The 121,976-nt window shown below is 40.7% G+C and overlaps 8 protein-coding genes across 15 annotated transcripts in view; all 8 read left to right on the forward strand.

The window, feature by feature from the left end:
• Nucleotides 1-7,100, forward strand: part of edem3 (ER degradation enhancing alpha-mannosidase like protein 3) — a 22,056-nt gene extending 14,956 nt beyond the window's left edge. The window contains exons 19-21 of one of the 3 annotated variants that reach the window (XM_089001728.1): nt 1-29; nt 1,184-1,231; nt 3,345-7,100. The exon at nt 1-29 is cut by the window's left edge and continues 157 nt beyond it. In XM_089001728.1, the coding sequence (XP_088857854.1) occupies nt 1-29; nt 1,184-1,231; nt 3,345-3,607 (340 nt within the window). In that variant the 3' untranslated portion in view covers nt 3,608-7,100. The remainder of the gene's footprint in view (nt 30-1,183; nt 1,232-3,344) is intronic. The other 2 variants (XM_089001729.1, XM_089001730.1) reach the window with 2 other exon arrangements.
• A 1,156-nt stretch (nt 7,101-8,256) lies between these two features.
• Nucleotides 8,257-27,512, forward strand: LOC148895076 (uncharacterized protein C1orf21 homolog). 3 transcript variants are annotated; one of them, XM_089001747.1, is made up of 7 exons: nt 8,257-8,709; nt 9,820-10,060; nt 16,800-16,932; nt 22,826-22,911; nt 24,274-24,338; nt 25,744-25,804; nt 26,084-26,696. In XM_089001747.1, the coding sequence occupies exons 3-7, from the start codon at nt 16,842-16,844 to the stop codon at nt 26,141-26,143; spliced, it is 363 nt and encodes a 120-aa protein (XP_088857873.1). In that variant the 5' UTR covers nt 8,257-8,709; nt 9,820-10,060; nt 16,800-16,841; the 3' UTR covers nt 26,144-26,696. The 3 variants fall into 3 exon arrangements, with proteins under 3 accessions (XP_088857873.1, XP_088857872.1, XP_088857874.1); XM_089001746.1 differs by lacking the exon at nt 9,820-10,060 and having other exon boundaries at nt 8,272-8,709; XM_089001748.1 differs by lacking the exons at nt 9,820-10,060; nt 26,084-26,696 and adding an exon at nt 26,703-27,512 and having other exon boundaries at nt 8,291-8,709.
• Nucleotides 27,513-28,400: 888 nt separating this feature from the next.
• On the forward strand, nt 28,401-44,857 carry colgalt2b (collagen beta(1-O)galactosyltransferase 2b). The gene is made up of 13 exons (XM_089001734.1): nt 28,401-28,417; nt 30,611-30,910; nt 34,841-34,951; nt 35,026-35,143; nt 35,254-35,388; nt 36,469-36,673; nt 37,515-37,634; nt 38,404-38,477; nt 38,556-38,662; nt 39,093-39,225; nt 39,975-40,102; nt 40,273-40,479; nt 44,140-44,857. Exons 2-13 carry the CDS (start codon nt 30,678-30,680, stop codon nt 44,411-44,413), a joined length of 1,845 nt encoding a protein of 614 aa, XP_088857860.1. The 5' UTR covers nt 28,401-28,417; nt 30,611-30,677; the 3' UTR covers nt 44,414-44,857.
• Nucleotides 44,858-49,403: 4,546 nt separating this feature from the next.
• rgl1 (ral guanine nucleotide dissociation stimulator-like 1) lies at nt 49,404-86,369 on the forward strand. 2 transcript variants are annotated; one of them, XM_089001732.1, is made up of 18 exons: nt 49,404-49,701; nt 70,827-70,937; nt 73,413-73,621; nt 74,604-74,678; nt 74,762-74,952; nt 75,861-75,970; nt 76,579-76,794; nt 76,868-76,971; nt 77,043-77,127; nt 78,349-78,438; nt 78,537-78,623; nt 79,865-79,897; nt 79,986-80,107; nt 81,113-81,202; nt 82,022-82,193; nt 82,266-82,523; nt 82,597-82,711; nt 84,658-86,369. In XM_089001732.1, the coding sequence occupies exons 1-18, from the start codon at nt 49,543-49,545 to the stop codon at nt 84,858-84,860; spliced, it is 2,430 nt and encodes an 809-aa protein (XP_088857858.1). In that variant the 5' UTR covers nt 49,404-49,542; the 3' UTR covers nt 84,861-86,369. The 2 variants fall into 2 exon arrangements, with proteins under 2 accessions (XP_088857858.1, XP_088857859.1); XM_089001733.1 differs by lacking the exon at nt 49,404-49,701 and adding an exon at nt 63,783-64,029.
• Nucleotides 86,370-87,062: 693 nt separating this feature from the next.
• plin3 (perilipin 3) lies at nt 87,063-96,989 on the forward strand. Its single transcript, XM_089001737.1, has 8 exons — nt 87,063-87,202; nt 89,679-89,757; nt 90,861-91,056; nt 92,528-92,610; nt 93,680-93,917; nt 94,809-95,137; nt 96,240-96,458; nt 96,555-96,989. The coding sequence occupies exons 1-8, from the start codon at nt 87,096-87,098 to the stop codon at nt 96,684-96,686; spliced, it is 1,383 nt and encodes a 460-aa protein (XP_088857863.1). The 5' UTR covers nt 87,063-87,095; the 3' UTR covers nt 96,687-96,989.
• Nucleotides 96,990-98,434: 1,445 nt separating this feature from the next.
• Nucleotides 98,435-107,177, forward strand: LOC148895080 (AN1-type zinc finger protein 5). The gene is made up of 6 exons (XM_089001744.1): nt 98,435-98,586; nt 101,094-101,294; nt 102,450-102,564; nt 103,719-103,852; nt 103,965-104,069; nt 104,787-107,177. Exons 2-6 carry the CDS (start codon nt 101,135-101,137, stop codon nt 104,933-104,935), a joined length of 663 nt encoding a protein of 220 aa, XP_088857870.1. The 5' UTR covers nt 98,435-98,586; nt 101,094-101,134; the 3' UTR covers nt 104,936-107,177.
• Nucleotides 107,178-107,972: 795 nt separating this feature from the next.
• Nucleotides 107,973-114,917, forward strand: abhd17ab (abhydrolase domain containing 17A, depalmitoylase b). Of its 3 annotated transcripts, none has more exons than XM_089001741.1 (5): nt 107,973-108,530; nt 109,795-110,132; nt 111,496-111,690; nt 113,500-113,679; nt 114,502-114,917. In XM_089001741.1, exons 2-5 carry the CDS (start codon nt 109,801-109,803, stop codon nt 114,713-114,715), a joined length of 921 nt encoding a protein of 306 aa, XP_088857867.1. In that variant the 5' UTR covers nt 107,973-108,530; nt 109,795-109,800; the 3' UTR covers nt 114,716-114,917. The 3 variants fall into 3 exon arrangements, with proteins under 3 accessions (XP_088857867.1, XP_088857868.1, XP_088857869.1); XM_089001742.1 differs by having other exon boundaries at nt 107,977-108,058; XM_089001743.1 differs by lacking the exon at nt 107,973-108,530 and adding an exon at nt 108,539-109,663.
• An 885-nt stretch (nt 114,918-115,802) lies between these two features.
• LOC148895082 (uncharacterized) lies at nt 115,803-118,325 on the forward strand. Its single transcript, XM_089001738.1, has 2 exons — nt 115,803-116,250; nt 117,179-118,325. The coding sequence occupies exons 1-2, from the start codon at nt 116,058-116,060 to the stop codon at nt 117,970-117,972; spliced, it is 987 nt and encodes a 328-aa protein (XP_088857864.1). The 5' UTR covers nt 115,803-116,057; the 3' UTR covers nt 117,973-118,325.
• Nucleotides 118,326-121,976: the final 3,651 nt, after the last annotated feature.

Here is a 121,976-nt window from a genome sequence, read left to right on the forward strand (position 1 = left end):
GTTGCTGAGCGACAAAGCCCGAGACAGAGGTGTGTGTATGCGATACCTCGGTTTACTAACCCCTCGGTTTACGAACGTTAAATTTATGAAAATTTTACCTTGGCATACGAACTATTTTTCGGGATACACACGGAGCTGCCACAATGAGTGATGTGTCGTTCGCGAAGGAGCCCGTTCTCCTAACAAGAAAATGGCAGCCGACTGGTTTTGTCCTCTATTCCCTGCCCCCAGTCTTCGGTTAAAGCCACGTGATTGGTCAAGAACGCAGCAGTGAGGGGGTGGGGTTTAAACATTAGAGACAGGCAGATGACACAGGGAGTGACAATATGGATAGAAAATAGTGAAATTTGGACTTGTTTCAACTTTGATAGTGTAGACTGCAAGGTTAAAATTGCCAACAATCAGGCTCCACAAATAACCCGCACAAGCCATCTGTACACTTGATGCGCAAAGCTATCAACCCAGCTAAACAGAACACAATTGATGAGGAACTAGGTAAAATTATCGCAGAGAAAGCACCTACAAGGGATCATTCCTCAAGATGGTGAAAGAAGAACGCTACGTTCCTCATCAAGTGTTTATTTCTGATGAAACCGGCCACCCATTCCATCGAGCCATCAACGACCATCGCAAAGGTAAATGAAACCACTTTATTATACAGTGAAGTTTATTTCTTTAATTATAATACCATATCACATGTATCATACATAAAATAAGGTATATTTTGTGTAGTTTTAAGGTTTAGAAAATTAGAAAATTATGTTTTATGGGGACCTGGGAACGGATTATTCTCATTTGAATGGTTTCCTATGGGAAAGCATTTTTTGGGATACACACTTTTCACCTTACACATTCTGTCTGGGAACCAATCAAGTTCGTAAGCCAAGTTATCACTGTATGTGTGTGACAATCCCCATGTGGCCATTTTGTTTGTTTACATCTTGGTCATGGGCTCCTCATCAAGCGCCGCTCGTCATCAATCGCGTCCAACCCGATTCGCCTCGTGAATTAAAAATGAGGCTTGGTCCTTCCCGGCAGTTTTGACTCACTGGGTTTATTCATATGACCCAACGATTCCTCCCCTCTGTTTGCTCATTTGCCTTTTCCTCTCTCTCACCCGTCACCCCTCCTCAACCTCACCCCCCCTGCCGCCGCCTGACCCTCTCATTTTGGGGACAAACAGCTGCCATATTCAAAGGTAAAACTCTTCCTGGAAGTCTGTTTGAGGGCAGTAAGTATTCCTCTTTGCTGTTCTTTTTGTTACCTGTAAAGTGACCTTGAGAGTTTTGAAAGGCGCTTATAAATGAAATGTATTATTATTATTACCTTACTTATTGCAGGGGGTACATATTACGGACCCACCCCAATTTGGTGACAAGCCTTATCGGAAAATGACATTTAGAAATGGAATTTTTGACGTACAGTGATACCTCAGTTTACGAACTTAATTGGTTCCCAGAAAGTGTGTGTAATGCGAAATGTTTGTCTGCCAAACATTTATTTCCAATAAGAAACAATTAAAAATGAGGATAATCCGTTCCCAGGGCTCCATAAAACATAATTTTCTACTAAATAAGCCTTAAAACTACACAAAGTATACAATATTTTCTGTAGAATAAATGTGCTATTGTATTGTAATTAGACAAATATGTATAATAATATAATAATATGTAAAGTATAATAAAGTAATTTTATTTACCTTTGTGATGGTTGGCGCTTGGGAATGAAATGGATTATTATTATTATTATTATTATTATTATTATTATTATTATTATTATCGATTGAAGGTGCCCCTTATAATAATAATAGCATTAGTACATTTCAATTAAAAGCGCCTTTCAAAACTCTCAAGGTTACTTTACAGTCACATGATAAGTTTTACTGTGGGTGAGCAGCGACAGCCACAAGCGCCAGCGTTCACTCAACCCAGAAGTAAATAGAAAGCTAGCCAGCTAGTAGATAGCTAATAGATAGCCAACAGATAGGTAGCTAGATAGTTAAATAATACATTGTATGTCACTATTAAATACACAGATAATAATACTAATAATATTTTTAATGGTTTCTTATGGAGCTGGCTATCTAGCTAGCTATCTAGCTGGCTACCTAGCTAGCTATCTGTTTGCTATCTATTGGCTGGATGCCTGGCTATCTAGCTAGCTATATATTTGCTATCTATGAGCTGGCTGGATAGCTAGCGAACTATCTATTACTTATCTATTAGCTAGCTGGCTATCTTTCTATCTATTTGACTTATTCGTTGACTTGAGAGTTCTGGCCAGCGCTTTCTCGGCACCCCAGCGAGAAAAACCAAAACCCGAACAAATTCGGGAATTGGATTGAATTGGATTTACCTTTATTAGCCTCGCAGTGGGGAAATTTTACATTTCACAGCAGCAAAGTTATGAAAGGAATAAATGGTGCTCTAAATCATTTATCAAGTTGCTGGATATCTGTTGGCTATCTATTAGCGGTCTACTAGCTGGCAAGCTAGCTTTCTATCTGTGTATTTAATTGTGACAATCAATGTATTAGCTAGCTAGCTAGCAATTAGCTATATGGCCATCTAGGTGGCTAACTATCTGGCTGGATATCTGTTGGCTATCTATTAGCGGTCTACTAGCTGGCTAGCTAGCTTTCTATCTGTGTATGTAATTGTGACAATCAGTGTATTAGCTAACTAACTAGCTAGCTAGATATTAACTATATGGCTATCTAGGTTGCTAACTATCTGGTGAACTATCTGTTTGCTATCTATTAGCTATCTACTAGCTGGCTAGCTTACTTCCGGGTTGAGTGAACGCTGGCGCGTGTGGCTGCCGCTTCTCACCCACAGAAAAACTGATCCTGTGACTGTAAAGTAACCTTGAAAGTTTTGAAAGGCGCTTAGAAATTAAATGTATTATTATTATTATTTGTTGAAGGTGCGCCTTATATTCAAGAAAATACGGTACAGTAAAGTCTCGTTATATCGATATTCAAGGGAGTCCGAAAAAATATCGATATAACCGGGACTATCGATATATCCGACCCTGCGCGCATGTAATTTTCTCCGTGCGTGCATAGAAATAGTATCGATATAACCGGGACTATCGATATATATCGATATATATCGATATAACGAGACTTTACTGTATTTATAGAAACCTCACTTGAGGAACTTTCCCCCGCGCAATATTTTGGCTTATTTTCTCCATTCATTTGATCTCATCCTGTGACTCACTACTGGCGGGCATCGTGCTTGCTCTGAGCTGTCAACCATTTTTCCTGAAGACCGCTCCTATTTTTAGACACCGTGTACATCTTGTTACGTCGCCGCCCACAGCTCACCTTCCCTTTTCAGGTTCCGACGTCCACGAGGCGGAGGAGGACTGCCAAAGCCAGTCCACCACGCCAACGGCGTCCGATTCGGAGGCGACGACACCGCCGGATGATCAAAACGCCGTTCCGGCCTACGGCGAAGACGTCAGGCCGGAAGAGGACAGTGGGGATAAAAAACAGCGTGACGCGGACGAGGACGCCGCCGAACAGTCGGTGGATCAGCTACTGGCTGACTGGCGGGACGACCTGGAGGCCTTCCGGCAAATGGAAAAAGACGAGCTTTGACGGGGATTCAACGGCGGTGTGTCCATCTGCGGATGACAAAGCTGGTCGGACGGGCCTACGGCGACCAGGACGAACGCCTCTTAAAGGACAACCGACGCCTCCGGACAAGTTGTGTCCATAATTTGATCAAATCAAATGGCTTCTACTGAGCGTAAGATTCCACCGCATAAAGCTATATTTTACATTTTAAGATGAATATTCAGGAAGTCTTATTTTTGAGTTGGTGACGAGTCCTCACCCTACGTCACTGAAGGAACGCCCCTGACCGAGAAAGCGACACACAATGCATTTTGGGTACTTTGTTTGGTCTGAAAACTTAGTGTTGATGGTGAAATTAGAAGGAAAACACATAAATAACGCAATGGTGAATCGTTGTGTGTTGCACCAAGACTACTATTTGATACTAGTTGACACAAATTCCCAGTAAACGAATCAGCCCATTTCCAACGGAGCTTGGGCGCCATCTTGTGCATTTTCTGTGACGCTACATTGGAGTCCTGATGGCTCGAATTGATACGCAAGGACTCCTTTAATCGATTGCAAACATGTATGCTTTCCTCTTCAGAACTATTTGAATCATATTCATCAACTGGGTGAGTAACACGAAAGCATCTTCTCCGAATATGAAGCCATTGTTTTGATTCTAGAGCAAGGCAAGACGTCCTGGCGTTACCTTCTGAAACTCGGCATTTCCGGAGTCATTTTCAAGTAGTTTTGGAACGCATTAACTCATTTTATTGGTGTTTTGCATTTGATTAAAAATATCCTTTAAAACACAACCGACACCGTTTTTTTGTTTCCTAACTGATATCAGAAAAACGTTTTATAGCATCTAAAATACCCAAAACACCAGGCTGATATTTTTAGTCAAATGCAAAACACCAATAAAAATGACTTAAAAGTGTCCCAAAACTGCCACAAAATGTGCTTGAAACTGGGCAGATTCAGAAAGTCCCGCCCCCTTGTTTGTGATGTCACGCCAGGATACTCCTTCACAAACTGCCTTGCTCCAGAATCAAAACAATGGCTTCAGAGCGTTCAGATTCGGAATACGATGCTTTCTTGTTACTCATCCAGTTATGAATATGATTCAAATAGTTCTGAAGAGGAAAGCATAAATGTTTGCAATCGATTAAAGAAGTCCTTCCGTATCAATTCGAGCCATCTGGACTCCAATGTAGCGTCCAGAAAATGCACAAGATGGCGCCTAGACTCCATTCGAAATGCTTTCTCAGTCAGGGGCGTTCCTTCAGTGACGTCACGTCAGGCATCGTCATCAACTCGAAAACAAGACTTCCTGAATATTCAGCGTGAGTCTTAAAACATAAAATATAGTCATATGCGCTGGAATCTTTGTAAAATACGCTCAGTAGAGAAGTAATTTTACAAATTATGGACGCAACTTTTCTTTTAAACCTACACGATGACGTTTGAGAGCGCAGTGTTCCAAAATTCCAGGACTTTTTTCCAAGTTGGAAATTTTCCATTGGGAATGAATGGGAGGACGAATCAGTATTGACATCAAGCTTTTAACGTAACCTCACTTTTACCGACTTGTGCTCGCAACTTCCGCTTGTCCTTCCATTGACTGCATGGCAAATGATTGACACCTCATCAATCATGCGTTAAATTAATCCTTAATTTATAGACAGGAATTTACCCAATTGAAGATTGGTTCTGCCAAATCAGGGAAAAAAAATGGATCTTTGACGTCTGTTGCCGTCAATGAGTTTTAATCGCAATTCTTAAAAAACATAATTGTTGCTTCATGTTTTCACAAAACGACCTCAAATGGCCATAAATTCCGATTTGAAGTTTCCATTTTGGATTTTTTTCCAAACCACGCCCCTTGTTGTTGTTCTCTATGGAAATTAACCTGCAAGCTAGCACCCCTTATACAACTCCTCATTTTAACCTGTTTCTGATACAGTGACACCTCGTTTTACAAACGCTTTAGCTAACAAGCTTTTCACCTGACGACGAACGTTAAATTCGCGACAATATAATCTTGGCATACGAACTATTTTTCGGGAAACATACGGAACCGTGTCGTTCGCGAACGAGACGGTTCTTGGAGCTCCTAACAAGGAGCTGAAAATGGCAACCGACTTTTTTTTCCCTCTATTCCCCGCCCCCAGTCTTCGGTTAAAGCCGCACGTGATTGATCAAGATCCGTAATAGAGGAGGGAGGCGACACACGCAGCGGGGGGAGGGTTTAGAGAAACAGAAACACGCCCACACACACAAAAAGGAGACGACAGAGCTTGAAACAAAAAAAAAATCAAAATCAAAAGGTGATAGAATGCATAGAAAACAGTGAAATCTGGACTTGTTTCAACTTTATTGCTAGTTCAAAGGCAGGGTGTAGCCTGCAAGGTTAAAATATCCCATCAATCAGGCTCCACAAATAACCCGCACAAGCCTTCTGTACAATTTGAAGAGAAAAGACAAGCAAGGGAACCAGCTATCAATGAAGTTTCTAGTGTGTCTGCCTGCATCTGTTGCTGTTGCAATATCACAAGTTCTAAGATGTACAACCCAGAGCTCCTTGAGACACTTTATGCAAAAAGCGTTCCATTCCATCAAGCCATCAACGACCATCACAAAGGTCAATAAAATGACGATTATACTGTACAGTTTATTTATTTAATTACAATACCATAGCACATTTATTATACAAAAAATACTGTATATTTTGTGTAGTTTTAAGGCTTATTTAGTTGTAAATTATGTTTTATGGGGACCTGGGAATGGATTATTCTCATTTTAATGGTTTCCTATGGGAAATTAATGTTTGGAATACACACTTTTCGCCTTACACACACTTTCTGCGAACCAATTAAGTTCACAATAAGCCATGGTATCACTGTATTTCTGGCTGGGAATTTCCATTGATCAGTAACAGTTTTTTCTCTTGTATTTGCTTAATATAACTAACATCGGGTCCTCTATGCATTTCAGACTTTTTGTGTATATAAAAAAAAGTGATGGAAACTCATTGGAATGCATTCACCAGTGGTGGATCTTTATTATTTAATGAAATTGTGACTTGAATTTCTTGCGCTGCCATTTTGAAGTGTCTCGATGAGAAAGTAAACATCACGAACCTTCACCTCGCAATGTGAATCGATACAATGTTCAGAAACAGTTCGGAATTTGTCGCTTTTACAGATTCACCCTTAAATTTGCTGCGGTTAGCATCATTGAATTTTTTGGTTTGCTTGTTAAGATGTTACTAGATCCATTCGAATAATCAAGATTTTTTTTTATTAACACATTCAAAAAATACAGTAAAGTCTGGTTATATCGATATCGGATATATCGATAGTCCCGGTTATATCGATACTATTTCTATGCACGCACGGAGAAAATTGCATGCAAACAGGGTCGGATATATCGATAGTCCCGGTTATATCGATATTTTTTCGGACTCCCTTGAATATCGATATAACGAGACTTTACTGTACATGCATTAAATCTGTGTAAACTCTCAGTCGTACAGGAGTGGTCCATCGATGAAAAGGTTTCTTCAGCCGTCATCTGTACTTCTTTGAAGGTGCTGGATGTTTCGCTTCTTATCCAAGAGGCTTCGTTAGCTGTCTGGGAACCAATTGAGGTTGCACTGTATCTGATCTACACTGATTGATTCGTTTTATATCAACCATATCGGTTTCGATTTTCCACATTTGATTTGAATGTATTGTTCATTTGTTATCGGCGTACATTTGACATACGACATGTTTGTATTCCACAGGCGACTAAAAAAAGCGGGGAAAGTTGTGCAAAGCTCGTAAATCACTGTCACGTCGTGATAGAAATCGGCTGCCTCGTCAATGATTAATGCTGTATACATTATAAATACACAACCTTTAAAGGCGTGAGGAGTTGGGGGGGGGGGAGAAGTAAGGGGGAAACATGGCAGTAGCTCATGTTGTTGGATGACTTTCACTGCTTGGAGAGAGGAAAAAGACCAAGTACAGATTACTTGAGAAAAATAGTAACATTCCCTTGCTTAAGGGAAAGTAGTAAAAAATGGACTTGATATAAGGGTTAAGGTCCATCTACGTTGTTTTCAACTGTAGGGAGTACTGGTAAAGGTAAAAAAATATCATCAAAGTAAATGCTAACTAGCTATTAGCTAATCGCTGGCTAATTCGCTAGCTATTAGCTATCTATTCGCTAGCTGATGGCTATCTGTTCGCTGGCTACTGGCTATCTATTCTATCTATCTATCTATCTAAATTTGGACTCGTTTCAACTTTGATAGTTCAAAGGCGGAGTGTAGACTGCAAGGTTAAAATTCCCATCAATCAGTCTCCACAAATAACCCGCACAAGATATCAGTACAATTGATGCAAAAAGTTATCAACCCAGCTAAACAGAACACAATTGATGAGGAACAAGATAAAATTATCGCAGAGAAAGCACCTACAAGGGGTCATTCCTCAAGATGGTGAAGGAAGAAGGCTACGTTCCTCATCAAGTGTTTAATGCTGATGAAACCGGCCACTCCATTCCATCAAGCCATCAATGACCATCACAAAGGTAAATAAAACAACTTTATTATATAGTACAGTTTATTTCTTTAATTATAATACCATAGCACATTTATTATACATAAAATAAGGTATATCTTGTGTAGTTTTAAGGCTTAGAATATTAGAAAGTAGAAATGTATGTTTTATGGGGACCTGTGAACGGATTATTCTCATTTTAATGGTTTCCTATGGAAAATTATTTTTTGGGATACACACTTTTTGCCTTACACACTCTGTCTGGGAACCAATTAAGTTCGTAAGCCAAGGTATCACTGTAGCATTTCTACGTGTTTACTCTGTAGAGGGTTGGTCTCCGTCTCGTCTGCTTCCGTGATTGGTGGCTTTACTCGGCGGCAAGATGGCTGCGTTGGCGCCCGCACTCAATAGCGGCATCCTGGCGGAATGACGCAAGCCACACACTTCGCCTTCACTCCTACCGGAGCTTCGCAGTCACCATCCCCGCCCGAGTCGCCACAGCCACCGCCGTCGAGCCCGGAAGAAGACGGAGCGGCTTGGCCCCCCTCATTCGAACCAGGACCGGGCGGAGTCGTCGCCTCTTGCATCGTAAGTACTTTTTTTTCTCTCCTTCTCGTGCTTCCTTATTTGTCGCTTTGGATGTTGTTTTTTTTTCCTCCACGACGCCGGGGATGTTTAGTGGCGTATTTCCCCGGGGCTCCGCCGCTTTCGTTGGGCTTGGTGTGCTGTCGTCACCCCTTCCAGCCTTTTCTCCCTTCCGCGACTCGCGAGGCGCCCTCGGCCGGGCAGAAGCACTCAACAGATGGGAAGAAGCCGCGGTGCTGCCGTTGTGGAAATCAAAGTGCTTCGCTGAACTCGATCAGCCTTTCTCGACCTTTTTTTGGAGCTCAAGGCGTTTTTTTTTCGCATCAGGAAATACAACCGAACATCAGAAAACAACCAAAAAAATGTCAACAGAAAGTTTAACTGAAGAGTTTAACGTGTTGGGTGGCGTAACTCTTAAAGGACAACCGACACCATTTTTTTTTGTTTCCTAACTGACATCAGAAAAACGTTTTCTAGCATCTAAAATCCCCCAAACACGCAGCCTGATATTTTTAATCAAAAGTAAAACACCAATAAAAATGTGTTAAAGTGTCCCAAAACTACTTCAAAATGACCCCGGAAATGGCGAGTTTGAGAAGGTCCCACCCCCTTGTTCGTGACGTCACGCCATGACGTCTTGCTTTGCTCTGGAATCAAAACAATGGCTTCAGATTGGGAGAAGATGCTTTCTTGTTACTCATCCAGTTATGAATATGATTCAAATAGTTCTGAAGAGGAAAGCATACATGTTTGCAATCGATTAAAGAAGTCCTTGCGTATCAATTCGAGCCATTAGGACTCCAATGTAGCGTCCCAGAAAATGCACAAGATGGCGCCCAAGCTCAGTTGGAAGTGGGCTGATTTGTCTGCTAGGAATTTGTGTTTTGGGTATTTTAGATGCTATCAAACGTTTTTCTGACGTCAGTTAGGAAACAAAAACATGGTGTCGGTTGTCCTTTAATTCATTTTACTGCCATTAACGAATTTATTCGTGAATTGAAAATATGACCTAGAGCACCATTCCCGAATTTGTTCGGATGTTGTTTTTTCATGCTTGGGTGCTGATAAAGCACTGGCCATGACCTCTGGCAATGTTTTTTTTTTCTTTCTCAGCACACTACAGCTTTTATTTGGAAGAAAACAATTCAACTTTTCGGGGTGGGGGAATGAGATGACTTCCGTGGTGCACACCTGATGATCTTTGGATCAGCGTATCTCAAGGGAAGACGCAAGATAAGAACACCGTGAATCCCCCACTTGTGAACTTTGAACCCGCCAGTGTAAACGAATCCACATGACACAAGCGGATCGCCGCAACAACAACAACAACAACAACAACGCGCAACCGCATGAGGTTAGCAGCGCTAGGCCACGACGATGCTTTTTTATTGTTGTGTGTCGGTGGGGACAGATGAAGGGCAGAGAAAACACAAGCAAGCGAGATCACATTACGCTGATTTTGAGGTGGGGGAAGGGGGGAGGTGGTACTATAGACCACCTTGACCGCTTAGGTGGACCCGCCAAGCTGTCTACCTAGCTAGCTCTCTATTTGCTATCTATTAGCTATCTAGCTCGCTGGCTGGCTGACTAGCAATCAACCTGGCTATTTATTAGCTATATAGCTATATGGCTAGCTAGCTGGCTAGCTATCTATTGGCTCTCTATTAGCTAGCTAGATGGCTAGCTTTCTATCTATTTAAGTTACTTCCGGGTTGAGTGAACGCTGGTGCGTGTGGCTGCCGCTGCTCACCCACAGAAAAACATAATATAACATGATAAAAATTACACTAAAAGTGATGAAATTTATGAATGAACTGTAAACACTTTGGTATGTCATAGTATTCAATAGAAGACGTTGCTTAAAAATAACAGATTAAAACCACAGGTGTCAAAGTCAAGGCCCGCGGGCCAAATCCGGCCCGCCACATCATTTTTTTCGGCCCGCGAAAGCAAATCAAACTTGTTAAATTCCGTGATGATTGCTAAAATCTGAGCTAAAATTTCATATTTTTGGATGTCAACCACAATAAAAGTCATTATTCTTGACTTCAGATTTGAAAACGAGTTATTCATTAATTTGCTGTGTGCTCTATATGTAATATTTGAAGGGATTTAAACATTCTAATGGCTTCCCTAAATTCATAACGGCCCTCGAGAGGAAACCATAACTACAATGTGGCCCGCGGCAAAAAAATGACTTTGACACCCCTGCCGTATACTATCCTGTTGTGTAAACGTCACGTCGGCCATTTTGAATGGATTTCGACTTACGACCGTTTGACTTACGACCATTTTGTCGGAACGGAACTAGGTTGTAACTTGAATGTTACCTGTACTTTCAAAAAATGTGCTTATCCTGTGACTGGAAAGTGACCTTTTGAAAGGCGCTTAGAAATGAAATGTATTATTATTATTAATATGGAGTCAACTTTTTGGCTGGGTTATGTCATTGGAACGTACTGCAAAGTGGTTCGAACATAATAATAATAATAATAATAATAATAATACATTTTATGTCTTAGCGCCTTTCAAAAATTATTTATTATTATTATTATCCATTGAAGGTACATAAAAGGACACTTTACAGTCACGGAATAAGAACTTTTTTTTCTGCGGGTGAGCAGCGGCAGCCATTTGCGCCAGCGTTTACTCGCCCCGGAAGATGGATGGATGGATGGATAGATGGATATCTAGCTATAGATGGATAGATATCATTTCTTTTAACTCAGCGACACTCGTATTAGTTTTTTTTTTTTTGTTATTAATTCACTGTCAATAAAAAAATATTCGCAGAGGGGAAAAAGAAATACCGGCAGAGTTAAGTACTGGAGCGTTGAAAATGTCCAACAACGTTGTTTGAGGAATAGAGGATTTTGCCGCTGAGGGAGGTGTTGGGGGCAGGGTGGTTGAAGTAGACAGGAGCGCCTCTGTTTTCAAGCCTGAAACAAAAAAAACAAAAAAAACTACACGCTGATTGACAGCATGGGACTTGTTGCATAGCTGTGGCATGTACTGCAGAAGATTGTCAACTTGTTACACTCGCGCATGAGGCCACTTTGGCAGCACGCCCGTGTTTTCACTACAAGCCCCACCCCCTCAAAAAAAGAGAAAAAAAATCAGTCGGACGCTTGACTGTAAATAGACCTCTGTCGTCCATTTTGAAAGACTGTCATTCAATTGTTTTGGTCATGTCGTTATACTGGATCAATACATATTGTGAACGATTCCAGATTATGTATATCTATTCGCTAGCTAATGGCTATCTATACGCTGGCTAATGGATATCTGTTTGCTGGCTATTGGCTATCTATTTGCTAGCTATTATCTATCTATTCACTACCTATTGGCTATCTATTCGCTAGCTAGGTAGCTTGCTATCTATTTGATTTACTACTTCAGGATTGAGTGAACGCTGGCGCGTGCGGCTGCCGCTGCTTACCCACAAAAAAAACTTGTGACTGTAAAGTGACCTTGAGAGTTTTGAAAGGCGCTTAGAAATGAAATGTATTATTATTATTATTATTATTATTATTATTATTATTATTATCTGGCTATCTATCTAGCTGGCTACCTGGATAACTATCTATTTGCTACCTATTAGCTATCTAGCTGGTTGGCTATCTAGCAGGCTATCTATTAGCTTAATAGCTTTCTAACTATCTAGTAGCTATCAATTAGCTATAAATTAGCTAGCTAGCTCACTTTCGATCTATGTGAGTTACTTCCGGGTTGAGTGAACGCTGGCGCGTGCGGCTGCCGCTGCTTATCCACAAAAAAAACTTGTGACTGTAAAGTGACCTTGAGAGTTTTGAAAGGCGCTTAGAAAAGAAATGTATTATTATTATTATTATTATTATTATTATTATTATTATCTGGCTATCTATCTATCTAGCTGGCTACCTGGATAACTATCTATTTGCTACCTATTAGCTATCTAGCTGGTTGGCTATCTAGCAGGCTATCTATTAGCTTAATAGCTATCTAACTATCTAGTAGCTATCAATTAGCTATAAATTAGCTAGCTAGCTCACTTTCGATCTATGTGAGTTACTTCCGGGTTGAGTGAACGCTGGCGCGTGCGGCTGCCGCTGCTTACCCACAAAAAAAACTTGTGACTGTAAAGTGACCTTGAGAGTTTTGAAAGGCGCTTAGAAATGAAATGTATTATTATTATTATTATTATTATTAAATCACATTCAAGAATTAACCCTCAGTACAAAAAAAACGGAGTCGTCTGTTTTGAATGGAGGCATAAGTGGCGAAAGGGATAAACGTCAATATTGTTTAATAGTTTTTCTGTAAGTCTTATTGATAGTGTTTTATGCACATTCGTAAACATATTATGTTATTTCATGTTTAGCTTAGTACACATTATGATTATTGCACGTTTAATTTCAGTCTAATAGCATTATCAATCTTATTAGTTCAATAGTCGTTGCAAAGAAGCAACGGCTCCAACTTCAATCTAAGACCCTCCCAACACCGAGTTGTCCGTAGCTGATTGGACAACAGATCGCTGCTGTGGACATTCAAAAAGTTGTCAGAGCGGGAGCTCGCTCTCTTTGTTTCCTATCTTTGTCCGTGTGCTCATGTCTTCGCTCCTACCGAGACGAGAAGTGCTTTTTCTGTCTCACTAGAATAAAGTAGTTTTTTGTTCACCATCTATCGTCGTTACTGATATTTTATCACTGAACTTCTTTGAACACCGAACCAGGAAAGAAACAAGAATTTAAACCGAACACTTATAATCGTGTCGGGCGTCTGCGGAACCTTTTGGGCGCTCCCGCACTGCTCCTGTATACCACCCCCCTCTACCCTACCCTCCACTCCTCCACTCCATACCCGTCGCTCTCTCTCAAGTTCCTCCGACAAACTTGTCTCTAAAAGGAAGGCCTGTTCACACCAACCGCACAAAGTCACCACCCAAAATCCACGTAGGCAAGATGGAGGAGGGCTTGGTTAGCCTAAAAAAAAAACTTTTAAGACCGTGAGTGTGTTTATGTTATCGTTTTAAAAGTTCGCTCAATGGCTCCCGGTCCGGCAACCTGCTTGATGACATCACGACTAATGAGTAAGGCTTTAACCCTTGCCGAGTATGATTAGAGGGAACATCTGGGGTTGCATTTAACGTTAGCGTGGGATTATGTTGGCGCAGCGTGTGTGACGAAAGTCCTCGCGCTCTGGACGAATAGTAAGTACAGATCAGTTAGCAAACGCGCCCATGCCCTTTTAAAATCCGCTCAGTCACCACTGGGTACCGAGAACGGATATATATATATATATATATATATATATATATATATATATATATATATATATATATATATATATATATATATATATATATATATATATATATATACACACACACACACACACACACAGAATGGCAATGCTAAGCTAACATAGGTACCGGGAAATAAGCAGGATTTCTTCCGCCACGGCCGCTACACGGCTAGCATGACTACTGCGTGGCTGGAACAATAATAATAATAATAATAATAATACATTTCATTTATAAGCGCCTTTTAAAACTCTCAAGGTCACTTTACAGTCACAGGATAAGTTTTTTCTGGGGGTGCGCAGCGACAGCCACACGCACCAGCGTTCACTCAACTCGGAAGTAACTCAAATTGATAGAAAGCTAGCTAACTAGCTAGCTAAAAGAAGATAGCTAATAATAATAATAATACATTGTATTTATAATCACCTTTCAAAACTGTCTAGGACATAGCTTATAGCCAGCTAGCCAGATAGCTATATAGCCTTATTTATTTGTTTATAATAATAATAATAATAATAATCATCATCATCATAATCATAATAATAATACCTTTCATTCATAAGCGCCTTTCAAACTCTCGGTCACTTTACAGTCACAGGATAAGTTTTTTTCGGCAGACAATTATGTTTATTTATTTATTTATGATAGATTATTAATTGTTATTTATGTGTCTATTTATTTTTATGTATTACTTATTCTTTATTATCTATTGTGCATGTATTCTTTTTGGTAAAAAATCAACCCGGAAGTAACTCAAATAAATAGAAAGCTAGATAGCTAGCCATTAGATAGCTAGCTAAATAAATAAATATAATTGTCTGCAGCAAAATGATTTGTATGTATTTATTTTTTAATGTATTTATTTTTACCTGCAGATTTATTGACATTTTGAGACATCTCCCACCCCCCTTGCATCAGCCTGTTGCTCCTCCCCACGCGTAACCCAAATTAGAGCGTCTCCCGGCTTGCTGATTCACGCAGCCTAGCATTATCCCCGCCGCTCACAACAAAAGCTCTGGGGCCCCGCCGACGCTCTATTTTTAGCACGCCGCTACTTACAAATTGACGTTTCAATACTCGCAAATGAGAGGCCTTCAAATCGGGGCTCGGCCTCAAGCTTTTTTGTTATGTGAAGATGGATTTTTGCATTCTCACTTTTACGAGACGCTCCATGACAGCGGTGGATATTTTTGAACACAATTCCGAATCGTTTGGGTACAACCCAACGACCACCAGTAGGATTACAGTGATAACCTCGGTTTACAAACTCCTTGGCTTACGAACATTTCGGTTTACGAGCGTTAAATTTATGAACATTTTACCTCGGCATACGAACTTTACCTTGGCATAGTGTGTAGACTGCAAGGTTAAAATTACCATGAATCAGGCTCCACAAACAACCCACACAAGCCATCTGTACACTTGATACAAAAAGCTATCAACCCAGCTAAACAGAACACAATTGATGAGGAACTAGATAAAATTATCGCAAAGAAAGCACCTACAAGTGATCATTCCTCAAGATGGTGAAAGAAGAAGGTTACGTTCCTCATCAAGTGTTTAATGCTGATGAAAGCGGCCACTCCATTCCATCAACGACCATCACACAGGTAAATAAAACGACTATTATAGGGTACAGTTTCTTTCTTTAATTATAATCCCATAGCACATTTATTATACATAAAATAAGGTATATTTTGTGTAGTTTTAAGGCTTAGAAAATGAGAAAGTATAAGTAAAAAAATATGTTTTATGGGGACCTGGGAACGGATTATTCTTATTTTAATTGTTTCTTATGGGAAATTAATTTTTGGGATACACACTTTTCGTCCTACACATTCTGTCTGGGAACGAATTAAGTTCATAAGCCACAGTATCACTGTATTTCGCTGCTAACTTTGGTGGCTGTTTTTTGAAACGTGTAATGGACATCCACTTTCGAACAGCTTTTGATTCTGATTCAACTGAACCAACAGCGCGGCAGATGACGATAGTTTAGTGTCCTATTGTCCCCAAACACAAAGATCCCGTTCCCACACCCTGCACACACCTGCTGCTACCTGCCACGTCGACACAAACACATGCACACACATTTCTGTTTCAATGGTTTTGTGAGGTCCAGATAACTCCAGAAGGAGTGAGGACCACCGTTGCTGATAAGTTTAGAGAAGAACTAGTGTTACATTTGAAGACCCCATTTCACACTTCAACTTCTTGAAAAACAAAGCTTAAAAAGTAAACTTGAAACTGAAATAACAGCAGGAGTGAGGTTTCTGAATGGGTACATTCAAAGTCCTCACCCCTCTAGTGAATTTGGTTAAAATATCGTTTGACTTTTTGTGGTATGAACTTTTTCCTCATTAACCACTCACACATAAACACACACAGTGAGTAAAAAGTGTGTATCTGAGTGAAGTGAAAATACACACAAAAAAAAAAATCATTTTGGGTGAATTTGGGTGAACTTTATTGATAGTTCAAAGCCAGAGTGTAGGCTGCAAGGTTAAAATATCCCATCAATCAGGCTCCACAAATAACCCGTACAAGCCATCTGTACACTTGATGCAAAAAGCATTCAACCCAGCTAAACAGAACACAATTGATGAGGAACTAGGTAAAATTATCGCAGATAAAGCAAGGCAACTTCACTCGGATATCGTCAGAGGCAACCTGGAATGTTCGTCATCCATTGATGATTTCAAGGCTAGCCATGGATGGTTTGAGAACTTTGAGTGTCGTACAGGGATTCATAGTGTCATTCGTCATGGCGAGATAATAATATTTTTTTGCACATCCTTACACATCACAGGTGAGAGTGCGATGAGGAGAGCGTTCCCGGCGTGAGGAGGCCATGGGCTGCACCTCGGCCAAGCAGGTGTCGGCCGTGCCCAATGATGACGAGGGCCGTGGGAAGGCCTACAGCAATGGGGACCTCTTTGCCGGTCAGTTGCATCACGCCCTCCTACTCCCACTCTTACGTTCACATTTTCCCCTCCTCTCACACAAACGCACAGATCACATCATCTCATGCACACACTTGTCCGCCGCTAAATTCTTGCCGACTCCATTTCCTGTCCTTAATCCCTCCGCAATGACCCAACGGGCCCACCGCGTCCGCTTTCGAACCAGGCGATTGTGGTTCCTAATCCTGCGGCCTGGAAGCAAGTGTCCTGAAGTGTCATCCGCATTATTTTGTTCCTGGGACGTGTCGACGTTAGCGAGCAGAAATTAATGGAGTGCTTGAGTGCCGATTAATCCTCCGGATGCCGAGCGAAAACGACCTGGTTTGTGTCATTTGATGGAACCTGTTTTCATTTAGAAATGTTTTTTTTGTCCTTGTTTAGATTTATATCTAGCTAGCTATCTAGCTAGCTTTCTAGTGATCTATCTAGCGAGCTAGCTTTATTGCTAGCTATCTATCTATCTAGCCAGCTATCTAGCTCGCTCCCCAGCCAGCTAGCTATCTATTTAGTTAGTTAGCTATCGATCGAGCCAGCTAGCTGTCTATCTAGCTAGCTATTTAGCTCTCTATCTAACTGTCATCCATCAATCCATCACCTAATTTTTTTAACCTTAATATTTTGGTAGGTAGCTATCTAGCTCGCTCTCCAGACAGCTATCTATCTATCTAGTTAGATAGCTATCGATCTAGCCAGCTAGATGGCTCACTATCTAGCTTGCTACCTCGCTATCTAATTCACTATATAGCTATCAATCTAGCTAGCTACCTATCGATCTAGTAAGCTTGCTAGATATCTAGCTCACTATCTATCTAGCTAGCTATCTATCTAGCTTGCTATCTAGCTCTCTAGCCAGCTATCTATCTATCTATATCTATCTAGTTACCTAGCTATGTAGCTATCAATCTAATAATAATAATAATAATACATTTTATTTCTAAGTGCCTTTCAAAACTCTCAAGGACACTTTACAGTCATGGGATAATAACTTTTTTCCATCTAGCTAGCTATTTAGCTCTCTATCTAGCTGTCATACATCCATCCATCCATCACCTAATTTTTTTATCATTTATATTTTGGTAGGTAGCTATCTCGTTATCTATCTATCTCGCTATCTATCTATCTCGCTATCTATCTTGCCAGTTAGCTGTCTAGATGGCTCACTATCTAGCTAGCTAGTTACCTAGCTATGTAGCTAGCTATCTAGCTAGCTAGCTAGTTCACTATCTATCTATCTATCTATCTATCTATCTATCTATCTATCTATCTATCTATCTATCTATCTATCGAGATAGATAGCTATCGATCAATAAGCTAGCTAGCTATCTAGCTAGCTATCATCCATCCATCACCTAATTTTTTTAACCTTAATAATTTGGGTTGTTTTTTTTTTTTACATTTTTGTTGTTGTTGTTGATCTGGAGATACGCTATCCTTTCACTTTAGTGTTTACGCCTCCCCTCCCCCGAGCTGACTGATTGACGGACTTATTTTATGGAGCATTGTCATTATCCACCCCCCCCCCCCCACCTTCTCCTTCCGCACGCTAAATGAGGCTTCATTGTTTTTGTGTTGCGTGCATTTGTGTGTCTATTTGCGCTTGTGTTTGTTGCAGCTCGCCCGTCAACAGATTGCGCTCTCTAAACGCGTTTGGTGTCCCAGATATTGCCTGATGCCATCAGATTGTGGCCACTAAACCCCTGACAACCCTTTTCTCCTCCTTCTCCTCGTCCTTCATCTCATCGGTACTCGCACAATAACCGGAAAAGGCTGATCTCCTTGACCTCAAACGGCACTTAAAAAATGGCTCCTCTCCCTGACTTTCGACGTACTTTGGCTTACGAACTTAATTGGTTCCCAGACAGAGTGTGTAAGGCGAAAAGTGTGGATCCCAAAAATTAATTTCCCATAGGAAACCATTAAAATGAGAATAATCCGTTCCCAGGTCCCCATAAAACATGATTTTCAAATTTTCTAAGCCTTAAAACTACACAAAATATACTTTATTTTATGTATAATAAATGTGCTATGGTATTTTTATGAAAGAAATAAACTGTACTGTATAATAAAGTGGTTTTATTGACCTTTGTGATGGTCGTTGATGGCTTGATGGAATGGCGTGGCCGCTTTCATCAGCATTAAACACTTGATGAGGAACGGAACGTAGCCTTCTTCTTTTACCATCTGGACGAATGATCCATTGTAGGTGCTCCCTGCAATAATTTTAATAATAATAATAGATTTCATTTCTAAGCACCTTTCAAAACTCTCAAGGACACTTTTACCTAGTTCCTCATCAATAGTGTTCTGTTTAGCTGGGTTGATAGCTTTTTGCATCAAGTGTACAGATGGCTCATATGAGCTATTTGTGTAGCCTGATTGATGGGAATTTTAACCTTGCAGTCTACACTCTGCCTTTGAACTATCAAAGACAGACAGTGCTTAAGAATGAATGACTCTGTGTCTTTGTGTTGTCATATTGTCTTCGTGATGTCATATTATTTGTTATTTAGTTTTTTTTTTGTTCTTTTGACTTCAAGATGGCGCCGCCAGAGTGGCTGCCTTTCCAGCAGCTCCTCTATTTTGTTTTTCTACTTTCATTCCTTTCATCACTTTGCTGCTGTGAAATGTAAATTTCTCCACTGCGAGACTAATAAAGGCAAATCCAAACCAATCCAATCCAATAAGGTATATTTTGTGTACAGTTTTAAGGCTTATTTAGTAGAAAACTATCTTTTTTGGGGACCTGGGAACAGATTATTCTCATTTTTAATGGTTTCTTATGGGAAATAAATGTTTGGCAGACTAACTTTTCGCCTTACACACTTTCTGGGAACTAATTAAGTTCGAAAGCTGAGGTATCACTGTATTCTATTTTGCAAATATAAATATTCTAGATTCATAATCATTGCGCATATTTTGGTGATTCTTTTCTGCGTCCATCTCAAGCTGCCGCCTATTAAAAATGATATTTTATAAGGATTGCCTGGCTTTTAAAATAGTTCCCGGCTATTAGCTTTTAATTCCTCGCCGCGGCGACACTACTGTTGCTCGTCGGCCGACGCCTGCCAAGTGTTATCACGCCCTTTGCGTGCTCGCGTGTCGACATGCCGAGACACGAAACGAGACGCCTCGCTCGCCATCGGTTTACATTCCTCGCGCAAACATCATCACCCCCATGACCTCTGACCCCCCCCCCCCCCCCAACTTCATCTTCATTTTTCTTTTTCTATCTTTAAATCTAAGGCCAGTTTTCCACTTAATTTCTCGCCGTCTCCCACCGTCATTTGACATTTGAGGTCGCCACGTTGATGACGCACACGCAAGCATGACATGAAGCACACGCCAATGCATCGTCACCACACACACATACACACACACACACACACACACACTAACACACCTTGGGCGGGGCGAAGCAATCAGCTGGGTGCAAAGTTGCACAGATGGGACAGATAAACGCTACCGAGAACTGGCGGGGGCAAAAGCCTGCGAGTCATTTTTTGCCGCGGGCCACATTGTAGTTCTGGTTTCCTCTCGAGGGCCGTTATGAATTTGGGGAAGCCATTAGAATGTTTAAATCCCTTCAAATATTACATATAGAGCACACAGCAAATTAATGAATAACTCGTTTTCAAATCTGAAGTCAAGAATAATGACTTTTATTGTGGTTGACATCCAAAAATATGACATTTTGGCTGAGATTTTAGCAATCATCATGGAATTTAACAAGTTTGATTTGCTTTCGCGGGTCGAAAAAAATGATGTGGCGGGCCGGATTTGGCCCGCGGGCCTTGACTTTGACACCTGTGCATTAGGGAATTGAGGGGTGGGGGTAGTGGTGTTCAATTGTAAATGAAATGTACATTATTTTTTATTTTTTTTTTTTTTTTTTTTTTTTTTTTTTTTTTTTTTTTTTTTTTTGTATTTTTACTATTACTATTGTAACTATGATTTTTTATTATAGCTATTACCACTATTATTATTATTATTATTATTATTATTATTCCCCTTGACCGTACCACGTTTTTGTCCATTTTTGGATTATTGTCCAATCAGATTTCAGCCTGTCAGTGTTGCCAGGTCAATTTTGAAAGGTGCTTCTAAATGAAATTTATTATTATTATTATTATTATTATTATTATTATTATTATTATTATTATCATCCTGTGACAACATCCAACAGCTCCTTTATTTTGTTTTTCTACTTCTTTCTTTCCTTTGCTGCAGTGTTACTTCCGAGTAGAGTGAACGCTGGCACGAATGGCTGCCGCTGCTCACTCGCACAAAAAAAATCCTGTGACTATAAAGTGTCCTTGCGAGTTTTGAAAGGCACTTATTTATTATTATTATTATTATTATTATTTATTAACTCAAGCATAGAGCTTTTATTCCGTTTTTTTTTTATATATTTCGATTTTCGCATGCCTTCATCATAAACGCATAAAAAAAAAATCATGGTGGGATCAGACAAGGCGAGCGAGCCGCAACGGAAAACATTTGCGACCATTTGACTGACAGTTGAGCGATACGGGGCACGGTTACCACGGCGACCGACGGCGTAACTGCAATAAGCCGCCGACGGTTTACAATCCACGCGGCGGGTGAATCACTTTAAGTGCGGCAAGAAGCGCCGTGAGGTGTCGTATTATTTATGATTATTATTTTTTTTTTCGCACATTCAGCGCCACTGAGCTCATCTGGCGTCAAAGGCTCCTCCATTTATAAAAAAAGAGGCGGGGTTTAAGAGATCCGAAATGTCGTTCACGCATTGTTATTTCGGATTGTTTTTTTTTTTCCTTTCGTCGAAGCCCATGAAATAAATAATCTAATTTAGACATTAGATTACATAATGCACATTATTAATCATATTTTATTAACTCATTCACGAATTTATAATCTTAATAATAATAATAATAATACATTTCATTTCTAAGCGCCTTTCAAAACTCTCAAGGTCACTTTACAGTCACAGTATTAGTTTTTTTCTACGGGTGAGCAGCGGCAGCCACATGCACCAGCGTTCACTCAAGCCGGAAGTAACTCAAATACATTGAAAGCTAGCTAGCTAGCTAATAGATAACCAATAGATAGCTAGCTAGCCTACAGATAGCTTATAAATAGCAAATATACAGCGAACTAGATATATAGCCAGCCAGCTAGCTAATAGGTAGCCAGCTCGATAGCGCAAGTGAGCAACATAATGTAAAAATATTTATAATAATACATTTCATTTCTAAGCGCTTTTCAAAACTTTCAAGGTCACTTTACAGTCACAGGATATATTTTTCTGTGGGTGAGCAGCCGCCAGCGTTCACTCAACCCGGAAGTAACTCAAATAGATAGAACGCTAGCTGGCTCATAGATAGCTAGTTGTGTTAAGTTCATTGTGTTACAAATATATTCGGGAATTGAAAACATGACGTAGATCGCCATTCCCGAATTTGTTCGGGTATTGTTTTTTTCTTGTTTGGATGCCAATGAAGCGCTGGTCAGACCTCTGGCAATATTTTTGCCTCGCACGTAACACCTTTTGAATAATATTATTATTATATTTTTTTGTAATTTACATTCACTTGAATGTTGTTATTTTTTTACAAAATAATACAAATGCAAAAATGTCAAACTAGAAGACATTTGTGTTGTTGAATAATATAAACTTTTATGTACCGTGTAATAAGTGTTTGTATAACACAAATATAGCCATTAAAAAAACGTCAACCCAAAAGTCATGACGCTATAAAATGGGGCTCCAACAAAAAAAAAAAAAAAAAAAACGTATTTTGCGCTGAAGATTTGTGTATAATTCTGATTCCGATTTTGATTATTTCACCACCTTTTGAACTTTGGCTCTTTCTCGTTTTGTCCCCCCCAGATGAATACAAGGCCAAGGGGGTGGAGGAGGTGAAGTACATGAGAGGCGAGGAAAACCGGGTCAATGTGCGCAACCAGGAGAACTTGGTGAGACGCACACGCGCAACATTCTCTTGTCAATTTGTATTTATTCATTCATTCGGTTGGTCAGTCTTTCGGTCTTTAGGTTCTTAGGTGCTTAGGTCCTTAGGTCTTTCGGTCCTGAGGTCTTTCGGTCCTTAGGTCTTTCGGTACTTAGGTGCTTAAGTCTTTCGGTCGGTCCTTCGGTCTTCCGCTCTTTCGGTCCTGAGGTCTTTCGGTCTTTCGGTCTTTAGGTCTTTCGGTCTTTAGGTCTTTAGGTGTTTAGGTCTTTACATCTTTAAATCTTTATGTCTTTAGGTGTTTAGGTCTTTAGGTCTTTAAATCTTTAGGTCTTTCGGTCCTTAGGTCCTTAAGTGTTTCGGTCGGTCCTTCGGTCTTCCGCTCTTTCGGTCCTGAGGTCCTGAGGTCTTTAGGTCTTTAGGTCCTTAGGTCCTTCGGTCTTCAGGTATTTAGGTCTTTAGGTCTTTCGGTCCTTAGGTGCTTAAGTCTTTCGGTCGGTCCTTCGGTCTTCTGCTCTTTCGGTCCTGAGGTCTTTCGGTCTTAAGGTCTTTAGGTCTTTAGGTCCTTAGGTCTTTAGGTCCTTAGGTCCTTAGGTACTTACGTCCTGAGGTCTTCAGGTATTTAGGTCTTTCGGTCTTTAGGTGCTTAAGTCTTTCGGTCTGTCTTTCGGTGCTGAGGTCTTTCGGTCTTTGGGTCTTTAGGTGTTTAGGTCTTTAAATCTTTAGGTCCTTAGGTCCTTAGGTCCTTAGGTGCTTCGGTCTTCAGGTCTTTCGGTCCTTAGGTGCTTAAGTCTTTCGGTCGGTCCTTCGGTCTTTAGCTCTTTCAGTCCTGAGGTCTTTCGGTCTTTAGGTGTTTAGGTCTTTAAATCTTTAGGTCTTTAGGTCTTTAGGTGTTTAGGTTTTTAGGTCTTTAGGTCTTTAAATCTTTAGGTCTTTAGGTCCTTAGGTGCTTAAGTCTTTCGGTCGGTCCTTCGGTCTTTCGCTCTTTTGGTCCTGAGGTCTTTAGGTCTTTAGGTCTTTAAATCTTTAGGCGTTTAGGTCTTTAAGTCTTGAGGTCCTTAGGTCTTTAGGTCCTTTGGGTACTTAGGTCTTTTGGTTTTTCGGTCTTTAGGTTTTTCTATCTTTTGGTCCTTATGTCTTTCGGTTTGCCTAGAGATCTGAAATTCACACACAAGATGGACACCCTCTCTCTGCCACACAAAAAAAAATAAAATACAAAACCCAAACAAATTCAAGAACGTCGATCCACGTCATACTTTTCAATACCCGAATAAAGCCAGGAATGGCAGTGAATGAGTTAATCAACTTCAAAAGCGCTTAGGAGTCATCCGCCTGACAAATGTGTGTCTAATTTGCGTATGCGTTTCAGGAAAGAAATAACACGGCGCAAAGGGGCAAGTTCCAGAAAGAGATGGCGGCAAACATTAAATCCAAGTAAGTGTGCCCAAAAAAAATCCTAGCTATGATTTTCTTTTTGTCCACACAAAAAAGGGCATTAAAAAAATGCCAAGGCGGCCATCGTCTTTATTAAAATGATTCCATATAAGGGCGACATGGAAAAACCTTCTTTTGCTAGTACAGTCATACCTCGGTTTACGAACTCCTTAACTTACGAACTTTTCGGTTTACGAACGTTACATTTATGAAAATTTTACCTTGGCATACAAACTATTTTTTGGAATACACACGGAGCGCCACAATGAGTGATGTGTCGTTCGCGAATGAGCCCGTTCTCCAAAGAAAATGGCAGCCGGCTAGTTTTGGTCCTCTATTCTCCGCCCCCAGTCTTCGGTTAAAGCCACGTGATTGGTCAAGAACGCAGCAGTGTGGGTGTGTGTGGGAGGGGGTTAAACATTAAAGAGACAGGGAGGGGGGTGATAAAAATGGATAGAAAACTGTGAAATTTGGACTCATTTCAACTTTGATAGTTCAAAAGCAAAGTGTAGACTGCAAGGTTAAAATATCCCATCAATCAGGCTCCACAAATAACCCGCACAAGCCATCTGTACAATTTGAAGGCAAAAGACAAGCAAGGGAACCAGCTATTAATGAAGTTTCTAGTGTGTCTGCCTGCAAAAAGCAAATCAACCCAGCTAAACAGAACACAATTGATGAGGAACTAGGTAAAATTATCGCAAAGAAAGCACCGACAAGGGATCATTCATCAAGATGGTGAAAGAAGAAGCCTATGTTGCTCATCGTGTCTAATGCTGATGAAACGGCCACTCCCTTCCATCAAGCCATCAACGACCATCACCAAGGGAAATAAAACCACTTTATTATAAAGTACAGTTTATTTCTTTAATTATAATACCATGAAACATTTTTATACATAAAATAAGGTATATTTTGTGTAGTTTTAAGGCTTAGACAATTAGAAAATTATGTTTTATGGGGATCTGGGAACGGATTATTCTCATTTTAATGGTTTCCTATGGGAAATTAATTTTTGGGATACACACTTTTCGCCTTACACACTCTTGTCTGGGAACCAATTAAGTTCGTAAACCAAGGTATCACTGTACTTGCCGTCAAACAGTAAGTAGCTTAGCATGTATCCGCTCACTAAAATGTCCGGCGATACTTTTACAAGACGGATATTTAAATTCCTTCCGGGCTCAGCCCGTTCTCACACTTCAGCAAGGAATTGCGTGTGTGTGTGTGTGTGTGTGTGTGTGTGTGTGTGTGTGTGTGTGTGTGTGTGTGTGTGTGTGTAGAGCGGAATGGAAGGGGATGGGGGGGGGAATGGAAAATTCTCATGATGTATTTGTTGCTGCCTTCTCCTCCTCCTCCTTCTCCTTCTCTTCTTTTTCGTCCTCATCCTCCAACTTCCTCTCAGCATTCACACGTCAGAGAGCCAGCAGGAATTCTTCCGGATGCTGGATGAGAAGATTGAGAAGGTGAGGAGGTTGTTGTGGGATTGGGGGGGGGGGGTGTTTGTCTCATCGTTCATCTCTGAAGGTGGGTGGGAGGTTCAAAAGGTGAAGATACTACTACTACTACTACTACTACTACTACTACTAATAATAATAATAATAATAATAATAATAATAATAATAATAACAGAACACAAATGATGAGGAACTAGGTAAAATTATCGCAGAGAAAGCACAGCAACTTCAAATAATAATAATAATAATAATAATAATAATAATAATAATAATACATTTCATTTCTAGGTGCCTTTCAAAACTCTCAAGGTCACTTTACAGTCACAAGATAAGTATTTCTCTGGGTGAGCAGCGGCAGCCACACACACCAGCGTTCACTCAACCCTGAATAACTCATATCGATAGAAAGCTAGCTAGCTAGCAGCCAATAGATAGCTAATATTTTAGATAGATAGATATCCACCTAGAGAGCTAATAAATAGGTAGTTAGATAGCTATCTAGCAAAATAGATAATAAATAGAAAAAAAGCTAGCTAGCTAGGTAGACAGATAGATAGCCAGATAATAGACAACTAAAAGATAGCTAGCTACTAAGCAACTAGATAACTAACCGGAAGTAACTCAAATAGAAGTGAGCTAGCTAGCTAGCTAACAGACATTTAATAAATAGCTAGCTATATATCTATTAAGCTAATAAATTGCCAGCTAGATAGCCGGCCAGCCAGCTAGATAGCTAACAGCTAGCAAATAGATAGCTAGCCAGCTAGGTATTTTACAGTAAACATCAAATTGGAGTGAAAAATAGTGTGAAGTGTTGGTTACATGGCATTAATATTAGTCGCTCTTCGCAGCAGATAAAGAATTTATGACCATGTATACTTTTTTTTCCCCCCACTCCATGTACCAGGGGCGTGACTACTGCTCGGAAGAAGAGAAAGAGGAGGGGTCATAGCACAGAAGCCCCCTCCCCCATTGACACCCCCCCCCCCCACCCACAGATATCCCACCGACTGAGACCCTCACAGTATGATGCGTTGTGAGACTGTGAGAGGTGTATCAGTATTTGACCAGCAGGGGGCGGCACATGGCAAAGGAAGTATTCGAACTTTAAAGGAGCAAGGGTGGCACAAAAACACCCCCCCACCCATCCCCCTCCAGGACCCTGATTGCACTGATAAGCAAGTGGGGGGGGGGACAAAAATTATCAAACATGGCGGCCCACGGAGGTGAAGAGGAATTTCGAAACATTACGCGGAACTTTGTCACCAGATGGAAACTTTGTGTTATTTTAATAAGAAGCAGAAGTCCGCTACCTTTTTTTTGTCCTCCCCCACACACACATTTTTTTTTTTTGTTTTGTTGAACGCTTGTAAATTATCAACATGGAGCATATCACTGCTGCCTCATCCTCCCTTAAAACACACTTTCAGTTCACCACTGACATTCCAGCTGGCTTTTTTTGTTTGGTTTATTTTATTGTATTTTTTGATCCTGGTCATTTTAGTGCATACACAAAACACACACACACACACACACTTGCGTTCACTCTCAGGCACTGTAGCAACTAACAACTAAAGATGGAGGATGAGGCAAAAGCTTGCTAGCTGTCGAGATGCACACCCCATTACTTTTCTGTTCTTTTGTTTACCGGAGATTTCCTTGTTGTATTATTTGTATATGGTTTTTTTTGTACTATTAAAATAAAAATAGCAATGCTTGTCGTGTGTGTGTGTGTGTGTGTGTATTGTATTAGTAGTCTTGTGAGGACCGCTAACATTTTATACCATACGTAGTGAGGACCTTTTGGCGTGGTCCTCACAAGTTTTTTTTTTTTTCATTCTAAAGGCTTCTCGAGGGTCTATTTTTGTATCTGTTGAAGTTTCTGAATGGTCCTCACAAATTCACCCAAAATGATTTTTGTGTGTGTTTATTTTCATTTCACTTGGCTACACACACTTTTTACTCACTGTGTGTTTATGTGTGTGTGTGTGTGTGTGTGTGTGTGGTTAATGAAGGGAAAAAGTTAATGTCACAAAAAGCCAAACGATATTTTAATCAAATTCACTATAGGGGTGAGGACTTTGAATGTACCCATTCAGAAACCTCATTCCTGCTGTTATTTCAGTTTCAAGGCCACTTTTTATTTCTTTGTTTTTAAAGAAGTTGAAGTGTGAAATGGGGTGACATTTAGTGTTCAAGTGTAACACTAGTTCTTCTCTAAACTTATCAGCAATGATGGTCCTCACTCCTTATCTGGAGTTATCCGGACCTCATCAAACAATTGAAACAGGAATGTGTGTGTGCGTGCTTAAATTGTTTGTTCATACAGACACTCACCAACTTACCAACGAGATATGTTCCGAGCGCTCATTCGTAAGGTGAATTTGTTTGTAAGTTGCTTCAGTGCATTTCATACATAATACAATACATGTTTAAGGCTTATATAAGTATGTTGAAGAGAGAAGAGGCGTTTTATTCCCCAGGTTGAAGGCTTGCAGTCATTAGCTGAGTCAGACATGTTGGAACGAGTCCAGTTTGCAATCAGTGTACAGCCTGACGTGGCTTGTCACGAGCTCCTCAACTGGATGGCGGCGTTTTCCACACGTTCTCTCAACAACGAAGGTGCGTGTGTTTATGAGAAAAATAGAGAAACTTCCACGGTCAAGTTGTTTTTTTTTCTTCGCTCACTTTTACGTTTATGTGTAGCAATAGCGCCCTCTGTCGGCCATGTATTTCATTTCGCCACTCTCGACTTTTTAAATGAATGTGCCCCATTGCGCATTTCAAAACGCTCAAGGTCACTAAACAAGAACAGGAAACATAAGAAAATATTCAAAATATAAATGAGCAAATATCAACGATCGAATGTAGGCAGATTTTCGTCAGAAATCAAAATGGCTGTCACCGAATACTAGGAAAGAAAATTGCGAGCTCTAGAAATACATATGCTAATGTTTCTTTTTGCTTGAAACTTGGCAGTTATGGAGGAAAATATATATTCTACCACTTCTATGAGTTATGAAAAGACAACTTACTCACCTTTACAAAACAGTAGTTTTAGAAAAAAGACCGTAAACTTCAATCAACCCCCCCCCCCCCCCGTTTCTCGTTGTCGTATTCGGAAATTTCAAGAACCAGCATGGAGGGAAACGTGTAATACGTCATCATAAAATGCATATCTTGAAAAATCCCACCAAAACCATTACGTACTTCACAAAAATGCAATGACATACGACTGCGAGTACAGAGTGTGCTCGGTTCACTGGACAGAAACAATCGTGGTGGAATATAGCGAACTGTAGGGTACCTACCAATAGGAAATTGTGTTCGTGTAGGCCTTAAGGTGTTATATTAGGCCCGAATCGTCAATAATTCAGTGGTTTTCAACCTTTAGATGAATACAAGGGCCTTCATTCAGATTATAATCTAAATGTTAAAAAAAGTAACATTGGATAATTTCTCACGGCACAAGTGACGATCTCTCAGTGGTTGAAAATCAATGCTCTACATAGCCGCCACATTTGCGAATTATATCTTAATCAAGCTAATTATTTCGCAACGGTCAAACGTATTTATTTTGTCTGACTGCAATTACACGATATATCCAATAGATGGGAGCGTGAGGCAGGTTATTTTCACCCTCTGGTATCTTTTCCTGTTTTAGTCTATGAATGAAAACTGCGTTCAAAACCGCCATTTTACGTGTGGAGGAATTATACGTTTACGTCATGACCCTCGGTGCTTTTTATAAGCTTATTACTGGACTTAAAAATGTCCGTTTTCACTTGCTATCATGAACTAATACAGTATTTGCACTTGTACTGAAGTGGAGTCTTCGTACTTTTTCAACCCGTGGGATTAGACAACCTGTACATTCAATTGTTATTTTTGTTTTTGTTCAGGCACGCCTCGGACAGCCTCTACCGTTAGGTGACCGTAGATAATTTGTTATGACCTCAGCAAGAAGGGGAAAAAAGCTCCTCAATGGCTGACCTAGCTCAAATAAACAGAATGGGGTGGTCGCCTTATGCCGTCTGTCATTAAGCGGAGGTTCATGCGCAAACAAATTACAGTACAGTGATACATTTTTCTTCTTGTGTTTCAGTGTGGCTTTTTGAAAAGTTCAATTGTCGCTACATGACCCCCCCCCACTCCAAATTAAACAGCGTTTGCGAGGCATTTTCTACTGTCCTAAAAATATCTGAATCACAGACTAATGTGAATTATGAATTTGTCTATGAATTTTTATTAAATAATTCCAAATTATCTTTCAATCTGCAGTACATATGCACCTAAAAGCTAGCAACCACTCATTTGACGACAATGAGGTTAAAATCTTAGCGAAAGAAACGAAAATAAACTGACTGGCTATCTAGCTAGCTATCTGCTAGCTATTTATTCACTACGTAAATGACTGGCTATCTAGCTAGCTATCTGTTAGCTATCTATTCACTATGTAACTGACTGGCTATCTAGCTAGCTATCTGTTAGCTATCTATTAGCTAGCTAGTTTTCGAGCCGAGTTACTTCCCGGTTGAGTGAACGCTGGCATGTGTGGCTGCCGCTGCTCACCCACAGAAAAACTGATCCTGTGACTGTAAAGTGTTTGAGAGTTTTGAAAGGCGCTTAGAAATGAAATGTATTATTATTGTTATTATTATTACTATTTTCGCTATTTGCGAATAGCGGAAGTCCAGTCGATATCAAAAGCAGGTTCACGGGGAAGGTGTGACAGGAGCCCCACTCTCCTCTGCTCTCCTCTCTCACCTCCCTCTTTCTCTCTCTCACGCACACTCCACACCACTGTTCACCCAGAACCTCGGTGCACCCGGGCGGGTCCACCAACCAGCACCAGCACCAGCAATCGGAAAAAGCCGACGACATGCGGGTCCCTCTGCTGCTGTTGGCCGCCTTGTGCTCGGTGCGGGCCGCCGCCGACCACTCGGAGCCGGTGATCCTGGTGCAGGAGGCGGACACGAGCCCCGCCGAAGAGTCGGCCTTGCTCCAACCCAAAGTCCTGATCGCCATCGTGGCTCGTAACGCGGAGCACAGCCTCGCTCACCACCTGGGATGCATCGAGAGGTTGGATTACCCCAAAGAGCGCATCGCTATCTGGTGAGAAACGACATTTTGGATTGTCTTTTTTTTTTTTGCTTTAGAATTATTTACAGAAGTTGTGATTTTTATATGTGCCTTTCAAAGTGCTGAGTGTGTGCTTCTGAGGCAGCCATAAAGCAGCAGGTAAAGTCTCATTAGTGCACTATTAAGAGACGAAATCGTCATAAAATGCCGGTGGGTGTTTTGGGGCTTGAAAGGAGACGTTAAATCGCTTTGACAGCAGGATTAAAAAACAACGAGGAGGGAGGACGTGTCGGGAAGTCACGCGTGTCAAAAATGTGGGCAAGTCCACTTTGGATGACATTAATCACAAGGTCAGTCCATTAGGTACACCTAATTATTTACCTTACTTTTTTTCGTTTTTAATGGCTATATTTGTATTGTACACACACAATTTGTATTTTTCTCCTAGTCTGACTTTTTTGCATTTATTTTATTTTGAAAAAAATTACAAACTTCAAGTGAATGTAAATTACCAAAAATATAACATAATAATTCATTATATAATAATATATAATAATAGTAATAAGTAATATATAATAAAAATAAAATAAATATAAATATATAAGTATATAAATATTTTACATAATTTATATAAATAAAGTCATAGAAATATTTTAACTGATTTATATATAAAATATAAAAATATCCCAAAAAAAATAAAAAATAATTTAATATTATAATATAGTATCTAATAATATAATATAATATAATATAATATAATATAATATAATATAATATAATATAATAAATAATAATTTCATTTATGTAACAATGTTAATTTGATTAACTCATTCATTGCCAGGCGTGCAAAAAGGTGTCCACTCCAGTGCCAGGGTTTTTGTCATTTTCATTCAAATTCCAGGACCCATAGAGTATTTATATTTTAGGGCTACATAAACATTCAATGCACCGTAATAAAACCTTAGACTCTCTTCTTTCATCAGAAAAAAAGTGTTATTTCCTAAATGATATGGGTCCGGAGTTATATGAGCTTGAAATGAGGGCGGCTGTCCAAAATACAATGCAATACATACATATTGGTTTACATAGCGCTTTAACAACAGCTGAAGCTGGAACAAAGCGCTAACATGGCAGCATTTGCCCTTTGTACTTTCTTTTGTCCTTTTTTCAAAACACATCCTCGGTATGCTAACAAAATGTATCATATGATTGGCTATCTGGCTATATATTAGCTATTTATTCCCTATACAATAGCTAGCTATCTAACTTTCTATCTATTGCCCCCATTTGAAGCTCAGATAACTCCAGACCCATATATTTTTTTTTCTGATGAAAGAAGAGAGTTTCGTCCACTGAAGTGAATGTTTATAGATTTAGTAGTCCTAGAAGTCAATATTCTGTGGGTGTTGCAATTTGAGTGAAAATGACAAAAACCCTGGCACTGGAGTGGACACCTATTTGCACATCGTCTGGCAGTCAATTAATATCCATTTTTTTCCATTGATGTGTTCATTGCCACTCCCGCAGAGTTTCCAGTGTTTTTATGTTACACTTCAATAGGATTGGAGGGTCAAAAAAACGCAAGCCTCCGCGTAACCTTGAATGTGACTACTGAATGTCACACTTGAGCGAGAGTCCACTTTTTGTTGATTCCGAGACTCATGAGGAATTTGACGCTCTTTCTTCTCTTATTTTTCCCTCTCAGCCTTCACAGGACTGGCGTTCAAATATCGAAACGACTGAGAGCTTTCTCAGACATAAAAAAAATGGTTAATTCCTAAGTTATAATGGTCTGGAGTTATATGAACTTGAAATGGGGGCAGCTGTCCGAAATACAATAAAATACTTTACATATTGATTTATATAGCGCTTTCACAACAGCTGAAGCTGTAACAAAGCGCTAACATGGACAAGAGGCAAATGCTGCACCCTCGTGAAAGGGCAAGTAAGTAAGTAAGTAAGTAAACAAGTAAGCAAGTATGTAAGTATGTAAGTAATAATAATAATAATAATAATAATAATTCATTTCATTTATAACCACCTTTCAAAACTCTAAAGGTCACTTTCTGTGGGTGAGCAACAGCACCCACACGCACCAGCCTTCACTCAACCTGGAAATAACTCAAATAGACAGATAGCTAGCTAGATAGCTAATATATTGCTAATGAGGTCGCAGTGTCACGCAGATTGACAGGTATGGTGTCATTATGCTCTGGAGCAGTTAAATTTAATTCGGAAGACGGGGCATTTTGTGTAAGCATTGATTCCGCTGACTGCTTGAATGGTGTCCCACAAGGATCAATCTCGGGGCCCCAGCTGTTTTCATTGCATTTGATGCCATTGGATTTCATCTTAAAAAAAAGTCTTTTTTTTTTTTTTTTTTTTTGCAGATCCGAAGTCTGTATCGCTAAGCCAAATAGACACTCTCAGGTCACTTTTATTATTTACTTATTTATTTATTCATTGATTTATTCTCATTCTCAACCTGTGTCAGTAACTGTGCCGCTTTCTGGTATCTCGATTGCGCTCGCGAGGATTTTCGCGAGGAACGCACCTTTGCCAGTAGAGAAAAGAAACTTTCCGAGTAGAATGTTGTGTTATGACTACGAAATTACAAAACACACGCAGGCGTGCGCACGCAACGTGACACATGCATTTTTGTGTGTGTATGTGTGTGTGTGTGTGTAAAAACAAGCCTTGTTTTGACTATTTATCATCAAATTACACAGCTTTGCACTAGCAAGTAAACAATGTGCGCCGAAAGCAGCCGTCAGACGCCACCGCTCGCTGTCATTTGGCGGTAATACCGTAGACTAGCACGCTTATTAGCAAATTACAAGCTGCTTTTTACCTGGGAGTGTGCACAGCCATACACACTTTTGGCCCACGGTTAGCTTGTTGGACTTTTCCACTGTTTGTTGCTGAAACTCTCTCCCAAAGTCTATTTTGGCCTACGCGCGGGCGTCACAGTCCGACTGCCTTTATTTTTATACAGGGAAACAAAATTTCACAATGTTTCAACTTATTTCTGGGAATAAATGAGTTGAACGTTTGCTTTGCCACTATGCCTTGCTGTTTAATGGTGTTCCACAAGGTTCAATCTCGGGGCCCCAGCTGTTTTCATTGCATTTGATTGGCTATCATCTTAAAAAAGTATGTTTTTTTCATATGTATGACCCACCCGAAGCCACCACACATAAATAAGTAAATAAATAAATAGGTAGATAGGTAAGTAGCTCGAGCTAGATCGATAGCTTAAGCTAGATCGCTGGCTAGATAGATAGATAGCGCTAGCTAGCTATCTATCTAGATAGCTAGATACATAGATAGCTCTAGCTAGCTAGCTCGATAGATAGCCCTAGCTAGCTAGATACATAGCTCTAGCTAGCTATGAGCTAGAGCGATATCTAGCTAGCTGGACAGATACAGTAGATAGCTCCAGCTAGACAGATAAATAGCTCTAGCTAGCTAGGTAGATAGCTAGTTCTAGGTAGGTAGGTAAATTTATAGATAGCTTTAGCGAGGTAGGTAGATAAAGATAGCTTTAGCTAGGTATATAGTAGCTCTAGCTCGATAGATAGATAAAGATTGCTCAAGCTAGATAGACAGATAGATAGATAGATAGATAGATAGATAGATAGATAGATAGATAGATAGATAGATAGATAGATAGATAGATAGATAGATAGATAGATAGATAGATAGATAGATAGATAGATAGATAGATAGATAGATAGATAGATAGATAGATAGATAGATAGATAGATAGATAGATAGATAGATAGCTTCGGCTAGATAGATGGATAGCTCTAGCTCGATGGATGGATAGCTCTAGCTAGATGGATGGATATCTATAGATCAGAACAATTTCTAACTGGGCAGGCACGCTCATCCGTCCCAAGACTTTTGTCCAGATCCAACAAACGAGCCCTCAACTCTAAACTTGCGACGGTGTCGTTCCAGGGCAGCGAGCGACCACAACGTGGACAACACCACGGCCATGTTGCGAGAATGGTTGAAGAATGCTCAGCGCGTCTACCATTACGTGGAGTGGAGGCCCATGGAGGAACCCAGGTCAGCCATCTTCAAATCCATCTTCTGCCTCAAAATAATCAACACAATCTCTTTATCAATGATGTTCTGTGAAGGTCCTACACGGACGAGTGGGGTCCGAAGCACTGGTCCTCATCCCGGTTCAACCACGTCATGAAGCTGAGGCAGGCGGCGCTCAAATCGGCCAGGGAACGATGGGCCGACTTTATCCTGGTATGAGAAAGATGCAAAAAATGGACCCCCCCCCCCCCGATTTAAAATCAATTGATATCAATAAAAAATCAATCAATATAATATTTCCTATGTGTGTTTTTGCTGTGTAGTTTGTGGACAGCGACAACCTGCTGACAAACCCCCGTGTGCTCAACTTGCTCATTGCCGAGAACTTGACCGTGACGTCCCCCATGTTGGAATCCCGCTCCTTGTATTCCAACTACTGGTGCGGCATGACGCCACAGGTACATTTGTCCATCCGTCTGTCCATCCAGGCATCCATCATTTATTCATACATACATCAAACCATTCCTTCTATCATTCATTCAGCCATCCATCCAACTTCTATTTACTTCAACATCTGTCCACCAGCCGTGATTTTTCCATGCATCCATCTATGCGTTTAGCATCCATCTGTTCAGCCGTAAGACGGATGGATGGACTGACATTCATCCATCCACCCAACCGTCTTTCCGTCCATCCATCTGTTCAGCCATAGTCCATCCATCCATCCACTTATACATTCACTTATACATCCGCCCATCAGCTCATCCATCTGTGCATCCGTCCATCTATCCATCCATCCACCCTCTTATACATCCATCCATCCATCCATCATCCATCCATCTATCTGTCCATCCGTCCATCCACCCATCAAATCATCCATCCGTCCATCCACCCATCAAATCATCCATCTGTCCATTCATCCATCCACCCATCCATCCTTCCATCCATCCATCTGTTCAGCCATAGTCCATCCATCCATCCATCCATCCATCCATCCAGCCATCCATCCATCCATCCATCCATCCACCCACTTATACATCCATCCATCTGTCCATCCATCCAACTGTCTTTCCATCTCTCCATCTGTTCACCCACAGTCCATCCGTCCGTCCGTCCATCCATCCATCCATCCATCCATCCATCCATCCATCCATCCATCCATCCATCCATCCATCCATCCATCCATCCATCCATCCATCCATCCACTTTGACGTTTACTTATACATCTGCCCATCAATTCATCCATCTGTCAATCCGTTCATCCATCCATCCACTTATACATTCACTTATACATTCACCCATCAACTCCTTCCATCCACCCACTTATACATTCATCCATCCATCCTTCCATCTGTCTATCCATCCAACTGTCTTTCCATCTATCCAACTGTTCAGCCATAGTCCATCCATCCATCCATCCATCCATCCATCCATCCATCCATCCATCCATCCATTGCTGTGTAATATGAACTGAATTCACGATAAATATCTTGTGAGTATTTTTCAACTGAAAAAATCCTAAATATGTGATCCTTCAGGGCTACTACAAGAGAACCCCGGATTACCAGCCAATCAGGGAATGGAAGCGTCTGGGCTGCTTTCCGGTTCCCATGGTGCATAGCACCTTCCTGTTGGATCTGAGACGGGAGGCCAGCCGGCAGCTGGCCTTCTACCCGCCTCACCCCGACTATAGCTGGGCCTTTGATGACATCATGGTCTTTGCATTCTCCGCACGTCAAGCGGGTGAGTTGGAAGGTCGCGGCAAACTAGCACATTTGGAGCCTGTCCGTCAAGGTTATTTAGTATCAGGGGCAAAAAAAGAAGTCACACTCTTAAATCGAGATACAGTGATACCTCGGTTTACGAACCCTTTGGCTGACGAACGTATCGGTTTATTGACGACGTGCGACTGGAACGGTTTTGCTAAAATGATGCGATGCTAAAATAATGCTAAAATGATGTGTGTAAAGTGACTTTCTGAAGACCTTGGGTAGATTCGACTGACGTGGCAGCAGGCTAGCAGGCATGATATCTGGGCTAGCCAGCTAGCTAGCTATCTAGCTAGCAACAACTAGTGTGCCGAAACATATTTGGCGGGGTCGGTGGGGCCCCTCCTGGGTCATCAATCATCCCTTCAGTGATGACGAACAAATTCAATTTCTGACAAGTACCACGATTAGAATGAGAAGAAAATCGCTAAATTAGCTATTAGCTAACTATTAGCTATATGCATATAATAATGCGAATTTCCCCATTGTGGGACGATTAAAGGCTTTCTGATACTGATAGCTAGCTAGCTAGCTAGCTATCTATTTTATTTACTTCCGGGTTGAGTGAACGCTGGCACGTGTGGCTGGCACGTGTGGCTGCCGCTGCCGTGACCTTGAGAGTTTTGAAAGGCGCTTATAAATGAAACTTATTATTATCAAAGTCAGACAGCCGTGCTAAATGCTATGCTAACCTCAGAATCATTTGATTGTTGAATCAAACCTTTGTTTCAGTTCCTTGCGGTCAACTTGTGGGGAGGGAAAAAAAATGAAAGTCATAATTGTGTGGTTGTTTTTGTGTGTGTGTTTGTGTGTAGGTGTACAGATGCATGTGTGTAACAAAGAGCACTATGGCTTCCTTCCCGTCCCCCTCAAGGCGCAACAAAATGTCGAGGATGAGCGTGAGAGTTTCATACACACCATCACAGAGGCCTTGAGTGAGTACACACACACTCGCACGCACGCACGCGCACACACACACACACACACACACACACAAACACCTGGGAACGGATTATTCGCATTTTAATGGTTTCCTATGGGAAATTAATTTTTGGGATACACACTGTTCGCCTTACACACTCTGTCTGGGAACCAATTAAGTTCGTAAGCCAAGGTATCACTGTATAATGTTTATTAAAAAAATAGGAATGATATTACGACGAAAAAAACTGGTAAAATGTTTAATTTAACTGATTTCAAAATAAAATTCCACTTGATCGAAACTTGTCTTCTCTGAACTTTTGTTTCTTCTCGAGACTTTTCGCACGGACTTGTCGACTTCGCTTTTTACGAGTAGTGATATTTGTTATGATTAGCATGACTGCTAATATTTAATGACGAAAATGGAATTGAAAATATCTACAAATTCTATTTAACAATTTTTGCATTTCCCATACAAACTTTCTTGTATGCCGTACAATCTAAAAATGTGCAAACATCGTACAGAATATGGCAAAATACGTCTGATTGACAGGTATGTTCATATTCCAAATACAATACATGGATTGGATTAACCGTTATTAGTCTTGCAATAGAGAAATTGACATTTCACAGCAGCCACGTGATGAAAGTAAGAGGAAAGGAAAGGAAGAAGTAGAAAAACAAAACAGGAGCTTCTGTAAAGGCAGCCACTCTCACAGCGCCATCTAGATGTCAAACAACGAAATGTCAGATGACTGTAAATATGCCCTTTCTGCCCTACAGTTGACCACAATATTGAGCCTTCTGAGCACCTGTACTCGCCTCCACCTCCGCAGGATACGATTGGTCTGAATGACGTGAGTTCAGCCTTTCACAAGCGACGCCATTTTCCTGCCTCGTTTCTTACACAAATTATTATTATTATTTTTTTTTAGATCTTCCTGATAAACCTGAAGCGTCGATTGGACCGAAGAAGTCGGATGTTGAAAACAATGTCGGCGTTGGGCCTTCACACCACGCTTTCGGTAGCAGTGGACGGCAAGTAGGTCAATAATCATCTCCAAGATTGTTGAGAAGTCATTAAAGTGATACCTTGGCTTACAAACTTAATTGGTTCCCAGACAGAGTGTGTAAGACGAAAAGTGTGTATCCCAAACATTAATTTCCCATAGAAAACCATTAAAATGAGAATAATCCGTTTCCAGGTCCCCATAAAACATACATTTCTACTAAATAAGCCTTAAAACGACACAAAATATATCTTATTTAATGTTTGTAAGGTGGCATTTTCGTTAGCTAAAGTGTTCGTAAGCCGAGGTATCACTGTTTTATTTTATTTTATTTTATTTTATCCCCATCACCCCCTCACCAACCCTCCTCTGGTCTGCATACAAGCTGCGACATGCATAGGCTGACTAACAGTTTTTTACAGCAAGTTGAATGAGCGTAACGTCTCCTTTCCGACTTCTCAGAGCTTTGAACACGTCCCAGCTACAGGGCCTGGGAATCGAAATGCTACCCGGCTACATGGATCCGTACTCGGGCCGGGTCTTGACCAGAGGCGAGATTGGCTGCTTTCTTAGCCATCACTCCATATGGAGCCAGGTGAGAGAAGTTAAAGGACAACCGACACCATTTTTTGTTTCCTAAATGACATCAGAAAAACGTTTTATAGCATCTAAAATACCCAAAACACGCAGGCTGATATTTTTAGTCATATGCAAAACACCAATAAAAATGACTTAAAGTGTCCCAAAACTGCCACAAAATGAGCTCGTAACTGGGCAGATTCAGAAAGTCCCGCCCCCTTGTTCGTGACGTCACTATTGGTTACACACTGCCTTGCTCCAGAATCAAAACAATGGCTTCAGAGAGTTCAGATTCGGAAAAGATGCTTTCTTGTGACTCATCCATTTATGAATATGATTCATATAGTTCTGAAGCGGAAAGCATAAATGTTTGCAATCAATTAAAGAAGTCCTTCCGTATAAAAACTTTATCCTTTGACTGTAAAGTGACCTTGAGAGTTTTGAAAGGTGCTTAGAAATGAAATGTATTATTATTATTATTATTATTATTATTATTATTATTATTATTATTATTATTATTATTATTATTATTATTAATGATAATAATATTTCTTCAAGTCACAAGTTATTTCCTGGTCAATGGCACCCTCTAGTGGACGTGTAATACTATCACACCACACCTTCCTCAGACATAGCACTACTGAAGGCCTAGGAGCGACACCACTGCTATTAGATATGAGACATCTTGAGTGAACCAGGGCTAGTACTAGATGCATTTTTTTCTACTTCTTCCTGTCCAAGCATATCATCATTTTGGATCCGCAGGTGGTGGAACGCGGCCTTCAGAAAGTTCTTGTTCTAGAGGACGACGTGAGGTTCGAGCCTCGTTTCAAACGGCGACTGCAGGCCATCATGGACGACGTGGAAAAAGCCCAGCTGGACTGGGATCTCATGTAAGAATACACCGCGTTCGCAAATTGGTGTTTCGCGATAGATGTAGCGCCGATAACTGCAAATATAGCAAAATGTTACTATCGACTTAGCTTCAGCGAAACATTCGGGAGTGATTCGCAATTTACAAAAAAACTTTACGATGATGCTAAGATCGTGGTTCACATTTCAGCTACGTGGGGCGTAAGCGTATGCAAGTGCAGCAACCTGAGCGCTCGGTGGACGGCATCAACAACCTAGTGGAGGCTGACTACTCGTACTGGACGCTAGGCTACGTGCTGTCGCTACAAGGCGCTAAAAAGCTACTGGACGCCAAACCCTTCTCGAAGATGCTGCCCGTTGACGAGTTCTTGCCCGTCATGTTCAACAAACACCCCAAGTAAGTCGTTTATATTTTGAAGGATAAATCGGATTTCACGTTTTTAATTTTAATGTAATTTTATTTTATTGTATAGCGATACCTCAGTTTTCAAACTTAATTTGTTCCCAGAAAGTGTGTGTAAGGCGAAAAGTGTGTCTTCCAAACATTAATTTCCCATGAGAAACCATTAAAAATGAGAATAATCTGTTTCCAGGTCCCCATAAAACATAATTTTCTACTAAATTAGCATTAAAACTACACAAAATATGCCTTATTTAATGTTCGTAAGGTGAAATGTTCGTTAGCTAAAGCGTTCGTAAGCTGAGGTATCACTGTATTTAATTTAATTTAATTTAATTTATGTTGTGTTGTGTTTTATTTTTATTTTGTTTTGTTTTGTTTTGTTTTGTTTTGTTTTGTTCTGTTCTGTTTTATTTTGTCTTGTTCTGTTTTGTTCTCTTCTGTTCTGTTTTGTTTTGTTTTGTTTTGTTCGGTTTTCTTCTGTTTTCTTCTGTTTTCTTATGTATTGTCCTGTTTTGTTTTGTTCTGTTTTGTTCTGTTTTCTTCTGTTTTGTTTTCTTCTGTTTTCTTCTGTTTTCTTCTGTTTTGTTTTGTTTTGTTTTGTTTTGTTTTGTTTTGTTTTGTTTTGTTTTGTTTTGTTTTGTTTTGTTTTGTTTTGTTTTGTTCTGTTTTGTTCTGTTTTGTTCTGTTTTGTTTTGTTCTGTTTTCTTCTGTTTTGTTTTGTTTTGTTTTGTTTTCTTCTGTTTTGTTCTGTTTTGTTTTGTTCTGTTCTGTTCTGTTCTGTTCTGTTTATTTTATTTTATTTTATTTTATTTTATTTTATTTTATTTTATTTTATTTTATTTTATTTTATTTTATGATTTGTCATCAGATTAGTTTGAAGGTTTAATGTGTCAGAAACACACAATTTTGGAATTTGCTAAGGAAGAAACGCTGCCTGATTTGAACCACACCTGGTAGACATATTACCCAATCACTTTGGGTGTACCTCAAGGTTCTTTCCCAAGGCCCCTTGCATTTCATTTTCAGTCTTTATCTCCTTCGCATACTTTTTCATTTTTTTTCCACCTCGACCTCTCCTGCAAACCCAACGTTTTCACTTCCTACCTCCTTCCTCACTGCTGATCAGAAATTAATTTATGAGCCAAATCGGACGTAAAGAGATGAAATGATCACACAACTGAAGCCATCTTTGTCTGTACAAACCAACCGGCCCGCAAAGCTGATTACCGTTCCGCTTCACCGCTCTCTGTTCTCAAGTTGCCGTCTTGCTATTTCTTAGCATAACAACCGTTAGCCTGTTAGCATTGTGTCAATTCTCATCGGGAAATACTGACTGAATATTAGCAGCATTTTTATGAGACTTTGTGCTTAGAGGCAAATGAGTCTCTGCATATTAGACTCCCAAATAAACATGGAAGATTTTTTTTTGTTATTTTTATTTTCCCGACAAACTCGGCGAGCGCAAATATTGACTGATGACTCCAAAATAGATGCGTGCAGGTGCACGGAAGTATTACATAAGGATTCAGCAGGTGATGCGTAACCAACGCTGAGAAGTCTTTTGTGACACTTTGCATGGAGTTTTAGAAATTAGCCCCTCCCCCATTTTGATTCGAGTACAGTGATACCTCGGTTTACGAACCCCTGGGCTTACGAACTTTTCGGCCACTTTATGAACATTTTACCTTGGCATACGAACTATTTTTCGGGATACACACGGAGCTGCCACAATGAGTGATGTGTCGTTCGCGAACAAGCCCGTTCTAACAACAAAATGGCAGCCGGCTTGTTTTTGTCCTCTATTCCCTGCCCCCAGTCTTCAGTTAAAGCCACGTGATTGGTCGACCATTGCACATTTATTATACATAAAATAAGGTATATTTTGTGTCGTTTTAAGGCTTAGAAAAATAGAAATTAGAAAATTGGTTTATGTTTCATGGGGACCTGGGAACGGATTATTTTCATTTTAATGGTTTCCTATGGGAAATTAATTTTTGGGTAACACACTTTTCGCCTTATACACTCTATCTGGGAACCAATTAAGTTCGTAAGCCAAGGTATCACTGTAGAGTCAAATATCAACTCCGACAAAGCCTCCCTCACATCTTTTTCACCCATTTTTCCCCCTTTTCTGCACCTTCGACGCGGCTCTCGTCAACAAAGGTTTAACTTTGTGCGCCCCCCCCCATTCGCCCTGCGTCGCCCACTCCTCCCCTCCCTTCTTCTTCTTCTCTTGCCTCTCTTTGAGGAATGCGAAAGCCGCCAAGGCTCGTCCTGCTTGCCCGGAGAAGGGGACAGAATTCCCATTGATAGTGACCTCGAGGCGGTGGGCGGAGTCAGGGATGGATCCTTCGTGTGTGCGTGTGTTACTATGCAAATATTTCGGGATGTGTGTCTAGTGTTCGTCGCGTAGGCGACTCGGTCAATAGACTCTTTGTGCGCACTCTCGGGTATTTATTCGCTCAACAGGGGAAAAAATCGGAATCGTGTGTGTTTTTATGCATTGTTTGTCGAAAGAAAATCGACATGAAACCGACACAAAGCTTCTCCTGTGGACCTTGAGGGCAACCTGGGGCCTGTGGGGAGGCTATTCGTTAGCCTGTCTATGGGATTTTCAGGGATGTGTTAGCATTAAGCTAGCAGACTTGGTGAATCCCTATTTTCTTCACTTTGTTTTATGTTTTGTTTGACACCCAACTTCAACTAGGAGCGGAATTATATTCACTTATATTAATTAACCAGGTGATTAATTAATCGATTATCGAATTAATTAATTGATTAGTTGGTTGTGGGTATGCCATGTGTACTCCCACAAGCATCCGTCATCCAATAGAGGCTATTCTTTAGCCTGTCAATGGGATTTAGTGGCTATCTATTTGCTAGCTATTAGCTAACTATTCACAAGCTGTTGGCTATCTATTCGCTGGCTATCAGCTATCTACTTGCTAGCTATTAGCTATCTATTCGCTGACTATTGGCTGTCTATTCGCTGGCGATTAGCTATCTATTCGCTGGCTTTTAGCTATCTATTTGCTAGCTAATGGCTATCTATTTGGTAGCTAATAGCTATCTATTTACTAGCTATTACTAACTATTTACTACTATCTACTAACTATTTACTAACTATTAGCTATCTATTCGCTAGCTATTGGCTATCTATTCGCTAGCTAATTGCTATCTATTTGCTAGATAATAGCTAGCTATTACTAACTATTTACTACTATCTACTATCTATTTACTAGCTATTTACTAGCTATTAGCTATCTGTTCGCTAGCTGATAGCTAGCTATTAGTTATCTATTCACTAGCTGGCTTTTTATTTATTTGAGTTGCTTCAGGGTTGAGCGAACGCTGGCGCGTGTGGCTGCCCCTGCCCACCCATCGAGAAAAGACTGATCCTGTGACTATAAAGTGGCCTTGAGAGTTTTGTAAGGCGCTTACAAATGAAATGTATTATTATTATTATTATTATTTGCATGGATGTGTTAGCATTAAGCTAGCAGACTTGGTAAATCTGAATTCCTTCACTTGGTTTTATGTTTTGTTTGACACCCAACTGTATACGCACTTTTATTAATTAACGGTGCGATTAATTAATCGATTAACTAATTAATTAATGAGTTGGTTGATGAATTATTTCTTTATTTATCTCAGCGTGGACTACATGTCCCACTACGAGCCGCGAGACCTGCGCGCCTTCTCGGTGGAGCCGTTGCTCATCTACCCCACGCACTACACGGGCGAGCCGGGCTACATCAGCGACACAGAGACCTCCACCATTTGGGACGACGAGGCCGTGGCCACCGACTGGGACCGTCAGAACGCCCGCAAGACCGCCCAGCAGGGCCGCATCCGGACCGTGGCCCAGAACAGCGTCACGGGGGACTCGCCGCCGCCCGCCGCCAGGGCCTCGCGAGACGAACTTTGAAGTGGTGGGAGCCATTTTGACGTGGGTGCCATTTTGACGTGGGTGCCATTTTGACATGGGCGCCATTTTGGAAGCCCTTTAAAAAGACATTTGAAGACACTGTACTTGCTTGCACAAGGGCCTTAATTTATTATTTCCAGTGTGTCTCCTTTGAATTGACTCTATTTCCTCAAATGGTGGCCATTATCCTGTTAGGACAACAAAACAACATGCCTTTCTCAAATAGATGACTCCCTTTTCAGTCATTGGGGGGGGAAAAATGAGTACAGTGATACCTCGGTTTACGAACCCCTTGGCTTACGAACTTTTCCGTCTACGAACGTTAAATTTATGAACATTTTACCTTGGCATACAAACTATTTTTCGGGATGCACACATGTGTCGTTCGCGGACGATCCCGTTCTCCCCACAATAAAATGGTAGCCGGCTTGTTTTGGTCCTCTATTCCCTGCCCCCAGTCTTCGGTTAAATCAAATGTATTATTATTATTATTATTATTATTATTATTAAAATTCATTATTCTGTGAGTTCTGGAATTTGAGTGACAATGACAAAAACCCTGGCACTGGAGTGGACACCTTTTTGCACATAGTCTGGCAGTGAATGAGTTAATATAAAAAAAAACAGAAATGCAAGTAAACTATCGCACCAAAGTTTGATTATTTTCCGTGTCATCGCAACAAATAACATCAGTCAACTCTCATTAATTCCAGGATATTTTGGTGTTTATTGACTTGCGCAGTCAGCACAAACAAGCTCTTGCAGTACTGTTCCCATGAAACTACTGGCGAGGGGGGGCAGACAGCCTCCGGTGGTCTTGCACAACCAATGTGGAATTAAAAAAAAAACTTGAAAGCCAACATATAGGGGTTTAAGGTGCTTATAGACGAGGACCACGTGCTGTTTTATACTTCCTGTCTGCTGGAGGATATGACTCTGCAAATTAGGAGATAAAGCAGCTCCTTGATTTCTGGTTAACTCATACTCACAACTCAACTCATCGTGTTTTGGGTATTTTAGAGGCTATAAAACGTTTTTCTGATGTCAGTTAGGAAACAAAAAAAGTGATTTCAGTTGTCCTTTAAGGTTTTTCTCCAAACAACCAATCGGAGGACAGAAAAATGGGAATCAAGATTTTGTGTGGATTAATTTGAAAACCGGATTTCATGATCCCAAAAGCCCACAAGCAGATTTCGCTGACATGGCAACACACAGAGACTGAAATCTGATTGGCTAGATTGTTTTACATTTCCCATAAGGAGCAGCCAAAGACAAATGATACAAAATAGGAGAGTGTGCTGCTGGGTAATAAATAAATGTAGTGTTTAGTTCTATTTTCGGGAGAGAGGTACAAAAATGACAACAAAACAAAAAGGTGTTTTGTTTGGGAGCTGGACCAGATTAATGGCATTTCATTTCATGCCATTGAGCAAGTGTTTTATTTAATTTCTTGTGATACTGAGAAACTAGCGTGTGCTTCCATCTGCTGGCTGCTCGATTGCGATTTGTCACATTGACTCAGTTGCTCAAATGTTCTTATTTCAACCAGAAGAGGCCAGTGTTGGCTCATATTGAAGCTTGGAATGCTGTCAAAACTCGCACAGTAAGTACTTTACCACAAGTCGCGACTTTCCGACGCGTCACGATGACGTCAGATGATGAATGCGCAAGTCCTGTATTTATTTTTTATTTAGCCCATGGTTAAGTATACAATTACAAATACGCATTCCTATGAAATAGTTAAATTAAATTAAAGTACATATGGGTGTTTTTCAGTGAAAAACGTCAAAGTCCCGGGTCTAGATTTGGGATTTACGACATGTACGTCAGGTGATCCAGGGAATGGTTTTAATTTAGCTAACAAAGATCGTTTTAATATATTATAATGATAATATGTTTAAGTAATAAAAATAAGAATGACTTTTGCGTCTTGAAAAAAAAACACCCGCTAAAAGGAAAGGAGAATCACTTTAAGTCAACCAAACCAAAACATTTCGTCACATTTCGATGACGTTCCTTGATACGCGGAAGTAAATCGCTCTTAAGATACAGCCCACAAAGTAGCTCAAGAAAATGCTAAAAGGGCGATGAAACAACAATATTAACGAAGGCGAGACGGTCCAGCTAGAAGTAACCCCGGCCCCCAAAAAAGGTTAGGAAATATTTGTGGATATTATTGTTATCATTATTATTATATTTTTTTTAAATCGAGAATGGTGCTCGACGTCAATTTTCAATTCCCGAATAAAATCGTGAAAGTCAGTGTCCCAGTTAATGATTTACATGTGGATTAATTTAACAAAAATGAGCCATTATTTGAAAAATAGGTTACTTATTCGTATTCTCTCATTGTTATTCATCTCACAATTGGGGAAGCAAAGTTATGAAAGGAAGAAAGTAGAAGAACAAAAAAGTAAACGGACTGCTATAAAGGCAGCAATTCTCGCGCCACCATTTTGAAGTCATAATATAAAGAAATAAAGGTCTCCTTTACGAACCATAAAAATCACTGCCGCCTTACAAAAAGAGCACACAAAGGTTATTAAAACTGCAAATAGTTTTCCACAACCATAAATGGCTGAACGTGATCACAATCATATCATTTACTCTTGATATCATGTTTCCAATGCCGCATCTTCCACATATTTGCAGGTGAAGCAAAACTTTCCATGTTCCAGCGGGCCTTGTTGGATGTCAGGAAGTCGGATTTCCATCCAGTGATGTTTTCAAAGTGGCACAGGAAGCGGAGGAAGGGGAACCCTTCATTCCGGACATTACTGGGTGATGCTTTTTCTCCTCTCACACTCACACATGCACACACACACACTTGCGCTATCACGTCCCGTTACAGAGGCATTTTAATGATTGATGTGTTTCCTAAGTGCTGATGACTCACTTCTCCAAAATGTACACAAGCGTATTTTCAGAAAAGTCGTTGAGCTTCTAGAGAAATTTAATCCGACTGAGTCAATCATGAGTCACAGACACAAGTTGATCCTGCTAACGCTGGGTGTCTGTTATGCGTTTGTGTATGTGTGTGTTTGTGTGTTCACACCACGGGTTGTTTATTTACTCAAAAAAAAAATACAAAGTCTGACAATCGGAAGCAGCTTTCAAAATGTGACAAGTGCGCCGTATAACATTAACTAATGAGTCCGTCACACACACACACAGGAAAAAAAAAATTGGCCTTTGCACACTTGAAAGCACAACCGACGCCTCCGGACAAGTTGTGTCCATAATTTGTAAAATCGCTTCAAATGACTTGTACTGAGCGTATTTTACAAAGATTGCACCGCATATAGCTATATTTTACCTTTTAAGAGTCACACTGAATATTCAGGAAGTCTTGTTTTCGAGTTGATGATGCCCTAAGTGACGTCACGGAGGGAACGCCCCTGACCGAGAAAGCGACACACAATGCATTTTGGGTACTTTGTTTTGTCTGAAAACTTTGTGTTGATGGCGAAATTAGAAGGAAAACACATAAATAACGCGATGGTGAATCGTCGTGTGTTGCACCAAGATTCCTATTTGATACTAGTTGACACAAATTCCCAGCAGACAAATCAGCCCATTTCCAACGGAGCTTAGGCGCCATCTTGTGCATTTTCTAGGACGCTACATTTCACTCCAGACGCCGCAAAATGATCCGGACTTCTTTAATCGATTGCAAACATTTATGCTTTCCTCTTCAGAACTATTTGAATCATAGTCATAACTGGATGAGTAACAAGAAAGCATCTTCTCCCAATCTGAAGCCATTGTTTTGATTCTGGAGCAAGGCAGTGTGTGACCAATAGTGACGTTACGAACGAAGGGGGCGGACCTTCTGAAACTTGCCATCTCCGAGGTCATTTTGAAGTAGTTTTGGGACACCTTAACTCTTTTTATTGGTATTTTGCATTTAACTAAAAATATCAGCCTGCCTGTTTTGGGTATTTTAGATGCTATAAAACGTTTTTCTGATGTCAGTTAGGAAACCAAAAATGGTGTCGGTTGTCCTTTAAGTGTCACTTTATTGTGTGCTTGAGAGATCACTTTATTAGGTACCCCCGCGAAACCGAGTGTTGCAATCTAGCAACTAACTAACTAACTAACTAACTAACTAACTAACTAACTAACTAACTAACTAACTAACTAACTAACTAACTAACTAACTAAGTAAATAAATAAATAAATAAATAAATGGGCTCTACAAAAATAATCACAATCATTTGATTGGTATTTGTTGTGCAAATGCTGACAAACGCAAATATGCAACCCCAATGATTTCTTTTAACCCTCACATGATGTTGGGGGGAAAAAATCACGTTATTTTGTGGTTCATTTTTACACGTATGTAAAAATCCACACAAAAATAACCAAATTATTGGTGATAGAGAATAGACAGAATAGAAGTGATCATATTTAAAAAAAAATCATGTTGTTGTATGCTTAGTTGGCCGAACACAAGGCCCACAACGGATTATTCTCATTTTAATGGTTTCCAATGGGAAATTAATGTTTGGAATACACCCTTTTCACCTTACACACACTTTCTGGGAACTAATTAAGTTCCAAGGTATCACTGTATGAGGGTTAAATGAACTGATTTTTCTCTCCACATTCTAAAAGACATTTTAATATCAGTGATTTTTTTCATGAAAACAGTGGAGCCATACTGGGAATTGTTTTTTTTTTTTTTTACTCATTAGATTGTCTTCATTGTCGCTAATGAATTTTCCCTCGTCATCAGTGGAAAAAGGAAAAAAATGGGCCTCAATTGTTTTGGATTGGTCGACACTGTGGCACAACATCCTGCTGTCTATCTCCGCTTTCCTGTCTTGAAGTTCACGCCAGTGCTTTGTCAAGGCTCCTCCCCCGCCTCACCCCCATCCCCTCGCCTCCTTTTTTCCTCCCCTCCCCTTTGACTGTAATGAATGGTGGGGGAAGGCAAAAAAAAAAAAAAAAAAAGGGAGAGAGAACAAGAGATTTTTAATCACTCACGCGCCGACTTCCACGCTCAGCAGAAGACACGAGGAACGCGGTGAACCCCCCTCAAAAACATTTTTGTTGTTGTTGTTGTTGTTATTTTGGACTCCATCCAGGCTGGATAATGCGCTGGCGTCCGGAGGGCTAAGGTCAGCATGATCTCCCACTACCCGCTGGCCACCATCTTAGCCTGGCCGCCCATAAGCGGCCACCATTGCCCCGACCTGGATTGCACTTTGCTGCTGGAGGGCGACGGGGGGGTGGCCCTGCAAAGGTACCAAGCTCGCTCTCCGGAAGGAAGCCCGCGACACTGGGTGAGTACATCCATTCGGGACGGAAAGTCCGTGTACTTTTAGATGAGGCTATGGCCCGACTACTGGTTAATATCCGGGTAACCTGTCAGTCATTTAAGTTGAACTGGGTAACTCTTCCCAAAGGCTTCCGCCATTATTTGAACTCATTTACTGCCATTCACAAATTTATTCGGGAATTCAAAGTATGACAGAGTCATTCCTGAATTTTTTTTTTTTTTTTTTCATGCTTGGGTGCCGATAAAGCGCTGGTCAGACCCCTGGCATTTTTTTTTTCCCTTCCACGAGGGGGCCGCATTTTCCTTTTGTCCGTGTTAGCGCTTTGTTACAGCTTCAGCTGTTGTTAAAATCGCTATATAAATCAATTTGTATTGTATTGCATTTTGTACACATGCCCCCATTTCAAGCTCAGATAACTCCAAACCCATATAATTTAGGAATTAACTTTTTTTTCTGACGAAAGAAGAGAGTAGAAGATTTCTTACGCTGCATTGAAAACAATAAAACCCAAACGTTTTTTTTTTTTTTTTTTTTTTTCATGCTTAGGTGCCGATAAAGCGCTGGTCAGACCTCTGGCAATGTTTTTCCCTTCCACCAGGGGCCAGCATTTTCCTTTTGTCCATGTTAGCGCTTTGTTACAGCTTCAGCTGTTGTTAAAGCGCTATAGAAATCAATATGTATGTATTGTATTGTATTTTGGACAGCCGCCCTCATTTCAAGCTCATATAAGTCCAGACCCATATAATTTAGAAATGAACTCTTTTTTTTTCGGATGAAACAAGCGACTCGAAAGTTTCTTACACTGCATTGAATGTTTATGTAGTCCTAAAACTCAATATTCTATGGGTCCTGGAATGCGAGTGACAATGACAAAAACCCTGGCACTGTACAGCCGCCCCCATTTCAAGGTCAGATAAATCCAGAACCATATAATTTTGCATTTGTTTTTCTGATGAAAGAACAGAGTCGAAAGTATCTGTGCTTTGAGTGCATGTTTTGAACTCATTTACTGCCATTCCCGAATTTGTTCGGGTTTTGTTTTTGCTTTCTGGGACTGACGATCAAGCGCCGGTCAGACCTCTGGCAATGTTTTTCCCTTCCACCAGGGGGCAGCATTTTCCTTTTGTCCATGTTAGCGCTTTGTTACAGCTTCAGCTGTTGTTAAAGCGCTATAGAAATCAATATGTATGTATTGTATTGTATTTTGGACAGCCGCCCTCATTTCAAGCTCATATAAGTCCAGACCCATATAATTTAGAAATGAACTCTTTTTTTTTCGGATGAAACAAGCGACTCGAAAGTTTCTTACACTGCATTGAATGTTTATGTAGTCCTAAAACTCAATATTCTATGGGTCCTGGAATGCGAGTGACAATGACAAAAACCCTGGCACTGTACAGCCGCCCCCATTTCAAGGTCAGCTAAATCCAGAACCATATAATTTTGCATTTGTTTTTCTGATGAAAGAACAGAGTCGAAAGTATCTGTACTTTGAGTGCATGTTTTGAACTCATTTACTGCCATTCCCAAATTTGTTCGGGTTTTGTTTTTGCTTTCTGGGACTGACGGTCAAGCGCCGGTCAGACCTCTGGCAATGTTTTTTTCCCCTTTCACGATGGGCCAGCATTTGCCTTTTGTAAAGCCGCCCCCATTTCGAGCTCAGATAACCCCAAATCCATATAATTTTGGAATTATTTTTAAAATTAATTAATTAATTAATTAATTAATTAATTAATTTCTTTATTTTTATGAAAGAAGACATGAAGACATGAAAATGTATTATTATTATTACTGTATCTATTAGCTAGCTATCTAGGTTCGTATCTATTTGAGTTACTTCCGGGTTGAGTAAACGCTGGCGCATGTAGCTGCCGCTGCTCACCCGCAGAAAAAATATCCTGTGACTGTAAAGTGTCCTTGAGAGTTTTGAAAAGCGCTTATAAATGACATGTATTCTTCTTCTTCTTCTTCTTCTTCTTCTTCTTATTATTATTATTATTATTATTATTATTATGATTATTCATTCTTCCGTGGAAAGAGAGAGAGTCGCTCTCGATGGGAGGCCATCAGCACTTAACAGCTTGTCAGTTTTTACAAGTATATCACCCCTAGGCCCCCCCCTCGCTCCCTCCCAGATGACTTTACATTCCAAAAATGTAGCCGGGAAAAAAGGTTCAACAGCAGAAGATAACGGTAGGGGGGGGGGACAAAGCAAATACAGTCATACCTCGGTTTATGAACCACTTGGCTTACAAACTTTTCGGTTTATGAGCGTTAAATTTATGAACATTTCACCTTGGCATACGAACTATTTTTCGGGATATACACGGAGATGCCACAATGAGTGATGTGTCGTTCGCGAATGAGCCCGTTGTCCTAACAATAAAATGGCACCCGACTTGTTTTGGTCCTCTATTCCCCGCATCCAGTCGTCGTTAAAGCCACGTGATTGGTCAAGAACGCAGCAGTGAGGGGAGGTTGATTAAACAGTAAAGAGACAGGCAGACGACAGAGAGAGAGTGACAAAATGGATAGGAAACAGTGAAATTTGGACTCGTTTCAACTTTGATAGTTCAAAAGCAGAGTGTAGACTGCAAGGTTAAAATTCCCATCAATCAGGCTCCACATATAACCCGCACAAGCCATCTGTACACTTGATGCAAAAAGCTATCAACCCAGCTAAACAGAACACAATTGATGAGGAACTAGGTAAAATTATGGCAGAGAAAGCACCTACAAGGGATCATTCCTCAAGATCATGAAAGAAGAAGGCTTAGTTCCTCATCAAGTGTTTAATGCTGATCAACGACCATCACAAAGGTCAATAAAACAACTTTATTATACAGTACAGTTTATTTCTTTAATTTTAATACCATAGCACATTTATTATACATAAAATAAGGTATATATATTGTGTAGTTTTAAGGCTTAGAAAATTAAAAAGTAAAAATCCTGTTTTATGGGGACCTGGGAACGGATTATTTTCATTTTAATGGTTTCCTATGGGAAATTGTTTTTGGGGATCCACACTTTTCGCCTTACACACTCTGTCTGGGAACCAATTAAGTTCGTAAGCCAAGGTATCATTGTATATCGTGACTTTTGGGACACACTGTATGCTTCCTTGCTCGTTTGGATTTGTTCGCTGGAACGTATCCCTTTCGTGATAAACCCAGAGGCTTTTAGACGTACGCACAATTGTTTAGTCTGCCGCGTTTATTGGCTGTTTTCATCCGAAGGAATCTTCAGGCCTTCTAATCTTGTCAAACAAGCCGGCAGATGTTGGCCTCGGCTCGTGTGATTTTCCGCAATGGGATGGCAGCCGAACGACACAACGTTGGGGAGTAAAAAGTCATTTTCAGGTCACGTGCTCCGCTTTCGTTTCCTTCCTTACTTTTGCATCCTAAAAAACGCGAATCGGTACGAGTCACTCAAGCGGGAGGAGCATTGACCTCCTGTTGACAGCGAAGGCCGCAGAATCCCAGAAATGACTCTTGATGTGTGTCAAGGGCTAAATATGAGCTTGACTTGATGGTCGCAGCACGCTGGCGTCTGCGTTTTGTCACGACGGGTCTGACGTGCGTGTACATTATTTAGTCCAAGGATGCTTTGGATTTATGCAATGAAAAGATCTTCGTAGTTGTTCTCCAGGCCTAAATAAATGTGGTGGATAAATAAAGGTGGGAAATGTCGCACCCAAGGGAGGCAGAAAATGGCGACAAAGCCGTGTAGGGAATTAGTCAGCCCGTTTCCACAGGCTGATAAATTCCTTCCATGGAGCTTGGTCGCCCTCTTCTGGCGGCTTTTTGGTGCAACACGAGGTTTTCAGACCAAACAAGTACAGCAAAATACTTTGACGTGATGGAATGACTGCTACAATGTGTCTTTTTTTTTTTCGGTCAGGGGCGTTCCTTCAGTGACGTCACGTACAGACTCGTCACCAATTCAAAAATGAGACTTCCTGAATATTCAGCGCGAGTCTTAAAACGTAAAATAACGCTATATGCGGTGGAATCTTTGTCAAATACGCTCAGTAGAAATCATTTCAAGCCATTTTACAAATGATGGACACAACTTGTCCGGAGACGTCGCTTGTCTTTTAAGGGCTAATTATAACAGGACTGGATAAGTTAGTTCACTCACTTCAAAAGGTCACGCGGCAGAAATGGAGAAGTGACATTCGAGAGTGAAAAGTAAGCGGAAAAGGATTAAGAATTTCCCCGATGGTGCTATGACCATTGAAAAAAAAAAAACCCAACAACAACAAAAGCAAATAAGAAAGCTGATGGAGCATTCTTCCTTCCTCTTTCTTATTTCATGAAGAGAGAAGTGAAGGTCGGAGTCGACTGCTCGGTGACGTCTGAGTGTTTCCCCTTCCCAAACTTGCTTTTTGATGACTTGACATTGCGCTTTGAACCGTGACGGACTGTGAGACGACTTCTCTTTTTTTTTTTTGTACATCTTGTTTCCGTAATTTACTTTTGTGTTCTCTTCGGCTTAACACTGGCCTGTGATGGGGTCTTTTTCGGTCCCATATTAGCAAAAGTACTCCACTCGATAACAAACGACATCTGCGCTCAAAGAAAGCCACTATTATTATTATTATTATTATTATTATTATTATTATTATTATTATTATTATTATTATTATTATTATTATTATTTCTACTACTACTAAGGCACCAGTATTTTGGACCAACTGGAAACCCTTGATGAAGGATTGGTCTTGAACTTTATCAGATCTTCTATTTCCCTCCAGAAAGTGGCTAATCGACAGCCCTTTTATTCAATAAGCCCCATGAGATGCTGTTTACACACTCAATACCCCCCGCCCCCCATAGCATGTGTCAGGTTGTCTGGTCACCCGGGGCGCGGCACAGCTCGCCGTTGTTGTGGCTGTGGGCCTAATTAGGTCACTAATGGGACTGGTGTGAAAAGTCAATAAATTGCGGCGATTGTAACCCGAGCATCCGGCCGTCCCAGCGGCTCGGCTCCTTTAACTGGGGCAGAAACTCACAGAGGGCCGACATATGTTGTTTTGCGTGTGTGTTTGTATGACAAGTCTTGTGAGGACCACTAACATTTTATACCATACATAGTGAGGACATTTTTGACAAGTGAGGACCTTTTGGTAGGTCCTCGCAAGTTTTTCATTCTAAAGGCCCCACACACACACACACACACATTACACACGTCACAAAGCTAGCTTGATCCTTGTCATGGGTTTTGGCTAATACCGGCAGGCCTGAATTTGTGTGTGTGTGTGTGTGTTGCCATTGGTTGGCCGCTTTATAAGTGAGTTAGCATCTTTCCAAGTAGTCATGACAACACAACCGATTCAATCATGTTTTTTAGCATATTCCAGTTTGTGTTGTTCAACCTTTGTGCGTGTGTGTGTGTGTGTGTGTGTGTGTGTGTGTGTGTGTGTGTGTGTGTGCGTGTGTGTGTGTGTGTCTCAAGTTTGGAAGAACTCCTGTATACCGTGAATTCCCACCAGGGGGCGCTAATTTCACAAACGAGTAAAGCTGCCCTGTCAGTGTCAAAACCCGTTCAAACAAATAATAAAGTACAGTTTGACGGACAGAATGATTGGATTGGATTAGCCTTTATGAGTCTCACAGTGGAGACATTTACAGCAGCAAAATTATGGATGGAAAAAGTAAAAATACAAAATACAAGAGCTGCTGGAAAGGCAGCCATCTTGAAGTCAAAAGAACAACAAAAAAATAAAAAAATAATAATATGACAACACAAATGAACACCACACAGCTTGGATTGGATTTACCTTTATTTGTCTCGCAGTGGAGACATTTACATTTCACAGTAGCAAAGTTATGAAAGAAAGAAGTCGAAAAACAAAATACAGGAGCTGCTGGAAAGGCAGCCACTCTCGCAGCGCCATCCTGAAGTCCTATCTAGCTATCTGGCTGTCTTTCTATTAGCTAGCTAGCTATCTATTAGCTATCTGATCTGATATCTGAATCTGATCCTGATTCTGATTCTGATTCTACCGAGCTAGCTCTCTGGCTGGCTATCTATTAGCTAACTAACCATCTATCTAGCTAGCTATATAGCTATCTAGGTGGCTAGCTATGTAGCGAGCTATCTGTTACCTATCTATTAGCTAGCTACTAGCTGGCTAGCTAGCTTTCTATCTGTGTACTTTAGTGACATTCAGTGTATTAGCTAACTATCTAGCTTGCTAGCAATATAGCTATCTAGGTGGCTAGCTATCTAGCGAGCTATCTGTTGGCTAATTATTAGCTATGTACAACCTGGCTAGCTAGCTTTCTATCTGTGTACTTTCGTGACATTCAGTGTATTAGCTAACTAACTAACTATCTAGCTATCTATATAGCTATCTAGGTGGCTAACTATCTAGTGAGCTATCTGTTAGCTATTTATTGGCTATCTACTAGCTGGCTAGTTAGCTTTCTATTTACTTTCAAGTTGAGTGAACGCTGGCGCGTGTGGCTTATCCTGTGACTGTAAAGTGAACTTGAGAGTTTTAAAAGGCGCTTATAAATGAAATGTATTATTATTGTTAAAACAACAACAAGATACAATAAATACAATCAATTGATATAGTGAAGCTGTTATGTTTCATAAAATCCAAAACTATACATTGATGAATGAATGAAAGCTTGCGTGTGGCTGGTGTGTTGTTGTTGTTGTTGTTTTTGTCACATTTGTGACAAAAACGAGGACGATTGTGTCAATGTGTCACCGAACAGATGGGCCTTCTCTTATTAGCGGCGGGTCAGACAGACAAGCAACCCGGTCAGTCCAGACTGACTCATTCCAAGCTAAGCTTGGCTTAGTTTGGGAAGCGGCTGTGGGGGTGTCATGGTGGCGGGGTGGGGGTTTCATGTGTCTAATATTGAGGCCCAACACCTGAAAGTAGAAGCAGCATATGATCCATGTCAGGAGGATTATCCCAGTTTTTGTGCTCCTCACCCCACAAAAACGAAGCTTGGTGGAAGGCGTGGTGGTTTTGTTGTGAAAATCTCCCCGACTTAATAAAATAAAATAAATAAAGTGATTTGTCATACTAAAAGTGGTTATGAAACCCTACCAAGTAATTTTCCTCCTGACTATGTCAGCTGTGATTCGAATGTGGGATTCAAAAGAAAAAAAAAGGGGGTTTGGCCTTTACTGGAAAATGATCTCAGCTCTCTGGAGCAAGAAAAAAAATATAGAACACAAAATGGAGGACAATAGTGATGAGTGACATAAGAGAATAAAAGAACACAAGATGGAGGACAATAGTTAAGAGTGACGTAACAGAATGAGCGACAGGAGACGCCCGGCGATTGAGCCTTTCATGTGGTCTGAACAAAAAAAGTTCCGCTTGATCGGAGAAAAGAAGGTAAAAGCACAAATCACGACTGTTATTTTAACGGCACTCATATGGAAGCGGTTAGGAATCGTCACATTTTCAAAACGGGCAGTTTTTTGTTGTTGTTTGGGTTTAGTTTTATACAGTACGGCGGTCCCATGCTTGTAACACTTTGCTCAGTGTCTTAAACACTTTTGGGAAGGCTATTTAGCTAGCTATCTATTAGCTATCTACCTAGCTATCTATTAGATAGCTAGCGTTGTATCTACAGTATTGAGTTACTTCCGTGGATTTTTCTAATTTTCAAAATTTTGGATGTGGATTATTTCGTTGCTGTAAATTGTATCATTGGGTAAGACAAATAAAGGTTTTCTTATGATGACCACCTTACTTCCGGGTTGAGTGAATGCTGGTGCGTGTGGCAGCCGCTGCTCACCTGCAGAAAAAATATCCTGTGACTGTAAAGTGTCCTTGAGAAATTTGAAAGGTGCTTATGAATGAAATGTAGTATTATTATTATTATTATTATTATTATTATTATTATTATTATTATTATTATTATTATTATTATTATTGGTTAGCCTATGCATACATGTTGAGTCTCAGAAATTATAAATCAGGAGATTTTCGTATTTGCGTGTTAAAATAATGTGGATTTTTTAATTTTTATTTATTTATGTAATTATTATTATTATTATTATTATTATTTATTTATTTATTTTTTAATTATTATTATTATTATTATAGTAACATAAATACAGGATGAAGACTACCTCTTGAGTCATGAGTATTGATGTATTGGTTATGTTCAAATGCTAAACAGTTAATGCGAGGTCGCTACTTTTGCTAACCTGTCTATAGCGTTTTTACATGTCGTGCTAGCATGAAGCGAGCAGCATTTCAGACATCAACGTTGATGTTGTGACTTGCGATTTTTGGCGGAGGACATTGTGTGTCATCCTTTGGGGTTTATACAACACAAAGCAAAAATAAATACATTTTAAAAATAAACAAATATTCATGGCACCACTCAAAGTGGTGTAAGCAACTACTGTGTGTGTGTGAGAAAACCCCCCCGTGCCCCCCGACGTCATCGCAAGCGTCACTGTGCCGTCATCCACGAACTCACGAGGTCCTCACATAAGAAGGTGAGGGCGTGTCTCCAAGTTCCCAGGACGAGCCAACCAATCGGGTCTACGGCAGTGCTGGGAAGCTCGCGCGGGGGGGGGGGGGGGGGAGGGTCAGTGAAGGTCATGACCTCGACTGACCTCCATGGGAGGAGTGATGTCATCGCGGCGAGAAAACCCGGCCAAATGTGACAGCCTCTGCACCTGTTTTTTTTTTAACATGAAAGCTTCCTTGTCGGGTTTTTGGACACCGAAATGACTGTGCATGTATTTTTGGGGAACTACTTTGAAACCCCCAAATAATTTTGTTTTCCAAAATTCTGAAAAAAATGGAGTCCAAGGGTGACAACATTTGAGAACCACAGTTCTGGCGTCTGTGTCGGCTCTCAGTCGTACAGGAGTGGTCCATCGATGAAAAGGTTTCTTCAGCCGTCATCTGTACTTCTTTGAATGTGTCGGACGTTTTGCTTCTCATCCGAAGAGCTTCGTCAGCGAACTAATGTTGTGCTGGTAACATATATATAATCTCTAATGGACAGAGGTGGCGGTGTCAGACCTCTGCTGTCATAGGTCTGGTAGGTCAAATGTGTGTTTGCTGATGAGGTGATACCAGAGCCAATAGGGCAATCAGAGCCAGGAATAGAACATTAGAGGGAATCAGACAGAACAAAGGAAGTAATCCGATTAGCTTCAGGGAGAAGTCCAATGCTCCCCCAACCTTAGAGCAGGGACCTATCAGAGCAGAGGTCTGTCCATTAGCTTGTTATCTATTAGCTATATAGCTAGCTACCTAGCTATTTGATTCAGGAAACATATTAGCTTTCTATCTATCTAGCTGGCTAGCTATCTATTAGCTGTCTAGCTATCTATTAGCTAGCTAGCTTTCTATTTTTTTGGTTATTCCGGGTTGAGTGAGCACTGGCGCGTGTGGCTGCCGCTGTTCACCCACAGAAAAATGTATCCTGTGACTGTAAAGTGACCTTGAGAGTTGTGAAAGGCGCTTATCAATGAAATGTATTATTATTATTATTATTATTATTATTATAACAATCCCTCTTAAAAAATAATAATAATGACCAAAAACTGCTTTTTTGGCATTATTATATTATATATACTATACTATATTAGTGATAGTATATTAGTGTATATACTATACTATACTATACTATACTATACTATACTATACTACATCTTTTTCTATTACTGTGGCGTTGGATGGAAACATGACTTTCAAAGTTGCATAACGCCTTGGCAAGAAACTTTCTATGAAGCAGTAAATTACCCCCAAAATGGATGACGTGGTTTTATTTTTTGGTTTTTAAAGCGTCAGTTCCTGCTATTCTTCCACTTCCTAAGAACACTCATCTCTGTGCTAATGTTGTGCTACAGTACAGACGCAAGCCACAAGTAGGACAAGGGAGAAAAAAAAAAAAAAACGTCAAAGCGTCACTGCTACGGCTATTGCAGCGCATTTTGGGGGGAAGGGAAAAAAAAGTACATTCCAGGAAATCTCCAACTTCCATTTATTTTTCTGACCAGCTTGTACAATTCAAATATAAGTTGCACAGATGCTATTAGTGGAGCCCATCTATGGTGTTTTGCATTGTGTGTTAGCATCAAGCTAACAGTTACACGTTAGTATCTGTACTTCTACCTACAGTACAAGGTTTACCACTTGATATCTTTGTGGCTGGTCCAGATACTCTCCAACAACGTCATAAAAGTTGAAAGAAGGGAGAAGCGGGGCGGGGGGGGGGGGGTAAAAAATGGTTTAGGCAGCTTGTACCGTTTACATGTCCGATAAGATGATTGTGGCATATCGTGGGGAAAAGTGTAGTAGATTAACTTGAAAGCGGACATTATCTGCACTTGGGCTCGAGTTGACGGGACATTCAGAACATGAGAAGATCCGCACGAGTTCTTCTCACCAGGCGTGAAGTCATCTCGCGTGGGACTTTCGGAGAATAATAACTTCATAAATCCGCCCGCATGGAGAGAAATGAGTCGTAGTCTGCCTTGAAGCGGGAATTAATATGGCGCTATCACTGTGTTGTTGTGTCATGTTGGGAAACAGGGGGTTGGGAAAGAAAACAAAAAGCACCCTGGCGCTGCCAAAATGTCTGTTCTTGTTTTTTTTTTCCTCCTCCCTCTGTTTACGAGCAGAAGGTTTGTGTCAAAGAAGTGAAGGGCAGAGTTCAGAGCCGTAAATCACAAATTGAGTTTGGACGGGTTACGAATTAGATTGGATTTACCTTTATAAATCTCGCAGTGGACACGTTGACATTTCACAGCAGCAAAGTTATGAAGGTAAAATGAAAGGAATGAAAGAAGTAGAAAAACAAAAAACAGTGAGACCTCAACTTACGAACTTAATTGGTTCCCGGACAGAGTGTCTAAGACAAAAAATGTGTATCTCAAAAAAAAAATTCCCATAGGAAACCATTAAAATGGGAATAATCCGTTCCTGGGTTTCCATAAAATATATTTTTCAACTAAATAAGCCTAAAAAACACACACAACATACCTTATTCTATGTATAATAAATGTGCTATTGTATTGTAATGAAAGAAATACATTGCATTGTATCATAAAGTCACTTTATTTACACTTGTGATGGTCATTTATGGCTTGATGGAATGGCGTTGGAGGTTGAAGGTCAAAGGGAATTGCTGTTTGGAAAGAGAGGCGCATTACATAAGGACTGTAATTAAAGAAATAAACTGTGCTGTAAAATAAAGTTTTATTTACCTTTTTGATGGTCGTTGATGGCTTATGGAAGGAGAGTCACCTTCCATAAGGACTGTTGGTAACTTAACCTCTGGTGCTGTTCGGTCGTGTGCTTCCGCCGAAGATCACTCCGCCAGCCGTGGTGGGTGTGTATTATGAAAATAGTGCTTATTATAAGGTTTAATTTTCATAAATTTGACGTTTGTAAGACGAAAAGTTTGTAATATAAGGTGTTTGTAAGTTGAGGTCTCACTGTATCTCATGTATTTTGTTTTTCTACTTACATTCATTTCATCATGGAACTGTATAGTGCCACTTAGCAGTTTTTTTGATGACGATACTAGTGCAGCGTGTTCTACCGGAAACAAATTCCTTGTGTGTTCTACATACTTGGCAATAAAGATGATTCTGATTCTGATTCTGATTCTGATTCTGATCACTTTGCTGCTGTGAAATGTAAATTTCTCCACTGCGAGACTAATAAAGGAAAATCCAATCCAAAAATTAATTTCCCTTAGGAAACCATTAAAAGGAGAATAATCCGTTCCCAGGTCCGCATAAAACATAATTTTCTACTTTCTAATATTATAAGCCTTAAAACTACACAAAATATACCTTGTTTTATGTATAGTAAATGTGCTATGGTATTGTAATTAAAGAAATAAAAACTGTACTGTATAATAAAGTCATTTTAGTGACCTTTGTGATGGTCGTTGATGGCTTGATGGAAAATTGATAGAATTTAGTGGCCGCTTTCATCAGCATGAAACACTTGATGAGGAACGCAGCCTTCTTCTTTCACCATCTTGAGGAATGATCCTTTGTAGGTGCTTTCTCTGCGATCATTTTATCTAGTTCCTCATCAATTGTGTTCTGTTTAGCTGGGTTGATAGCTTTTTGCACCAAGTGTACAGATGGATTGTGCGGGTTATTTGTGGAGCCTGATTGCTGGGAATTTTAACCTTGCAGTCTACACTCTGCCTTTGAACTATCAAAGTTGAAACGAGTCCAAATGTCACTGTTTTCTATCCATGTTCTCATTCTCTCTCTGTCGTCTGCATGTCTCTTTAATGTTTAACGGCCTGACTCTCTATGTAGTCCTAAAACTCAATATTCTGTGAGGCCTGGAATTCGTGTGACAATGACAAAAACCCTGGCACTGAAGTGGACATATTTTTTTTGCACATGGTCTGCCAGTGAATGAGATAAATCACCCTTTGTGGAGTTTTGTCTTCTGCTGAGACTCTTTCTAGCATCATTTTTTTCTTCACTTGACTGAGAAGCCACTTGAGTGATTTCTCATAAAGCTCTACAATCCAACTTTTGTCCATATTATTGACGCCCCCCCTCCCGCCTAGTACAACACCAAGGCTTGATTCATATCTTCCTCGTTTATTCATTATTGGGTCCTGTTTGACTTTGTGTTTTCTGGATATTGACAGTGGGAGCAGTGTGGAGCGTTTTCACACACTCGGGGCATTCTCCTCTTCTCGCGTTGACAATACACAACACCAATGACGCCATGCACCGCCTTCCTTGTATTGTCCTCACTTTCGGGGGGCCCCGAGGCTGCAGCTGCCTTTCTCACAAGACAACTTCAGATTTGCATACATCTGCGCGAAAACGTTTATCTTCATTCTTTTTGTCATGCTTTACTTTCCAGTAGAGAAATTAATTCAAAACACATTGTTGACAAAGATGTCTATGCTTAGCTGAAGGACTACTACTACTTACTACTACTAATAATAATACATTTCATTTATAAGCGCCTGTCAAAACTCTCAAGGTCACTTTACAGTCACAGGATAAGTTTTTCTGTGGGTGAGCAGCGGCAGCCACACGCGCCAGCGTTCACTCAACCCGGAAGTAACTCAAATAGAATATTAATCTATCTATCTACCTAGGTATCTGTAGGCAATCGATTGGCTAGCTCGCTAGCTTTCTATCTATTTGAGTTACTTCCGGGTTGAGTGAACGCTGCCGCTGCTCACCCGCAAAAGAAGTGTCCTGTGGCTGTGGGGTGTCCTTGAGAGTTTTGAAAGGCGCTTATAAATGAAATGTATTATTATCATTTGCCAGCTGTTTGCTATCTATTCGGCTATCTAGGTAGCTATCCACTATCTAGCTGGATGGCTATCAAGTGAGGTATCTGTTGGCTATCGATTGGCTAGACAGATAGCTTTCTATCTATTTGAGTTACTTCCGGGTTGAGTGAACGCTGCCGTGTGTGGCTGCCGCTGCTCAGCCGCAGAAAAAAATCCAGTGACTGTAAAGTGCCCTTGAGAGTTTTGAAAGGCGCTTATAAATGAAATGTATTATTATTATTATTAAGACAGATAGAAAGCTAGTTAGCAAGCCAGTACATAGCTAAAAGCTAGCCAGCCAGCCAGATAGCTATTTACGGTATTACAGAAAAGACAGAGAATTGACTTTGTGCAATATTTCTTACTAATGTCTACATAAACATAAGTCAAAAGAACACAAAAAGTAAATAACAAATAATATGACAACACAGACACACAAAATAACATCCGTGTTTTGGCATCATACCCCTTTTAAGCAATAGCTAATGGAACACAAACAGAGAAACTATAATATTTGGATGGTATACATTCTTTATCTACTGCGAAGAATGACTCATAACACCGAAAAGCAAAGACTCTCCATTTCCGGTCTGTTATTATTTCGTGACGTCATTGCTCTTTATACTTTCTTTTATGACGTTTTTGTTTCGACGTTTGATGTGAAATTTGGACTATTAAAGCTTGTCTTGGGTTAATTACGGTTGAGAATCGCCGCTTTGGGGAAGCTATGACGAGAGGGATAAAAAAAACATCGGTCCTTTTTCTACGTGTTTTACGGTAATGGCGGCCGGAGGAGGAGTTGGGAGCGACTTGTTGTGAGGGCGAAGAAGGAGGCGGCTCATTCAATACAAGATTCTAACTGGCGTGTAGCCGAACATTTGGACTTTTCCCGTTCGGACGGTCCCACGCCAGTATGTGTGCTCCGTGTTGAAGAAAAGACGACGAAAGAAAGAAAGCCGAAGCGATCGGGTGCCATCTTGGTCAGGACTTCTGATGCTGTCCCCGGACCATGAGAGAAGGACTCGTCATGAAGTTCGCCTGGAAAAGTAAAATGGTAAAGAAAAGGAAAAAAAACGCGTGACAAAGGAATCAAAGGAGGTTTGGGAAGAATAGTTTGCTTTGAGAAAGCGTGAAGATGTCGGGGAGGGTAAAGAGGAGGAGAGGGTGGAGGTCGTTAAGCTTGGGAAAGTCGAGGGGGGTAAAGAAAAATGAGAGGGGTGGGGGGCTGGAATTGAGCTTTCATGTGATTGATTTAAGTTGGTTACAATCGCCAAACATTCGCTGGACTTTTTTTTTCCCCCACCGCCGTGAAGGTTGATGAAGATATGAAAAAAAATGGACGTTTGTGTGACAGCCTTCGGGTTGGACCTTGCACCGTTGCTTGAAGGCACAAAAGCTTCGCCACTTGTTTGTTATCTCGCCTCACGAAAACAAGAAACTCAAGCTCCGACGATGGAAACAGTTGGAATATTTACCTGAAAGCATTCCATTTATTCACAATGCACGAGTGTGATCTTTGTAGCACTCGTAAGTCAATGCAGAAAACTCGTTTCGACGTCTCATTATGCTCCTAGGGTGCCTTTGACATACGAGCAAAACAACGTGCTTGTCACTGGCGATGGATGCATTAGATATTAATGGGTTCTGACGTTTTTTTTTTTACCTGATTGCGAATGAGTGGTTAGGTATGCGCATCTTTCCGATTGGATTTGATTTACAGTGCTACCTTAGCTTACGAACTTAATTGGTTCCCAGACAGTGTGTGTAAGGCAAAAATTAATTTCTCATAGAAAACCATTAAAATGAGAATAATCAGTTCCCAGGTCACCATAAAACATAATTTTGTACTTTCTAATTTTCTAAGCCTTAGAATTACACAAAATATACATTATTTTATGTATAATAAATGTGCTATGGTATTATAATTAAAGACAAACTGTACTGTCAAAGTCATTTTAGTGACCTTTGTGATGGTCGTTGATGGCTTGATGGAATGGAGTGGCCGGTTTCATCAGCATTACACACTTGATGAGGAACATAACCTTCTTTCACCATCTTGCGCAATGATCCCTTGTAGGTGCTTTCTCTGTGGTCATTTTACCTTGTTCCTCATCAATTGTGTTCTGTTTAGCTGGATTGATAGCTTTTTGCATCAAGTGTAAAGATGGCTTGTGCGGGTTCTTTGTGGAGCCTGATTGATTGGATATTTTAACCTTACAGTCTACACTCTGCCTTTGAGCTATCAAAGTTGAAACTCTCTCACTGTCGTCTGCCTGCGCTCTTGACCAATCACGTGGCTTTAACCGAAAACTGGAGGCGGGGAATAGGGGACAAAAACAGTCGGCTGCCATTTTGTTGTTCGCAGAACGGGCTCGTTCGCGAACGACACATCACTCATTGAGGCAGCCCCGTGTACCAAAAAAGTTCGTATGCCAAGGCAAAGTTCGTATGCTAAGGTAAAATTTTCATAAATTTAACGTTTGTAAACCGAAACGTTCGTAAGCCAAGGGGTTCGTAAACCGAGGTATCACTGTACCTTTATTAGTCTCACAGTGGAGAAATTTACATTTCACGGCAGTAAAGTTACAAAAGGAAGACGAAAGGAATGAAAGAAGTAGAAAAACAAAATACAGGAACTGCTAGAATTGTCCATCCAATGGGGTGCGATACATGAAGTGATTTTTTTTTTAAACGTGCAATGATACGGTGCGATTCTTTGGCCTCTGATATGGTCCGACTTCATTTTCGGAGGGTATGATGCAATAAGTTTGTTTGTTATCGCACCTAGCATACGTACAGACCTTCAAGACCTATCAAGGATATGGAACCAACCTTCACAACAGTTTTCACTACTACTCCTCTCACTCCTCCATCTTTGTACAAGGCTACGGATAACAACACGCCGTCTGTTTACATCCCCATGACTTTCTTTTGAAAAAACGTGTTCTTGTATACTATTTGATTAAGATCTTAAAAATACTTTGATTTTGGTTTCCGTGCTAGCTTCACTGACTTGTGGTAATTAAAGACACACTAAAAATACTTTGATTTGGTTTCCGTGCTAGCTTCATTGACCTGTGGAGATCAAAGACGCACATTTATATATATATATATATATATATATATATATATATATATATATATATATATATATATATATATATATATATATATATATATATATATATATATATATATATATACACAGTAAAGTCTGGTTATATCGATATCGGATATATCGATAGTCCCGGTTATATCGATACTATTTCTATGCATTCTATGCACGCACGGAGAAAATTACATGCAAACAGGGTCTGATATATCGATAGTCCCGGTTATATCGATATTTTTTCGGACTCCCTTGAATATCGATATAACGAGACTTTACTGTATATATTTATAAATATATACAGTGTGTTTGTGCAGCCAAGCTGGAGCTAGTTGGGCTGAACCAGACCCCCCGTCTGTTGTTTTGACAGTATGGAGAGTGTGTGTGACTCATGGGCTGATCTGTCTTTGCAGCTGGACGTGTTGTTGACCGGTGAGCTTGATGCATTGTCTGTCCAAAACAGTCCTTGCTTTGAAAAGCAGTTTTTGTATTCTTTAATTTTCAATTAATAATTTTTGAAAAGTGACTTTTTCTATACTGAACACACAGAAAAAAAATACAGATTTCTTATTAGTCATTTGTGGTTTTTGACATAGCTCAAAAACCACATTTGTAAAACGGTCAACTGAACTGAGTTGGAATTAATTTGTATTTTTTTAACTGATTATCTAACTATTGCACGTTGACATTTTGCGTTTGGAAGTTTTTTTTTTTTAACGAAAAGACTTAAGCGACTGTTTTCTTTTGTCGTCTTTTATGTTTACTTCAAGGTACTCTCAAGGACAATTTACAGTCACAGGATAAGTTCTTTCTGCGGGTGAGCGGCGGCAGCCACACGCGCCAGCCCGGAAGTTTGTTGACGTGACACTTGACATAATGATAAGTAGTATTTTTTTCCCGCTGTGTGCCAAATATTATCTTAAGACGAAATCATTCTGTCCCATTAAAACCAATAATATATTCTTTGCCGAGGATAAAGAATATATCCCCCTCAAGTACCTTGTGTGGATCGCCTCCAGTTTAAATGAGCTTAGATTTTTCTAGTTCCATAGACGGTTTGTTGACGTGAAACTCGACATAATTAGTTTGGATTGGATGTACCTTTATTCGTCTCGAAGTGGAGAAATTTACATTTTACAGCAGAAAAGTTATGAAAGGAAGAGGAAAGGAAAGGAAGAAGTAGAAAAACAAAATACAGGAGCTGCTGGAAATGATAAGTAGTATTTTTTTCCCCTGTGTGCCAAAATTAGCTGTCCCATTAAAACCAATCATATATATATTTTTTTTTTTGCGGAGGATAAAGAATACGTGCCCCTCAAGTGATATTGTATGAGTATTGCAGACAAAATAAAATCACAAATAAGGTCAAATTAATCAAGATCATGCCTTATGCCCCCCCCCCCAAGTAGAAGGAAGGAATGACACGTGGGTCTTTTTTAAATGACGACGCGGCTGCCACTTGACCTTTTTATCGCCTTGCTTTTGACTGGACTACAGACGTCTGCCGCAAGAGTGTGTGAGGACTTGGCATGCGCGGTGGTTGGTTCTGGCACGTCTCCGGGTCGCTCGGCGTTTCTGTTTTGTTTTTCTCCCCGCATGCTGATGAGTCAGCAGAATTTTATGCTAGCTTTCAAATCTCTCGTTTCGCCCTCCAGTCCATCTCCGTTTTAAAGGACAACCGACACCTCCCCGGACAAGTTGCGTCCATAATTTGTAAAATCACTTTAAATGACTTCTACCGAGCGCATTTGACAAAGATTCCACGGCATACAGATATAATTTACGTTTTAAGACTTGCGCTGAATATTCATGAAGACTTGTTTTTGAGTTGATGACGATGCACTAAGTGACGTCACGGAGGGAACGCCCCTGATCGAGAAAGCGACATACAATGCATTTTGGGTATTTTTTTTCGACTGAAAACACCCTGTTGATCGCAAAATTAGAAGAAAAACTACATAAATAACGTGATGGTGAATCGTTGTGTGTCGCAGCCAATTGCGGTAACACGCATAAAGAAGGTGTAAGTTGACACAAATTCCCAGCGGACAAATCAGCCCATTTCCAACGGAGCTTGTGCGCCATCTTGTGCATTTTTCTGGGCGCTACATTGGGCTCGAAATGATATGGAAGGACTTCTTTAATGGATTGCAAACATGTATGCTTTCCTCTTCAGAACTATTTGAATCATATTCATAACTGAATGAGTAACAAGAAAGCATCTCCTCCCCGAATCTGAACTCTCTGAAGCCATTGTTTTGATTCTGGAGCAAGGCAGTGTGTGACCAATAGTGATGTCACGAACAAGGGGGCGGGACTTCCTGAATCTGCCCAGTTCCTAGTTCATTTTGTGGCAGTTTTGGGACACTTTAAGTCATTTTTATTGGTGTTTTGAATTTGAGTAAAAATATCAGCTTGCGTGTTTTGGGTATTTTAGATGCTATAAAACGTTTTTCTGGTGTCAGTTAGGAAACAAAAAAATGGTGTTGGTTGTCCTTTAAGCCCCTTTTGCCCGCCAAAAAGATTTCCGATTTTTTCTGATTTTTTTTTTTGAATTTTTTTCGAATCTGAACTCTATGGAACCATTGTTTTGATTCTGGACCAAGTCAGTTTGTGATGGACTAACCTGGCGTGATGTCATGAACATGGGGGCGGGACTTTCTGAATCTGCCCAGTTCCGAGCTCATTTTGTGGCAGTTTTGGGACACTTTAAGTCATTTTTATTGGTGTTTTGCATTTGACTAAAAATATCAGCCTGCGTGTTTTGGGTATTTTAGATGCTATAAAACGTTTTTCTGGTGTCAGTTAGGAAACAAAAAAATGGTGTCAGTTGTCCTTTAAAGCACTGCTCCCCAACCTTTTTTTGCGCCACGGACCAGTTTAATGTCAGACAATATTTCCACAGACCGGCAGATAAATATGTTTGTTTTTTTTACTCATTTTGCTAGCTTACGGTGGGCTAATTTTAGCAGTATGTATCACGTGACCTAGACAATCGTTTTGACATGTGTCAAGAGTAAGTCATAGACGGATATAATGTGGTCATTTTTCAAAATAAAACATAGTTCGGACTCAGATAATAAATAAAATTATGTAAACTATTTATTCTTTCTGCGCGGCCCGGTACCAAATGGCCCACTGACCGGTACTGGTCTACGGCCCGGCGGTTGGGGACCTCTGCTTTAAAACATTGATGCAAATGACGCACCTCTCCATCCAAAATGTCCGATGTTGCTAACTCCGAATAGCCTCAATGGAATGAGGCAAAGCTGAGGTGTCTTTATGTCCTACGGGAGTGCTGATGGCTGAGTTGTCGCATCAGGGCCTCATTTGGGAATCTGGGCACACTCCCACTTCTGTCCTCCTCAATTCACCCCACACCCCCTTCCCCCTGAAGGTTGCGCAGCTCTTGGCTTCACCTCCGCCGAGACGGGGACACAGTAAAGTAGATGGATGGATGGGAATTAAAAGGAGTGAAGGCGAGGGGGCTGGGGGGGGGGGGGGGGTGGCGTCAGGCCCGCCCTGCTGCAGTGTTGGGGGTTGGGAAGTTCTTGAGGCTTTAAAGCGCTTGCGACCTTCTTAACGTGCAGCCATTTTGGTTTTGCGTTGTTACTTGGCCCCAATTTTGGTTTTGAGAATCGGTTATTCTCTTGTCATCCACAAGGGGGAGACATTCATATTTTTGTTAGCATCTTGTTTTCGAAAGGATTCCAAAAACTGATTGAAAGGGAGTCGCTTGCTAGTTTTCATCGCCCCATTTACAGTTCTGTCGATCGTCGTTAACTTTTTTTTTAACAAGAGATCAAACTTTTATAGAATTTTTTTTTTTTTTTTTTTTTGGGGGGGGGGGGGCGTTGTTGAGTTCACCTTAGCAGTTTTCGATGAAAGAGGAGAGAGAATTTCATGACAGATTTTTTACTTTTTTTTTGACACTAGCAGCAAATGAATTTCTCTGACAACAAAACAACAACTTAAAAAAACTATATTGGCAGATTCGGCTTACGTTAGCTAGCTGGCTATCTATTAGCTATCTATCCGGCTGGCTAGCAAGCTAATAGCTGGCTATCTATTGGCTGTCTTGCTAGCTGGCTGGCTGGCTGTCTATTAGCTATCCATGCGGCTGGCTAGCGAGCTAATAGCTGGCTATCTGTTGGCTATCTAGCTGGCTGGCTATCTGTTAGCTATCTATCCAGCTGGGTAGCTGTCTATTAGCTGGCTGGCTGGTTAGCTGGCTATCTATTAGCTATATATTAGGTGGCTGGCTATCTATTAGCTTAGTTAGCTGGCTATCTATTAGCTATCTATTAGCTGTCTAGCTGGCTGGTTATCTATTCACTATCTGGTAGCTCGATAGCTAGTTTTCTATCTATTTGAGTTACTTCTGGGGTTGAGTGAACGCTGGCGCGTGTCGCTGCCGCTGCTCACCCACAGAAAAACTGATCCTGTGACTGGAAAGTGACCTTGAGAGTTTTGAAAGGTGCTTAGAAATGAAACGTATTATTATTATTATTATTTAAAAATGGGTTAAGTGTTTTTTTTTTTTTTTTTTTTTTCATGGGGGGGTAGCCATCATGTTCAGAACCTCTTTGGTGACCCGGGTCCCCAATCCTAACCCCCCCCCCCCCCCCCCTTTTATCAGAATCAAAAATGGAATGTGTTCTTCTAGAACTTGGATGTCGAGCAAAGAAAGTGCTAACGGGGCCATTTTGTATTTTGTATTTTTTTTTTTTTGCTGTTTCCAGAGCTCCGTGCAGGACTGGGGGGAGGAAGTGGAGGAAGGCGCCATCTACAATGTGACGCTCAAGAGGGTTCAGATTCAACAGGCGGCGAACAAAGGCGCAAGATGGCTGGGGGTCAGTCATTTATACACACACAAACACACACCAGGAAGAAAAAAGCGTACTAAGTTGCAATCACAAATGCCGTCAAGCTAAAATGCATTTTTCCCTTTGCTTTTTCTTTTTTCTTCCCACTCTTGTCGTGATCAATGTGCCAAGTTGTTCCCAAGCGGAATGTCATGTGGGAGACGTCCGCTTTATTCAAGTGCTTTCTTTCCATTGTTTTGCTTTTTTTTGTCAGTGTCGACGCCTCTTGACATTGTATCGTTTTAACATGGCCGCTATAAATCGACCCACTCTGGATGTCACCTTTAGCAGCAGCTTGCACTGATGCATGTTTTTCTCTCTCTCTCGCTCTCTCTCTCTCTCACTCTCTCTTTTTTCTCTCTCTCTCACTCTCTCTCACACTCTCTCTCTATCTCTCTCTGTCTCTCTCATTCTCTCTCATTCTCTCTCTCTCTCTCTCTCTCTCTCTCTCTCTCTCTCTCTCTCTCTCTCTCTCTCTCCCTCTCTTACTCTGTCATTCTCTCGCTCTCCCTCTCTCTTTTTCTCATTCTCTCCCTTTCTCTTTCTCTCTCTCTCTCCCTCTCTCTTACTCTCTGATTCTCCCTATTTCTCTCATTCTCTCTGTCTCTGTCTCTGTCTCTCCCTCTTTCTCTCATTCTCTTTCCCTCTTTCTCTCATTCTCTCTCCCCCTCTCTCATTCTCTCTCATCCTCCCTCTCTCTTTTTCTCATTCTCTCCCTCTTTTACTCACTCTCTTTCATTCTCTCTCTCGCACGCTCTCATTCTTTACCTCTCTCTCCCTTTCTCTCCCCTATTCTCTCCCTCTGCCCCCCTCTTTCTCCATCTTCCCCCCCCCTCCCCTCTCTCTCTCTCTCTCTCTCTCTCTCTCTCTCTCTCTCTCTCTCTCTCTCTCTCTCTCTCTCTCTCTCTCTGTCGCCCTTGCTCTGTCGCCCTTGTCTCTCTCCCTCTCTTTTAGCCAAAGCATGTGATTTCCTGACTTTGCGAGCTTGGCAAGAAAACTGCCCCCCCCCCCCACCCACCCCATTCGCCCTCCGCCCCTTCCCTCTCTTTCCCTCCCCTTTGCAACAGTTTGATGAAACGCTGCTCCGGCATTAAAAGGCATTAAAGGCTTTTCCTTGAGCCGCACGTTTCGCCGCCGTATGCAGAAAAATAAATAAAAAAAGAAGCGTCTGTTTCCTTAACGGTCTTGTTGACAAGGGACGGTATTTTCTGTGGGGGGGGGTTTGTTTGGCTGCCGGGCTGCAACACAGCACATGTCTTTGAAGACATTAACACAAATGACTGGTTTGGGAGAAAAAAAAGTTGTTTTTCACCTGGACGTTGCATCTGGTGGTCAGAAGTGTCTACCACCCACCCCCCCCCCACACACACACACACACAAAATCAGAGGAAATTTGGCTGTGAGAAGCTGCGACGAGTTTCCAGCTGTATGCCAGCCAGCACGTAAAAGTGTCGACTTGACACGGAGTAGGGGATGGGTGGTGGGTGGGCACTCTCCCCATCAGTTAATCAACTAATAAGCAGCAAAATTGATGAATTCCTCGTAAGCTAACAAAGAACAGACAGACTCTACGACAAGCTTTAGTATTTTTACTGCCCCCCCAGGCCCCACCAAGAGTTATTTGCCAACGAACAAGCGCTTAGCCAGGGATGGCGTTACAATGCCTGTTAGCCGATTAGATTTTTTTTTTTGCACATTGAACCCTCCTGCGCCAACTCACGGTGACGGTGGAGTGTTTTTCTTAACTTATCAGCGGCTATCTACACTTAGGCCAGGGAGAAAGAGAAAGATGAAGAAAAAGGAGGAGGAGTTTGTGGTGATTAAAAGCAGATTGGAGCGTTTCCTGCCCTAGCGTGCTAACCTCTCTAAGCATGCCACTATTTTTTTTTTGTTGCTGCGTCTACAAGTCCTCACCAGACGCTCAGTCTCGAGTCACAATAGTAGAACACATCTGGAGAAAAATATAGGTCAAGATTGTTCCTCGCTCTTTCAGTTACAGTGATACCTTGGTTTACGAACCCCTTCGTTTACGAACGTTTCGGTTTATGAACGTTGAATTTATGAAAATTTTACCTTGGCATACGAACTATTTTTCGGGATACACACGGAGCTGCCACAATGGTGATTAATTATAATACCTTAGCACATTTATTATACATAAAATAAGGTACATTTTGTGTCGTTTTAATGCTTAGAAAATTAGAAAGTAGAAAATTGGGTTTTATGGGGACCTGGGAACGGATTATTCTCATTTTAATGGTTTCCTATGGGAAATTAATTTTTGGGATACACACTCTTTGCCTTACACACTATCTGGGACCCAATTAAGTTCGTAAGCCAAGGTATCACTGTAGTTCCTTTTCAATCCAATTCATCCATCACCCCCCGCCAAAATAAAAGCCACATCAAAGCTCAGCCATTCGAATGCATCCAATGTTTTTTTTTATTTCTGTGTGCGATTAGGCGGAAGGCGACCGCTTGCCACCCGGCCACACGGTCAGCCAGTTGGAGACCTGCAAGATCCGAAGCATCCGCGCCGGCACGCTGGAGCGTCTTGTAGAGACGCTACTGACGGCGTTCGGCGACAACGACCTCACGTACACGTCCATTTTCCTGTCCACCTACCGCGCCTTCGCCAGCACGCAGACGGTCCTGCGTCTGCTGCTCGACAGGTACAACGCTTCCTGCCGTGATGATGAGTCATTTAACTCATTCACTGCCGGACAATGTGCAAAAATGTGTCCACTCCAGTGCCAGGGTTTTTGTCATTTTCACTCAAATTCCAGGACACACAGAATATTGAGTTTTAGGGATACATAAACATTCAATTCAGCATAAGAAACCCTAGATTCTCTTCTTTCATCAGAAAAAAGGAGTTAATTCCTAAGTTATAGGGATCTGGACTTATATGAGCTTGAAATGAAGGCTGCTGTCCAAAATACAAAATGTCCACTCCTGTGCCAGGGTTTCTGTCATTGTCACTTGAATTCCAGGACCCACAACATATTGAGTTTTAGGACTACATTAACATTCAATACAGTGTTAGAAACATTAGACTGTCTTTCATCAGAAAAAAAGAGTTAATTCTTAAATTATATGGATCTGGAGTTATATGAGCTTGAAATGAGGCCGGCTGTCCAAATTACAAAATGTGCCAGGGTTTTTGTCATTGACACTTGAATTACAGGACCCTCAGAAAGGTTAATTCCTAAGTTGTATGGGCCTGGAGTTATCTGAGCTTGAAATGGGAGCGGCTGTCCAAAATACAATGCAATACATATTGGATTGGATTGGATTGGATATGCCTTTATTAGTCTCACAGTGGAGAAATTTACATTTCACAGCAGCAAAGTGATGAAAGGAAGGAAGGAGGATATTGGTTTATTGCTGAAGCTGGAACAAAGCGCTAACATGGAAAAAGGCAAATGCTGCCCCCTGATGGAAGGGGAAAAATATAGCCAGAGGCCTAGACGAGTGCTTTATCGGCTCCCAAGCGTGAAAAGAAAAACGAACAAATTCGTGAATGGCGCTCTGTACGTCATATTTTCAATTCTCGAATAAATTTGTGAATGGCAGTGAATGAGTTAATAAATTGACCAGTCAATCTTTTTGGATTGTACGACGCCATTTTAATTTTAATTGTTGTTGTCGCAGATATGGAAGCTCAGAAGAAAAGGAGCCCAGTGCCAAAAAAAGCCAAATGTCTGAAACCAACGGAGCGATCAGAAAGTACGTATTTTAACGTAGTAACGTTGACCACTTTTACCCGCCGTCCACGTCGAAAAACTTGGTCTCCGTCCTCCCTCTCGCAGTGCCTTAACCTCAATCCTGCGCGCCTGGCTGGATCAGTGTCCCGAAGACTTCCAGGAACCTCCAGATTACCCGTGCCTCCACAGGCTGATGGACTACCTCCGCCGAGCCCTACCCGGATCCGAGGCCCTGCGACGGGCTGAGGGGCTCCTGGACCAGTTGAGGGTCCAAGCCAGCGTGGACGAGCCCGACGGTAGCCTCAAAAATATTTTGATGTCCGATGACAACCAACACCATTTTTTGGTTTCCTAACTGACACCAGAAAAACGTTTTATAGCATCTAAAATACCCAAAACACGCAGGCTGATATTTTTACTCAACTGCAAAACACCAATAAGAATGACTTAAAGTGTCCCAAAACTGCCACAAAATGAGCTCGGAACTGGACAGATTCAGAAAGTCCCGCCCCCTTATTCGTGACGTCACGCCAGGATACTCCTTCACAAACTGCCTTGCTCCAGAATCAAAACAATGGCTTCAGAGAGTTCAGATTCGGAAGAAGATGCTTTCTTGTTACGTTAGTTATGAATATCATTCAAATAGTTCTGAAGAGGAAATCATAAATGTTTGCAATCGATTAAAGAAGTCCTTCCGTATCATTTCGAGCCATCTGGACTCGAAATGTAGCGCCCAGAAAATGCACAAGATGGCGCCCAAGCTCCGTTGGAAATGGGCTGATTTGTCCGCTGTAAATTTGTGTCAAGTTACACCTTCTTTATGCGTGTTACCGCAATTGGCTGCGACACAAAGTGATTCACCATCACATTATTTATATAGTTTTCTTTCTAATTTTGCCATCAACACAGTGTTTTTAGACAAAAAAAAGTACCCAAAAATGCGCTTTCTTGGTCAGGGGCGTTTCTTCAGTGATGTTACGTGAGGACTCGTCATCAACTCGAAAACAAGACTTCATGAATATTCAGTGTGAGTCTTAAAACGTAAAATATAGCTATAAGCGGTGGAATCTTTGTAAAATACGCTCAGTAAAAGTCATTTGAAGTCATTTTATAAATTATGGACGCAACTTTTCTGTAGGTGTCGGTTGTCCTTTAATGCTTATTTCTTCAAATCGTGTGACCAACTGTTTTTTTTGCTTTTCAGCTGGCTTCCACAACAATAGCTCTTATTGCCTCGAGGAGGAAGAGGTCCAGGAGGACTTCCTGTCGTTTGAGTCCGACTTGGTGGCCGAGCAGCTGACCTATATGGATGCGGTAAGTGCGAGCTGAGCATGCTACATGCTAAGGTGGCACTTCAACATACTTACGAACGTCTCTTCATACGAAATGTTTGTGTGACAAAATGCCTCAACGCCTCTTGACGAAAGAAATTTCAAGATACCAAAGATAAATAGACAGTATGGGAGTTTTCGATTTTCGTGAACGCAACATACCTAGAGCTGCTCATCCATTGGCTACTCCCGATCACCATGCTGGCATCCCATTGGCTAAGATGAACCTCCACTAGACGGTCTCTTTGTGCAGATAGATCCAGTTCTGAGAGAGAATATGAACTAAAAAGTACAAAAAATGAGGATGCAGCTAAAACTTGAAATAGCCATTTTTTTCTTCTTTAAACTCTTTATTGCGTTTTACATATTGCACAATTTTATTGTGCGATAATTATAACATGTATTTCTTAATATTGTTGATGCATTTTTACACTTTAGGAAACATTTATGTGTGAATGTTGGGGTTGCTTGGAACGGATTAGGGCATTTACATGCAAAACGCGTCTTGACTTAGATTTTGTTGTGAATTTTTTTTGCAGATCTGTTTTTTTTAAAATTGAAAAACATTCTGGTATTTTTCTCCGTCCGCAGCTGCTGTTCAAAAAAGTAGTCCCGTACCACTGCCTGGGCTCCATTTGGTCCCAGCGGGACAAGAAACACAACAAGCATAGCGCCCCCACCGTCCGGGCCACCATCACGCAGTTCAACGCCGTGGCGGCCTGCGTGGTCAGCACCGTGTTGAGGCATCGGCAGATACGTCCGCACGTCAGGGCCAGGGTTATCCAGCGCTGGATTGACATCGCTCAGGTTGGAGCTCATCAGGAAGGATGAGTGAAAATGTCACCTTGTACGCCTTTAACCTTGCTTGTTCTCCTCGCAGGAGTGTCGCATCCGTAAAAATTTCTCCTCCCTGCGAGCCATCGTTTCGGCACTGCAGTCCAATCCTCTGTACAGGCTGAAGAGAGCGTGGAACTGCGTGCACAAGTCAGCACACCCCCGACTTAAAATCAAAACGAGACGCGGCGCTTGACGATTTGCTGTTTGTTGATCAACAGGGACAGCATGCAGACGTTTGAGGAGCTGTCGGACATCTTTTCCGATCACAACAACTACTTGACCAGCAGAGAGCTCCTCATGAGGGTGAGTTTTGAAACGAGAAGCATTTGGATAGGATTAGATCAGCCTTTATTCATCTCAGAGTGAAGACATTTACAGGAAAAGGAAAGGAAAAGAAGAAGTAGAAAAAATACAGTAGCTGCTGTAAAGGCGTGGCGCCATCTTGAAGTCAAAACAACAACAAAAAACGAAATAATATGACAGTCTTTCAATCTTCAACACTTTCTGCACCCTCTTGGTTGTATGAAGCAGTTGTAGATGAAAGGAGATTATCAAAGCATCCTTTTCACCAGTGGATCAGTGACGTCATGGTGAAATGCGCACGTTTGCTTACAAGCTAAATGTTAAAAGCAAACACAAAGTTGTAGCATCCATTGACGAAATGAGATTGCCTCGCATGTCCTGTCACACACACACACGTAAATCAGCTTCAATTCCAAACCGCGACAATTCTACACACGCAGCAGAGCATTTTAGCGTCAACTGTGTCGAGTGGTTAACACTTCGACATCACAGTGCAGAGACTCAAGTTTCAGGTTTCCTGTGTTGAGTTTGCATGTTTTTTCCGCGTCTGTGTGGGTATTCTTTGGGTATTCCGGTTGCCTCCCACATTCCAAAAACATGCATGGCAGGCTGAACGGACACACTAAAATTTCTATAGGTGTGCATGTGAACACGGAGGGTTGTTCTGTGTGTCCTATTATTGGTCGGCAACCGGTTCAGGGTGTCCCCGCCTACTGCCAGAAGACTGCTGGGATAGGCTCCCCCCCCCACCACCCGAACATTGAGAGGATAAATTGGATCAGAAAATGGATGGATAAAAGTTATTCATGTCGTAAAAAAAAGTAATTCACAGGCAGAAAATGTGTTGCATTCAAAGACAGTTGGAAATCCGAACTTCCAAGTCCTGTGTGTGTGTCAAGACCTTCTATTAAAATGATTGCAGTGCGTTTTAAAATCCAATTGACGAAATGACTTCATGCCAAACAGAGATAACGGTTAGATACCGATTTTCCCATGGCTCTTAGAAATCGAGTGCATTGGCTAAAATCCACCATTTTGTTACTTAGAAATCGAATGCATTGACTAAAATCCACCATTTTGTTACTGAAACAAGTGCATTGGCTCAAATCCACCATTTTGTTTCGTATCCCGTACGCGCTTTCCTTTTTTACTTTTTTTTCTGCACAAATGTCAAATTTCTATTACCAAAGCTTATTTTTTTCACCAATGCCCCACACACAGGAAGGTACTTCCAAATTTGCCAGTCTGGAAAACGGTGCCAAGGAGCATCAGAAACGCACCCACAAGAGACTACAGCTGCAAAAGGAAATGGTGAGACAAAGGCTGGAAGTTTCAGGCTAAAAGTAGGGCTTTGACGGGATATTTTGGAACGCCGACGAAGAAATCAAATGCCTTTTTCCAACCCACAGGGGGCAATGCAGGGAACCATACCTTACTTGGGGACCTTCCTGACCGACTTGACCATGCTGGACACGGCGCTTCCTGATTTAGTGGAGGTACCTGACTCACTTCACAGCTAAACTGCGGCGAGTCAAACATTGCTTTGCTCGGAGAAAGTTAGCTTAATGCTAACGAACAATGGAAAACACCATAGACGGGCTAACGGTTAGCCGTGATGTGTATTGGAGGTACCCGACTCACTTCACGGCAAACCTCGACGAGTGAAATGGTGGATAAAATAGATTTTTGTCTTGTGTATTTGAAATAACCACATCGCTTTGCCAGGGGAAATTTAGCTTAATGCTAACGAACAATGTAAAACACCATAGACGGGCTAACGGATAGCCGTAATAGGTATTGGAGGTACATGACTCATTTCACGGCAAACCCTGACGAGTGAAACAGAGGATAAAATAGATTTTTGTCTTGTGTATTTGAAATAATCATGTCGCTCTGCTCGGGGAAAGTTAGCTTAATGCTAACGCACAATGGAAAAAGCCATAGACGGGCTAACGGATAGCCGTAATGGGTATTGGAGGTACCCGACTCACTTCAGGGCAAACCGTGACGAGTGAAACAGAGGATAAAATAGATTTTCGTCTTGTGTATTTGAAATAATCATGTCGCTCTGCTCGGGGAAAGTTAGCTTAATGCTAACGCACAATGGAAAAAGCCATAGACGGGCTAACGAATAGCCATGTTGGGTATTGGAGGTACACGACTCACTTCATGGCAAACCTCGACGAGTGAAATGGAGGATAAAATAGAAACCAAATAAATAAATAGAAACCAAATAAAAAACCACATCAAGTTAGCTTAATGCTAACGCACAATGGAAAAAGCCATAGACGGGCTAACGGATAGCCATTATGAGTTCTTGCAGAGCTATTATTTGACAAACAATGCTGTTTGAAAACCATATCAGATTTCTTTATCGAGTTCATGGTGTCCGTTTTCATTTCAAAGGGCAAAAACGATCCGACGGTTGAGCTCTTTGAGTTAAGGGCGTGATCGCTGAACAAATTGAACACATATCTCGAGGCAATAACCGCCTTTTCTATTGTTTTCAATGGGACCTCTTTTCATGTTAACCGCACGCGTTTGTAAAATTTCCACAAGGCTTCACATCAGAGCTAGCGTAAGCCGCTATCGCATACCAGGGGGGGCTTCTGGTGTGGGATTTTTCCGAGAACGAGTGTTAGGAATTTGCGGTCAGCCAGTTTGTGGGAGCACTTTACTGTTTGCCTAAGCCGGCGTGTGACGTCCTGACAAGCGCCTTCTTTGTGTCCTTCCCCAGGGTGGTCTCATCAACTTTGAGAAGCGACGAAGGGTAAAAAGCGCCACACCGACCGCGGCGGGAGGCGGTGAAAGTGCAAATGATTGAATGGATGTTTTTTTTTTTTTTTTTGCCCGCGCAGGAGTTTGAAGTGATGGCACAGATCAAACTGCTGCAGTCGGCCTGCAACAGCTACTGTCTCACTCCCAATCGGGCCTTCCTGCGATGGTTCAAGAACCAGATTCAGCTCAGCGAGGAGGAAAGGTAATGAGTTTTGTTCTTGTGGCACTTTTACGCCCCTCGCCAGCGATGTTTTGCTCTGCATGACTGTAAAGTGTCCTTGAGAGTTTGAAAGGCGCTTATAAATGAAATGTATTATTATTATATATTGGATATTGGATATTGGATATGCCTTTATTAGTCTCACAGTGGAGAAATTTACATTACATATACATATATTCATTCACATATTTCATTTACATATAGCTATATTTTACGTTTTAAGACTCACGCTGAATATTCAGGAAGTCTTGTTTTCGAGTGGAGGACGATCCCCTAACGTGACGTCACGGAGGGAACGTCCCTGACCGAGAAAGCAACACACAATGCATTTTGGGTACTTTTTTTCATCTGAAAACAACAGTGTTGATGGCGAAATTAGAAGGAAAACTACATAAATAACGCAATGGTGAATCGTTGTGTGTCGCAGCCAATTGCGGTAACACGTATGAAGAAGATGTAAGTTGACACAAATTTCCAGCGGACAAATCAGCCCATTTCCAATGGAGCTTGGGGGCCATCTTGTGCATTTTCTGGGCGCTACATTGGAGTCCAGACGGCTCGAATTGAGACGGGAGGACTCCTTTAATCGATTGCAAACATTTATGCTTTCCTCTTCAGAACTATTAAAATGATATTCATAACTAGATGAGTCACAAGAAAGCATCTCCTCCCGAATCTGAACTCTCTGAAGCCATTGTTTTGATTCTGGAGCAAGGCAGTGTGTGACCAATAGTGATGTCACGAACAAGGGGGCGGCACTTCCTGAATCTGCCCAGTTCCTAGTTCATTTTGTGGCAGTTTTGGGACACTTTAAGTCATTTTTATTGGTGTTTTGAATTTGAGTAAAAATATCAGCCTGCGTGTTTTGGGTATTTTAGATGCTATAAAACGTTTTTCTGGTGTCAGTTAGGAAACAAAAAAATGGTGTTGGTTGTCCTTTAAGCCCCTTTTGCCCGTCAAAAAGATTTCCGATTTTTCTGTTTTCAGCTACGCCCTATCATGTGAAATCGAAGGCCTCGGCGATAGCAGCCCGACGTCACCCAAGCCGCGTAAGAGTATGGTCAAGAGACTCAGCTTGTGAGTACATCATTATAATTGGGAGAAAATGTTGTAAGTCAAGACACGTTTTCTATGTAAATGCCCTAATCCGTTCCAAGCCGCCCCAAAATTCAGATATAAATGGTTTCTAAAGCATCAAAATATGTAACAAATACATGTTACAATTACAATATTGCACAATAAATCAATGAAAGATTGATATGTCAAAGGATTTACAGTATTTTCTGGTGTATAAGGTGCACCAGAGTGTACCCCCAATGGATGGTGTATTTTCAAACATTTTCCATATACAGTAAAGTCTCGTTATATCGATATTCAAGGGAGTCCGAAAAAATATCGATATAACCAGGACTATCGATATATCCGATATCGATATAACGAGACTTTACTGTATAAGGGAGTTCACTCTACCCGGAAGTAACACAGCAGCAAAGTTATGAAATGAAGAGGAAAGGAAAGAAAGAAGTAGAAAAACAAAATACAGGAGCTGCTGGAAAGTCAGACACTCGTGGGTTCACTTGAAGTAAAGAAACAAAAACACTAAATCACAAATAATACGACAACACCAAGACACAGAGAGTCATTCATTCTTCAGCCCTTGCTGTACCCTTTTGTGACATGAAGCAGCTCTAGATGAGGGGAGGGGATCAAGGCAACTTCAATTAAGCAGTCAGCCTAACTCCACTTGAATTGAGTCAGGATGTACCTTTATTCGTCTTGCAGTGGAGACATTTACATTTCACAGCAGAAAAGTGATGAAAGGAAAGAAAGAAGTAGAAAAACAAAATGGCTGGCATTGAAAGACCTTAATAACACAAGGCAACTTGATGTTTCCAGGCTGTTCCTGGGGGCGGACAGCAGTTCTCCCGTACGCGAGACGCCGCGCTCGCCGCCAACCGGCAGTTCGGGGGAGAGCATGGACTCTGTTAGCGTGTCCTCCAGTGACTCCAGCAGCCCCTCGGACAACGAGGCGCTCGCCCCCACTCACGGCGCAGACACCCAGAACAAGGTGGAGAGCGATGTCAGAAGGAACGCTGTTTAAAAGCAAGAAAAGTAACCTTGGTTTGTTGCGCGTTTTCAGCTTTCCGAATCGTCTTCATGCACTTCGCTCCATTCCATGGACACGACGGGCTCATCAACCACCAGCGTAGCCACCACGCCCGTTTCCCCGTCGCTTCCGGGACCTGCGTGCGCCCACCGGCGCTCGGTGTCTCTCACGCCCTTGTCGCCCTCGTCGCCCGGCCAAACGCCGCCGGCGTACAATACGCAGGCCCAGGACGCCTGCATCGTCAGAGTTAGCCTGGAGCACGGCAACGGAAATCTCTACAAGAGCATTCTGGTAAATGTCCCGGAAGAAGCTTTGCAACTTGCTGCATTTTGATTGTTTTCTGGGCTTTTTATTTTGTTGTCAGCTGACGAGTCAGGATAAGACCAGGGTTGTGATATCCCGAGCCATGGCCAAACACAACCTGGAGCGGGAACCGGAGGACGGCTACGAGCTGGTGCAGGTCATCTCTGATGAGCGAGGTAGGGGCTCAAAATTCATACTAATGTTGTAAGCCAATAAAAATTAGTATTATAATCATAAAAAAGTGCCTTTCAAAACTCTCAAGGTCACTTTACAGTCATAGGATGAGTTTTTTCTGTGGGTGAGCAGCGGCAGCCACATGCGCCAGTGTTCACGCAAGCCGGAAGTAACTCAAATAGATAGAAAGCTAGTGAGCTAGCTAATAGATAACTAATAGCTAGCTAGCTAGCCTACAGATATCTTATGAATAAATAAATATACAGCGAAATAGATAGATAGCCAGCCAGCTAGCTAAGAGCTAGCTAGGTAGCCAGCTAGATAGCTCAAGTGAGCAACATAATGTAAAAATATTAATACATTTAATTTCCAACCGCCTTTCAAAACTCTCAAGGTCACTTTAGAGTCACAGGATACGTTCTTCTGTGGGTGAGCAGCGGCAGCCACACACGCCAGCAGTAACTCAAATAGATAGAAAGCTAGCTGGCTAGTTAATAGATAACTAATAGCTAGCCAGCTAGCCTACAGATAGCTTATAAATAAATAAATAAATATACAGCGAACTAGATAGATAGCCAGCCAGCTAGCTAAGAGCGAGCTAGGTAGCCAGCTAGATAGCTCAAGTGAGCAACATATTGTAAAAATATTAATAATATTCCATTTCATTTCTAAGCGCCTTTCAAAACTCTCAAGGTCACTTAACAGTCACAGGATACGTTTCTCTGTGGGTGAGCAGCGGCAGCCACACACGCCAGCGTTCACTCAACGTAGCAGTAACTCAAATAGATAGAAAGCTAGCTGGCTAGTTAATAGATAACTAATAGCTAGCCTACTAGCCTACAGATAGCTTATAAATAAATAAATATACAGCGAACTAGATAGATAGCCAGCCAGCTAGCTAAGAGCTAGCTAGGTAGCCAGCTAGATAGCTCAAGTGAGCAACATAATGTAAAAATATTAATAATAATCAATTTCATTTCTAAGCGCCTTTCAAAACTCTCAAGGTCACGTAACAGTCACAGGATACGTTTTTCTGTGGGTGAGCAGCGGCAGCCACACACGCCAGCGTTCACTCAACGTAGCAGTAACTCAAATAGATAGAAAGCTAGCTGGCTAATAGCTAGCTAGCTCGATTGCTAGTTGTGTTAAGTTCATGCTGTCTCCTTATTGTCTGTTACAAATTAGCTAAGACATATTCTCCATGCAAATGCCGTAATCCGTTCCAAGCCTCCCCAAAATTCAGACTTAAATGGATTCTAAAGCATCAAAATATGTAAAAAAATATATGTTACAATTAGAAAATCTCTAAATAAATGAAATAGATGAATTGTTGTGATGAACAAACAAACATAAATAATAAAAATGGTGGTCATTTCACTTCTAATTGCATCTTTTTTTTTTTGTCCTTTTAAAACAAGAGGCAATATTTTCAAATCAGAATCGGAAAGCCTTTAATAGTCCCACAATGGGGACATTTGTAATGTATTAATGTATAATAATAATAAATTAGCTATCTATTAGCTAGCTATTGGCTATCTAGCTGGCTATCTGTTGGCAATCTCTCTGGCTAGCTATTAGCTGGCTGGCTGTTGGCTATCTATTAGACTGGCTGTTAGCTGTCTCGCTGGCTATCTATTAGCTATTTATTAGCTATCCATTAACTAGCTAGCTTTCTATCTATTTGAGTAATTCCGGGTTGAGTGAACGCTGGCGCGTGTGGTTGCCGCTGCTCACGTGCAGGAAAACTTATCCTGTGACTGTAAAGTGACCTTGAGTTTTGAAAGGCGCTTATACATTAAATGTATTAATATAGTAGTAATAATATTTATATTAATGTATTAAAAGTACCCCACTGTACCCATCAAGTATAATGAACTGTTTTATAAATTTCTAAACAAAAGACATTTGTTGCCATTTTATCTGAACATGTCCACATTTCAACCCCCAGAACTGATCATCCCGGACAACGCCAACGTCTTCTACGCCATGAACACGTCGGCCAACTTTGACTTCCTGCTCCGCGTACGCGGCTCGGCGGCGCGGGGCGGCGGCGCGCCGGTCCAGATGCGCGCCCGCTGCACTTCCACGCTTCCGCGGACGCACCACCATCGCTCCAGCCTGTCGCTACGACTTAGCAAAGTCACACTGTGAACGTAAAAAACAAACAAACACTACTCTGGGACACCAAATGGCTGTGAGATCAACCCCCCCCCCCAAAAAAAAAAAAAAAACATTTACTTGTGTTATATCCCAACGGTAAGCATTAGTTGAATTCTATTTTCCGTGAATTCTATTTTTTTTTTTTTGGGGACGAACTGAAAACTGCTAACTGGGTGCTGGGACCGATGATGCCTGTCTGAAGAGAAGAGGAGGAAACAGTGACCCCGTGTGGCGGCCTTGTCTTACTGCAACTTCCATTTGCACATCGAGATTATTAAGAAAAATGGGAGGAGTCTGTCCAAACCTCCTGAGCGCCAACTACAGTATTCTGAGCATCATCATCGTTATTATTATTCATATTATTATTGTGAAGATTATTACTGTAGAAAAATATTGGACTTAAAACAGTCTAACACTCACACAATATGCGTGTGTGAGAGTAATGTATGTGTGAGAGAGTACAGTAAATGTAGGACTATGTGTGAGTATTAGGTGAGAGAGTAATGGATGTGTGTGAGGAAGTAGCTGCATGTGAGTGACAAGAATGCAGTTGTGAGTCTTAAATGTGAATGTAGTAATGTATGAGAGTAATGTATACGCGGGAGTAGTCTAAATGTAGGACTATGCGTGCGTGTGAGAGAGTAATGTACGTGTGTGAGGAATTATCTGCATGTGAGTGACAAGAGTGCAGGTGAGTCTTAAGTGTGAATGTAGTAGTGTGTGTGTGAGAGTAATGTATATGTGAGAGAGTACAGTAAATGTAGGACTATGTGTGTGAGTAATAGGTGAGAGTAATGTATGTGTGTGAGGAAGTAGCTGCATCTGAGTGACAAAAATGCAGTTGTGAGTCTTAAGTGTGAATGTAGTAATGTGTGAGAGTAATGTATATGAGGGAGTAGTCAAAATGTAGGACTGCGTGTGTGAGAGAGTAATGTACGTGTGTGAGGAAGTATCTGCATGTGAGTGACGAGTGCAGGTGTGAGTCTTAAGTGTGAATGTAGTCATGTGTGAGTAATGTATGTGTGTGAGAGAAATGTATGTGTGAGAGAGTAATGTATGTGTGAGGAAGAAGCTGCTTTTGAGTGACGAGTGCAGCTGTGAGTATGTGTGAATGTAGTAGTATGTGTGAGAGTAATGTAAATTTGAGAGAGTGCAGTCTAAGTGTAGGACTATGCTTGTGTGTGTGAGGAAGTAGATGCATGTGAGTGAAAAGAGTGCATTTCAGTCTTAAGTGTGAATGTAGTAGTGTGTGTGAGAGTAATGTATGTTTAAAAAAAATCGGACATCTTTCGAGCTGCTACGCACACTGCAAAGTGCTGCTGTGGAAGAAAACTGTTGAAAATGGTGTTCGTAGCCTAACGTGTCGGGGATGTCGACACGACGTCGCCTTTGAGGGGTGTTCCGCGCAGCACTTGGGACGGCCCAAATCTAAATTGTCGACTGCCAAAGACGCTTTCCTCCTCAGACCTGAACAAATAAATTATTCATTCTCAATATTGATCATCCCTCCCGGTGTCAATCATTGTGATAGTTTACGACAGCTGCATGTGCAAAAAAAGTCATATGGAATTGTGGAATATCACGACATGGTGTCGTTTTGGTATGTATGAATGGGTATGGGAATGATATATATATATATATATATATATATATATATATATATATGTGTGTATGTGTATGTGTGTGTGTGTGTGTGTGTGTGTATGTATGTATGTATGTATGTATGTATGTATGTATGTATGTATGTATGTAACTTTAGCATTAAAATATTTAATTTGGGAATGGTTAACATTTTTGAAACTAAATAAATAATGTAGGTTCAAATACATTAATTATCGTTTCTTGAAAATACAGTAATATATATTGAAGCAAATATTGGTTACTTCCGGGTAGAGTGAACGCGTATGCCTGCCGCTGTTCACCCGCACACAAAAAAATCCCGTGACTGTAAAGTGTCCTTGAGAGTTTTGAAAGGTGCTTGGAAATTAAATGTATTATTATTATTATTATTATTATTATTAAAACATGATAGCGAATTTGAGAATGTTTGAAGGAAACTTCCTGATTGACGTCGTCGTCAAACGTGGCGACCTAAAGTCCAGAGTGGGCGGAGTCGCAGTTTCAGTATACTGACGTCACCTCTGACTCAGTGCAGACTGTTTTGATTGGTCAAAAGTTCACAGCTCCGCCTAAATTCCGCCTTCCAGTCGGAAATAAATTCACGATATGGTGAAACGCAGTCCAGTGGAGGATTTTCTCGCTGACAGAAACGGGACGTCTCCAACTAGCCAGGAAAGAGCAGTACTGGAGGAGCCAACCACCACGAGCAACAGGTAAACTCGTGTTTTTATATTCCAAAGTTTGCTCATTTAAACCAACCTGCCTTTTAACTTTGAACCGCCATGTTGTTCAACCAGTCGACGTCACGTGACTTTCTAAACTCAATCCGCGAACGTAATGCAACGTTTTACTTTTTTTTTCGACTCTGAGAAGTTGTGAATATTTTTTTGTTGTCACTAAACCATCCCAAATTACATGTCTGACAAATATATGTATATATTCTTCGTGAATTTGTCATCTGGGGTAAAGTTCGCCATTCAAAGGGCAAGAGTAGTGCGCTGTTTGTCGTTAGTTCATTCAAACTGAGTTGTCGATTATTTACAAAAAATGCTCAAATGGTTCCCATGACTCAATATACGTTGGGAAACACTATTTTAGATAAGGAACGGCTGCTTTTCACCGTGACACGATTTTACTACTGCAGGTAACTCATCAGATTGTTGTTGATATGCCAGGTGGTCCATAGATATCAAAGGTCGTTTCAGCCCAGCATATCTTCAGTGTTTGAAATAACGTCTGCCCGGAGGCCCGGAGCGTACAACTTTTACGTCAGGCGTACAACTTTCAAAACGTCTCGGCCGGGGTGGCCGATAACTTCAAGGAAAAAAAATCCAATCAAACGTTTGTTTAAGTCAATCAAGCAAAAGCTACAAGTAAACCGCTACAAGCCACGTGGACTCCTCTTTCTAAGCGCCTTTCAAAACTCTCAAGTACATTTTACAGTCACGGTATAGTCCGAAGCACGAAACAGGCTTCTGATTGGCTGCCGTGGCGAGTATGCAAATTATTTACATACTCAAACGTTCGGGTGTCTGCTAACTTTTTGTCATGAGTTTCAGACACTGATATCTTCTACGTAGTTCATTTTAAATGACAACCGACGTCTCCGAACAAGTTGTGTCCATCATTTGTAAAACGGCTTCAAATTACTTCTACTGAGCGTATTTTAAAAAGATTCCACCGCATATAGCTATATTTTACGTTTTAAGACTCTCGCTGAATATTCAGTAAGTCTTGTTTTTGAGTTGGTGACGAGTCCTTCCATGACGTCACTAAAGGAACACCCCCTGAACCGGAAAAAAAGACACATTGTAGCAGTCCTTCCATCACATCAATGTATTTTGCTGTATTGTTTGGTCTGAAAACCTTGTGTTGCACCCAAAAGCCACCAGAAGAGGGCGTCCAAGCTCCATATAAGGAATTTATCAGCCCGTGGAAACGGAGATGGCCACAGGAGGTCGCCATTTTGTGCCGATTTTCTGGTGACTTTCTGAAAATACCCAATTCGCAGCTCAATTTTTTTGCAGATTTTGGACACTTGAAGTCATTTTTATTGGTGTTTTGCATTAGACTAAAAATATCATACTGCGTGTTTTGGGTATTTTAGATGCTATAAAACGTTTTTCTGGTGTCAGTTAAAAAACAAAAAAGAGACCTCGGTTGTCCTTTAATACACCACAGAAAAACCTCGAAAAGGTCAAACTGGGCTTATTTTGTGTTGTTTAGTGTGTACTTTTTAGTGATAACAGCCTTCCTGTCGAAAAGTCCTCTCAAGTGAGTTTATCAGCGAGTCACATTAGTAATAAAACTTGTCCCTGTTGCAACATGTCTCCCAATCAAGATGGTGCAATAACATGACATTTTGCAGTCAGAGTTCACTGGGTGATGTCAACCACGACGGAGGATTTCACCCATGAGCACATTAATGACCGAGAGCGATTGCAAATATGGCGTGATAAGGCAAAAATGCACTTTTGACTATGCAAATAAGATTGCTTCCCGATCTTGAAACAAATTTTATTCTTATTAAAATGCTTCATTTGAATCGGCATCGCTGGGTGACCTTAATTAATATGTAAAATTAGTATGTATTTATTTATGTGTTTATTTGTTTGTTTCTATTTATGTATTTATAAATGTATTTTTGTTTATGTATTATTTTGGTTGTTTATACATGTGTGTGTATTTATGTGTGTTTATGTATGTATTTATGTATTTATATGTGTGTTTATGTATGTGTTTATATATTCAGAATCAGAATACCTTTATTCGTCCCACAATGGGGAAATTTGCAGTCCACAGCAGCAATTGAAAAGTATTGATGTATTTATTTATTTATGTACAGTAAAGTCTCGTTATATCGATATCGGATATATCGATAGTCCCGGTTTTATCGATATTTTTTCGGACTCCCTTGAATATCGATATAACGAGACTTTACTGTATTTGTTTATAGGTTTGTATATTTATTCTAATAATGAAAGAACTTCCGGGTTGAGTGAACGCTGGCGCATGTAGCTGCCACTGCTCACTCGCACAAAAAAATATCCTGTGACTGTAAAGTGTCCTTGAGAGTTTTGAAAGGCGCTTATAAATGAAATGTATTATTATTATTATTATTGTTTTATATAATAATCATTGAACCTGAACTGTTCCAGATGGTGTATTTGATGTTTTTTTTTCCTTCAGATTTAATTCAGAAGTCACAGAAATGGCAGACAAGGAGAAAACTAATCACAATGGAGATGCAGCTAACGAAGAGCAACAGGTGAGATGCACCCTGACCTACAACCCCAATTCACCAACTTTCAGTATTATAGTACAGGGATACCTTGGATTACGAACTTAATTGGTTCCCAGGCAGTGTGTAAGGTGAAAAGTGTGTATCCCAAATATTATTTTCCCATAGGGAACCATTAAAATAAGAATAATCTGTTCACAGGTCCCCATAAAACATAATTTTCTACTTTCTAATTTTCTAAGCCTTAAACGTATACCTTATTTTATGGATAATAAATGTGCTGTGGTTTTATAATTACAGAAATAAACCTACCTAGTTCCTCATCAATTGTGTTCTGTTTAGCTGGGTTGATAGCTTTTTGCATCAAGTGTACAGATGGCTTTTGTGGGTTATTTGTGGAGCCTGATTGATGAGAATTTTAACCTTGCAGTCTACACTCTGCCTTTGAACTATCAAAGTTGAAACAAGTCCAAATTTCACTGTTTTCTATCCATTTTGTCAGTCTCTCTCTGGCGTGTGCCTGTCTCTTTAATCTTAAACCACCTCCCCTCACTGCTGCGTTCTTGACCAATCACGTGGCTTTAACCAAAGACGGGGGGCAGGGAATAGAGGACAAAAAAATGTCAGCAGCCATTTTCTTTTTGGAGAATGGCTTCACTCTCTCTCTGGCTGTAAACCCCCCACTCACTGCTGCGTTCTTGACCAATCACGTGGCTTTAACCCACAACTGGGGGCGGGGAATAGAGGACCAAAAATGTCGGCAGCCATTTTTTTTAGAGGGAGAACAAGTTCCTTCGTGAACGACACATCACTCATTGTGGTGGCTCCGTGTGTATCCCAAAAAATAGTTCGTATGCCAAGATTACATTTGCATAGATGTAACGTTCGTAAACCAAAAAGTTTGTAAGCCAAGGGGTTCGTAAACCGAGGTATAACTGTATATTTTGTGTAGTTTTAAGGCTTAGAAAGTTATGTTTTATGGGGACCTGGAAACGGATTATTCTCATTTTAATGGTTTCCTGTGGGAAATTAATGTTTGGAATACACACTTTTCGCCTTAGACACACACTCTGGGAACCAATTCACTGTATTTTTGTAACATTTTTTTTTTTTTTTTACATTCATCCTAGAATGTTGTTTCTCGAGTCAGCAATTTGCCGCTGGTGAGCTCGGCTTGCGGAGCGGTCTGCAACGCCTACACGAGCACCAAAGACAGCGTACCCATATTGAAGGGAGTAATGGATGCGGCCGAAAGTGGCGTACGAACCCTCGGCGCGGCCGCCGCTACCGGATCCAAACCTCTCTTGAATATTATTGAACCACAATGTAAGTCTGCGGTTAATAAATAAAGGGGGTTTGTCTTTTGTTCATGATTAGTCAAGGTTATTTCCGGCAGATTTCCACTTTGGACGTGCTGGAAGAAGTTTGTCTCCAACCGGAATCTTGGACTTGATATCTATCTATTAGCTATGTATTGGCTAGCTAGCTAGCTTTCTATCTATTTGAGTTACTTCCGGGTTGAGTGAACGCTGGCGCGTGTGGCTGCCGCTGCTCACCCACAGAAAAAACTTCTCCTGTGACTGGAAACTGACCTTGAGACTTTTGAAAGGTTTTATTATTATTATTATTATTATTATTGTTTGCTATCTAGCTGGCTAACTATTAGCTAGCTATCTGGCTAGCTAACTATTAGCTAGCTTTCTATAGATTTGAGTTACTTCCGGGTTGAGTGAACGCTGGCGCGTGTGGCTGCCGCTGCTCACCCACAGAAAAAACTTCTCCTGTGACTGTAAAGTGACCTTGACAGTTTTGAAAGGTTTTATTATTATTATTATTATTATTATTATTATTATTATTATTATTATTATTATTATTATTATTATTATCATCATTTGCTATCTGGCTGGCTAACTATTAGCTAGCTATCTGGCTAGCTAACTATTAGCTAGCTTTCTATCGATTTGAGTTACTTCCGGGTTGAGTGAACGCTGGCGCGTGTGGCTGCCGCTGCTCACCCACAGAAAAAACTTCTCCTGTGACTGTAAAGTGACCTTGAGAGTTTTGAAAGGTTTTATTATTATTATTATTATTATTATTATTATTATTATTATTATTATTATCATTTGCTATCTATCTGGCTAACTATTAGCTAGCTATCTGGCTAGCTAACTATTAGCTAGCTTTCTATCGATTTGAGTTACTTCCGGGTTGAGTGAACGCTGGCGTGTGTGGCTGCCACAGAAAAAACTTCTCCTGTGACTGTAAGGTGACCTTGAGAGTTTTGAAAGGTGCTTAGAAATGAAACGTATTATTATTTTTATTATTGTTATTATTATTAGCTATCTGGCTTGCTAGCTAGCTAATCTATTCACTATTTAGTTGGCTGTCTATCTAGCTACATCTATTCACTAGCTAGGTATCTGTTGGCTAACACACTACACTAGTATCATCGTAAAAAAGACATAAATAAGTATGGAGGACACTAATAAATGCTAATCTACTCAAATTCCTTTGCTGGAAAAGGTGGTGGGCAGGGTGCGGAGGGTCCACTCGGATTTTCCGCGCTCTTGTCTTGATTCTTATGCAGTGTGCAGGTCCTCAAGAGTGTGTTGGGCGGTGCTAATGACTATTAGACTTTGTTAAACAAACAATTCCACTTGTTTCGCCGCCGTAAAACCCGAGCGACCCCCTTATAATCTTAAACAGATGACGTGTTCCGTTAATGCGGCTTTTTAGCAAGTAGCCGGCATAAAGCAACAAAAAAATAATTAAATATCACGTTGTGTACGTCCCACAGTGGCAACGGTGAATGAATACGCCATGAAAGGGCTGGATAAGATGGAGGAGAAGCTGCCTATTCTTCAGCGGCCGGCGGAAAAGGTCAGGAAAAAAAGTGATTTTTTTTTTTTTTGCCCATAACATTCACATTTTAAATGATAGTTGGAAAATAGTAGACACGCGAAAAAAAACAAAAATGTGCAAAACAACGTAAATTTCCTACATATTTTTAGAATGCAAGACAATTTAAGATCATTTTTGCAACATGACCCTGAAAATCCGTGGTGGGCCTGCAAGGCCTTCTCTGCTGGCCTAAAAATATCTGAATCACAGACTAATGGGACGCCTTCACAATCCGTTCTGCAGGCCCTGGAGCATAAAATAAGTGCCGATGAAACTGTTGCTTTATCCAATCAGATTTTGAGTTGGTTTTCGACTAGCCATTCATAATATCACGAGCTGCGAGTGATAAGTGCATACTGGTCAGAGCTAGCACACCGTATCTGTAGTGAGCTTCTTAAGTAAATAAAGGTTTGTGTTGATTTAATAGCGGTTTTGTCAACCCACAATGGCTGAAGGAGAAGAAATGGATTTGGTTTCAGATTTACTGTTCGAGCTATTTTCAAGACAGCTCCGAAGCTAGCAAAAATATCCAATAATATTACAATTTTATAAGGTTCTCATGAATCCACACATCCATGGTAAAAATAAAACAATTTAATGACTGTATTTCTCAAATTTCCTGGCTAATGGCACTCTCTAGTGGACGTATCTATGGACTGATTCAGACATAGCACTACTGAAGGCCTAGATGTGACATACACGGCCCACCACTGCTGAAAATAAATTTTCGATTCGGATTTTAAAAAAATGCAGTAAATAACAATACCGCGTTTGCTAGGTTTAGCGAAACGAATACGCATGTTGTTTCCATTACGCTTACATACGCACATGTATGATTAAAAAAAATGAAATACTGTACACAAATGTACCTATCAACAGTTTTGTTAGATTTGGACCTTTTCGTTCTTATTATGGTGCAACTGTAAACTCGGTTGTGGTGGCACCCCTGTTACCTGCAAAGCACTTTTGTCTGGAATTTTCCGCCTAATCTTCAAACCCAAGTTTAAAATCCATGCGATCTAACATTATTTTCCTCTTTCCTCTCAAGGTGGTGTCCGACACACTCGGGATGGTCTGCCAGTCGGTGACGGGGGCCAAAGACGCCGTGGTCGGGGCCAAAGACGCCATGGTCGGTGTCGTGATGGGCAGCGTGGAGAAAACCCGAGCCGCTGTTAGCGGAGGCATCAGCACGGTGGGACAGATGGTCAGCAGCGGCATGGGCTTGGCCCTCACTCGCTCCGAGGACTGGGTGGAGCAGAACCTGCCGCTCACCGAGAGGGAGTTGGGTAGGTACCAACTTTTCGGTATACGAACGTTAAATTTATGAACATTTTACCTTGGCATACAAACTATTTTTCTGGATACACACGGAGCTGCCACAATGAGTGATGTGTCGTTCGCCAACAAGGCCGCTCTCCTAACAACAAAATGGCAGCCGCCTTGTTTTGGTCCTCTATTCCCCGCCCTCAGTCGTCCGTTAAAGCCACGTGATTGGTCAAGAACGCAGCAGTGATGGGAGGTTGATTAAACATTAAAGAGACAGGCAGACGACAGAGAGAGAGTGACAAAATGGATGGAAAACAGTGAAATTTGGACTTGTTTAAACTTTGATAGTTTAAAGGCAGAGTATAAACTGCAAGGTTAAAATTCCCATCAATCAGGCTCCACATATATCCCGCACAAGCCATCTGTACACTTGCTACAAAAAGCTATCAACCCACCTAAACAGAACACAATTGATGAGGAACTAGGTAAAATGATCGCAGAGAAAGCACCTCCAAGGGATCATTCCTCAAGATGGTGAAAGAAGAAGGTTTCGTTCCACATCAAGTGTTTCATGCTGATGAAAGCGGCCACTCCATTCCATCAAGCCATTAACGACCATCACAAAGGTAAATAAAACCACTTTATTATGCAGTACACTTTATTTCTTTAATTATAATACCATAGCATATTTATTGTACGTAAATTATGGTATATTTTGTGTAGTTTTAAGGCTTAGAAGAGTAGAAAATTATGTTTTATGGGGACCTGGGAACGGATTATTCTCATTTTAATGGTTTCCTATGGGAAATTATTTTTGGGATACACACTTTTCGCCTTACACGCTGTCTGGGAAGTTCGTAAGTCAAGGTATCACTGTATTTCATTGAGGCTCTTCAATCTTATTTCCCCAGCTGCCGTTGCGGAACCCGACGCTCACCAAGGGACGATCTCATCCAGCGGCCCGAGTTACTTTGTCCGTCTTGGCAACCTGTCGACCAAAGTGCAGGAGCGAGCCCTTCAGCATTCTCTGGTGCGCGCACGACGAGCCAGAGAAGCCACGCACGCGGCGGTGACCCAGATGACCAGCACGCTGGATCTGCTGGAGACCGCCCGTAAAAGTATGGCGTCGGGCGGTAACCACATAGGGGGCGCTATAGAGCAACTGCAGCAGCGCTGGAGCGAATGGAGCCAGAAGCAACCCGGGCAAGCTGAATCTGATAGGAGCCAGAATGAGGCGGAGGTCAGCAATTTTCTAAGAATCTGATCAAACTCCACTGTTAGACTAATAAATAATAAATAATAAAAAATAAATAAATAATAAATAATAAAAAATAAATAACAATAAGATAATAAATAACAATAGAAAAACTAAAAAAAAGTAAAAAAACTAACAAAGAAAAAACTTAAAAAAAAATAAAAAACTCAAAAAACAAGTAATAAATAACTATAAAATAACAATCAAAAATAACAACAAACTAAAAACTTGAAAAAAAAACTATTAAAAAAAAATAACAAAACTAAAAACAACAAATAACAAATAATCAATTTCTAAGATTTAGAAACGTCATTATAATTATTAATTATTATATAATAATAATTAACCAGCTAGCTATTTGAGTCAGGAAACATTAGCAATATAGCTAGCTTGCTATCTGTTAGCTTTCTCTGAGCTATCTAGCTAGCTATCTTTCTATCTGAATTATTCCGGGTTGAGTGAACCCTGGCGCGTGTGGCTGCCGCTGCTCATCCACAGAAAAACTTATCCTGTGACTGAAAAGTGACCTTGAGAGTTTTGAAAGGAGCTTATAAATGAAATACCATATTAAAAAAATTAAAAAGTGAATGCAACGGTTAACGATGTAATGGCGACCGACAGCCACATGAGGGCAGTGTTTACTTCGAAGGATCTAGTAATAATAAAGTCTCGTTATATCGATATGGGTTATATCGATAGTACTGCTTATTACGATATTATTTCTATGAACGCAAGGAGAAAATTTACATGCCGCAGGATCAGATATATCGATAGTCCGGTTATATCGATATTTTTTCCGACTCCCGATAATATCGATATAACGAGAATTTACTGTAATAATAATAATACATTTCATTTACAAGCGCCTTTCAAAACTCAAGATCACTTTAAAGTCACAGGATCAGTTTTTCAGTGGGTGAGCAGCGGCAGCCACATGCGTCAGCGTTCACTCAACCGGGAATAACTCAAATAGATCAAGTTAGCTAGCTCATCGATAACTAATAGACTTAGAAACATCATTATAATATTAAATCTATTGATTGCTCTGGATAGAATCACTAAACGGCTTGACGGTGGTTTTCAACAGCGCTTGGAGTGGCGCGTGCTCTCCATGGTGCGAGGTCTGAGCGAACAGCTCCGCTCGGCGAGCTCCAACGTGGTATCGAGCGCTCAAGGGCTGCCGGGAGCCGTTCAGGAGCAGCTGACCAAAGCCAGGCGTTCCGCCGATGAGCTGCAAGCATCCCTGTTGGACACCAGTGCCCTCACGCCCATTCTTCTGGAAGGGAGTCGTCACCATTTAACCCAAGTAGGAAGTCCGCCCCGCCAGATAGAATCTTGTTTGGAAAATGTTCTGATATCATTTCATCCATTTTTTTTTTTTTTTTTTTTTTTTTCCCCCAAGGTTCAACAGTCTCTGGATGGTGTCACGGAGTATTTGCTGAACAACACACCACTCAACTGGCTCGTGGGACCTTTTGCCCCCATGGTCACGGAAAGAATGGAGGGAGAGACGCAGCCGGCCGGGTCACCCTAGCAAATTTCCAAAGCACTTTTAAGTTGTGTTTTTTGGGTTTTTTTTTTTTTTTTGGGTGTATTTTCAATAGCTGTATGACATCGCATCTGATATCTACTTTCTGTGAACAGTGATGATGAATTAACAAGTATTTGGCACTGCCGAAAATGTATCAATGCCAATAACTCTCACTATATCCCAAACTGTGATTGTACAACATTGTCATCATTTCAAAGTCAATTTTACGGAATTGCCCTTCAAAGTAAAAGCCTCAATTGTACAGAGGGATAACAAATAAAGTCTGAGGGGGGTGTTACAGTGGAATCAATTTTATGGATTAGAGTGGATTAATTTACAACCAAAAAGATTTGGACTGTTAATAGTTCACACAGAACATTTTCTATCAGGCAAAGAAATAATACATTTAATTTCTAAGCGCCTTTCAAAACTCTCAAGGACACTTTACAGTCACATTTTTTTTTTTTGCGGGTGAGCAGCGGCAGCCATTCGCTCCAGCGTTGACTATACCCGTAAGTAACACAGCAGCAGCTAGCTAGGAAGCTGGTAAGGTAGCTAGCTAGCTAGTTACATAAACAAAATAAATACATAAACAAAACAAATAAATAGAATACATGGATCAATATATAGATAGGTAGCTGGCTAGGTCACTGGCTAGCTAGTTATAGCCTGACTGAAACTTTTTTGTTGACCTCAATACAGTCACTTGACCTCAATATGCTATCAAAATAATACAATTTATTTTCAAGCGCCTTTCAAAGCTCTCAAGTACACTTTAAAGTCACAGACAAGCATAGGAAGAAAAACAGATACAATAATAAATAAAATACAATTATAAATAGAAACGAGAGATGAAGCCATGCAGAAAATGCGATTTTAAAGGACAACCGATACCATTTTTTTTTTGTTTCCTAACTGATATAAAAAAAAACGTTTTATAGCATTTAAAATACCCAAAACACGCAGGCTGATATTTTTAGTCAAATGAAAAACAAATAAAAATGACTTAAAGTATCCCAAAAGTACTTCAAAATGACCTCAACAAGCTTCAGTTTCAGAAGGTCCCGCCCCCTTGTTCGTGACGTCACGCCAGGACGTGTTGCTTTGCTCTAGAATCAAAACAATGGCTTCAGATTCGGAGAAGATGCTTTCGTGTTACTCATCCAGTTATGAATATGATTCAAATAGTTCTGAAGAGGAAAGCATAAATGTTTGCAATCGATTAAAAAAGTCTTTCCGGGTCATTTTGAGGTGTCGGGACTCCTCCAGCGTCCCAGAAAATGCACGAGATGGCGCCCAAGCTCCGTTGGAAATGGGCTGATTTGTCTGCTGGGAATTTGTGTCAACTAGTATCATAACGTACCCAAAATGCATTGTCGCTTTCTTGGTCAGGGGCGTTCCTGACGTGACATCACGTCAGGAATTGTCACCAACTCAAAAACAAGACTTCCTGAATATTCAGCGTGAGTCTTAAAACGTAAAATATAGCTATATGCCGTGGAATCTTTGTAAATTACGCTCAGTAAAAGTCATTTGAAGTGATTTTACAAATTATGGACGCAACTTGTCATCAGTTGTCCATTAAGTGCAATGTTAACTCAAAGCAAAGTACTTAACAACACAGTTGGGCTCATCTACGCTAGTTGGTAAACATCACACCATGTAACCTCCGATTTTATGTCCTTATTTTAATTCCAAATGAATAAATATCGGTGAAGGAATTGCCTGTTTTTTTTAACTCTGTTGACTGTTGACTTTTGTGTTGCTGGGGGATGACGTCATGCTGGTTGTTTCCAATGTCGGGAGCTCGCGCACTAGCGTAGGAGGCCGCTCGGCGTCTAACTCCTCCGGATAAAAATTCAACCCCAAGGTCGTCGACAGCCGCCGGTACCGTGACGCCCAGGTAACTCCCGTCCTGCGTGACCCGCACGGGCGAGTCATTTCTCGGTGTGGATTTTGGTTCGCTCGACGTAAACCGTAGACCTTGATATTGTCTGGCCGCTTACGTTAGCATCCGAGCTAACGTTCGCTTATGTTAGCATCCGAGCTAACGCGAGCCGGCAGCTAACACTTGGCTTTTGTTCGATTTTTGACACTGGCGATTTACGAAGGGAATTCTGCTTCCACTCTTTCCACCGACATTATTCCGCGATAAGAAACCAACTTGTGACATATCAGATTTTAAAATGATCTTTTTTTCTCTCCCTCGGCGGTGCTTGTTTGCTTTGTGCAATGCTCCACTCAGCTTGACAATTGTTTCCTGCTGCCGACTTAACTCAAAAACCCTCATTCACACAAGCTCACCTTAAAAAACACATTTGATTTGTCACCTTTTTTGTTTCCATATTGGATTGTAAGTCGCCGATCTTAATGCTGTGATGGTTCTGTCTTCTTTTTGTTGTTTTTTTGCGCGTCCTGAGGCGACACTGTACAATTTGCTCAACTTGTTCGCTATCGCTACGTTATAATCTAAATATCTTGTGGCGTTTTCTTAAAGAAAACACAATACAAGCGAAGATGTGATGTATCTTTATATGAACCCACCAGCTAATTATATCGAACTTTAGATGCAAAGTAACCACGGTTGAGTTCAAATGAGTGCACATACATGACAGATGAGGTGAATCGTTACCTTTTTTAATGTAAGAAAACACACAATTACCACAACATTATCATTTCTTTTACGAAAATACACGCTTTCATGTGTCTAAGCATCACGCCTAGCTAACTTTAATCACCGTACAGTTAAGTGCACGAACGAGATTTATTTACACTGAAACACACAAACATCGAGATTACAATTTCCTTCATATACACTTAAGGTGAATTGTTACCTTTTTACTGTAAGAAAACACACAATAACCACAACATTAGCATTTATTTTACGAAAATATACACGCTTTTCGATTTCTAAGCATCGTTCCTAGCTAACTTAAACACCGTAGCTTTTCGTTAATTGCACGAACGAGATTTATTTATTTACTTACGCTAAAAACAAATAAACATCGAGATTTCTTTTAATGAACGTGACACTTAAGGCGAATCATTACCTTTTTAATGTAGGAAAACACACAATGACCACAACATTAGCATTTATTTTACAAAAATATACACGCTTTTCGATTTGTAAGCATCGCTCCGAGATAACTTTAACCACCAGAGTTCACGCACGAGGTTTACTTACACTAAAACACCGAGATTACATTTCCTTCATATACATGACACTTAAGGCGAATCGTTACTTTTTTATTTTAAGAAAACATACAATGAACACAACATGAGCATTTCTTTTACGAAGATATACACGCTTTTCGATTTCTAAGCATCGCTACGAGCTAACTTTAACCACCGTTGAGTTCACGAACGGAATTTAGCTGTACTTTACACTAAAAACACACAAACATCGAGATTACAATTTCTTTCATATACACGACACATAAGGCGAATCGTTACTTTTTTAATGTAAGAAAACACACAATGAACACAACATTAGCATTTCTTTTACGAAAATATACACGTTTTTCGATTTCTAAGCATCGCTACTAGCTAACTTGAACAACGAACGAGATTAATTTACACAAAAAACACAAACATAGAGATGACCTTTTCATTGGTTGTGTTTGACGAAAAATAACCCCGTTTGAGTAAAAAAAAAAAGACTCGTTGAAGATAGACGAAGAATTCGCCGATATTTACTCACGATGGTGACCATCGAGTAAGCAATTGCTTTCCCGATTAAAAAAAAAAAACAAATTCCGAACCCCACAATTAGAGTCGATTTACGTTCCGTTTAATTCACAATCCTTTATTCGTTTATATCACAAGGTTTCTACTTTGTAGCAAGGTCACGACGTGTTCGTTTTCGCAGGCAGGTTCGAGTTTAGTCCCGGCTGAAATAAAATAAAGGAAAAAAATGAACTGGTTACGCGTGCTTGACGTCACTTGACTAATATTGTAGGTGAACTCGACATATCCCCCCCCCTACTTTTCCACCGTTTCTCGGGTCAGTGTACTGTATGATAAAGCACGCGGATGACACAGAGAGCGAGGTAAAGTGCGAACGTGTGTGGCCCAATAAGACGTTTCACAAGGCCTCATAACGCCATTACTCCACCACATGTGTGCCACTGGGTGGGAGGGGGGTCCCTCGGTTAGCAGTACCAACCTCACCCTGGCATACACGTCGGAAAAATGGCATTGCTCACCATGTAGACAGCGTCCAAGTGGAGTGCTTTCACCCTGCACCGACCCCCCCACCCAACCACGCACACCCACTCAGCCTTCTGCTCTACCCTGGTTGTGGACTTTGGAGTTGTTTACAATCTAACAACTCCAAAATCCAATCTCCTCATTCCTTCACTCGACTGTTGATCACCCGGACTAACCATTCCCCCCTCTTCGTCCCTTCAGGAAGATTCACTCCCACCCCCCCTCACCCTCTCCGTTGGAGCATGGCTCAAGAGACCAATCAGACCCAGGTGCCAATGCTGTGCACGATGGGATGCGGTTTCTACGGTAACCCCCGCAACAACGGCATGTGCTCGGTCTGCTACAAGGAACATCTACAGAGGCAACAGGGAGGGGGGAGATCCAGTCCACCGGGGGAGAAAGGTAGGATGAATTAGAATCAGAATCATCTTTATTAGCCAAGTATGAAGTACAAACAAGGAATTTGTCTCTTGATTTCTAAGCGCCCTTCAAAACTCTCAAGGTCACTTAACAGTCTCAGTATCAGTTTTCCTGTGGGTGAGCAGCGGCAGCCACACACGTCAGCGTTCACTCAACCCGACAAAGTAACTCAAACAGAAAGAAACCTAGCTCGCTAGCTAATAGCTAGCTATATAGATAGTTAACCAGTTAGATAGCAAATAGAGAGCTAGGTAGCTCGATAGCTAACAGCCAGATAGATAGATAGCCAAATAGCAAATAGAGAGCTAGCGCGATAGAGCTAGCTCGATAGCTAGCCAGCTAGATAGCAAATAGAGAGCTAGCTAGATAGCTAGCCACCTAGATAGCAAATAGAGAGCTAACTATCTAGCTTGATAGCTAGATAGATAGCCAGCTCGATAGCAGACTTTGACTTTGAAATACACAGAACAATAAAACCATAAATAAAATGATAAATAATAATATAACTGCTTCATGTCACAAAGAGGGTACAGAAAGTTCTGGAGAATGAATGACTCACTTATTTTTCATTTTTTTTGTTCTTTTGACTTCAAGATGGCGCTGCGAGAGGCAGCCACCTTTTCAGCAGCTCCTGTATTTTGTTTTTCTACTTTCATTCCTTTCATAACTGCTGCTGTGAAATGTAAATGTCTCCACTGCGAGACTAATAAAGGCAAATCCAATCCAATATAATAGTAGTAATAATAATAATAAATAATAATAATAAAATATGTTACTTCCGGGTTGAGTGAACGCTGGCTCGTGTGGCTGCCGGTGATCACCCGCAGAAAAAAATATCCTGTGACTAAAGTGTCCTTGAGAGTTTTGAAAGGCGCTTATAAATGAAATGTATTATTATTTTTAAATAATAAAGTAGCTGATTAAAACAACACTTGGCGAATGAAACAATTATTGTTGTCATAATTGGACAAGCAAAAATAGCAACAATACAGTTTTAATTTAAAAAATAATAAGAATTGGAGCAATTCAACAAAGTGGATAATTTACTATGACCAAATTCACACAAAAAAGCAACACAATCTCTGTAAGGTGATGTGAAATGGACACTTTGTCCCCCCTGTCCCCCTTCCCATGCAGTGGCAACATCACCGTCGGGGATGCCGGGGTCCAGCGATGTTATTCCAGAGAGCGCAGCCCCCGTGCCCGGCACCGAGGCGACAGGGCGGACCTCACCCGTCGAACCAACATCCAGGTAAGCTCCACGTGGAAGTCACAGTATCACACCGTCTTTAGTTCAAAATCGACAGCTCTCAGAGCTTCTTGGGGGGAGGGGGTTACGAGGACGCCTGTGTCCTTTAAACTCTAAATGATTAATCACCAAAAAAATTGCATTAATGTGTTACGGGGGAAAAAGCTGTTGAGTTGTAGTTGACAGGCTTTGTCGACACCCATGTCACTCACCAGCCCTAACTTTAAGTCATTCACTGCCAGACCTTGTGCAAAAATGTGTCCTCTCCACTGTCATTTTCACTCAAATCGCAGGACCTACCTAGCTAGCTATCTATTAGCTATATATCTATCTAGCTTGCTAGCTGTATAGCTATGTAGCTGGCTAGCTATGTATTTCTAGCTAGCCATCTATTGGCTATTAGCTAGCCAGCTAGTTTTCTAACTATTTGAGTTACTTTTGGGTTGAGTGAACACTGGCGCGCGTGGCTGCCACTGCTCACCCACAGAAAAACTGATCCTGTGACTGTAAAGTTACCTTGAGAGCTTTGAAAGGCGCTTAGAAAAGGATTATATTCTCTTCTTCTTCTTCTTCTTCTTCTTCTTCTTCTTCTTCTTCTTCTTCTTCTTCTTCTTCTTCTTCTTCTTCTTCTTCTTCTTCTTCTTCTTCTTCTTCTTCTTCTTCTTATTCTTATTCTTGTTCGTAGTAGTAGTAGTAGTATCATCATCTATCTGGCTAGCTACCTATTTGCAATCTATTAGCTATCTAGCTGGCTGGCTAGCTATTGGGCTAATAGCTATTTAGCTAGTTATCTATTAGCTATCTATTAGCCAGCTAGTTTTAGATCATGTAGCAATGTGTGCTAATTGTCATAGACTTACAGTACAATACAAATACATATACATATACATATTAGGTATCAGTTACACTGCATTGAATTTTGACGTAGTCCTAAAACGCAATATTCTGTGGGTCCTGGAATTCCAGTGACAATGACAAAAACCCTGGCACTGGAGTGGACACATTTTTGCACATGGTCTGGCAGTGAATGAGTTAAAAATTATTTTTTGAATTTTTGTAATTTTTGGGTGTGCTTTTATTGTGTAACTTGCAAACCAAAACGGGCCATTTTCATCGCCTATTTTCTGCCATTTGCATGTGCTGTTCCATTGATGTAGCGTCAGTCCTGGCTCCGCCAGTCCAGTCACTCAACAGCTGACGGCCATGAGCATCTCCCAAGACTCGGCAGTTGTCGACTCGGATCGAGCCGAGGCTGAAGATGCCGAAGAGGAAGAATCGTCCGGCACCTCGGGTACGAATCCAGGAAGCCTTTGGGAGGTTTTTTTTGGGGGGTTTGGACTGCGGATTTTGTGGCCCGTGCCGGTAAAATGACGTTTGAAACCCCCCCCCCCCCTCCGCCCTAGAACTAACGGGAGAAGCTGCGCAGACGTCTGATGGCGAGCAAACTCCGGATAAGAACAAGAAAAAGAATCGCTGTTTTTCTTGCCGGAAGAAAGTTGGACTCACTGGTAAGACTCCATTTTGAATTCTTTTTAGAGAAATAGATGGATGGATGATACATAAATAAATACATAAATGGATGGATAGATGAAGGATTAAATAAATACATGAATAAATAATGATTAAATATATTTAATAATTAATGAATAAATAGATAAATACATAAATAAATAATGATTAAATACATTGAATAAATGATGAATAAATATATACATACATACAAATACATAGAATAAATAATTGATTAAAAAAATAAATACATGAATAAATACAGAAATAAATGAAAAAATACCTAAATAAATACATGATAAATAAATGGGTGAATAAATAAATGGAATACATAATTGAATAAATGGGAGGAGGATCTTGAGTGAAAAAAAACATACAGTAAAGTCTCGTTATATCGATATCGGATATATCGATATCGGATATATCGATACTATTTCTATGCACGCACAGAGAAAATTACATGCAAACAGGGTCGGATATATCGATAGTCCCGGTTATATCGATATTTTTTCGGACTCCCTTGAATATCGCTATAACGAGACTTTACTGTACTTTTTTGGTGACGATTTTGGTTGGAATGCATGACAGATTATTCAAATGTGGGAGGCGGGAAAAAAAAGAGTTTGGGGGGGGGATTTCCCCTTCAAAATTCCAATTTCCATCCATGCAAACATCTCAGCCATGTCCCCCCACCGCCGTCTCCCGCTTGCCCGCAGGTTTCGACTGCCGCTGCGGCAACCTCTTCTGTGCCATCCACCGTTACTCCGACAAACATGACTGTCCCTACGATTACCGGAGCGCCGCCGCCGCACGCATACGCAAGGAGAACCCCATTGTGGTGGCTGAGAAAATACAAAAGTTATGAAGGACTCCCAACCTACGACCGCCTACGACCTCTCGCTTGACAAGTTGGCAACAACGGTATCACGGCTTCGTTGCTTCACGGCGGGGGGGGGGAGACACTCGCCGCCATTTTCCAGACATTTTCCCCCTTTACTAGCATCTCCACTAGTGACTGAGTCTTTTTCTCAATGATCGTGTTTTTGAGCCTGTGAAAGAAGAAGAGAAAAGCAGCACGAGGGTGGGGGGGGGGCTCGGATATGGCGCGAGAACGGGAGGCGTTTCAATTTCCTTGTTGTTGTCGTCCGGGGGGCGGGGGTTAATTTCTTATTCCATCCCTGTGAAAAAAAAAAAAAAAAGAATGCATCTACCAACCAGGGAGCTTCAACGAGACCTTCTTAAGGGCTTCGGATTCTCTCGTTGAAAATGATGTCGGCTTCTCTGTCAACACCCCACCCCCCGTCCTCCCCCCTTTGGACTTTCTCCGCGTTTTTCCAACCTTTGATATCTTGACTTGTATTTTAGGTGCATGAGATGGCGGAGGCTAACTTGATTTAACCTGAGTGATTGAATATGTTTTTTTTTTCTTCCCCACTTTGTTTTCATGAGCGTAAGACTTCAGAAGATTTATATTAATATATTGTAGTTAGCTTGTGTGATTGCATTCTATTTATTTTTTATCTCTTTTTTTTGGGGGGGGGATGGGCCAGCATGTGTCAGCAAATCGTGCCTGATTTGCACTCATGTTGATTTTTTTTCAGTCTGTATAACAGGAAGAGGGAGGGGGCAGATATGACTAGTAAATGCAAAAAAAAAAAAAGTATTTTGGGATGGACTCAGCCTTTTTCACCAAATATGTCCTCCCGCGGGAACAGTAGGTCCAGTATTTATCCCTAACTTGTTCAATTTACCATATAACAGATTTTAACATTGTCAGTTAAAGGACAACCGACAGTATTTTCTTATTTCCTAACTGACATCAGAAAAACACTTTATAGCATCTAAAATGTCCAAAACACGCAGCCTTATATTTTTAGTCAAATGCAAAACACCAATAAGAATGACTTAGTCTCCCAAAACTACTTGAAAATGACCATGGAGATGCCGAGTTTCAGAAGGTCCCGCTCCCTTGTTGACGCCAGGATACTCCTTCACAAACTGCCTTGCTCCAGAATCAAAACAATAGCTTCAGAGAGTTCAGATTCAGAAAAGATGCTTTCTTGTTACTCATCCAGTTATGAATATGATTCAAATAGTTCTGAAGAGGAAAGCATAAATGTTTGCAATCGATTAAAGAAGTCCTTTCGGATCAATTCGAGCCGTCTGGACTCCAATGTAGCGGCCCAGCAAATGTACAAGATGGCACCCAAGCTCCATTGGAAATGGGCTGATTTGTCTGCTGGGAATTTGTATCAACTAGTATCTAATAGTAGTCTTGGTGCAACACAACGATTCACCATTGCGTTATTCATGTTTTTTCCTTCTAATTTCACCATCAACACGGTGTTTTCAGACAAAAAAAAGTACCCAAAATGCATTGTGCATCGCTTTCTCAGGCGTTTCTAATGTGACGTCACGTCAGGCATCGTCATCAACTCAAAAACAAGACTTCCTGAATATTCAGTGTGAGTCTTAAAAGGTAAAATATCGCCATATGCGACGGAATTTTTGTAAAATATGCTCAGTAGAAGTCATTTGAAGTGATTTTACAAATTATGGACGCAACTTGTCCTGAGGTGTCGGTTGTCCTTTAAGGGATTTGTTGGATGACAAACGCTTTTGTCGTCATTCCTAGTCGTGTCATATCGATGACATTTGGATTCCCCAATCTTTCAAAGGATAAGATTTAGCTTGCGTTTTCGACTGTTTGATTCACTTCCCCACCGTCCAAATAAAGAGTCGATTGAATGTAAACCCAACACCATTTATACCTGAATCACTTTTAAACGCTGCGTTATCTTGCTAACCTGAATATCCTCCTTTAGTTGATTGACAATTTTATCCCGAACTGTCTTTTCCTCACACTGCTGGTGTCAACGGACGCCATAACGACGCGAAGAACTGAAGACACATTTGTTGATTTTTATCCCATTGGAGAAAGCGACGAACTAATGGACGCAAATGGAAATACTCCCTGAACGCAACCTGCACCTCCTACTTCAGAAACACCACAATATATCTTTTCATTTTGTTTTGTTTTTCAGATTTAGGATTGTATGACGTATTCAAGTACAAAAAAAGACAATAAAATCACAGTTTATTTTAAATATGTTCTTGTTTTTCTTTGATGCTAAATAAATGTGTGTTAGCGTCACCATTTTAGCAACGTGAACGTTGTGGTATGAACTCGTATGTTGGAAACCCAGTACTTCAACTGTGAAAAATTAAATACATCAAATTAAAAACAAATTTCATATGACTTCTATAACAAGTCACATATTCGATTTGAAAGAAAATCAATGAACAATATTTTGACTTATTTTTATTTTGAAAATTCACATTACAGTATTCATTCCGAGCGCTCGATCCAAATTTCCTCTTCGATACCTTCAACATAAAAATATCACATAAAACATTTCTTGTTGCCAAAAGGTGGCGCAGTATGCAAAACAATATCTTGTATCGATGTTTCGTACCCTTACTAATGGATTTTAGTTTTAGTTTTCAACGAAGGCAGCAATCGACTAGTTTGCACGTTCGGCCCACAATGCACAAATTCAGGATTCGATTCCGGAAACCGGCCTCCCTGTGTGGAGTCTGCGTGTTCTCCCAATGCTTGGGTGAGTTTTCTCTGGGTACTTCGGTTTCCTTTTTCACATTCCAAAAAACGTGCATAGCAGGTGAATTGAACGTGATAACTTCCTCCTCGTTCTTAAATTATAAATAAAATTTATCAAATAAAAACGAGCATGAATTGCATTGTTTTAACTTGTTTTTCTCCCTGTTATTTTTTTTAGGGAATGCTTTACGTCACAAACTGGCTTTTGTTGTGAATTTCCCTTAAATGTCCACAATGGGGCATGTGACGTCATATCCGGGTAATGTCATTTCCGGATGCGGCGAACAAGGCAAAACACAAAACGGGCACGAACGAACCTGGATTAAAAAAATACCAATTCCTTGACAAGAGGAGACGCCGGCATTTCGCGTAATTCCACCAAAATAGATTGGCACACTCTGGATACCGAGGCCCGACCGCGTTTTTTTTTCTTGCTTTGTTTTATCAGGAATCTTTTGTGATAGTTTGTTTTTTCCACCGGTGAAACGGTCGTCTTTCTTACACCGATCTCGGTTAGCATTAGCTGGCACGAGGACAACAAATCGGAACTATCCGAGGCTCAGTTGTGACATTATTGACGCGGGACCCAAAATCCTTTGGATATCTTCATTTTTCTATCCTTGTAATATTTTGATTTGACTTCAGGAATTCCCCCCCACACACACACACACACGTTTGTTTTTTGACAAAATGGATAAGAGCGGCAGGACTCGAGTCCAAATGATGTGGTGAATGTTTATTTTCCACGTTGAACTGCTTCGATTCTTTCAATGAGACGTTTTTTTTTTGTTTCTAAGTCATTATTGAATGTTAGCTCGTGCCAAGAGACTCCGCTGAACAGGTAAATCCGGATTTCTACCGGTTTGGAGTTGTAAATCAAGTAGTAAAGTTATCCCCCCGTTTTTCGCGGTCAATGGGGACCAGAACCCCTCCGTGATTGGTGAAACCCGCGAAGTGGGGATTCGATTTTTAGTCCATCTGTACTCAAGGGTAGATTTTTCTCATACTATTTAAACACATGGACAAAAAATTATTTTTATTTTGTTTATTTATGTGGTTATTTATTTGGTAGGCACTGATACGCTGTGGCGACCCCTTGAATGGAAAAGCTGAAAAGAAAAGATTTATTTATTTAGTATTTGCCTGTGTGCTTATCCATTTATTTGTTATTTATTTATCTATGTACAGTGATACCTTGGCTTACAAACTTAATTGGTTCTCAGTGTTTAAGACGAAAAGTGTGTATCCAAAAAGTTAATTTCCCATAGGAAACCATTAAAATGAGAATAATCCGTTCCAAGGTCCTCATAAAACGTCATTTTATACTTTCTAATTTTTCTAAGCCTTTAAACTACTACTAAAATATACATTATGTTATGTATAATAAATGTGTCATGGTATTATAATTAAATAAATAAACTGTACTGTATAATAAAGTCGTTTTATTGACCTTTGTGGTGGTCGTTGACGGCTTGATGGAATTTCATCAGCAATAAACACTTGATGAGAAACGCAGCCTTCTTCTTTCACCATCTTGAGCAATGATGTCTTGTAGGTGCTTTCTCTGCTATAATTTTACCTAGTTCCTCATCAATTGTGTTCTTTTTAGCTGGGTTGATAGCTTTTTGCATCAAGTGCGGGTTATTTGTGGAGCCTGATTGATGGGATATTTTAACCTTGCAGTCTACACTCTTCCTTTGAACTATCAAAGTTGAAACGAGTCCAAATTTCACTGTTTTCTATCCATTTTCTCACTCTGTTGTCTGCCTGTCTCTTTAATGTTTAAACCCCCCCCCCGTCACTGCTGCGTTCTTGACCAATCACGTGGCTTTAACCGAAGACTGGGGGCGGGGAATAGAGGACAAAAACAGTCGGCTGCCATTTTCTTGTTAGGAGAACGGGCTCGTTCGCGAACGACACATCACTCACTGTGGCAGCTCCGTGTGTATCCCGAAAAATAGTTTGTATGCCAAGGTAAAATTTTCATCCGTTTAACGTTCGTAAACCGAAAAGTTCGTAAGCCAAGGAGTTTGTAAACCGAGGTATCACTGTCAGTTGCACTGTCACTGTGCCTTTTGAAACACAAACTTGATGCGTCTCCGCAGTGAAGGATGAACGGCTTGTCCGTCAGCGAACTCTGCGGCCTCTTCTGCTGCCCGCCGTGCCCCAGCCGCATCGCCGCCAAGCTAGCCTTCCTGCCGCCGGAGCCCACGTACGCCTTCATCGCCGATCCGGAGACAAACTCTGGCGTCGGCAGGATGTCGACCCTTTGCACGACGCCGACGCCGCCCACGTCGGAGACAAGATGGAGGCTTCACCTGACGGAACGCGCCGAGTTTCAATATACGCAGCGGGAGCTCGACACGGTGGAGGTCACGTTGGCGCGTTCCAGCCGAGGGAATAACATCAGCTGCATGTACATCCGATGTGTTCCAAATCCCAGGTGCGGTTAACCTAATTTTTATTTATTTTTTTAGCTTTTTTGATGATGAAATGACTGCTTAAAGGACAACAGACGTCACTTTTGTTTCCTGACTGATATCAGAAAAACGTTTTATAGCATCTAAAATACCCAAAACACGCAGTATGATATTTTTATTCAAATGCAAAACACCAATAAAAATCACTTAAAGTGTCCAAAATCTGCGAAAAAATTGAGCTGCGAAATGGGCATTTTCAGAAAGTCCCGCCCCCAGTTCGTGACATCACGCCAATACGTCTTGCATTGCTGGAGAATCAAAACAATGGCCCAAAATGGCCACCTCCTGTTTCCACAGGCTGATAAATTCCTTATATGGAGCTTGGACGCCCTCTTCTGGCGGCTTTTGGGTGCAACACGGGGTCCCCAGACCAAACAAGTACAGCAAAATACATTGACGTGATGGAAGGATCGCTACAATGTGTCTTTCTTCGGTCAGGGGCGTTCCTTTAGTGACGTCACATACGGACTCGTCACCAACTCAAAAACAAGAATCTTCAGCGCGAGTCTTAAAACGTATATTATCGCTATATGCGGTGGAATCTTATTAAAATACGCCCAATAGAAGTCATTTGAAGCCATTTTACAAATTATGGACACAACTTGTCCGGAGACGTCCTTTAAAGGACAACCGACACCATTTTTTAGCACCATTAAATATATAAATCCAAAAATTAATAAAATACTAATAAATAAGAACATTTTTGATTACATTTCTTCGTCAAAACAAAAAATTGAACTCGTGTAGGTTAAAAAAGGGAATTGATCCATCATAATAATACTAAATTAATTAATGAATAAATAAAAATGCAGATAAATAAATACACAAATATACAGATACATTTGTTTATTCATAGATGAATTACTGAATAAATAAATATATATATCCAAAAATTAATAAATACAAAAATCAATAAGAGGAAAATTTTACTTACATTTATTCGTTAAAAAAATAAATTTTGAACTCTCGTGTAGGTTAAAAAAGGAATTGATCTATAATAATAATAAAAATATGTTCATAAAACAGCAAAACCCTCCACTAAATCGCCATGGTGGGGTGAGGTTCAATTCGGATCGTTCCTACAACCGACATAGGCTTAGTTATGCTGATCACGTGTTACCAGAGCAAATGGGCCAATCGGGCCAGTCGTAGACCCCATAATAATAATACATTTCATTTTTCAAAACTCTCAAGGACACTTTACAGTCACAGGATATTTTTTCTGCGGGTGATCAGCGGCAGCCACACACGCTAACCCTCCCAACGGCTTTAAACGCGGTCTATGTAACCCGGGTGACCTTCCCGGTCCGACATTTAACCTTTCAGATTCACCCTGCTGTTTTCCCACGGCAACGCGGTGGACTTGGGCCAGATGAGCAGCTTCTACATGGGTTTGGGCACGCGCATCAACTGCAACGTCTTTTCCTACGACTACTCGGGCTACGGCGTGAGCAGCGGCAAACCCACCGAAAAGGACCTCTACGCCGACATCGACGCCGCCTGGCACACCCTCCGCACTGGGTAACTTCCCAACTTGTGTGACTATCAACCCAGTACAGTTTTGTGAATTTTCGGGCATTTTTTTTTTTTTTGTCCAATCAGATTTCAGCTTCATTTTGTTGCCGTGCTAATGAAATCTGCTCTGTGATGTCACTCAAATTCAATTTAATAATAATAATAATAATCCATTTCATTTCTAAGCGCCTTTCAAAACTCTCAAGGCCACTTTACAGTCACAAAATCGGTTTAAGCTAGCTAATAGTTAGCCAACTCGATAGCTAACAGCTGGGCAGCTAGATAGCTAGCCAGCTAGATACCTAATAGATAGCTAGCCAGATAGCTAATAGATAGCAAATAATAATAATACATCTAATTTCAATGCGCCTTTCAAAACTCTCAAGGACATTTTACAGTCATGGGATAAGAACTTTTTTTCGTGCAGGTGAGCAGCGGCAGCCATTTGCCCCAGCGCTGGTTAGACCTCTGGCAATTTTTTTGTCCTTCCACGATGGGGCAGCATTTGCCTTGTTAGCGCTCCATGTTAGAGCTTTGTTACGCCCTCAGCTATTGTTAAAGCGCTATATAAAACAATATGTATGTATTGTATTGTATTTTGGACATCCGCCCCCATTTCAATCTCAGATAACTACAAACGCATATATCTTAGGAATGATCTTATTTTTTTTCAAAAGAAAGAACATTCTAATGTTGCTAACGCTGAATTGAATGTTGATGTAGTCCTAAAACTCAACTTGAGTTGCCCCCATTTCAAGCTCATATAACTCCAGACCCATATAACTTAGGAATTAACTCTTTTTTTTTTTCTAAAGTTGCTCACGCTGTATTGAATGTTGATGTAGCCCTAAAACTCAGTATTCTGTGGATCCTGTAATTTGAGTTGCCCCCATTTCAAGCTCGTATAACTCCAGACCCATATAACTTAGGAATTAACTTTTTTTTTAAAGAAAGAAGAGTCTAAAGTTGCTAATGCTGTATTGAATGTTAATGTAGCCCTAAAACTCAGTATTCTGCGGATCCTGTCATTTGAGTTGCCCCCATTTCAAGCTCGTATAACTCCAGACCCATATAACTTAGGAATTAACTCTTTTTTTAAAGAAAGAAGAGTCTAAGGTTTCGAACGCTGTATTGAATGTTGATGTAGTCCTAAAACTGAATATCGTGTGGGTCCTGCAACTTGAATTGCCCCCATTTCAAGCTCATATAACTCCAGACCCATATCATTTAGGAATTAACTATTTTTCTGATGAAAGAAGGAATTCTAAGGTTTCGAACGCTGTATTGAATGTTGATGTAGTCCTAAAACTGAATATCGTGTGGATCCTGCAACTTGAATTGCCCCCATTTCAAGCTCATATAACTCCAGACCCATATCATTTAGGAATTAACTATTTTCCTGATGAAATAAGGAATTCTAAGGTTTCGAACGCTGTATTGAATGTTGATGTAGTCCTAAAACTGAATATCGTGTGGGTCCTGCAACTTGAATTGCCCCCATTTCAAGCTCATATAACTCCAGACCCATATCATTTAGGAATTAACTATTTTTCTGATGAAAGAAGGAATTCTAAGGTTTCGAACGCTGTATTGAATGTTGATGTAGTCCTAAAACTGAGTATTTTGTGGATCCTGGAATTTGAGTAAGAATGACAAAAACCCTGGCACTGGAGTGGACACATTTTATAGGCACATCGTCTAGCAGTGAATGAGATCATGTAATGTCATGTTTTTGCTGACCTTTATTTTATTTTCAATCAGAATTTTTTTTCTTTATTTGTGAAAGCCATCATGACCCGCTTCCTGTCCCCCAAGGTACGGCGTGAACCCCGAGAACATCATCCTATACGGGCAAAGCATCGGTACGGTTCCCACCGTGGACCTGGCGTCGCGTTACCAGTGCGCCGCCGTGGTCCTGCACTCGCCGCTCACGTCGGGCATGAGGGTGGCCTTCCCCGACACCAAGAAGACGTACTGCTTTGACGCCTTCCCCAAGTCAGTCACCAAACCAAAGAAGCTAATGCTCATGCTAATGCTAACGCGGTGGGCCGGGAAAAATTCCAGCAACACAAAGAATAATTATAATAATAATAATAATAATAATAATAATAATTACAATTACCAATACGATGTAATTACAATTACAGTTACCATTACCATTACAAATTCAAATACCATTACAATTACAAATACAATTACAAATACAATTACAATACAATTACAAATACAAATGCAACTACAATTACAATTACAATTACAATTACAATTACAAATACAAATCCAAAAATATAAAAATACAAATACAAAAAAATAAAAATGCAAATACAAAAAAATAAAAATACAAATACAAGAAAATACAAAAAAAATACAAAAAGAATAGTAGAAATAGTAATATTAGTAATAATCATAATAATCGTAATAATAGTCATAATAATAATAGTAATAACACATTTCATTTGTAAGCCTTTCAAAACTGTCAAGGTCACTTTACAGTCACACGATCAATTTTTCTGTGGGTGAGCAGCGGCAGCCACACGCGCCAGCGTTCACTCAACCCGGAAGTAACTCAAATACGTAGATAGAAAGCGAGCCAATAGATACCTAACAGCTAGCCAGCTAATGTTTAGCAAATAGATATCTAGCTTCGTTAGAACTTTGTTCCAGCTTCAGCTGTTGTTAAAATCGCTATATAAATCAATATGTATTGTATTTTGTACATATGCCCCCATTTCAAGCTCAGATAACTCCAAACCCATATAACTTAGGAATTAACACTTTTTTTGTGTGTGTGTGTGTGTGTGTGTGTATTTTCGGCAGCATCGAGAAAGTATCCAAGATCACGTCGCCCGTGCTGGTCATCCACGGCACCGAGGACGAAGTGATCGACTTCTCTCACGGCCTGACGCTGTTCGAGCTTTGCCCAAAGGCGGTGGAACCGCTGTGGGTGGAGGGGGCGGGGCATAACGACATCGAACTCTACTCGCAGTACCTGGAGCGCCTGCGACGCTTCATCGGACACGAGCTGGCCTGACATCTGACCCTCGCCCCCTTTCCCGCCGTTTGGTTTTGCGAAAAAAAAAAAGACTTAAAGGACAACCGACACCATTTTTTTGTTTCCTAACTGACATCAGAAAAACGTTTTACCGCATCTAAAATACCCCAAAATACGCAGGCTGATATTTTTAGTCAAATGTTAAAACACCAATAAAAATGACTTTGAAAGTGTCCCAAAACTGGCGCAAAATGAGCTCGCAACTGGGTAGATTCAGAAAGTCCCGCCCACTTGGTCGTGACGTCACTATTGGTCACGCACTGCCTTGCTCCAGAATCAAAACAATGGCTAGCTAGTTATCTGGCTATCAATATAGGTATCTATTTGCTATCTATTAGCTATATATTAGCTATTTAGCTATCTATCTAGCTCTCGATTAGCTAGATAGCTAGCTTTCTATCTATTTGAGTTACTTCTGGGTTGAGTGAACTCTGGCTAAATAACGAATAATATGACAATAGAGATTCCGAGGCTGAATGCCAGGCGTCGAATTAAAATGTTAAAAGTAGGGTCGAGAGGTCGTGGTAATAAGTACGGGTGGTCGTAAGTCGAGCCAGTCATAAGTCGGATGTTACCTGTATAGCGCTTTTAACAACAGATGTAGCAAGAACAAAGCGCTAACGTGGAAAAAAGGGAAATGCTGCCCCCTTGTGGATGGGAAAAAACATGGTCGAAGTCCAGCCAGCGCTTTATCAACACACAACCATGAAAAAACAAAACCCGCATAAATTCGGGAATGGCGCTCAACGTCATATTTTATTATGAAAGCATCATGTGCGCATGCGCGGTAAACTGCATTTCCGCTTGTGTTCGCGTTTTTTTTATAATTTCAAATAATGTACGGCGTACTACAACTTTTATACTGGCATTATAATCATTTATAAGGGAAGCTATTAGCCAAGGTTGACAGTAAAAAATATGTAGCTGAGCTACATAATTTTTTTTGTATGCTTTGCAGGTGGCGGTTTCGAGACTTGTTCGGTGTCTTTCTGTGCCACTGGATGGCGCCAGTTTACAAAATAAACGTTATTAGAGAAACAATAACACGCGAAGAAGAAACGTGCGGAAGTAACCTACTGGTCGCCAAGCGAGCAATCGCGTCCGAGTGGAATCTTATCGATCGATTCCTCACCCCACTTTTTGCTTTTTTTTTGTTCCGGCATCACGCACGTCTAGCGTGTGACACGTATCAATACTGTCGCGTCGTTGAACGAGTCCACGCGAACCACAGACGTTCGCGTTAGCTTGGCTTGTTAGCCGCTAACGTTCAATTTGCCAACACGACGGCTAAGCAGGGAGCCAAGTCGACCACGGAAAAAAAATGTGTAAAGTCACCATATTGAGGGAATTAATGAAACAGCGACTCAACCTCGCCGTGGAGGAAATCTATCAACTATTTGAAAGAACTATAATGGAGTACGAAGAGGAACTTTGTCGAAGGAAGGAGGAAAAAGAGCGACAAGACCAACTGCTGAGCGCCGTTTTAAAGTCTCGCGGTGGCATACCGAAGGATGGTTAGTGGTTATACTTGGGATGTGACATTTTTCAATAATAATTCATCACACATGTTCTAATACCATTTTAAAGTGCATTTAAATATCTTTCAAATGATGTATAGATGATTGTTCTATGACAAATAATAAGGAAATACAGTAAAGTCTCGTTATAGCGATATTCAAGGGAGCCCGAAAAAATATCGATATAACGAGACTTTACTGTAAATGAATTTTTAATTTGCGAAATATGAGGGGTTTTTCTGCCTGTAATTACTCAGTTAAAACAATGAAAATCTATGGCCGAGTTCTTTATTACAGTTGAAACTATCATAACTTTCTTAATTTTTGGCAGATCTTAACGAGTAAGGTACCATTGGAAAGTTTTTGAAATTCCAAACAGGAACAGACAACACAAGAAAAGATTGAAAATATAAATAAGCAAATATCAACGATCGAATACAGGCAGATTTTCGTCTGAAATCCAAAATGGCTGTCACTGAATACTAGGAAAGAAAATTGCGAGCTCTCGAAATATATATGCTAATGCTTCTTTTTGCTCGAAACTTGGCAGTTATGGAGAAAAATATATATACTACCACTTCCGTGAGTTATAAAAATACAACTTACTCATCTTTATAAACTGTAGTGTTAGCAAAAAGTGCGTAAACTTCAATCTATTGTTTTTTTCCCTCCGTTTCTTGTTGTTGTATTGGGAAATTTCAAGAACCAGCATGGAGGGAAATATGTGTAATACGTCATCATAAGCTGCATAGTTTGGAAAATCCCATGATAATCGATTACATACTTCACAAAAATGCAATCATATACCACTATACAGAAACAATCGCGGTGGAATATAGGTCACAGTAGCGTACCTAGTTATACTCTTAGACACACACGCATTTCATCGGTTGACGATGTTTTTGCTGTGCTTTTTGTGGTACAGATATACAAGACATGTTGTTGAAGAGTCCAGAAGAGGAGCCGGTCGCGATGCACCCCCTCATTAAAAAGGAAGAGGAGGATGTGTGGAGCTGTTTGGATGGGGAACAACCTCAAGAAGAAGAAGACGCTGACGTCACAAACACGCAACCCGACCAAGCTTATTATGAGCAACGACACTCGGACCCAGAAAGCACTTTCGCTCCGCTATCGGACATAGAAGACGACTGCGATTACGTAAGAGAAACATCTTTCTGTTGCTCGTTTTGTCACAAAATATTCTCCTCCAAAGGTAACATGAAGCGACACATGAAATCACACCAACAAACACAGAAAGAAGTTTTCGCCTGCGCCGTCTGTCCGGAAATCTTCCCAACTCGAGGGATGCTCCTTTCGCACAGAAGACGACACACGGTGAGCACCTCGGACAACCCGAAATTTGACTGCTCGGAATGCGGGAAAACGTTTGCCAAGGTCGCACGTTTAAACCGACATATGGCGAAACACACCGGAGAGAAACCGTTCTCTTGCTCGTTTTGCGGGAAGAAATTCACTTGGCATTATGCTTTGAAAAGACACATGAGGTCACATTCGAGCAGGGAGCATTTTTCTTGTCCGGTTTGTGCGAAATGTTTTACCACCAAATGGTACATCGCGGTGCATATGCGAACTCACACCGGAGAGAAACCTTTCCAATGCGACGTGTGTCAGAAGAGATTTCATTTTAAAACGGGGTTTAAGAAACATACTTGCGTCGGGGACAACCAAAACGTAGTCAATGACGACGAAAGACACTAATTGAGGTACAAAAAAAAAAATGTTTAGCATGTTTTCATATCGCAATTCCTCATTTTTAATTGTAATTTTTGCCTCTGAACAGTTTCAATGGAAATGTCCTGTAATTGTGCCCATATTAAGTTTAAATAAAGTTGCACAACATGTTTGTTTATGTATCCTGTGACTGTAAAGTGACCTTGAGAGTTTTGAAAGGCGCGTAGAAATTAAATATATTCTTATTATTATCATTATTAAAAGAAGAAGATCATTATTATATATTAGCTATTAGCTGTCTATTAGCTGGCTGGCTATCTGTTGGCTATCTAGCTGGCTAGCTATGAGCTGGCTGGCTGTTGGCTATCTGGCTATCTATTAGGCTGGCTGTTAGCAGTCTAGCTGGCTATCTATTACCTATTTATTATTATTTATTATTATTATTATTATTATTATTATTATTATTATTATCATTTGCTAGCTATTTGCTTGAGAGTTTTGAAAGGCGCTTAGAAATTAAATGTATTATTATTATTATTATTAGCTATCCAGCTAGCTAGCTATCTACATCTATTCATTATTTAATTGGCTGTCTATCTAGCTACATCTAGTCACAATCTAGCTGGGTATCTATTGGCTAACGATTGGCTAGCTAGCTTTCTATCTATTTGAGTTACTTCCGGGTTGAGTGAACGCTAGCGCGTGTGGCTGCCGTTGTTCACACGCAGAAAAACGTATCATGTGATTATAAAGTACCATTGAGAGTTTTGAAAGGCGCTTGTGAATGAAATATATTATTATTATTATTATTATTATTATTATTATTATTGTAAGATTTATAATGTGAATGCAACGGTTCACGGTGTAATGTCGACCGACAGCCACAGGATGGCAGTGTTTACCCACTCAAGAAACTTGGACTAGGATCACGTGACCAGAAGTAGATCCGTTATGAATATTGAACAACTTTCCTGTACTGGATATCAAATATACGGTAAGGAAAAAAAAAATACGTGGTACGTGAAAGCACATTAGATGGGACAATAATTGTTTTAGTTTGATGTATCCTCTCCATAAAAGTTTCCCAACGTATATCATGTAAACTGAATGGATTTCAATCTGTCACCATGTTTAAGAACAATGTGGCATCACAAACTGTAAATTATCTAAAATACAGTCACTTTTCAATTTTGTAACCCCCCCCCCCCACACACACACACACCCTTTCATACTGTATCAACATTGTTTTCATGAGTCAGCATTCCAACCATCTTCTTGGCTTGACACAGCGGAGTGTGTGAGACTTTAAAGGACAACCGACACCATTTTTTTGTTTGCTAACTGACATCAGAAAAACGTTTTATAGCGTCTAAAATACCCAAAACACGCAGGCTGATATTTTTAGTCAAATGCAAAACACCAATAAAAATGACTTAAAAGTGTCCCAAAACTGCCACAAAATGTGCTTGAAACTGGGCAGATTCAGAAAGTCCCGCCCCCTTGTTCGTGACGTCACGTCAGGAAACTCATTCACAAACTGCCTTGCTCCAGAATCAAAACAATTGCTTCAGAGAGTTCAGATTCAGAAGAAGATGCTTTCTTGTTACTCATCCAGTTATGAATATGATTCAAATAGTTCTGAAGAGGAAAGCATACATTTTTGCAATCGATTAAAGGAGTCCTTCCGTATCATTTCGAGCCATCTGGACTCCAATGTAGCACCCAGAAAATGCACAAGATAGCGCACAAGCTCCGTTGGAAATGGGCTGATTTGTCCGCTGTAAATTTGTGTCAACTTACACCTTCTTTATGCGTGTTACCGCAATTGGCTGCGACACACAACGATTCACCATCACGTTATGTATGTAGTTTTTCTTCTAATTTCGCCATCAACACTTTGTTTTCAGATGAAAAAAAGTACCCAAAATGCATTGTGTGTCACTTTCTCGATCAGGGGTCTTTCCCTCCGTGACGTCACTTCGGGCATCGTCATTAACTCAAAAACAAGACTTCCTGAATATTCAGCGCGAGTCATAGTGTAAAATATAACTACAGTAAAGTCTCGTTATATCGATATTCAAGGGAGTCCGAAAAAATATCGATATAACCGGGACTATCGATATATCCGATATCGATATAACCAGACTTTACTGTATATACAGTGGAATGTTTATCAAATGCGCTCAGTCGAAGTCATTTTACAAATTATGGACGCAACTTGTCCGGAGGTGTCGGTTGTCCTTTAAAACCAAAACAGGAAGTAGGAGCATACATTCCCCAAAAGTTCTCATCTGTCCTCACTTAACTTGTCTGGATCCTGTTGATTGAAGCCTAAATTGTTGTGGCTATGATGGACTAATTGGCCATTCGGAGATAACAGGAAACAGACTCCAACCTCGGTGGAAACGTTACTCTGCATCTATCGCCCACGTTCTGGCTTTTCCTTTTTTCTCCGCCTGGGGACACCTTGCGAGACGAATTAGCGATTGTGGCAGCATTTAGACAAACTCAATTACGCAGTTGTAATTTTAGAAATGAGAAATAAACACAGTTGATTGAGACTGGATAAGGCGAATGAAACAGACTTACCACTGCTGAATAGATCTAAAGGACAACGACACTATTTTTTTGTTTCTGAACTGACATCAGAAAAAACTTTTATAGCATCTAAATACCCAAAACACGTAGGCTGATATTTTTAGTCAAATGCAAAACACCAATAAAAATGTCTTAAAGTGTCCAAAATCTGCAAAAAAATGAACCTGGAAGAGGCCAGTTTCAGAAGGTCCCGCCTCCTTGTTCGTGACGTCACGCCAGGACGTCTGCGCCTTGATCTCGAATCAAAACAATGGCTTCAGATTGGGAGAAGATGCTTTCTTGTTACTCATCCAGTTAGGAATACGATTTAAATAGTTCCGAAGAGGAAAGCGTAAATGTTTGCAATTGATTAAAGAAGTCCTTCCGGATCATTTTGAGGCATCTGGACTCCAATGTAGCGTCCCAGGAAATGCACAAAATGGCGCCCAAGCTCCGTTAGAAATGGGCTGATTTGTCTGCTGGGAATTTGTGTCAACTCGTATCAAATAGTAGTCTTGGTACAAAACACAAAAATTCACCATCGCGTTATTGATGTGTTTTCTGTCTAATTTCACCATCAACACAAGGTTTTCAGACAGAACAAAGTACCCAAAATGCATTGTGTGTCGCTTTCTCGGTCAGGGGCGTTCCTTCAGTGACGTAGGGTGAGGACTCGTCACCAACTCAAAAATAAGACTTCCTGAATATTCAGTGCACTGGAATCTTGATCAAATGCGCTCAGTAGAAGTCATTTGAATTCATTTTACAAATTATGGACACAACTTGTCCGGAGGTGTCGGTTGTCCTTTCAGATCCATGCCTTTAATTTGAAGAGGATATTTTATGGAAAATGTATTTATTTTATTGCTTGTAAAACTGGCAGTGTCTACATGGTGAAATGATTATGTGAATAATTTGGACAGGGATTTCCCGCTCTCCCCCACCATTATTAAAATTATACAGTGATACCTTGGCTTACGAACTTAATCGATTCCCAGACAGAGTGTGTAAGGGGAAAAGTGTGTCTTCCAAACATTAATTTCCCATAGGAAACCATTAAAAATGAGAATAATCCATTCCCAGGTCCCCATAAAATGTAAATTTCAACTAAATAAGCCTTAAAACTACTCAAAATATACCTTACTTTATGTGTAATAAATGTGCTGTGGTATTATAATTAGAGAAATAAACTGTACTGTATAATAAAGTCGTTTTATTGACTTTTGTTATGGTTGTTGATGGAATGGAGTGGCCGCTTTCATCAGCATTAAACACTTGATGAGGAACGTAACCATCTTCTTTCACCATCTTGACGAATGATCCCTTGTAGGTGCTTTCTCTGCCATAATTTTACCTAGTTCCTCATCAATTGTGTTCTGTTTCGCTGGGTTGACAGCTTTTTGCATCAAGTGTACAGATGGATTGTACAGGTTATTTGTGGAGCCTGATTGTTG

This window comes from Hippocampus bargibanti, linkage group LG07 (assembly GCF_051943395.1).
Source record: "Hippocampus bargibanti isolate YZ-2025 linkage group LG07, ASM5194339v1, whole genome shotgun sequence".
Taxonomy (NCBI): Eukaryota; Metazoa; Chordata; class Actinopteri; order Syngnathiformes; family Syngnathidae; genus Hippocampus; species Hippocampus bargibanti.

Excerpts from the sequence above, each read along its gene's own strand:
- LOC148895076 (XM_089001747.1), top strand. The coding sequence starts at position 16,842 with ATGGGCTGCACCTCGGCCAAGCAGGTGTCGGCCGTGCCCAATGATGAC. Across the intron at positions 24,339-25,743 it reads GCGGCAAACATTAAATCCAA|CATTCACACGTCAGAGAGCC; the intron begins GTAAGTGTGCCC and ends ACTTCCTCTCAG. Across the intron at positions 25,805-26,083 it reads TGGATGAGAAGATTGAGAAG|GTGCCTTTCAAAACTCTCAA; the intron begins GTGAGGAGGTTG and ends TTTCATTTCTAG.
- colgalt2b (XM_089001734.1), top strand. The coding sequence starts at position 30,678 with ATGCGGGTCCCTCTGCTGCTGTTGGCCGCCTTGTGCTCGGTGCGGGCC. Across the intron at positions 34,952-35,025 it reads AGGCCCATGGAGGAACCCAG|GTCCTACACGGACGAGTGGG; the intron begins GTCAGCCATCTT and ends TGTTCTGTGAAG. Across the intron at positions 40,480-44,139 it reads ATGTTCAACAAACACCCCAA|CGTGGACTACATGTCCCACT; the intron begins GTAAGTCGTTTA and ends TATTTATCTCAG.
- rgl1 (XM_089001732.1), top strand. The coding sequence starts at position 49,543 with ATGATCTCCCACTACCCGCTGGCCACCATCTTAGCCTGGCCGCCCATA. Across the intron at positions 49,702-70,826 it reads AAGGAAGCCCGCGACACTGG|AGCTCCGTGCAGGACTGGGG; the intron begins GTGAGTACATCC and ends TGCTGTTTCCAG. Across the intron at positions 80,108-81,112 it reads CAGCTCAGCGAGGAGGAAAG|CTACGCCCTATCATGTGAAA; the intron begins GTAATGAGTTTT and ends TTCTGTTTTCAG.
- plin3 (XM_089001737.1), top strand. The coding sequence starts at position 87,096 with ATGGTGAAACGCAGTCCAGTGGAGGATTTTCTCGCTGACAGAAACGGG. Across the intron at positions 92,611-93,679 it reads TTCAGCGGCCGGCGGAAAAG|GTGGTGTCCGACACACTCGG; the intron begins GTCAGGAAAAAA and ends TTTCCTCTCAAG. Across the intron at positions 96,459-96,554 it reads GTCGTCACCATTTAACCCAA|GTTCAACAGTCTCTGGATGG; the intron begins GTAGGAAGTCCG and ends TTTTCCCCCAAG.
- LOC148895080 (XM_089001744.1), top strand. The coding sequence starts at position 101,135 with ATGGCTCAAGAGACCAATCAGACCCAGGTGCCAATGCTGTGCACGATG. Across the intron at positions 101,295-102,449 it reads CAGTCCACCGGGGGAGAAAG|TGGCAACATCACCGTCGGGG; the intron begins GTAGGATGAATT and ends CTTCCCATGCAG. Across the intron at positions 102,565-103,718 it reads CCCGTCGAACCAACATCCAG|CGTCAGTCCTGGCTCCGCCA; the intron begins GTAAGCTCCACG and ends CCATTGATGTAG.
- abhd17ab (XM_089001741.1), top strand. The coding sequence starts at position 109,801 with ATGAACGGCTTGTCCGTCAGCGAACTCTGCGGCCTCTTCTGCTGCCCG. Across the intron at positions 110,133-111,495 it reads CGATGTGTTCCAAATCCCAG|ATTCACCCTGCTGTTTTCCC; the intron begins GTGCGGTTAACC and ends TTAACCTTTCAG. Across the intron at positions 113,680-114,501 it reads TGCTTTGACGCCTTCCCCAA|CATCGAGAAAGTATCCAAGA; the intron begins GTCAGTCACCAA and ends TATTTTCGGCAG.
- LOC148895082 (XM_089001738.1), top strand. The coding sequence starts at position 116,058 with ATGTGTAAAGTCACCATATTGAGGGAATTAATGAAACAGCGACTCAAC. Across the intron at positions 116,251-117,178 it reads CGGTGGCATACCGAAGGATG|ATATACAAGACATGTTGTTG; the intron begins GTTAGTGGTTAT and ends TTTGTGGTACAG.